The sequence below is a fragment of the Salvelinus namaycush genome, chromosome 9, assembly GCF_016432855.1.
Source record: "Salvelinus namaycush isolate Seneca chromosome 9, SaNama_1.0, whole genome shotgun sequence".
Lineage (NCBI taxonomy): Eukaryota > Metazoa > Chordata > Actinopteri > Salmoniformes > Salmonidae > Salvelinus > Salvelinus namaycush.
Window position 1 is genome coordinate 12,821,214 of NC_052315.1, and position 121,896 is coordinate 12,943,109.

General features: G+C 42.1%; 1 protein-coding gene and 1 pseudogene across 1 annotated transcript in view; both read left to right on the plus strand.

Moving 5' to 3' along the window:
- The window catches only part of LOC120053372, a 5,672-nt gene extending 5,607 nt beyond the window's left edge, over window positions 1-65 (plus strand). Inside the window, exon 5 of the mRNA XM_039000498.1 lies at window positions 1-65. This exon is cut by the window's left edge and continues 98 nt beyond it. The gene's annotated coding sequence lies outside the window, so the exon portion shown is untranslated.
- Window positions 66-42,238: 42,173 nt separating this feature from the next.
- Window positions 42,239-119,792, plus strand: LOC120053950 (annotated as a pseudogene).
- Window positions 119,793-121,896: the final 2,104 nt, after the last annotated feature.

Here is a 121,896-nt window from a genome sequence, read left to right on the forward strand (position 1 = left end):
GCTGAGCAATTAACCATCGTAAAAAGTTATTAAACAAATAATTGACCAACCTCGGTTCAATTACTTGAATTTTTTTTTTTTTGTGAGCCCAACTCGCCGTTTCTCTAGAGAGAAATCAAATGATTCACAAGATAAATCAACTCAAGAACTATGTGGGACGCTGGGCTGAAGTGAGTTTCCGTTAAGCAAATATTCAACCTAGTTCATTGCAGAAACATGGTAATTATCTACAATGACCATAATCTATTGTGCCTGTTTTTCTGTCTCAGGCAGAGACAGAAACACTTTTACTCCTGCTATGTTAGGTTAGATATACAGTGGGGAGAACAAGTATTTGATACACTGCTGATTTTGCAGGTTTTCCTACTTACAAAGCATGTAGAGGTCTGTAATTTTTATCATAGGTACACTTCAACTGTGAGAGACGGAATCTAAAACAAAAATCCAGAAAATCACATTGTATGATTTTTAAGTAATTAATTTGCATTTTATTGCATGACATAAGTATTTGATCACCTACCAACCAGTAAGAATTCCGGCTCTCACAGACCTGTTAGTTTTTTCTTTAAGAAGCCCTCCTGTTCTCCACTCATTACCTGTATTAACTGCACCTGTTTGAACTCGTTACCTGTATAAAAGACACCTGTCCACACACTCAATCAAACAGACTCCAACCTCTCCACAATGGCCAAGACCAGAGAGCTGTGTAAGGACATCAGGGATAAAATTGTAGACCTGCACAAGGCTGTGATGGGCTACAGGACAATAGGCAAGCAGCTTGGTGAGAAGGCAACAACTGTTGGCGCAATTATTAGAAAATGGAAGAAGTTCAAGATGACGGTCAATCACCCTCGGTCTGGGGCTCCATGCAAGATCTCACCTCGAGGGGCATCAATGATCATGAGGAAGGTGAGAGATCAGCCCAGAACTACACGGCAGGACCTGGTCAATGACCTGAAGAGAGCTGGGACCACAGTCTCAAAGAAAACCATTAGTAACAAACTACGCCGTCATGGATTCAAATCCTGCAGCGAACGCAAGGTCCCCCTGCTCAAGCCAGCGCATGTCCAGGCCCGTCTGAAGTTTGCCAATGACCATCTGGATGATCCAGAGGAGGAATGGGAGATGGTCATGTGGTCTGATTAGACCAAAAAGCTCTATTTTTGTCTCAACTCCACTCGCCGTGTTTGGAGGAAGAAGAAGGATGAGTACAACCCTAAGAACACCATCCCAACCGTGAAGCATGGAGGTGGAAACATCATTATTTGGGGATGCTTTTCTGCAAAGGGGACAGGACAACTGCACCGTATTGAGGGGAGGATGGATGGGGCCATGTATCGTGAGATCTTGGCCAACAACCTCCTTCCCTCAGTAAGAGCATTGAAGATGGGTCGTGGCTGGGTCTTCCAGCATGACAATGACCCGAAACACACAGCCAGGGCAACTAAGGAGTGGCTCCGTAAGAAGCATCTCAAGGTCCTGGAGTGGCCTAGCCAGTCTCCAGACCTGAACCCAATAGAAAATCTTTGGAGGTAGCTGAAAGTCCGTATTGCCCAGCGACAGCCCCGAAACCTGAAGGATCTGGAGAAGATCTGTATGGAGGAGTGGGCCAAAATCCCTGCTGCAGTGTGTGCAAATAATTTCAGCATCCAAACCATTTGATTAATGGAAAGAAACATCTGTTACAAACACCATCAGTGTAAGGACATTTGGCGATTGTCATTAGACCTATTGCAGTGGGTGTATTCATGGGTGCCAAGGGAAGCCATGCTTCCCTAAAAATGTGAACAATAAAAATAAATAAAAAATGAAATAATTTTTAATTTTCTTCCAATTCGTAAGTGGCTGAATCTATCTCATAGGAAAAAGCATCCAAGCGAGCAAAACAACGCCCCTCTGTCTCAGTATATGCAGCCAATATATCAGATTCTGCATTGCCAAAAAGAGTATGTCATGTTAACATTACTTTATTGGTTTACTGTTACTTCGTATCAAAACATAACCACTTTCGCATTTGCACAGAGGGACAGCTAACGTTAGTCGTCATTGGTTCTAGCTAGCAGTCAAAACTTTGGCCATGTTCATTTGCCAAAATATGTTATTAAAAGTTGCAGATAGAAATACCATGAATAGAATATTTTCAATGTTTTGGCAATTGAATGTTCACTATTTTGGGCTTTGGAATTTCTATTAAAAACCTCAAAAATAATTCTTATGTCATTATTTCATAATGTATTTAATGTAAAAAAAAAAACATATATTGAAACCGAAACCGAACCGACCTAAAAGAGCACGATCGCTCAGCACTAACGGATATCACTGCTGTAAAAATGTTGACAAACAAATTAGGGAAACAGTCAATGATAGTTTTGTTAATATTTTTTAATGGATATTTTGTATCCGTTTTTTTTGTGTGCTTTTGAATGTTTTTTAGCAGCATTTGCTACCAGTTCTTTCACATTGCATTATTATACATGTACTAATTTTATTATTTAATAGTACCATTAGCTATGCTATAATTTAATTGAATACCTAGGTTTTTAATGTCCATGTTTTGGGATATTTCAACAAGGCACAATTTCAGTATGTTTAAATGATCTGTTTAAATTTTTCTGTAAGTAAGTGTTGCTCACTATCCTTTATGGCAAATCTATGCAAACCTTATACTTTTATAAGCCTCACAATGCAACATTAGTTGGAATTTATATAATAAAGTGTGTCCAATTATTTTTGGCACTGGCCATTCGTTCGTCGAATTTATTTCAGAAAACTTTTTGGGGAAAAATAAGAACATAGCGGTATTTGTTGCTGAGAACATTCATGTTTGCAACAACGGCCTAGGGAATGCAATGGATGGGAGAGGGGTTTGTAGTGAACTGGGAATTATAGGGCCATGATCATGTGAAGAGCCAAGCCCAGGTTGGGAATTTGGCCAGATCACCGGATTAACCTAGAATCTAGTGACTGACCACAGAGAAGACCTTGGATAAACACCTCCTCTGAACAATGGCAGCCTTTGCAGGACAATGTTCCTATCATTGCCCTGGCCTGGGGCCAAAGAGATTACTGGCTTAGGGTTTTGGAATCTCCTTTATCAGAGCAATGAGTGCCCCCTACTGGCCTTCACACAAAGGGGTCTGGTAGCAGCCAGAAGCCTACTGTGCTGTCTGGACTCTGGCATGGGTGGACTGGCCATCTGGCATTTTGGGTAAAACCAAGATGGGCTGGTCCATTTTTAGCCAATTTGGCTAATAATGGTGGCCTCAAGAAAAAACAATTGCCGGTGTGTTAGGAATGCCAGGGCTCATTTCTGGTCCCAGTCAGCCCCTGGACTCTGGACAGATGCATTTACAAGTGTATGCTATTACAAGGTCGACTTGCAGAGCACAATTTGTTGAAGTTTTAGCAAAGCAAAATCCCTCTCGCTACAAGTGGAGTCTGGAAATATTATATTAGCCTCACAGACTGATTGTGGTGGCTTGGTGCAAATCTGTGGTCATGTGCAACCTATGATGAATGTATCATTCCGAGCTATCCCAGAGGGGTATATGACAAAGCAGGATAAATGAGTCAGACAACTATTGTCTAATTGACTCAACAACAAAAAACACATACTGTATCTAAGTTGAGCTTTCTTAAGAAACTGTACACTTAATTCTGTTTGTATATCAAAGTTAACTGGCTAACTCATTGATCCAGTTTTGTAAAATACCCATCTGATAGGTAGCTAGTTAACTAGTCTAGCTGTTGGTAGGATGGGCTAACTAACTTAGGCTGAATTTAGACAGGCAACCCAGTTCTGATCTTTATTTGATGTGATGTGATTGGTTAAAAGACCAATTAGTGGAAAAATATCAGAATTGGGCTACCTGTGTGAACAGATTTTTCAAACCAAAGGCACATTCAGAAGGAAGTAACATTTTGGAACATTCAGAAAGAAATGTGCTTGTTATGTTGAACAAACATCCCTCTCTGGCATGTAGAATAAGGAATCACGCCTGCTCTATTCATGGTATTTCTATCTGCAACTTTTAAGAACATATTTTGGCAAATGAACATGGCCAAAGTTTTGACTGCTAGCTAGAACCAATGACGATTAACGTTAGCTGTCCCTCTGTGCAAATGCGAAAGTGGTTATGTTTTGATACGAAGTAACAGTAAACCAATAAAGTAATGTTAACATGACATACTCTTTTTGGCAATGCAGAATCTGATATATTGGCTGCATATACTGAGACAGAGGGGCGTTGTTTTGCTCGCTTGGATGCTTTTTCCTATGAGATAGATTCAGCCACTTACGAATTGGAAGAAAATAAAAAATTATTTCATTTTTTATTTATTTTTATTGTTCACATTTTTAGGGAAGCATGGCTTCCCTTGGCACCCATGAATACACCCACTGCAGTAGGTCTAATGACAATCGCCAAATGTCCTTACACTGATGGTGTTTGTAACAGATGTTTCTTTCCATTAATCAAATGGTTTGGATGCTGAAATTATTTTGGAATGGATGAAAGTGCTGCAGGCAGCCTACTTTTTGAAGTGATTTGTTCAACAATCAGATGAAAACATCATGACTGGTTGTGTTCATGCCACATTAAAATGTAATACATTGTTACCGTTAAATGACATGTCTTTACTATCAGGCACAATAGGGGCTCCCCGAATGTCACGGTACAATTTGCACTCTGCTAACATCCTTTGAATAAGGGCACATATACACTAATGTACACACATCCCTTTCGATATCGGACGGATTTGTAAACACATGTGGAATCTGTGCACGTTTTTAGAAAAGCTAACCATCTCTTGCTATTGTGTTTGAGGGAAGGGGTGCAGTAATTTCTATCCTTTTCACATACTTCACCTTGTTTCAATTGTGCAAGGTTTTGAGACAGGTGTGCAATTCCTAGTGCTAAGCGATTAACCAAAATGTTGGTTATTTTTTGTTGAATTGACCAACATCAGTTCAATTATTTGAACTCCATTTTGTTCAGTTTTTTTCTGTGAACACAATGCCACATTGAGCTGCAGTTTCTTGAGAGATAAATTAGATCATAACCAAACAGTGCAATGTAGTAGGGAGTTGTAGTTTCTAACAGGCCAATGTTCTACATAGTTTCGAGCAAAAATAAATGATAATGAACTACAATAACCATAATCCATTATGCGGCTACTTGTCCTGTCTGTTTCTTTTATGCCTGCTACATAAGAGACAGAAGAATGCTGTGATCAAGAGGGGATACATAGAGAGCAGTTGCTTTCCAAGTTATTGATACTCAGCAGTCATAAAAGTATACCTTGTATACTTTGAAGTACTACTAAAATTGTGATTTTGTCAGACAGCATAGGCAGCAGCTCTATAGAAATTAGATAACTTGGAATAAAATCAAATAAACCAAATGTAACTTACACAACAACTGAAATATTTTATTAAAGTAATGTGAATAAACTGATGGTTAATTAGTGATAAGGAGTCATGGGCAGTCACTACCATCATGGGACTTTTATTAATTGTTTTATTCTGTGTTACAGCGTTCAACCCACATAATGCATTTAATGTTTTAAAAAATTATCAAAACAGAAAATCGTGAGATTTTTTTTATAATCGAACTGAAACCGGACTGACCTCAAAAACCACTATTTGCTCAACACTAGCAATTCCAAAGGAGGAAGGATATGGAAGTGGAAATGTTGGGAGAAGGTCACAGGCAGGCCCTCTTGTTATTGCCAAACTCAGTACTCTTCTCTTGCTCTGATTGGGATACATTCATTGGAGGACTCCCAGCTAGCACATTTGGTTCCTTGGAAGTTGTGGGAACATTTGGTTTTGGGAACAAAGCCATACGTTTCCTGACCTGTCGAACAGAATGTTTCTTTAACGTTCTGAGAACTGAAGTGAAAATGTTGCCTGTTCTGGGAACGTACACTTTTAGGTTGCAGGGCAGCTCTGAGAATGTTTTACTATGTATGGTTCCCCGAAGGTGTTCCTGGGAGGTTTTATTAACATTCTGAGAATGGAAATTATAGGTTATTTTAAGGTAATTAAATACCGTTCTGAGAACATGTTTCAATTAGACTTTTAATAACATTTTGTTTTAACTCATTTGAACTCAATGCACAGAAAACACAATTCATTTGCTTAAGCCGGAATTTCCTAACTCCTCGTGTACCCTCAACTGCACATTTTTGTTGTTGCCCCTGACAATCTCACCTGATTCAACTCATTGATGGCTTGATAATTAGTTGACAAGTTGAATCAGGTGTGCTTGTCCAAAAGCTACAACAAAAATGTTTAGTGTTGGGGTACTCGAGGAAATGCTGGCTTAGGCATTAATCATGCAAACACTTAAAATGTTTTATTGTCAAATGGCATCAGTGAGATTTGAAACAATGATCTTCTGTTCTCTTGCCATGTAATTAGTCCACAGTACCACCAAGATGGAGCCAGTGTATCTTGCTTCCGGCCTTCTTCAACCTGGGCTTGAACCAGGGACCCTCTAAACCAGGGGTGGGCAACTCCAGTCCTCAGGGGCTGGACTGGTCACACTTTTTCCCCATCCACAGCAAGCACAAGGGGATTAAACTAATTGTGTTCTAAAATGAAGATCATGATTAGTTGATTATTGGAGTCAGGTGTATTACCTGGGGCTAGGGCAAAAGTGTGACACCAATCAGGCCCCTGAGGACTGGAGTTGCCCATCCCTGCTCTAAATACATCAATAACAGTCACCCACGAAGCATCGCTACCTATCGCCCAACAAAAGCCGCGGCCCTTTGCAGAGCAAGGGATACAACTACTTCAAGCTTTAGAGCAAGGGATACAACTACTTCAAGCTTTAGAGCAAGGGATACAACTACTTCAAGCTTTAGAGCAAGGGATACAACTACTTCAAGGTCTAAGAGCAAGGGATACAACTACTTCAAGGTCTAAGAGCAAGTGACATCACCGATTGAAACGCTACATGTGTGCACCACTAACTAGCTAGCCATTTAACACCGGTTCAACTAGCATGCCATGTTTTTTTTAACTCATACAAAGCGATTAATTTCAATCTATTCAAAGACCCCATTTCAAAGGAATCAAACACACATTAAGATCACGTGTGGCCAATTAGTGGGCGCAGCCAACACATCTGTACAGCCCCCCCCCCCCCCAGTTTTAAAGTACATTTCTACACATTTTGCCATGACTTATGTCACATGCTATCGGAAGCTCCTTGTACTCTGAGAAATTTCACTTGAACTACCCTCCAAGTATTTTTTTTTATATTTCACCTTTATTTAACCAGGTAGGCTAGTTCAGAACAAGTTCTCATTTACAATTGCGACCTGGCCAAGATAAAGCAAAGCCGTTTGACACATACAACAGAGTTACACATGGAGTAAAAACAAGCATACAGTCAATAATACAGTAGAAAATAAATCTATATACAATGTGAGCAAATGAGGTGAGATAAGGGAGGTAAAGGCAAAAAAAGGCCATGGTGGTGAAGTAAATACAATATAGCAAGTAAAACACTGGAATGGTAGATTTGCAGTGGAAGAATGTGCAAATTAGAAATAGAAATAATGTGGTGCAAAGGAGCAAAATAAATAAATACAGTAGGGGAAGAGGTAGTTGTTTGGGCTAAATTATAGATGGGCTATGTACAGGTGTAGTAATCTGTGAGCTGCTCTGACAGCTGGTGCTTAAAGCTAGTGAGGGAGATAAGTGTTTCCAGCTTCAAAGATTTTTGCAGTTCGTTCCAGTCATTGGCAGCAGAGAACTGTAAGGAAAGACGACCAAAGGAGGAATTGGCTTTGGGGGTGACCAGTGAGATATACCTGCTGGAGCGCGTGCTACGAGTGGGTGCTGCTATGGTGACCAGCGAGCTGAGATAAGGGGGGACTAGCAGGGTCTTGTAGATGACCTGGAGCCAGTGGGTTTGGCGATGAGTATGAAGCGAGGGCCAGCCAACGAGAGCATACAGGTCGCAGTGGTGGGTAGTATATGGGGCTTTGGTGACAAAACGGATGGCACTGTGATAGACTGCATCCAATTTATTGAGTAGGGTATTGGAGGCTATTTTGTAAATGACATTTCCGAAGTCGAGGATCGGTAGGATGGTCAGTTTTACGAGGGTATGTTTGGCAGCATGAGTGAAGGATGCTTTGTTGCGAAATAGGAAGCCAATTCCAGATTTAACTTTGGATTGGAGATGTGAGTCTGGAAGGAGAGTCAGTCAGGCCTTTATGGTACAGTGGCCAGACAGAAGCCACTCCTCAGTAAAAGGCACATGACAGCCCACTTGGAGTTTGCCAAAAGGCACCTAAAGGACTCTCAGACCATGAGAAACAGGATTCTCTGGTCTGATGAAACCAAGACTGAACTATTTTGCCTGAATGCCAAGTGTAGCGTCTGGAGGAAACCTGGCACCATCCCTACGGTGAAGCATGGTGGTGGCATCAATATGCTGTGGGGATGTTTTTCAGCAGCAGGGACGGGGACACTAGTCAGGATCAAGGGAAAGATGAACAGAGATCCCTGATGAAAACCTGCTCCAGAGCACTCAGGACCTCAGACTGGGGTGAAGGTTCACCTTCCAACAGGACAGCGACCCTAAGCACACAGCCAAGTCAACGCAGGAGTGGCTTCGGGACAAGTCTCTGAATGTCCTTGAGTGGCCTAGCCAGAGCCCGGACTTGAACCCGATCAAACATCTCTGGAGAGACCTGAAAATAGCTGTGCAGCGATGCTCCCCATCCAACCTTACAGAGCATGAAAGGATCTGCAGAGAAGAATGGGAGAAACTCCCCAAATACAGGTGTGCCAAGCTTGTAGCGTCATACCCAAGAACACTTGAGGCTGTAATCACTGCCAAAGTTTCTCCAACAAAGTACTGAGTAAAGGGGGGGCCACATTGCAGGCCACCAGTTGTCCATCCCTGGCCTAGAGTATGATGGCATTACTGGCTTCATGGGTATGGGCAATGCAACTCTTGTCATCTGAAGCAGAGAATAGCTAAACTCACACATTGCTTACATATTGTTGAGCTAGGCCCATGGGTTGAATTGGACCGGGTCCCGCCGGGATCGAGAACCGGCACCAAGCGGAGCTAAGACTCTGTACCTTTGGTTATTTGAATTATCTAATGAAAAATAGTTGTCCACATTTAATTTTCCACAGCCAACAACATGAGTAAGCAACAACAAAATTAGACAACCACATAGTACAATAGTTGACCTATGTAATTGTTCAGCCTGTCGCATTGTTACGAATCCTTTTGGCCCGACAGTCTAGGGGGGGATGGTAACGAGACCCTTAACATAACTCACGCAAATTATAATAGTGAAACCGTAACAGTGAGAACAAATAACCACAGACAACATATCTACCATCAAACACTCAGGGTTTATTAGTAAACACACGGTAATGGGGGGGGGGGGGGGGGGGGGCAGGATAAGGGGCTGAGCTGGACCTAAGGAAAGAAACAAATCTCCAAAAACACCCCTAAGCTAGACTAGCCTACTTTAACAAAAGCTAACTAACCAAAAGTACAGTGGGTGGTCCGCCCAGTTCTAATTAGTGTGTTTATACAAAGTATTCATACGGGTAGTGTATACCCATGGGCGACCTGTCTGGTTACCCCCTTTTCCCACCATCAAACAAACACCATAACAAAACCAATACTCACAGGTGGGGACAAAGTGACATGTAGTTGCAAAAACCAACTAAGAGATCAACAGACAGATGGCATTGACAGAGAGATTGAGCTCCAGAGAAAACAACTGACAGGGTTTTAAACCAAGGGAAAGGGAATGTGATTGGGTAAGGGAAAAGGAGCATGTGTCTTCTGATTAGAGACTGATTGGTGACTGATAAATTCCACCTGTGAGGGGAGAAGGAGAGCAAAGAAATACACACACACAGGATACCTGTATACGTAACACGCATACATGCAAGAAAATAATATTCCTCTCGAGTCGCATTGCAAGTGCCTCACAGGGAGAGAAATATGCATGCCCAGTCATTGTACAACGTTCTTAATGCAGTTGCAGGAAAATACCTTTGAGAGCAGTTTTGATGGCCACTGTTAAAAGAGGAGGATCCCGGAGCTTTCTAGTACTAGTCTACACTTACATCCAACAAATTAGTCAAATGCACAATTTTAGAATCAGAGTTTTTAGCAGCGGAATGGTTAATGCGTGTTAGGGCTTTCCAAAGGCATTGAATGCATAGGGAAGACCGGGGCTAAATCTAACAACGGTAGTCCTACATTATATTCACAGTACATGGTCCTTGGTTGCCTAAGTGCCAGTGCAATGTTTTTTCAGGGGACATTCAAGTCATCAATATGTTGCTAACTAGCAATGTTTAGACTTGAGTTTATGATCTAGCTAATGATTATCCAAATGGGTAACCCTCAGCCTACTTATTTATAGCCACTTTTCTGCATCAAGTAAACTGCATCAGCTGGGCTACATCAGGTGATAATGCTTATTGCTAAATTGCATACCGATCTGATAATATTGTCCAACATGTTATAGGGTTCATTTCTGGAGGGAGAAATTATATTTTAGATGTCAAGTATAATTTTATTTTCATTCATTTTGGAGTAGAATATCATTTTTAAAAAGTCACCAGAACTGACCTTCTCACAGTCATTCTCCCCTCCTAAAATTGTAGGTCCCTCCTCGACCTGTAGTATGCTGTGATTTGTGCTTTTGTCAATATATATTGTTTAGGCTAGTATATTATATCTGGTCTGCTTAGTCTGTTTCTCAAGCGTTCCCGGAAGTCTCAATATGTTGCTCCTCTGGGTTTATAAACTGTGTAATAACTTTACCAACGTTATGGCCTACATAACCCAAAATCCATAGCTTCGATTAGTAAATTACGTACTGTGCATGCGTTCATTACCTTCACTTTCAAATCAACCAGTGAAAACAACACGCGTTCTCTTCAAAGATGTCAGCGCCTATGGAAATAGTTTTATGTGCCGATTCGGCTGGACAGCTATGGAACTGTGCCGTTCTTGAACTCCATTCTGGTACAAATCTCTTGGCCTATCGAGGGGCCAATACTTCTTCGAGGTCCCTCACAGTTTTGAATGGAGAGTACATCCTCGGAGCCCAACTCGGGAAAAACTTCAACGTGTGGAAAATCCAGAGAAAGGTAGCTAGCTAACTTGCAAACGTTTAAAAGCTGGCTACCTTGCTAGCGGCGTATGCACTGTTCATAGCTGTCTGGAGATATAACTGAAATGTATTTGGACATGGCTTCGTTTTTTATTATTTTTTATGAACAACAAATCAATACAGAAAGTACGTAAGGGACACAAGTATATATATATTATATACAATGGACAATTGAGCTAGGGTGTACAATATCACATGACAATTACACAAGGACCTTAAGGGACATACATAGACTTACAATTCTAACAGCTTTTTTGTTAGTAGAGTATTTAACTGTCTTAAAATACAGTTCAATTTCTTTTTGTAGGGTTAGAAAATGTTTTTTTTTGTTTGTAAATTTACATTTGTGTATATGAAATTTGGCCAAAAGAATAATGAAGTTAATTACATAAAAATGTTTCAGCTCATTTCTATCGTATGTAAAGAGTCCAAGCAGTACATCTCTCCACAATAGTGTAAAATCTTCATAAATGTGTTCAATTATAAATCTACTGATGTCTTGCCACAGTTTTCTTACATGAATACAATGCCAAAAAAAGATGCAACACTGTTTCTGGGTGGTCATTACAAAAGGAGCAATTTGAATTTATGTTTTCCTTAAACTTCTTCATATAGTGGTTGGCAGGATAATATTTATGAATAATTTTAAAGGAAACTTCCTTAATTTTGTTAACAAGTAGGTATGTGTGTGTGTGGCAACATCCAAACTTTTTTCCAACAGATATTATCAACAAATCCATTCCAATAAGGCATGACATAAGGTATAGATACAACATCCTGCTGAAACAAGGTTCGTATCGCTCTGTTGTTGAATGGACCAAAAGAGAAACAAATCTTTCCTACTGATGAGTCAACAGGGTCAATAGAAGGTAGGCTCTGAGGGTCAGGTCTTGACACGTTCCTGAATAACAGAGCAACACCTGAGGGAATGGCGTCTAAAACAATTGCAAAATCTTTAGGTGTTACAGGGACCTTGTAAAGAGATAAGAATTCCTTCTAACTGAGTAAAAGACCCTCTGCATTTACCAGTTGGCTCACCAATAGGATATTATTTCGGAACCAATATTCTAAAAACAAAGAAGTATTTTTATACAATATATCCTGATTATTCCATATATAATATCTGTGTGGAGAAAAATTGTGTTTATAAATTAAGGACCATGATGAGAGAACCTGCCGATGAAAAGCAGAAAGTTTCACTGGAATTTTGTCAATATTATAATTGCAAAACAACATGAAGTTAACCTGTTTGGGCTGCAAGGGGCAGTATTGAGTAGCCAGATAAATGGTGCCCATTTCAAACGGCCTCGTACTCAATTCTTGCTCGTACAATATGCATATTATTATTACTATTGGATAGAAAACACTCTCTAGTTTCTAAAACCGTTTGAATTATTTATCTGAGTGAAACAGAAGTCATTCTGCAGCACACTTCCTGACCAGGAAGTGGAATGTCTGAAACCGAGGCTCTGTTCTACTTCCTGCCTATACATGGGCATGATACGTAAGAGTCTACGTGCACTTCATACACCTTCCCCTGGGTGTCAAGAGGCGGTGAGAGAAGAAATTTCGTGTTTATCTTGGTCTGAGGTGGAATAAAAGCTCTTTGTATGAGGTGACCGTCCATTTTCTGTTTTCTGGAGCGCGCGAAAGGGGACATGGATTTGCCTTCTGTTTAGCTGTCGTTATGGACGACTAACATCTCCGGCTTTGATTTTATTTGATACATGTGACCATATCATCGTAAAGTATGTTTTTTCAATATAGTTTCATCAGATTATTGAAAATTTTTCGGGAGTTTTGCCGTGTTCCGTTCTCTGACTTTGTTGACGTTGGAGAGATCCGTGTCACTTGGCTAGTGCGCGTGCTAATTCAAGAGGGAAAGAGTCCGTTCTAATTCCAAACAACGACTGTTCTGGACAAAGGACACCTTGTCCAACATTCTGATGAAAGATCAGCAAAAGTAAGAAACATTTTATGATGCTATTTCATATATCTGTCGAACTGTGTACTAGTCGTGGGCGTCCAACGTTTTGGGTACTCTAGCTATACCGAAGCTGCATATCGTAATGAAGTTATTTTTAGAATTCTAACACTGCGATTTCATTAAGAACTAATGGATCTATCATTTCCTATACAACATGTATTTTTTAGTTATGTTTATGAATAGCTATTTGGTCAGAATATGTGTGTCAGAAAAAGTGTCAGGAAAAATCCGGACGTAGTGGGAAAAAGTAGCTAAGTTAGCACAATGTGTAACCATTGATTTCAGCTCTAAATATGCACATTTTCGAACAAAACATAAGTGTATGTATAACCTGATGTTATAGGACTGTCATCTGAGGAAGAAAATCAAGGTTAGTCAAAAATTATATATCTTTTGCCTGTTTGTTACGATCGCTTACTTTTGCTACTGGGAAATTGCTTGTGTTTTTGGCTATTGTGGCTACGCTAATATAACGCTATATTGTGTTTTCGCTGTAAAACACTTGATAAATCGGAAATATTGTCTGGAATCACAAGATGCCTGTCTTTCAATTGCTGTACACTATGTATTTTTCATAAATGTTTTATGATGAGTATTTAGTTATTTGGCGTTGGTGTCTGTAATTATTCTGTCTGCTTTCGGTGCAATTTCTGATTGTAGCTGCAATGTAAACTATGATTTATACCTGAAATATGCACATTTTTCGAACAAAACATATGCTATACAATAAATATGTTATCAGACTGTCATCTGATGAAGTTGTTTCTTGGTTAGTGGCTATTTATATCTTTATTTGGTCGAATTTGTGATAGCTACTGATGGAGTAAAAAACTGGTGGAGTAAAAAAAGTGGTGTCTTTTGCTAACGTGGTTAGCTAATAGATTTACATATTGTGTCTTCCCTGTAAAACATTTTAAAAATCGGACATGTTGGCTGGATTCACAAGATGTGTACCTTTCATATGCTGTATTGGACTTGTTAATGTGTGAAAGTTAAATATTTAAAAAAAAAAATCTTTTGAATTTCGCGCCCTGCACTTTGAGCTGGCTGTTGTCATATTGATCCCGACTTAGGGCTTGCAGAGGCCACCAAAAGTAGAGAAGACATGATGAGGAATAAAATTCCAGATAGAAGTGGGTCTTCTTAGGAATTGTTTTATCCAATTGATCTTAAAAGTATTATTTAAAGTAGTAAAGTCCAGAAAATTCAGTCCACCATTCTCATAATTGTTCATTCCAATAGTTTTCCTAATGTAATGGGTACGGTTTCTCCAAAGAAAGTTGAAAAGCATCTGGTCTATCTCCTTGCTTATTTTACTGTCAAGATATAAAGATAGAGCGCCATATGTTAGTCTAGAGATACCTTCGGCCTTGGTTAATAGGACTCTACCTTTTAAAGATAAGTCCCTCTGTAGCCATTGATTTAGCTTCTTCTGGGTATTTTTAATAAGAGGGTTAAAATTTAGTAAGCCTCTAGACTTCTGATCCTTTGTAATGGTTATGCCAAAATATGTAAGTTCTTCTTTTACTGGAATACCATAATATGAAGGTGTCACACAATCTTTGACAGCTATGAGTTCACATTTATTAATGTTAAGGTATAGACCAGACGCTTTGGAAAAGGATTGTATCACATTGATCGATATGGGAATTTGGTTAGTGTCTTTCAGAAAAAGTGTAGTATCATCAGCCAGCTGGCTTATAATAATTTATTTACCAGCTATGGAAATACCTTGTACAGGACTATTATTTAAAGAATTTGCAAGAAGTTGGGTGATTAATAAAAACAGGTACGGGGAGATAGGACAACCTTGCCTAATTTCTCTCTTTAACTCAAATCTAGGTGAGGTGTGTCGTAGCTGAATCAGAATTAGTTAGGTAACATAGATAAATAAGATGTATAATTTATTTTATACTTGTCATTAGAATGTCTTCTTTTGGACTATACTGTTGGCAGTTGCATTTTCCTTTCTCCTCTAGGGAAAAGTCACTTGGGGCCCAGAGAGGGGAGAGGTCAGGCTTGTCTTTTTCATGTCTGGTAATGTGCAGAATATCAGAAAGGGAGAAGTCAGGTTTGAACATAATGAATATATAATCTTCATAATGAATATATGTGAATATATGTGTGAAACCATGTGAAGGGCTCCACTATGTCTGTATGCCAGTCATACCCTCCTTTTCCCATTGTGGGGAGGAGTATGGCAGTGTCTGGAACCATTGTATGTCCCCTCTGATGTTGAAACTTATCTTTCATAGTATATGACCTAGAGGCTCACTCCCCTCAGGGAGCTTGTCCAGGGGTGGGTTGTATTTGAGATGGGGGTATCTAGAATTGACAATTGATATATGCCATTGGATGAGGTAATGTTTTGGTAATATGAAGTACCAAGAACAGGAAGTAGAACCTCGTCTAAGAGATCAAACTGAACGATAATTTATAGCTAATGCTATCTGGCTATGGGATACTCCTCTTTCAAGTAAAAGGCCCTTTGTGAAGTTTCTAAGATCTGTGGTTCGTCATGTGAGTTGAGAGGGGCGTATCTTGGCTATAAAAGATAGTAAGAATTATTTTGTAAGGACTCTCAGAGAATTCATTTATAGACACTGAATTGATCTGAGAGTCAAAGGGCTATGGTGAAGCTCATATAATTAAAGATGGAGTTTAAAATATAACTCTGACTTGTGTGTGGTTTGTAAACTCTTTCCATTTAGTAATACAGGAAATTACCACGACAGGTGCCATATTTCAATTTGATAGAGCTGTTACCATTTGCATAGAGTCTTAATAGTCTTACAGAAAAAATCCCCAAAGCCAAGTCTCTCAAGGGAGTGGAAGAGAAACTGATGCTCTACTGTGTCAAATGCTTTATAAAAATCTAAAAATAATATGAAGCTATCCTCAGTTATTAGGTCTGAGTAGTCAAGTATGTCTAATACTAGTCTGATATTGTTAGAAATATGTCTGTTCCTCATGAAGCCAGACTGTGTTTCATCAATGATTGCATCCAGGACTTCTTTAATTATTTTTGCAAGTAGTAAGGCTAATATCTTATAGTCATTATTAAGAAGACAAATTGGACACCAGTTATCGATGAGCAGCACTTCTTTTTTAGGCTTAGGTATCAGTGTTATTAACCCCTGACTCATTGTAGGAGGGAGAACATTGTTTTTAATACTCTCTAAAAAGACTTCAAATAGGAAGAGAGCTATTTGTTCAGAAAATCATTTGTAAAATTCTGATGTAATTCCATCAACACCTGGTGATTTATTGTTCTTTAGATGTTTGATAGACTCTATAATCTCTTCAACTTTGATGGGTTCATCACACTGTTTAGATTCTATATCACTGATAGAGTGAACATTATTCAGTGATATCTGTGGATTCCTGACAGTACGTAGAGCTATACAATTTTCTGTAAAAATTGCTACAGTATTTAGCGATTTAATTTTTGGTCATCTAATAACACTATCAATGTTTAATTTATGGATAGTGTTATTTTTAGAGTGAAATTTCTCAAGTCTAAAGAAATAGGATGAATTCTGTTCTCCCTCAATCCATATTTTCCTAGATCTAATAAAGGCTCCTTCTGCTTTTAATCTATATATATTATCCAGTTTATTTTGTAACTCAATTAGTTCCATCTTCTCCTCCCCCGAGAGGCCGGCTGGGGACCTCTGAGAAAGGGAAGTTATCTTAATGATCACCTTTTCCTTCTCAGCTCTTCTGGTCTTAGCAAGATTACTACCATATTTTCTAAGGTATTTGGACACCTCAAATTTAAAGAGCTCCCAGTTCTGGCAATAAGATTTTTCTTCACAAGCCCTTTCCTAAAAGTGTGAGAGCAGATCTTTAACCTCAAATTTAGCTATATCATTATTTAATATTGGGCTATTTAGCTTCCAGTAGGATGCTCTGCCAAGGTTAGTATCAGGGGTAAATATTTTGATATCAATGTAAATGGCCCTATGGTCTGTGAGGGGAGTAGTACAGATATTTGTAGTAACACACTCACTATCAATACATTTGGATATAAGCCAAAAATCTATTCTTGATTGTCTGGAACCTGTTTTGTTACTCCAAATGAATGATCTACCGGCCGGAAACCTCTCTCCATATATCAGTAAGATCAAACTTTTCCATAAAAAGTATTAAACCCAAATTCTGATTGGTTGGTCTACCTGGGGGCCATCTATCAGTTGAATTATCTATAGTAATGTTAAAGTCCCCTCCTATCAATAATAACGAATTGGGAAATTTAGATAACCAATGAAGTATATGTTTCTCTATAGATTCAAACAATTCATCATTCTCATGTTTGGTGTTGTACCCATAGAAGTTTACAGTAATGAGCGTAATGTCATTGTAACTGTTCAAAAGACAAATAAAGTGACCAAAGGGGTCACATTCCGAGTGTAGAATATTACCACCAAAGGTATTTTTCATTGTAGTGACACCAGCGGAGCGTTCAGATCCATGGGAAAGCCAAATATCGTTGCCCCACTGTGACCTCCAGAAGTTGGAATCAGCCGAAATTGAGTGAGTAATGGCTTCGTTAGAACAAGAGATTCTCTAAAAACACGCCACTTAGGGTTAACACATGCTCTCCTAACCTACGAAAAGTCACTTCCGGTTGTAGATGGGAGTCCTAAGCTGTGTTCGATTACACATACAAGTATACTACATATTTAATGAGTATATACGACATACTATTCATTTTAGTAATGTTATACTGTAAACGAATAGTATGCTTTCAGTTTTCAAATTCAGTTGAGGGTACTAGCTCTTAGACTGTCTACCGGAAGTTGATGCAGTTGCTATGCAAACTCTTGCTAGCTAGTTAGCATAACACATTTACTAGATATATTTTACGACCTCGGGTGTGTTCAATTCAATCTGGAGTGCAAGAGTGCGCTCGTAAATTCAGCGCATTGTTGGTTTGTGAATTCAGAGCGTTTCGCTTTCGGAGCTCACACTACGTTCGGGCGGAGGAGTAGGGTTGATTTGAACGTTCTGACCAAGTTACAACGGGAGTCAAGCACCCACGCTAACTAGCTTGCTAGCTACTACTTTACTCGCCCTATCAGAGCTCGTTAGGCAGTTTATGTTATCCAGAGCGTAGGGGACTAACTGTGCTGCTGGCAACAATTTAATTACGCTATTTTTGCCGACGCTTACTGACACCGGCCATTTTCAACCGGTGTTGAGCGCTCGTAAATGCATTATTCTGCGCTCTGGTACACTGACGAGAGTGCGCTGAAATCGGAGTAGATAGCCAGAGCGAACTTCCGAAAGCACCCGAATGTCCATTGAGAACACCCGACGACTATACCATTTGGGAACATTAGGAAAACTGTTGTAATGAACACTTATGAGAATGGTGGACTGAATTTTCTGGACTTTACTACTTTAAATAATACTTTTAAGATCAATTGGATAAAACAATTCCTAAGAAGACCCACTTCTATCTGGAATTGTATTCCTCATCATGTCTTCTCTACATTTGGTGGCCTTAACTTCATGTTGTTGTGCAATTATAATATTGACAAAATTCCAGTGAAACTTTCTGCCTTTCATCGGCAGGTTTTCTTGTCATGGTCCTTAATTTATAAACACAATTTTTCTCCACACAGATATTATATATGGAATAATCAGGATATATTGTATAAAAATACTTCTTTGTTTTTAGAATATTGGTTCCGAAATAATATCCTATTGGTGAGCCAACTGGTAAATGCAGAGGGTCTTTTACTCAGTTAGAAGGAATTCTTATCTCTTTACAAGGTCCCTGTAACACCTAAAGATTTTGCAATTGTTTTAGACGCCATTCCCTCAGGTGTTGCTCTGTTATTCAGGAACGTGTCAAGACCTGACCCTCAGAGCCTACCTTCTATTGACCCTTTTGACTCATCAGTAGGAAAGATTTGTTTCTCTTTTGGCCCATTCAACAACAGAGCGATACAAACCTTGTTTCAGCAGGATGTTGTATCTATACCTTATGTCATGCCTTATTGGAATGGATTTATTGATAATATCTGTTGGAAAAAAGTTTGGATGTTGCCACACACATACCTACTGGTTAACAAAATTAAGGAGGTTTCCTTTAAAATTATTCATAAATATTATCCTGCCAACCACTATATGAAGAAGTTTAAGGAAAACATAAATTCAAATTGCTCCTTTTGTAATGACCACCCAGAAACAGTGTTGCATCTTTTTTGGCATTGTATACATGTAAGAAAACTGTGGCAAGACATCAGTAGATTTATAATTGAACACAGTTATGAAGATTTTACATTATTGTGGAGAGATGTACTGCTTGGATTCTTTACATACGATAAAAATAAGCTGAAACATTTTTATGTAATTAACTTCATTATTCTTTTGGCCAAATTTCATATACACAAATGTAAATTTACTAACAAAAAAACACATTTTCTTACCCTACAAAAAGAAATTGAACTGTATTTTAAGACAGTTAAATACTCTACTAACAAAAAAGCTGTTAGAATTGTAAGTTCATGTATGTCCCTTAAGGTCCTTGTGTAATTGTAATGTGATATTTGTACACCCTAGCTCGATTGTCCATTATATATAATCTATATATACTTGTGTTCCCTTATGTACTTTCTGTATTGATTTATTGTTAATATAATAAATAATAATAATAAAAATATTTTAAAAAGACTACCATTTGGGTAGTTAGTTAATATAACTTAGCTAACAACATACCGGTACCGATATGTTCTATATTTTTCACCATGTTAACAGGCATTTAATAAACATACAACCTTTACAGTTTTGTCTATTTTCTGAAGATGCATATAATTATAGTAGACTATATTTTGTGGTATTCTTACTTAATCTGATCATAGGGTAACAGAACATAAGTAGTTGCCTATATAATGTTTTACAGACATCTACCATAATTTAAGAGGTACTTAATGGTGTTCTACAACTCAATAAAATACTTTGGAAGGACCCAGTGTCACAAATGGCTTCTATTGATTGTGCAGCATACCCTGGGATGGCCTTGGATGTAATATGGCTGTGCACATTAGTTTACCAATGTTAGCTAGCCATGCTGCCTCATGCTAGTTGTGTTAAACCCAGCTATAGATTTGTTTCATTACTGGTAGCTAGCATGTTTTATCTATCAGTGAACATTGCTTTGGTGATTGATTCAATGGGTAGTCATGGATACAGCACTCTACTGATTACACAACCAACGACGTGTGCCTCACCATGCAATAATTGTGTGGCTCAGTTGGTAGAGCATGGCGCTTGCAACCCCAGGGTTGTGGGTTCGATTCCCACGGGGGGCCAGTACAAAAAAAGTATGAATGTATGTACTTGTAAGTCGCTCTGGATAAGAGCGTCTGCTAAATGACTTAAATGTAAAATTACTCCAAATGCATCTTTATTATTTATTACATACCTTTCAATGTCTGTTGGAAACTGGAAAAGCGATTTTCCTCCCTTCCATTTGACAGTAAACAAGGTATTTATTGATGACATATGTTTCTTATCGTGAAAAAAAGTTGATTCATAGAAGAGGTACTAGTAGTGGGAAAACTTGCAAAGAAATCGATTTCTAGATTTTTAAGTCCAGTACGTTGAGGTGAATTAGCTAGCCAGCTAGAAATCTACTTGGGACAAGCTAGCTAGGTAGCTACTGCCAAGAGGATGAAGACCATTTGTGCCTTACTAAATATGCATTACGTTCATTAGGAAAACGCCCACTATCTAGTGCACTCATCCTACACAAAGTAATCTCTATAAACAATTAGGTAAGTCAAATCTACTGAACTTAGTGCACTCTGTTATAGATTCTAGTTTAGTCAATCACACTTCTGTGAAATCAAACTGTCCACTTAGGAAGCAACACTGATTGACAATAAATTCCACATGCTGTTGTGCAAATGGAATAGACAACAGGTGGAAATTATAGGCAATTAGCAAGACACCCCCAATAAAGGAGTGGTTCTGCAGGTGGTGACCACAGACCACTTCTCAGTTCCTATGCTTCCTGGCTGATGTTTTGGTCACTTTTGAATGCTGGCGGTGCTTTCACTCTAGTGGTAGCATGAGACGGAGTCTACAACCCACACAAGTGGCTCAGGTAGTGCAGCTCATCCAGGATGGCACATCAATGCGAGCTGTGGCAAGAAGGTTTGCTGTGTCTGTCAGCGTAGTGTCCAGAGCATGGAGGCACTACCAGGAGACAGGCCAGTACATCAGGAGAAGTGGAGGAGGCCGTAGGAGGGCAACAACCCAGCAGCTGTCACGATCTTTCAAGATCGAACCCAGAAGCAGACCAGGACAAGGAGCGTAGGAAGAAGGTGAGTATTTATTTACAGTGAAATGTGAAAAGGTAGATATATCCAGATGGCGTAGCGGGCAGCGGTGGTGAGTAGATGAGAGGAAATAGGTGAATCCAATGTAGTAGCAGAATCCTCTGTCAACCAGGCGGGAATGGAGTGAATGATCCAGGTGAGTAACTGAAGACAAAACAAACGAAGGTAAGTTCAAGGCAAGCAATACGTAAATGAAAACAACAAAACAAATTCTATCCAACTGGAGTCTGGTACTCAGGCACAACATACTGTTCATGGCTAACGATCCGGCAGGGAATGGAAGTCAGGTCAGAGCTTTTGAAGGGTAGAGATGATGATCAGGACAGGTGTGCAGATTACTGACGGGAAACAGGTGCGGGTGAAATCAATCTCCCAATGAGCTAATTCGCCCGGCAACCAGACAGGGTGCGTTCCAGGACACCTGAAACACACTCCAGGACAGACACACAGGCAAACCCAGACTCAGGAAGCGGGATTCGTGACAGCAGCAGGACCGCTACCTCCGCCTTTGTGCAAGGAGGAGCAGGCGGAGCACTGCCAGAGCCCTGCAAAATGACCTCCAGCAGGCCACAAATGTGCATGTGTCTGCTCAAACGGTCAGAAACAGACTCCATGAGGGTGGTATGAGGACCCGACGTCCACAGGTGGGGGTTGTGCTTACAGCCCAACACCGTGCAGGACGTTTGGCATTTGCCAGAGAACACCAAGATTGGCAAATTCGCCATCTGTGCTCTTCACAGATGAAAGCAGGTTCACACTGAGCACATGTGACAGACGTGACAGAGTCTGGAGACGCCGTGGAGAACGTTCTGCTGCCTGCAACATCCTCCAGCATGACCGGTTTGGCGGTGGGTCAGTCATGGTGTGGGGTGGCATTTCTTTGGGGGGCCGCACAGCCCTCCATGTGCTCGCCAGAGGTAGCCTGACTGCCATTAGGTACCGAGATGAGATCCTCAGACCCCTTGTGAGACCATATGCTGGTGCGGTTGGCCCTGGGTTCCTCCTAATGCAAGACAATGCTAGACCTCATGTGGCTGGAGTGTGTCAGCAGTTCCTGCAAGAGGAAGGCATTGATGCTATGGACTGGCCCGCCCGTTCCCCAGACCTGAATCCAATTGAGCACATCTGGGACATCATGTCTCGCTCCATCCACCAACGCCACGTTGCACCACAGACTGTCCAGGAGTTGGCGGATGCTTTAGTCCAGGTCTGGGAGGAGATCCCTCAGGAGACCATCCGCCACCTCATCAGGAGCATGTCCAGGCGTTGTAGGGAGGTCATACAGGCACGTGGAGGCCACACACACTACTGAGCCTCATTTTGACTTGTTTTAAGGACATTACATCAAAGTTGGATCAGCCTGTAGTGTGGTTTTCCACTTTAATTCTGAGTGTGGCTCCAAATCCAGACCTCCATGGGTTGATAAATTTGATTTCCATTGATAATTTCTGTGTGATTTTGTTGTCAGCACATTCAACTATGTAAAGACAAAAGTATTTAATAAGAATATTTCATTCATTCAGATCTAGGATGTGTTATTTTACTGTTCCCTTTATTTTTTTTGAGCAGTGTATATTAAACAAATACCTTATGCAACAATGTAACATTAGTAGGAGGCGATATGCATCTTTCAAATTATTTGCCACCGTTATAGGCGCTCCGCACGTCATCTTCACTAACAGTTGGAAAAGGCCAGAGAGTGAGACCGGGAAGCGACAGCAGCAAAGTCATGTATGGCAATAGGCTACTTTGAGAAGTTAAAGTGAGGTGATGAAATGCAAACTTTGCGAGGTGGAATTGAGCTACAGTGAAAAATCAAAGCGATGATTACAGAAATTATTGTAGTGGATATGCAGCCATTGTCTGGTGGAGTATGTCAGCTTCAGTACCCTAAGGGCATAACTAGAACCAGATGCCATGTTGAAAAACCGTGACAGCCCTGATGGAGAAATTGTGCGACGATTGCTCTGCATGTACACAGTGCGAGCTCTCAAACACCATACGTGGAGTTAACAGATTGTCATACATCATTGTAACTAGCCATCACATTGATGAGAAGTGGGACATGAAGTACGTATTGCGTTAACAATGGAGGATTGCTGACGTATGACGTAAAGGTAACGTAAGGGTAATGGCGGACTGAAGGGATTTATGTAGAGCACCTCAAGATAAAACATAATATTCGAAATATCTGCTAAATTAGACTAAAATATTAGCACTACTTAATCTGGTGAGTGATAACCTTCAATCTGGACAATAACACAAAACAAATCCTAAAACTAGAGACATTTATCGACAAATATTACGAAAACAGGCAACAACCAAACATGACGGAGAGTAAGACAGGGGAACCGATTACAAAACGAAAACGTGACTCTTCTACAGACACTGATGATTTAATATTCTCACCACCGGGAATGGTAAAGGTCGAAACCGATCTGTTAAAATCAATAAATGACAAACTGGGTATACTTGAATTAGTTAGTAAGGATATAAAAGAGTTGAAGGCAAGCCTAGAGATGAGTGATGAAAAAGCTGCGACATTGGAGAAGCAAACACACGCGCTAAAAGGGACAGTCAATAAGATTGAAACCGAAATGAATGGAATTAAAAAGGAGAACACCGTTCTGAAAGAAACCTTACTGGACATACAAACTAGATCCATGAGAGAGAATTTGGTACTTACAGGTATCCAAGAAAAAGAAGGAGAAGTTCCTGAATCTATAGTTAGAGAGTTCCTCCTTACAGCGCTTCAGATTCCACGCGAAGTTATCGACAAAATCCAACTTGAACGCGTTCACCGCTTCGGACAGAGAGGGCAGAGGTACGAACGCCCAATCGTTGCCAAATTTGCTTCATTTAAAGATAAAATAATGGTTAAAAGCCTGGGTAAAAGACTTGCTGGGACCAAAATTGGCATGAATGATCAGTTTCCGAAGGAAATTGCAGAACGGCGCAAAGTTCTGTATCCAATTTTCAAAGAAAATAGATTAAAAGCGAAACGAGTAGCTCTCGTCGTTGATAAACTATATATTGATAACCAGTTGTTCAGAGACACAAAGACTACTCCATGGTTATTTTAAAAATTACAAAGTTCTCATAGACGAGGGAAATAAACACAATTCAAGCCCGGTTACTGATTGTAACAATACAATAAAAAATATAGCTTTTCTATAAATCTTCACATATAACTAATTGAACACACAAGCACTAATTCAACATAGTGAAGATAAAAACTAAGTAAACAGAAGGCACAGTATGTGTGGATGGTATGGTTTGTGTTTATTTTTTATTTTATTTGTTATGTTTGGAAAGTTGAGTGAGTGAGTAATGAAATGGTTGCATATCCCAGAGCCAATGTATTGCTGTGAGCCGGGTATGAGAGGGCTTTCAATGTTGTTAAGATGATGGATATACTTTTATAATGAATTATACGTCTTATTTATTTATTGTCCTATCATGGAGAACTACATTTTTTATTTATTTTTTTATAAATTATATCTAATTATTTATTATCCTATTTTAATGGTACGGTCCATGGCACTATACCCTAGACACCCACCTGAATGACCCAGATACTAAGGAGAAGTCCCTAACTGTTATATGTGCCCGCTGTAAGCGGTCTGTATGCAGCTAAAATGAGGTCAGAGACCAAGAGCAGCACTGCCCCCTCAAGATTCTGAGCCTGCTTGGCAGGGTTGGTCCTGCAAAGCCAAAGCCCCATAAAGGGAGAGCATAATATACAAGGAAATTCTCAAAGCTGCTAATGAGAACCATGACGACCTTGTACCTAGCCGGTGGGGATTCCGGTGGGGTGCCCCCACCCAGGCAGTGGCAGTGCTGGCAACACTAGCTGCAGTAACCCATGGGGAGGGGGTCACACTCGGACATTCAGAGAGGGGGTATATTATTGTGGCCCTGGCGGCACAAAATCAAAGTCGGACTGCATGGAGATGCGTGGGGACATGGTCATGACGGGTGGCCGTATTGTGGGTGTTTCAGGAATAAGGTGTACATTTGACCTCCATTATCTAGGATATGACAATGGTAAATAAATCTCTCAATTTTTGCTAATTTTTTGTGCGGTCTTGCAGGCCTTCTCATGCAGCTGCAACTGCAAGTGCATTTGTAAATCATGACCCATCTTGAGTTGGGCTCTGGGATGGTGCAATTGTTGAGAAAGTGAGCTTATGGTTGTGTGGGGGTAAGGGCTGAGTGTGTGTGGGTGTATGTGTGTATCCCACAACTGTTGCGAAGGAAGAAGTAAAAGATGTTAGGGACAATAGAGGATGATCCACAGATATATATAATACAAATCGAGGTGAGGGCAATGGAAATGCATATGGTAATTGATCTTCTTCAATTCGGTAAATGGCACTGTATGCTCTTTTCAAAGAATGGATCCCAGTCGGTTCAGGGCTATGGGATACAGGGGGTCGAGGGTGGTCTACCGGGCATTGGGATGACAAGCCATCTCGAGATGAGGCCTTTTAGCGGGTGGAATAGTAGGGACCAATTGGAGGTTTACTTAGTAGAAATGCAAATATCATGGTACAACTATATAGACACTCAATCATTATGTTACTTTTTAATAGTACGTTTACAAAAATATATTCTGATTAAAAGAATGAAAGGTGTGTCTCATTATGGTAAGTGGTGAAATAAGTATAGCCAGTTACAATTGTAATGGCTTAGCAGATAATAAGAAAAGACGATCAGTATTTACCTGGCTAAAAGAGAAGGATTATAATATCTATTGTTTACAGGAAACCCATTCAACAGTTTTAGATGAAGTTTTGTGGAAAAAGAACTGGGGGGGCAAAATATATTTCTCCCATGGGCAAAGAAATTCAAAAGGGGTGATGGTTTTAATTAACAATAATTTTGATCCAAATGTGCAAATTGTCCAAACAGATCCTCAAGGTAGATGGATTATTTTAAATATGTTATTGGACAATAAACAAATATGGCTTGTTAACCTATACGGTCCGAATAATGATGATCCAAGCTTCTTTGAAAATATATATAAGAATTTATCAACTCTACAAGCAACACTAGACTCTATTATTATAGTGGGAGATTTTAATACGGTCTTAAATACCTCTATAGACCGGAAAGGAAATCACACTACAAACTATCACCCTCAGGCACTTAAGGAAATCATGAATGTCATGGATATATTGGAATTAGTGGATATATGGAGACTTAAATACCCTGATTTAGTGAGATATACATGGCGGAGGCTGAATCAAGCTAGTCGTATTGACTACTTTCTTATACCATTCTCTCTGGCACCAAAAGTTAAAAAAGTGTTGATAGGGGACAGAATGCGGTCGGATCATCACATAATTGGCATATATATTTCTCTTACAGAATTTCCACGTGGGCGAGGATATTGGAAATTTAATCAGTCTACTAGATGATAAATTGTTTAGAACTAGGACAGAAGATTTTATAACTGACTTTTTCAGACATAACATAGGTACAGCAGATCCCCTTATTGTATGGGACACTTTTAAGTGTGCCTTTAGAGGCCATGCAATTCAGTACTCATCTATAAAACAAAGGGAATTTAGATCAAAAGAGTCCATATTAACAAAGGAAATTGAAGGACTAACAGTACAGTTAGATAGCAATAAAAACAGTACCATAGAGGCACAGAATAAGTTAGAGGAAAAACAAAAAGAAATGGAGGAACTTATTCAAGAAAGATCCAGTGTAATATATTATAAAAATAAAGCGAACTGGATGGAATATGGGGAAAAATGCACCAAATTCTTTTTCAATCTTCAATATAGAAATGCTACCAAAAAAAATGTATTAAAACTTGTTACAAATGATGGAGTCACGCATGATTCACCAAATGATATTTTGAAAGAGGAAGTAAAGTACTTTAAGAATATGTTTTCGTTTCAGGCTCCTCCATCTCCACTAACTGAAACTAATTGTATGGATTTTTTTCCTATTAATAATGTAAAATTAACATCTGTACAGAAAGACTCATGTGAAGGCCAAATTACAGAGGAGGAACTGCTTGATGCAATTGGGGCCTTTAAGGATGGGAAAACTCCAGGGCTGGATGGCATACCAGTGGAAGTATACAAAACTTTTTTTGATATACTCAAAGGACCATTATTAGCTTGTTTTAACCACTCCTATATAAATGGTAGATTATCAGACACGCAACAAGAAGGTCTGATATCGTTATTACTGAAACAGGACCCAAGTGGTATATATAAAGATCCAGTCCAATTAAAAAATTGGAGACCTCTTACACTTCAGTGTTGTGATGCAAAAATCCTAGCAAAATGCTTGGCGCATAGAATAAAAAAAGTTTTGTCAGATATTATTCATCCTAATCAGACAGGTTTTTTACATGGACGATACATTGGAGATAATATAAGGCAAGTACTGGAAACAATAGAACACTATGAAATATCGGGGACACCAGGTCTGGTTTTCATAGCTGATTTTGAAAAGGCTTTTGATAAAGTACGACTGGAGTTTATATATAAATGCCTAGAATATTTCAATTTTGGGGAATCTCTTATAAAATGGGTTAAAATTATGTATAGTAACCCTAGGTGTAAAATAGTAAATAATGGCTACATCTCAGAAAGTTTTAAACTATCTAGAGGAGTAAAACAAGGTTGTCCACTATCGGCATATCTATTTATTATTGCCATCGAAATGTTAGCTGTTAAAATTAGATCAAACATTAATATTAATGGATTAGAAATCCGTGGCTTAAAAACTAAGGTGTCATTGTACGCTGATGATTCATGTTTTCTTTTAAAACCACAACTAGAGTCTCTCCACGGCCTCATAGAGGATCTAGATACCTTTGCTATCCTCTCTGGATTAAAACCAAATTATGATAAATGTACCATATTACGTATTGGATCACTAAAAAATACACATTTTATATTGCCATGTAGTTTACCAATTAAATGGTCTGACGGAGATGTGGACATACTCGGTATAAAAATCCCAAAAGAAAGAAATGATCTCACTCCAATAAATTTTTATAGAAAGTTAGCAAAAATAGATAAGATCTTGCTACCATGGAAAGGAAAATACTTGTCTATTTGTGGAAAAATCACCCTGATTAACTCTTTAGTCATATCACAGTTTACCTATTTGCTTATGGTTTTGCCTACACCTAGTGACCTGCTTTTTAAATTATATGAACAAAAAATATTCCATTTTATTTGGAACGGCAAGCCAGATAAAATTAAAAGGGCCTATTTATATAACGAATATGAATTCGGAGGGCAGAAATTATTAAATATTAAAGCATTAGACCTCTCACTAAAGGCATCAGTCATACAAAAGTTATACTTAAATCCAAACTGGTTCTCTAGTAAATTGGTACGAATGTCTCATCCTATGTTCAAGAAGGGCCTTTTTCCCTTTATTCAGATTACACCTGCTCACTTTCGGTTGTTTGAAAAGGAAATAATCTCCAAAATATCCTTATTTTTTAAACAAGCCTTAGAAAGTTGGTTGCAATTTCAGTTTAATCCACCTGAAAGGACGGAACAAATAGTACAACAAATATTGTGGTTAAATTCAAATATAGTAATTGATAAAAAAACTGTATTTATCAAAGAAATGTTTAAAAAAGGTATAATTTTTGTGAATGATATCATAAATAGGACTGGTGGAGTTATGTCACACATGCAGCTAACACAGACATATGGAAATGTCTGCTCTACCCAAAATTACAACCAATTAATTGCAGCATTACCACAAAAATGGAAGAGGCAAGTAGAAGGGGAAAAAAGTAAGGAACTTGTATGTCGGCCCTGTATTAAAGAACATAAATGGTTAAAGAAAAGTGTGATAAATAAAAACATATACCAATTTCATTTAAGGACCAAAAAACTGACAGCTGTGCCATATAAATTGCAAAATAGTTGGGAAGAGATTTTCGATGTACCCATTCCATGGCACATGGTTTATGAATTGATACGCAAAACAACGCCGGATTCAAAACTTAGAATTTTTCAATTTAAATTACTGTACAAAATTCTTGCAACTAATAGAATGTTATATATATGGGGTATACAATCTTCCCAGCTCTGCAGATTCTGTTGTGAGGAGGCAGAGTCATTAGATCATTTATTTTGGTATTGTCCATATGTAGCTCGTTTTTGGTCACAGGTCCAGGAATGGCTGAAGAATTGCAACATTTGCCTAGAACTAACGCTACAGATAGCAATACTGGGGGATTTGAAAAGCCATAGTCAATCAATCAATAATATAATAATTATTTTAGCAAAAATGTTTATTTTTAATTTACAATCTGTAGAAGCTATGAGAATAGGAAGGTTCAAATCTTTTGTGAAGCATCACAGCACAGTTGAAAAATATATGGCAAATAAAAATCCGAAATGGATGATGTTGGAAGATAGATGGGAAGGGTTGAGTGGAACTGAAGGGTGGGACTAATAACAAGATAAACAATGTAGGGCATACGGGATCTGTGAAATGTGTATAGGTGCGGAGCTTTTGTGAAATAGCACAGTTACAAGTGGAAATAAAATTGGATGGACAACAGAAATAGAGGAAGGACTAAGAACAAACAAGAGAGAACTATTATAAAGTAGTCTGTGTCTGTAAAATAGGTATAAGATGTATAAATTGAAGGTAAAAGCAGAAGTGTTTATTAGTTTACTCCAATTGGGGGAGCGGTGGTAGGGTTGCGGGGAATAATAATAAAGGTATATTCTTTAAAAAAGTATGTATGTCTATATAGGTATGTGTATGTATATATGTATATATGTATGCATGCGTGTATGGATATATATATTTACCCAAAAAAATATGGGGGATTGGAAATGATGCAGACAATTACATTGGAAGCAACATTCTTTCCGCAATATTAAGCTGATCCACCCCAATAAAAAAAAAAAAAAAAAAAAAAAAAGTTCAAGGCAAGCAATACGTAAATGAAAACAACAAAACAAATTCTATCCAACTGGAGTCTGGTACTCAGGCACAACATACTGTTCATGGCTAACGATCCGGCAGGGAATGGAAGTCAGGTCAGAGCTTTTGAAGGGTAGAGATGATGATCAGGACAGGTGTGCAGATTACTGACGGGAAACAGGTGCGGGTGAAATCAATCTCCCAATGAGCTAATTCGCCCGGCAACCAGACAGGGAGCGTTCCAGGACACCTGAAACACACTCCAGGACAGACACACAGGCAAACCCAGACTCAGGAAGCGGGATTCGTGACAGTACCCCCCCTCCGACGAACGCCACCGGGCGGACTACCTGGAGCGCCAGGATGGAGGCGGTAGAAGTCACGAATCAGGTCGTCATCCAGAATCTGTCGCCGAGGAATCCAACTCCTCTCCTCTGGACCATATCCTTCCCAGTCCACTAGAAACTGGTACCCTCGACCCCGCCGTCTGGAGTCCATGATGCGGCGCACCGTGTAGACAGGACCACCTCCGATCATCCGAGGAGGAGGAGGACGAGGAGGAGGAGGCAACAGAGGACTGAGGTGAACCGGCTTGAGACAGGAGACATGAAAAGTGGGATGCACTCTAAGTGTTGCAGGCAACTTGAGTCGAACCACCACAGGATTTATGATTCTCTCCACTACAAACGGACCAATGAACTTAGGTGACAACTTCCTTGACTCCGTCCGTAGAGGAAGATCCCGTGTAGCCAACCAAACCTTATCTCCAACCGTATAAGCTGGGGCAGGAATACGGCGACGGTTCGCCTGTATCTGATACCGGTCAGAAACTCTAAGGAGAGCCTTCCTGGCCCGATGCCAGGTCCGGTGGCAACGACGAATATGGGTCTGGACAGAGGGAACCGAGAGATCCCTCTCCTGAGAAGGAAACAAAGGAGGTTGGTATCCGTAAAGGCATTGGAAGGGGGACATCCCAGTGGCAGATGAAGGAAGGGTATTATGGGCATACTCAACCCAGGGTAATTGAGATGACCAAGAGGTGGGATCAGAGGAGACAAGACAACGCAGCGTGGACTCCATCTTCTGGTTGGCTCTCTCCGCTTGACCATTAGATTGTGGGTGAAATCCAGAAGTGAGACTGACTGTAGCTCCAATGGCCAAACAGAAGGATTTCCAGACAGCAGAGGTAAACTGAGGACCACGGTCAGACACAATGTCACTGGGCAATCCGTGAACCCTGAAAACCTCCCTGACCAGGATCTCGGACGTCTCCGTAGCCGATGGAAGCTTGGAGAGAGGAACAAAATGAGCAAACTTGCTGAATCTGTCCACAATGGTCAGAATGACCGTGTTCCCAACAGAAGGGGGCAATCCCGTGACAAAATCCAGGGCCAGATGCGACCAAGGTCGCCGAGGAATAGGTAGGGGGTGAAGAAGCCCAGAGCTGGGCCGATTGGTACTCTTGTTCTGGGCACAAACAGGACATGCGGCAACAAACCTCCGGGTATCTTCTCCCATGGCAGGCCACCAAAAACGTCTGCGCAGTAGTGCCATAGTCCGAGCAACGCCAGGGTGACAAGCTATCTTGCTGGCGTGGGACCACTGAAGGACAGCAGAACGGACCGACTCGGGTACGAACAACCGACCGGGTGGACCGTTACCGGGGCCGGGCTGCGTCCGAAGGGCCGCCATCACATCCTCCTCTATCCTCCATGTAACGGCTCCCACGACAACATTCTGGGGAAGAATCGTCTCAGTCTTGACCCCACTCTCCTCCGTCTTAGAGAACATCCGGGACAGGGCGTCCGCCTTCCCGTTCTTAGACCCAGGTCGGAACGTCAGGGAAAAATTGAAACGTCCAAAAAACAAGGCCCACCTAGCCTGACGGGCGTTGAGACGTTTAGCCGATTGTACGTAAGCCAGATTCTTGTGGTCAGTCCAGACCACAAACGGTTGCTCCGCTCCCTCCAACCAGTGCCGCCACTCCTCCAAGGCAAGCTTCACAGCGAGAAGCTCCCGGTTACCCACATCGTAGTTTCTTTCAGCTGGAGAAAGACGACCAGAGTAGAAAGCGCAGGGATGGAGTTTACCGTCAGTGGAGCTACGCTGGGACAGGATGGCGCCCACACCCACATCAGAAGCATCCACTTCCACAACGAACTGACGGGAAGTGTCAGGTTGAGAGAGAATCGGGGCGTTGGTGAATCGGCTCTTCAAGTCCAGAAATGCTCGGTCTGCCTCAGGAGTCCAACAGAACTTTCTGGTGCAAGACGTCAGGGCAGTTAAAGGTGCAGCCACCCGGCTGTAGTCACGGATAAACCTCCGATAAAAATTCGCAAACCCCAGGAATCTCTGGAGCTGCAATCTTGTACCGGGCTGGACCCAATCCCGAACCGCCCGAACCTTCTCTTGGTCCATCTTGATCTCTCCCCTGGATATGATGTACCCGAGGAAGGACGTTGTATGGGCGTGAAAATCACACTTCTCCGCCTTCACGAACAGACGGTTCTCCAATAACCGCTGCAGGACCTGCTTGACATGCAGAACGTGGCTAGAAAGCTCCTTTGAGAAGATGAGGATATCATCCAGGTAAACGAACACAAAAATACCAATCATATCTCTCAAAACGTCATTCACCATACTTTGGAACACCGCCGGAGCGTTGGTCAGTCCAAACGGCATCACCTGGTACTCAAAATGTCCCATCGGAGTATTGAACCCAGTCAACCACTCGGCCCCCTCCTTGATCCGAACCAAATGATAAGCATTACGTAAATCAAGCTTCGTAAAAACCGTAGCACCCTGTAAGGAATCGAAAGCCGAGCTCATCAAGGGCAGGGGATACTTGTTCTTAACCGTAATCTCATTCAAACCCCGATAATCAATACACGGTCGAAGAGAACCATCCTTCTTGCTCACAAAAAAAAATCCTGCTCCCAAAGGTGATGACGATGGCCGAATGAGACCTGTAGCTAGAGACTCCTTGATGTAGGTCTCCAAGGCCTCACGTTCCGGTCGAGAGATACTGTATAACCGTCCCTTGGGAAAGGCAGATCCAGGAAACAGATTAATCGCACAATCATAAGGTCGGTGGGGAGGAAGAGACAGAGCCTTCTGTTTACTGAATACCTCACCCAACTCGTGATATGTTTCTGGAACCAGGGACAAATCAGGAGGAGCAGAGTCACTGACCTGACTGGAAACAGCAGGAGAACAGGCAGTCCTAAGGCAGTTAGCATGACACTCAATGTTCCAACTAGTTACCTTCCCTGTCACCCAATCAAACGAGGGATTGTGTTCCTTCAGCCAGGGGTAACCAAGAACCAGAGGAACATGGGGCGAGGACAAAATGAAGAAAGAGATAAACTCTGAATGATTTCCCGACACCAACATCTTAACCGGTTCAGTCCTCATAGTGATCCGTGCCAGACTACTGCCGTTCAGAGTGGTTGCTTCAATGGCTTCCGGCAATTGCTCCTTGGAAAGCCCCAGCTGTTCCACCAAGTCGGCATCCATAAAGTTGCCATCGGCACCTGAATCGATAAAAGCGTTCAGGTCAAAACTCTGATCCTTATTCATAAGGGTCGCAGGAAAACGGGGTCTGACAAGATCCTTGAGAGATTGAAACTGGCTCGCTAAAATTCCTCCCAAATTTAGCGAGCCGGGCAGTTTAACGGGCGCTGTGGACAAGCGGAGTTGTAATGTCCCGATCTACCACAGTAGAAAGAGCTATTGGTCTCACGTCTACGTTGGCGCTCCTCCTTAGTTAGCCCGTGTCGCCCCACTTGCATTGGTTCAGAATCTGGTGGCAAGACTCCTCCACTAATCCCGTGTGGAGAATAACGATCAATACGTCCTGGTTCACCTCCTGAACCGAATGGTAACCGAGTTACAGATTGATTGGATAGACCCCACTGCTTCTCCCTCCTTCTCTCTCGGACTCTATTATCAACCCGAATAGATAAAGCGACCAAGCTGTCTAAGTCACTAGGCTCTGGATAAGAAATCAGCTCATCCTTAAGTTCATCTGACAACCCCTTGTAAAAAACCGCTTGTAGTGACTCCTCATTCCAACCACTCTCCACAGCCAATGTCCTGAACTCAATCATAAAATCTGCCACACTGCGATCTCCTTGGCGAAGAGAGAACAAACGTTTAGCTGCGTCCTTACCTCGGACTGGATGATCAAAAAGCTTCCTCATCTCTCCCGTGAACTCCTGATATGAAGCCGTGCAGGTTCCCTGTCGTTCCCAAACGGCTGAAGCCCATTCCAGAGCTCTTCCACGCAACAGTTCAATAACCAAGGCTATCCTAGCCTTGTCAGTGGCGTAAGAATGGGGCTGTAGATCAAACACTAACCCACACTGCATAAGAAACGAACGGCATTTTCCCAAATCCCCTTCATATTTATCAGGTGTCGGTACCTTGGGTTCACGAAATGGAACCGCTTCAGACACGGCAGGTGAGATGGGTGAAACCGGTGGTGAATGAATCACCTGCAAACTGAGCTGATCCTGGACTTGTGTCAAGCTAGCAGATAAATTCTGGATCGAACTCGCTATCTCCTGTAGCGCCGTATTGTGTTGTCCCAATTTCTTCTCCTGCAGGGTAATGGCATGGCAAACGGAGTCCAGGTCCGCTGGGTTCATTACTGGCCGGATCGTTCTGTCACGATCTTTCAAGATCGAACCCAGAAGCAGACCAGGACAAGGAGCGTAGGAAGAAGGTGAGTATTTATTTACAGTGAAATGTGAAAAGGTAGATATATCCAGATGGCGTAGCGGGCAGCGGTGGTGAGTAGATGAGAGGAAATAGGTGAATCCAATGTAGTAGCAGAATCCTCTGTCAACCAGGCGGGAATGGAGTGAATGATCCAGGTGAGTAACTGAAGACAAAACAAACGAAGGTAAGTTCAAGGCAAGCAATACGTAAATGAAAACAACAAAACAAATTCTATCCAACTGGAGTCTGGTACTCAGGCACAACATACTGTTCATGGCTAACGATCCGGCAGGGAATGGAAGTCAGGTCAGAGCTTTTGAAGGGTAGAGATGATGATCAGGACAGGTGTGCAGATTACTGACGGGAAACAGGTGCGGGTGAAATCAATCTCCCAATGAGCTAATTCGCCCGGCAACCAGACAGGGTGCGTTCCAGGACACCTGAAACACACTCCAGGACAGACACACAGGCAAACCCAGACTCAGGAAGCGGGATTCGTGACAGCAGCAGGACCGCTACCTCCGCCTTTGTGCAAGGAGGAGCAGGCGGAGCACTGCCAGAGCCCTGCAAAATGACCTCCAGCAGGCCACAAATGTGCATGTGTCTGCTCAAACGGTCAGAAACAGACTCCATGAGGGTGGTATGAGGACCCGACGTCCACAGGTGGGGGTTGTGCTTACAGCCCAACACCGTGCAGGACGTTTGGCATTTGCCAGAGAACACCAAGATTGGCAAATTCGCCATCTGTGCTCTTCACAGATGAAAGCAGGTTCACACTGAGCACATGTGACAGACGTGACAGAGTCTGGAGACGCCGTGGAGAACGTTCTGCTGCCTGCAACATCCTCCAGCATGACCGGTTTGGCGGTGGGTCAGTCATGGTGTGGGGTGGCATTTCTTTGGGGGGCCGCACAGCCCTCCATGTGCTCGCCAGAGGTAGCCTGACTGCCATTAGGTACCGAGATGAGATCCTCAGACCCCTTGTGAGACCATATGCTGGTGCGGTTGGCCCTGGGTTCCTCCTAATGCAAGACAATGCTAGACCTCATGTGGCTGGAGTGTGTCAGCAGTTCCTGCAAGAGGAAGGCATTGATGCTATGGACTGGCCCGCCCGTTCCCCAGACCTGAATCCAATTGAGCACATCTGGGACATCATGTCTCGCTCCATCCACCAACGCCACGTTGCACCACAGACTGTCCAGGAGTTGGCGGATGCTTTAGTCCAGGTCTGGGAGGAGATCCCTCAGGAGACCATCCGCCACCTCATCAGGAGCATGTCCAGGCGTTGTAGGGAGGTCATACAGGCACGTGGAGGCCACACACACTACTGAGCCTCATTTTGACTTGTTTTAAGGACATTACATCAAAGTTGGATCAGCCTGTAGTGTGGTTTTCCACTTTAATTCTGAGTGTGGCTCCAAATCCAGACCTCCATGGGTTGATAAATTTGATTTCCATTGATAATTTCTGTGTGATTTTGTTGTCAGCACATTCAACTATGTAAAGACAAAAGTATTTAATAAGAATATTTCATTCATTCAGATCTAGGATGTGTTATTTTACTGTTCCCTTTATTTTTTTTGAGCAGTGTATATTAAACAAATACCTTATGCAACAATGTAACATTAGTAGGAGGCGATATGCATCTTTCAAATTATTTGCCACCGTTATAGGCGCTCCGCACGTCATCTTCACTAACAGTTGGAAAAGGCCAGAGAGTGAGACCGGGAAGCGACAGCAGCAAAGTCATGTATGGCAATAGGCTACTTTGAGAAGTTAAAGTGAGGTGATGAAATGCAAACTTTGCGAGGTGGAATTGAGCTACAGTGAAAAATCAAAGCGATGATTACAGAAATTATTGTAGTGGATATGCAGCCATTGTCTGGTGGAGTATGTCAGCTTCAGTACCCTAAGGGCATAACTAGAACCAGATGCCATGTTGAAAAACCGTGACAGCCCTGATGGAGAAATTGTGCGACGATTGCTCTGCATGTACACAGTGCGAGCTCTCAAACACCATACGTGGAGTTAACAGATTGTCATACATCATTGTAACTAGCCATCACATTGATGAGAAGTGGGACATGAAGTACGTATTGACAACCTGGAAGAGAGGTACACAACCCAGACCCTAAAACGGCATTAATACTATCGTTGCTGAGTGGGTGGGGGACAGCAGTAAAGTGTGCTGCCGTCTGGTAGGGTTTCCACTAGTTACTACAGCCACAAAGTCAAAATTAGCTATATCGTAAAAATGTATGTAAACCAATATTATTAATTTAAGGTTAGAGTTAGGCATAAGGTTAGATTTTAAAAAGAGAAATTGTAGAAATAGGAGGGCTTTGACTTTGTGGCTGTGATAACTTGTGATGGGCTGCAGTAGATTGAACTGCATTGCCCCCCAGCGGTCATACAGAGAACCACATCTGAATTGGGAATTCAAATAATTTTATGATAAAGAAAATAGATGTTTAAATGATAAAATTGCAGTTTAAACGTTAAGAGAATTTTCATTTGTCACTGATTCGGTTTGATTAGAGAAACGAATTGGTGTGTTTTGGTTCCATGCAATACGATTCGATGCATTAACACATTTAAATTCTAAATTAAAATCTTCTGCTGATGGAACTCATGAGCTGGGCCTCTGAGGTGGATCTGTTGGGGCGGACGTGTGTGTGTAAATTATGTCTATGGGGTATATAGGCACCTGAACTGAGCCATAAGGGAAACTACCACCCCACTGTCAGTTAGCTTTTTTTGTTCCCCTCCTGAACACACTTTTAATCTGGAATGTTATTGTGTGTAGATTGATGAGGAAAATGATTCATATAATCCATTTTAGAATAAGCCTGTAATGTAACAATGTGGAAAAAGTCAAGGGTTTGAATATTTTCCGAATGCACTGTATACTGATTGTTTCAAGCAAAACTACTAAAACTATTGCTGATGGTGAAACCCGAACAATCAAAATAAAGTCTAATGTAAGCCCTGATCTACATTTTATATCCAAATGAGAGCGGGTTGGGAAATTAACACCAGCCAAATGCAGCCACTTTTTGCGGGTGGTCACACAGAGCATTTGGGAACAGTCCCCTGCCCCCTCCACCCCCCAATCCAAAGCCCACAGTTAAAGAATGATATATATTTCTGTGTGTCAGCTATGTAGGAGATCATCTCAATGCTACAGTGGTGAAAGCAGGGTGGGGTACAGCATAGGTTTTATATTTGTTTCAAACAATGGAGAGAAAGATGGAGACCGCTGGAACAGCTCTAGAACACTCGCTACCAAAACCTGCGGACTCTCCTTCACTGCAGCCGAGGTGAGTAAAACATTTAAACGTGTTAACCCTCGCAAGGCTGCAGGCCCAGACGGCATCCCCAGCCGTATCCTCAGAGCATGCGCAGACCAGCTGGCTGGTGTGTTTACGGACATATTCAATCAATCCTTATCCCAGTCTGCTGTTCCCACATGCATCAAGAGGGCCACCATTGTTCCTGTTCCCAAGAAAGCTATGGTAACTGAGCTAAACGACTACCGCCTCGTAGCACTCACTTCCGTCATCATGAAGTGCTTTGAGAGACTAGTCAAGGACCATATCACCTCCACCCTACCTGACACCCTAGACCCACTCCAATTTGCTTACCGCCCCAATAGGTCCACAGACGACGCAATCGCAACCACACTGCACACTGCCCTAACCCATCTGGACAAGAGGAATACCTATGTGAGAATGCTGTTCATCGACTACAGCTCAGCATTTAACACCATAGTACCCTCCAAACTCATCATCAAGCTTGAGACCCTGGGTCTCGACCCCGCCCTGTGCAACTGGGTACTGGACTTCCTGACGGGCCACCCCCAGGTGGTGAGGGTAGGTAACAAAAACTAGCCGCGGCCTTTGTGGAGCGATGGGTAACGACGCTTCGTGGGTGACTGTTGTTGATGTGTGCAGAGGGTCCCTGGTTCGCGCCCGAGGTCGGGGCGAGGGGACGTACTAAAGTTATACTGTTACATATGTATATACTGTACTCTATCATCTACTGCATCTTGCCATCTTTATGTAATACATGTATCACTAGCCACTTTAAACTATGCACTTTTATGTTTACATACCCTACATTACTCATCTCATATGTATATACTGTACTCGGTACCATCTACTGCATCTTGCCTATGCCGTTCTGTACCATCACTCATTCATATATCTTTATGTACATATTCTTTATCCCTTTACACTTGTGTGTGTATAAGGTAGTAGTTGTGGGATTGTTAGGTTAGATTACTCGTTGGTTATTACTGCATTGTCGGAACTAGAAGCACAAGCATTTCGCTACACTCACATTAACATCTGCTAACCATGTGTATGTGACGAATAAAATTTGATTTGATTTGGTATCCACTACTGTCTGTCTGTCTCATGTTCTGTGTTCTTTTGGCTGGTAAATATTGGGCATCCACCAGCCAAGTCAATTTCCCACCCTGGATTAGATTTGTCTCCTCCTGTAGTTTAGGTTACTTTTATTCTGTTAAAACACCCTTTCAACAGCGCATTTGATTTAAAAAATATGTATATATCTAGCAAATTACAATGGTTGTCACTCAACTAATATTGCACAAGCCATTTTACAAATATTTGAATGCTGACGGTGATGCGCAGATCAGGAATAGGCCTACCTCGTTGGTCTGTGCTAGAGGTCGACCGATTAATCGGAATGGCCGATTTAATTAGGGCTGATTTTCAAGTTCAAGATTTTCAATCGGTAATCAGTATTTTTGGACACCGATTTGCCGATTTTATTTATTTAAAAATATATATATATATATTTTTGAATGTAAATGAAAAAAGAAATGTATTTTTTAAAATAGTTTTTTTAGATTAAAAACATTATTTAAAAAAATTATTATTATTTTAAAATAAATAAATAATGTTTTACACCTTTTATTTAACTAGGCAAGTCAGTTAAGAACACATTCTTATTTTCAATGACTGCCTAGGAACGGTGGGTTAACTGCCTTGTTCATGGGCAGAACAACAGATTTTTATCTTGTCAGCTCTGGGATTTGTTTTTGCAACCTTCCGGTTACTAGTCCAACGCTCTAACCATTGCACTCCACGAGGAGCATGCATGGCAGGCTGACTACCTGTTACGCGAGGGCAGCAAGAAGCCAATGTAAATTGCTAGCTAGCATTAAACTTATCTTATAAAAAACAATCCATTTTAACATAATCACTAGTTAACTACACATGGTTGATGATATTACTAGTTTATCTAGCGTGTCCTGCGTTGCATATAATCGATGCGCATACTTTGACAAACGGTGATGATTTAACAAGCGCATTTGCGAAAAAAGCATTGTCGTTGCACCAATGTACCTAACCATAAACATCAATGCCTTTCTTTAAAATCAATACACAAGTATATATTTTTAAACCTGCATATTTAGTGAATATTCCCTGCTAACATGAATTTCTTATAATTAGGGAAATTGTGTCACTTCTCTTGTGTTCCGTGCAAGCAGTCAGGGTATATGCAGCAGTTTGGGCCGCCTGGCTCATTGCGAACTGTGTGAAGTCCATTTAATCCTAACAAAGGCCGTAATTAATTTGCCAGAATTGTACATAATTATGACATAACATTGAAGGTTGTACAATGTAACAGCAATATTTAGACTTAGGGATGCCACCCGTTAGATAAAATACGGAATGGTTCCGTATTTCACTGAAAGAATAAACGTTTTGTTTTCGAAATGATAGTTTAAGTCTATGATTTGATAGAGCAGTCTGACTGAGCGATGATAGGCAGCAGCAGGCTCGTAAGCATTCATTCAAACAGCACTTTCGTGCGTTTGCCAGCAGCTATTGCGCTGTTTCTGACTTCAAGCCTATCAACTCCTAAGATTAGGCTGGTGTAACCGATGTGAAATGGCTAGCTAGTTAGCGGGGTGCGCGCTAATAGCGTTTCAAACGTCACTCGCTCTGAGACTTGGAGTAGTTGTTCCCCTTGCTCTGCATGGGTAATGCTGCTTCGAGGGTGGCTGTTGTCGATGTGTTCCTGGTTCGAGCCCAGGTAGGGGCGAGGAGAGGGACAGAAGCTATACTGTTACACTGGCAATACTAAAGTGCCTATAACAGGGGTGTCAAACTCATTCCACGGAGGGCCTAGTGTCTGCAGGTTTTTGGTTTTTCCTTTCAATAAAGCCCTAGACAACCAGGTGTGGGGAGTTCCTAACTAATTAGTGATGTTAATTCATCAATCAAGTACAAGGGAGGAGCGAAAACCCGCAGACACTCGGCCCCCCGTGGAATGAGTTTGACACCTGTGGCCTATAAGGACATCCAATAGTCAAAGGTATATGAAATACAAATCGTATAGAGAGAAATAGTCTTATAATTTCTATAATAACTACAACCTAAAACTTCTTACCTGGGAATATTGAAGACTCATGTTAAAAGGAACCACCAGCTTTCATATGTTCTGAGCAAGGAACTTAAATGTTAGCTTTTTTACATGGCACATATTGCACTTTTACTTTCTTCAACACTTTGTTTTTGCATTATTTGAACCAAATTGAACATGTTTCATTATTTATTTGAGGCTAAATTGATTTTATTGATGTATTAAGTTAAAATAAGTGTTCATTCAGTATTGTTGTAATTGTCATTATTAAAAAATAAAAAATCATCTGATTAATCGGTATCGTATTTTTTTGGTCCTCCAATAATCGGTATCGGCGTTGAAAAATCATAATCGGTCGACCTCTAGTCTGTGCAGTGCTCGCAGTTTGACTAGGCTACTGATATTACCTGGGGTGGTTCGGCATGCAAATTGACTTGTAGATCAATGACTGTCAACACAATTACATGCTTAGTTCGACACTGAAGTAGAGGACGCAGTGATCTCAAAAGATGAGAGGTATCTTTAGAAGGTAGAAAGTCATTTGAGCAAAACATTTTAGTGAGCCAGTGATTCGTAACATTTGAATCTAATTTCTGACCGACGCATGCTACATTTGGATCGGTTTGGTGTCCCACAGATGATACCATCAAATGTTTAAGATATGAGTGTATCGGTAAATGTTACATCCCTAATGCATAATCTTCTTCTAAATGCCTCAGTACTACTTTGAGGATAGAATTAATGGTCCTGACTTGAGTTGTCAGGAAGGTACAGTTGGGCCTAACGTTTGATCTTAGGGCAATTCCACAGTAACCGAAAGATGCAGAGACTTTGCACAGTTTGACATACATTTTAATCATTGGTTTTTGTTTGGCATACATTTTAAAGTGAAAAATCAGTCTCGGCATCATTCTCTTAGCGTGGAATTGCCTTTTAGTAGCTGCTGTTGATGCTGTTAGGCAGCATATCGGCAATCAGGCCATCTTTGCCTCACCAGTTCCAAGCGGCTGTTTATGCCCTCATTATGGCCTGTTTTTTTTAATGATGAGACGTGAGATTACTACTCTCATGAAATGTAATTTTATTCACATATTTAATGACTGTGTAAATACTTAATTTTCTGTTTGATTTCCTCGCCATCTCTGTTTTACGCATCGATAAACAAACACAAGTTATGTTCAGCTAAGTACCTTTTTTTTTTCGAAGTGAAGGTGGGGTTTCTCTTTTTTTTCAAAATTTCTATTGTAACAGCATGACTTTAAGGCAATATTCCGCTAGTCAGTGAAATACATGGTCATACAGTGATAGAATGAGCTTGTCATCTACTCTAGATTAAGAAGTATTTGATGTTAATGATAATGTAATTATTGTCATTCCAGGTTTCCACTGGGAATTTGCTAGCCATCTTGAATCGCCATTACCAAGACCTGACCTGCCATCGCTTCACTGACGACAGCAGCCATTTTATCTCAGGAGGCAAAGACAACCTGACACTGGTCTGGAGTCTGGCCAGGTACAAACAGCTTTTACACTGGATTCTGCTCACTGTAACACAGAGTATTTGCTAACATTGTACTTGAACCCTCGGTGATAGGGTCTACATAACAGATGTCATAACTTGTCATGGCAGCTGATGTCAGCTTATGACAACTGAGTTGGCAAGCCATTTAGGTCCCCTAATTAATGCCAACTAGCTAGTTTATGTAGGCCATAAGATGGAAAGTTCAACTAAAGTGCTACAGAATATTGTCCTTAGGTATCAGAATTTCAGTTAGATGTTAATGCAGATATGTTACATTTAGTTTACTTTAGACTTCATCAGGATTATTTGAGTTTTCTTTTACTAGGGGAGAGACTTTTGCAGGAAGGTTTAAAATCAGCTGCCAGAAATGCTTTCAAACCTCCGCCACAATTAGTGTCTTTAACACCTGTCATCAAGTTACTGTGGGCAAATGGAATTGTTCTCTCAATGTAGTAATTACATTACTACATTACACTGACTCACGATTGGACGCACCTTGCTTTTGAAGTGACAGGTGACATTTGGTTAGACTGGGCTTGTAACAGTGACTCTGATGCATTTTGTGCCATGTTAACAGTCTATCCGCTGTGACATTATCCAATTTTGTGCTTGCCAACTTGAGAAATCGAGAAATAGGTTCCACTGCATTCTCTGAACCTTTTACAAACAGCGGACCGAAACCCAATTGTAATTTTGATCACAAGCCCTTAGGATCTGAATATTTCTAAGGTGTTTCAGATCTGTTCATCTCAGGGGGAAAATGTGATTACTACTTTGATCGTTGGCAGGGAGAGTAATAAACTGGTTTACCGAGTTTGAGTATTTAATCAAGAAGACGTGTAGAGCTATGAAACACTGACATCTACTCCTCTCCGAGTCAGATTTTTGTTGAATGGATTGTTATCATGGGAGCAATACAAGGGGTCTTAACTATTCTGAGAACAAATTGAACAGATTGCATGTGAGTTGAATTGTGCAAGAAATATGACTGATGGTCGGCCTCTTTCAATTGATTATTCAATTGATTACAACTCATTATGATTTGTTGATCAGTCCGTTTGCCTACTCAGTGACTCATTGTTGTGATTTGATTTCCTCTGGGCTGAATGATAGTGAAGTAACTCTTCTCCAATAGGTGGCAATGTGAGACTTCCATTGCTAGTGGTTGTCAGGACTGAAGGGGAATGGAAATTTACAGATTGTGGTAAGCAAGATAGTTTAACACATGTAAACCTGTTCTCATATTTTCTCATTTCCCTCAGAAATGAGGTTAGCTAATTGAAATGGAATTGGTAAGATTTAGACTGTTGCTAGTCAGTCTTCCTCAGTCCTTCTACCTGCCAGTGAAAACGATATGTTGAGGCTTTGGATTGACTATGAATGTATACGACTGGCTACTTTCCAAAATGATCAATTATTTTTTTCTTTTAGAGCATGTTATGTTGCCAATGAACCTGTCACGGTACTACCATCAGCCAGCCTTTCTGCTACATGCTCCATGTCTGCAAGGCCTTGACTTAGATGATGAAATGAGGATAAGATTCAGCAACAGATGCTCAATATCCTGAAGGGAGGCAGCAAGGAAGTCAAATACTACTTAAGAAATGGTGTCAACCGTATGGCCCAGTATACAGTTTGAAATGGAACTTCCCTATGCCTATATCAGCAGTCAACATCAGGGGGAGAGCGAGACGTCTCTCAACTCCAATTTAGCTTTTGATGTATCAAAGTTCTTGACAGGTCCTCCTGCCTACAACGCACTATCTTTGTAGCAACCATTTCACCCTCAAAGCAGAGGCTTACACCACCATACTTTAAAATGGAAAATGCTTGTCAAATTCTCGGCAATACCAATGTTATCTCACAAACACAATTTCATCTTCTGTATCCAGGTGGTCAGAGATTTCATCTGTCCACCTGGGTTTTTTTGTCTTTTTTTTGTCAGAGCTTCATCTGCGTCAGTCAGGCAAAATCTATCTTATTCTTATCCGAGAATAAATATTTCTCCTATCTTATGCTTTGAAATATCCTTAAGTGCACCAAGGCACTGGTCTTTTGTCGACAAAGGAGTGCGCTTCGCTTTGCTAAAGGCAGAGGAGAGACTGACAGCAATATTTTCAGGTGTGAAATTGAACTGAATGTTAAACAAGTTTGTAGCCCCTCGTTTGTCTGATGTCCTGCGACGAGACGAACACGGTCCACATCTCTTAAAGGACAGTGCTTGAGTAATAATACATGGGGGAAAAGCTGGAAAGTACATCATACTGCCCTGAGATGGAGATGAATAATGCATCATCGCTCCAATTCAATGGCATTTTGAAGGTAGACTTTGAAGGTAGACTATCTTTTATTCTTCCTCCACAGCCTTTCAGCCATGCAATTCCGCCATCCCAATTCCCTGACAATTTCATCACCCCCCACCCCCCCCCCCCCCCCATTTGAGTAGGTGTTCTAAAACATTTGACCGGTATTGTTTACTAAATAATATGTGAAATTTGTTTTGATTTAGAATGGACCATTATCATGCACCTGTATCGTGGCAGGGGAAAAAATACATGTCATCTATGCACTTAAATAGCGAATGGAGGACCCTTTTCCTGTGATTAATTTTCATGCCAGCCAGGTAGGCTATACTCCTGTTGTAAAGAGAATCAATGTGCTAAATTATTAGGAACGTAGAGAATAAATATAGTAGGCCTAGCCTATAGAAAGCTGATGGGTACTCTTTTTAAGAGGCCATCACCCTGTTTTCTAACACAATTGCATAGCCTATAGAAATGTTGCGCAACATGAGCTCATGGGCTCTCATTAAGTGTTTGATTTAGATTTTCAAATACATTTGCATTGATGTTAGAGGGACAATAGAGTGCTGAGTACCAGGTAGTTAGCAAGTTTGGTAGGCTACTAATGACCATCAGCAGCATCAGAGCTTGGAGAAGCCTAATTAGCGTGACTAAACGGTCACGTGGAATTTGACTGCCTTCATGACTCGTGACCGGTAAAAGTCACCGCAACAGCCCTAGTGCAGACACAGATCCTCTCCACGTCACCTGGTAGGAGCGGCCTGCCAGGTAGGATGCAATCCAGGAGTGTGTAGAGCCTGAGACGCCCAGCCCTGAGAGGGTGGAGAGGAGGATCTTATTGACATGACTGAAGCTACGACTATATACAGTGGGCTCCAAAATTACTGGCAACGCTTAATGGCAATGCACAAACAATGCTTAAACAAATATAAACAATATAATTATAGAGAAACTCAAAATACCAACATGTGAGAAATACTGTATTTATTAATGTTTCAATGGAACCAACCAAAATAATTTTAAAAATAATTTAAAAAAAACAATGTCCTCCAAATCAAGGTTTCACAATTAATGGCACCCTTAAAGATTATTGTAAATAACAGCCACACATTAAATTCCACTTATTTAAGTTTATCTAAGTCTTAAGGAACTATATTGAGCCATTACATCACTTCCTGTTTCACTAGGGTATAATAATGAGGTAAAACACATGCAATATCCTGCTGTCATCCAACACCATGAAGAAAACAAAAGAACGGGCAGTTCAAAGAGACAGATGGTCGTAGACCTTCATAAATCTGGTAATGGCTACAAGAAGATCCACAAACGATTGAATATACCACTGAGCACTGTCAGGACAAATATTAAAAAATTCAAAAGATATGGAACAGTTGTAAACCTCACAGGTAGAGGACACAAATGCATTTTGCCCCCCAGGATAGGGAGGAGGATGGTGAGCGAAGCACCAAAATCCCCAAGAATCACTGTGAAAGAATTGCAAGCCTTGGTGGAGTCTTGGGGTCACCAGGTTTCAAAAAGCACCATCAGATGCCACCTCCACAACCACAGGCTCTTTGGAAGGGTTGCCAGAAGAAAGCCCTTTCTGACCCCAAAACACAGATGCAAGCGCTTGGAGTTTGCCAAACGTAATTTAAATTATGACTGGAAGAAGGTGCTCTGGTCAGATGAGACCAATATTGAACGTTTTGTTCAGATACAGCATCGGCATGTTTGGCGTCGAAACAGAGATGCATACAAGGAGAGGCATCTCATACCCACGGTGAAATATGGAGGTGGGTCGGTGATGTTTTGGGGCTGTTTTAATTCCAGAGGTCATGGGGCACTGGTTAACCTGTTTGGGCTGCAGGGGCAGTATTGAGTAGCCAGATAAAAGGTGCCCATTTCAAACGGCCTCGTACTCAATTCTTGCTCGTACAATATGCATATTATTATTACTATTGGATAGAAAACACTCTCTAGTTTCTAAAACCGTTTGAATTATATCTGTGAGTAAAACAGAACTCATTTGGCACAAACTTCCTGACCAGGAAGTGTAAAGTCTGAAAACTATGCTCTGTTCTAGGTCCTGCCTATAGATGGGCATGATACGTATTAGTATACATGCACGTCATACACCTTCCCCTAGATGTCAAGAGGCAGTGAGAGAAGAAATGGAGTGTTTATCTTGGTCTGAGTTGGAATAAATCCTCTTGGAATGACGTGTCACCCATTTCCTGTTTTCAGGAAGGCGCGAGAAGGAACCGGGGATTGCCTTCTGTACAGCTGTCGTTATAGGCGACTACTATCTCCGGCTTTGATTTTATTTGATACATGTGACAATATCATCGTAAAGTATGTTTTTTCAATATAGTTTTATTAGACTATTGAAATTTATTCGGGACGTTAGGCGTGTTGCGTTGTGTGCCTTTGTTCAGGAAGGAGAGCTTCGCGCCACTTGGCTAGTGCGCTTGCTAATTCAAGAGGGAAAAAGGACGTTCTAAATCCAAACAACGATTGTTCTTGACAAAGGACCTCTTGTACAACATTCTGATGGAAGCTCATCAAAAGTAGGACCCATTTTATGATGCTATTTCATATATCTGTCGAACTGTGTACTATTAGTTTTGCGCCCAGGTTTTGGGCACTCGCTCGCCATAACGTAAGCCTTATGTCGTAATGAAGTTATTTTTAGAATTCTAACACGGCGATTGCATTAAGAACTAGTGTATCTATCATTTCCTATACAACATGTATTTTTTAGTTATGTTTATGAATAGCTATTTGGTCAGAATATGTGTGTCAGAAAAAGTGTCAGAAAAATATCCGGACGTTGTGGGAAAAAGTAGCTACGTTAGCACAATGTATAACCACTGATTTCAGCTCTAAATATGCACATTTTCGAACAAAACATAAGTGTATGTATAACCTGATGTTATAGGACTGTCATCTGATGAAGCATATCAAGGTTAGTCAAAAATTATATATCTTTTGCTGGTTTGTTACGATCGCTAACTTTTGCTGCTGGGAAATGGCTTGTGTTTCTGGCTATTGTGGTAAGCTAATATAGCGCTATATTGTGTTTTCGCTGTAAAACACTTAAGAAATCGGAAATATTGTCTGGAATCACAAAATGCCTGTCTTTCATTTGCTGTACACTATGTATTTTTCAGAATTTTTTTATGATGAGTATTTAGGTATTTGACGTTGGTGTCTGTAATTATTCTGTCTGCTTTCGGTGCAATTTCTGATTGTAGCTGCAATGTAAACTATGATTTATACCTGAAATATGCACATTTTTCGAACAAAACATAGATTTATTGAATAACATGTTATAAGACTGTCATCTGATGAAGTTGTTTGTTGGTTAGTTTGGTTGGTTCTTGGTTAGTTAGGTTGGCTTTGTGCATGCTACCTGTGCTGTGAAAAATGTCTGTCCTTTTTTGTATTTGGTGGTGAGCTAACATAAATATACGTGCTGTTTTCGCTGTAAAACATTTTAAAAATCGGACATGTTGGCTGGATTCACAAGATGTGTACCTTTCATTTGCTGTATTGGACTTGTTAATGTGTGAAAGTTAAATATTTCTAAAAAATATATTTTGAATTTCGCGCCCTGCACTTGAAGTGGCTGTTGTCATATTGATCCCGACTTAGGGCTTGCAGCCAGAAGAGGTTTTTAAGATTGATGGCATAATGAATTCCACCAAGTATCAGGCAATTTTGGCTGACAATCTGGTTGCCTCTGCCAGAAGACTGGGACTTGGCCGTAGGTGGACTTTCCAACAAGACCATGACCCGAAACATATCTCAAGATCGACACAGAAATGGTTCTGTGACATCAAAATCAATGTTCTGCCATGGCCATCTCAGTCTCCAGACAAAAATCCAATCGAAAACCTGTGGGCTGAGTGGAAGAGGGCAGTTGATAAGCGCAAGTCCAAGAATGTGAAGGATCTTGAAAGGATCTGCATAGAGGAATGGTCCAAAATCCTTCCAAATGTGTTCCTTAACCTTGTCAAACACGACAGGAAAAGACTCCATGCTGTTATCCTTGCCAGAGGTGGTTATACTAAGTACTAAATGAGGAGTGCCAATAATTATGAAACCTTGATTTTGGTTACAATTATTTAATACAAAATAAATGTTATGATTTGGTTGGTTCCATTGAAACATTAATAAAGTACTGTATTTGTCACATGTTGGTATTTTGAGTTTATCTCTATAATTATATTGTTTATATTTTTTTAAGTATTGTTTGTGTATTGCCAGTCAGGGGTGCCAGTAATTTTGGAGCCCACTGTATAAGGTGGCAGGTTAGAGCGTTGGGCCAGTAACTGAAAGGTCGCTGGTTCGAGTACCCAAGGCGACAAGGTGAGAGAATCTGTCGAAGAGACTTAACCCTAGTTTGCTCCAGGGGTGCTGTACTACTATGGCTGACCCTGTAAAACAACACATTTCACTGCACCTATCCAGTGTATGTGACAATACAACATACATAGTTATACACTGAGTGTAGAAAACATTATCAACACTTGTTCTTTACATGGTATAGACTGACCAGGTGAAATCTATGAACGCTTGTTGAATCCACTTCAATCAGTGTAAATGAAGGGGAGGAGACATGTTAAAGAAGGATTTTTAAGCCTTGAGACATTGATTGTGTATGTGTGGCCAATTCAGAGGGTGAATGGGCAAGACAAAATATTGAAGTGCCTTTCAACGGAGTTTGGTAGTAGGTGCCAGGCGCACTGGTTTGAGTGTGTCAAGAACTGCAATGCTGCTGGGTTTTTCACACTCAAGAATGGTCCACCACCCAAAGGACATCCAGCCAACTTGACACATGTGGGAGACATTGGAGTCATCATGGGCCAGCATCCCTGTGGAACGCTTTCGACACCTTGTAGTCCATACCCTGATGAACAGACAAAAGGGGGTGCAACTCAATATTAGGAAGGTGTTCCTAATGTTTTGTACACTCAGTGTATATCACAAGCACATCCACTCTCTTTGTCTGACTTTAATTCCCAATTAAAGTTTGAAGTCCAGTGTTTGCTACTTTCTCTGACCTTCCCTTTTTGAAGGGGCAATGTGAAACTCAATGTAGCATAAAGAGGGGGTGCTACGGGTCTGAGAGGAATTTTAAATGGCCACCGGGCTGCATCGGGAAATGCATCTTTCACCTGTGAAGAAATGCCTTGGTCGGGCCCACGCACCGACATTAAGTGGTTTGCATCGACCCCTTCCCAGTGGGACTTAATGATCGGACGTGTCCATAGTAATATCGCTGCAATACACCCTGAGCAACTTTGAGACGAAATTGGCTCCAAAAGGGAGTATTGCACCTGGAAGTCTGTTAGGGGTTTGATTTTTCCTCAGAACGCCCCAGGCTTCTTCTCCTCCCTTTTTATGAGCACACGCCAGAGCAGAAGCCCATGCTGCGGTGTGTTCCTGTTACGGGTGATGTTTGTCACAGATGTTGATGCAGACTGGTTGTCCCTGAAATCCTGCCAGGGAGCGCCTCTCGCTGCTGAACTGACAGAATGGGGCCTGGGTCCTGCTCATTTAATCAGCAGGCTTTCTATCCCCATATCTTTTCCTCTGTCTCTGCTCATCCACCTATATGCCTCCCTCTTTCCTTTTCTCCTGTCCTGCTCTGGCAAGATGTTGTCTCTACTGAGCCAGAACCAGTGAAGCTCAGGAAGCTGTAATTGCATTTTTGGCCCAAATGCTCTGACTAAGAATACAGGAAAATAATATATTTTTTCACGACTAATTATTGCTAAAATAATAGTGATATTCTAGTTTTTAAATGGTCAAACCTTAGCAAATACAAAGGAAATACGTTTTTGGTTTACTTTTACATGTGAGGTAGAAAGATTAAAATGATTGTAATGGAATTTTATTGGTGTTCTGAGGTTAGTGTGTAATCAGTGCTAGTCACCTTCACTACTTAATGTGAAATCCCAGCAATTTTATGCATATGTAGATAAATGACCACCACATGTGTTGCAGTGTAGTTCAGCTGGACCCGTCACTCACCCCTGAGCCTCGCCATGTCCTGTGCCGTCACTCTCTCCCCATCACCAACATCCACTGTGGCCTGATGGGACCCCAGTCTCGAGTAGCTACTGCATCCTTGGACCAGACTGTCAAGGTGAGCTTTCTCCTATCTTAAGGGAAATTGGTGTGAACTGTCTCTTTTATGAAATTTGGACTTGTCTGTCGTATGTAGAGCAAAGATTTTTGACTCGCTTAATGGGATATTTCCTTCCAACGAGAATGAAATGAATGAAAGTCTTTCCATGCTGTCTCAAGCTACAATCTGAATTTTACAGTGATTTTGAGCTTACAAATGCATATCTATGTTGTCTTCCAACTGTCGTTTATTATTCACAACATTCTCATTGATAGACATCTAATGGAACAGAGTTCTGGCATGCGCACTAGCTTCATGATACATCTGTATTCTGAAACGATACCTACGGGCCTACCAATGTCTTTTTTATTAGGTTCTTCACGAGGACATATTTTATACCAGTGCAATGTTAATTAAAATCCTCAATTATACTGAACAAAAATATAAACACAAAATGTAAGGTGGTGGGCCAATGTTTCGTGAGCTGAAATAAAAGATCCCAGTAATTTTCCCTATGCACAAAAAGCTTATTTCTCTCAAATTTTGTGCACAAATTTGTTTACATCCCTGTTAGTGAACATTTCTCTTTTTTACACATGTGCAACTTGTGCTGGGTACAATAAAAGATCACTCTAAAATGTGCATTTTTGTCACACAACACAATGCTACAGATGTCTCAAGTTTTGAGGGAGCGTGCAATTGGCTTGCAGACTGCAGGAATGTCCAACAGAGCTGTTGCCTGAGAATGTAATGATAATTTAAGTCACCTCCAAAGTAATTTTAGAGAATTTGGCAGTATGTCTAACGGGCCTCACAACCGCAGATCACATGTAACCACACCAGCCCAGGACCTTCACATCCGGCTTCTTCACCTGCGGGATTGTCTGTGGGGGGGGCTGGCTGCATCCCTTCCCAGTCATGTGAAATCCATAGATTAGATTAGGGCCTAATGAATTCATTAAATTGACTGATTTCCTTCTATGAACTGTAACTCAGAAATATTTAAATTGTTGTATGTTGCGTTTTATGTCTTTAATAATCAAATTCAAATCAAATTTATTTATATAGCCCTTCTTACATCAGCTGATATCTCAAAGTGCTGTACAGAAACCCAGCCTAAAACCCCAAACAGCAAGCAATGCAGGTGTAGAAGCACGGTGGCTAGGAAAAACTCCCTAGAAAGGCCAAAACCTAGGAAAAAACCTAGAGAGGAACCAGGCTATGAGGGGTGGCCAGTCCTCTTCTGGCTGTGCCGGGTGGAGATTATAACAGAACATGGCCAAGATGTTCAAATGTTCATAAATGACCAGCACGGTCAAATAATAATAATCACAGTAGTTGTCGAGGGTGCAGCAAGTCAGCACCTCAGGAGTAAATGTCAGTTGGCTTTTCATAGCCGATCATTAAGAGTATCTCTACCGCTCCTGCTGTCTCTAGAGAGTTGAAAACAGCAGGTCTGGGACAGGTAGCACGTCCGGTGAACAGGTCAGGGTGGACCAGTCCACCTGGTCCAGCACGACCAGGTGGACTGGGGACAGCAAGGAGTCATCATGCCAGGTAGTCCTGAGGCATGGTCCTAGGGCTCAGGTCCTCCGAGAGAGAGAAAGAAAGAGAGAAATTAGAGAGAGCATACTTAAATTCACACAGGACACCGGATAAGACAGGAGAAGTACTCCAGATATAACAGACTGACCCTAGCCCCCCGACACACAAACTACTGCAGCATAAATACTGGAGGCTGAGACAGGAGGGGTTAGAAGACATTGTGGCCCCGTCCGGACAGGGCCAAACAGGAAGGATATAACCCCACCCACTCTGCCAAAGCACAGCCCCCACACCACTAGAGGGATATCTTCAACCACCAACTTACCATCCTGAGACAAGGCCGAGTATAGCCCACAAAGATCTCCGCCACGGCACAACCCAAGGAAGGGGGGGGGGGGGGGGCGCCAACCCAGACAGGGAGATCACGTCAGTGACTCAACCCACTCAAGTGACGCACCCCTTCTAGAGACGGCATAAAAGAGCACCAGTAAGCCAGTGACCTGTAATAGGGTTAGAGGCAGAGAATCCCAGTGGAGAGAGGGGAACCGGCCAGGCATTTACATTTAAGTCATTTAGCAGACGCTCTTATCCAGAGCGACTTACAAATTGGAAAGTTCATACATATTCATCCTGGTCCCCCTGTGGGGAATGAACCCACAACCCTGGCGTTGCAAGCGCCATGCTCTACCAACTGAGCCACACGGGACCACAGGCAGAGACAACAAGGGCGGTTCGTTGCTCCAGAGCCTTTACGTTCACCTTCACACTCCTGGGCCAGACTACACTCAATCATATGACCCACTGAAGAGATGAGTCTTCAGTAAAGACTTAAAGGTTGAGACCGAGTCTGCGTCTCTCACATGGGTAGGCAGACAATTCCATAAAAATGGAGCTCTATAGGAGAAAGCCCTGCCTCCAGCTGTTTGCATATAAATTCTAGGGACAATTAGGAGGCCTGCGTCTTGTGACCGTAGTGTACGTGTAGGTATGTACGGCAGGACCAAATCAGAATGATAGGTAGGAGCAAGCCCATGTAATGCTTTGTAGGTTAGCAGTAAAACCTTGAAATCAGCCCTTGCCTTAACAGGAAGCCAGTGTAGGGAGGCTAGCACTGGAGTAATATGATCACATTTTTTGGTTCTAGTCAGGATTCTAGCAGCCGTATTTAGCACTAACTGAAGTTTATTTTGTGCTTTATCCGGGTAGCCGGAAAGTAGAGCATTGCAGTAGTCTAACCTAGAAGTAACAAAGGCATGGATACATTTTTCTGCATAATTTTTGGACAGAAAGTTTCAGATTTTTGCAATGTTACGTAGATGGAAAAAAGCTGTCCTTGAAACAGTCTTGATATGTTCGTCAAAAGAGAGATCAGGGACCAGAGTAACGCCGAGGTCCTTCACAGTTTTATTTGAGACGACTTTACAACCATCAAGATTAATTGTCAGATGCAACAGAAGATCTCTTCGTTTCTTGGGACCTAGAACAAGCATCTCTGTTTTGTCTGAGTTTAAAAGTAGAAAGTTTGCAGCCAACCACTTCCTTATGTCTGAAACACAGGCTTCTAGCGAGGGCAATTTTGGGGCTTCACCATGTTTCATTGAAATGTACAGCAGTGTGTCATCCGCATAGCAGTAAAAGATAACATTATGTTTTCGAATGACATCCCCAAGAGGTAAAATATATAGTGAAAACAATAGTGGTCCTAAAACGAAACCTTGAGGAACACCGAAATGTACAGTTGATTTGTCAGAGGACAAACCATTCACAGAGACAACCTGATATCCTTCCGACAGATAAGATCTAAACCAGGCCAGAACTTGTCCGTGTAGACCAATTTGGGTTTCCAATCTCTCCAAAAGAATGTGGTGATCGATGGTATCAAAGGCAGCACTAAGGTCTAGGAGCACGAGGACAGAAATTAAAAGGTAATTTACCACCTTCACAAGTGCAGTCTCAGTGCTATGAGGGGGTCTAAAACCAGACTGAAGCATTTCGTATACATTGCTTGTCTTCAGGAAGGCAGTGATTTGCTGCGCAACAGCTTTTTCAAAACATTTTGAGAGGAATGGAAGATTCGATATAGGCCGATAGTTTTTTATATTTTCTGGGTCAAGGTTTGGCTTTTTCAAGAGAGGCTTTATTACTGCCACTTTTAGTGAGTTTGGTACACATCCGGTGGATAGAGAGCCGTTTATTATGTTCAACATAGGAGGGCCTAGCACAGGAAGCAGGTCTTTCAGTAGTTTAGTTGGAATAGGGTCCAGTATGCAGCTTGACGGTTTAGAGGCCATGATTATTTTCATCATTGTGTCAAGAGATATAGTACTAAAAGACTTGAGTGTCTCTCTTGATCCTAGGTCCTGGCAGAGTTGTGCAGACTCAGGACAACTGAGCATTGGAGGAATACGCAGATTTAAATAGGAGTCCGTAATTTGCTTTCTTATAATCATGATCTTTTCCTCAAAGAAGTTCATGAATTTATTACTGCTGAAGTGAAAGCCATCCTCACTTGGGGAATGCTGCTTTTTAGTTAACTTTGTGACAGTATCAAAAAGACATTTCGGATTGTTCTTATTTTCCTCAATTAAGTTGGAAAAATAGGATGATCGAGCAGCAGTGAGGGCTCTTCGATACTGCAATGTACTGTCTTTCCAAACTAGTCGTAAGACTTCCAGTTTGGTGTGGCGCCATTTCCGTTCCAATTTTCTGGAAGCTTGCTTCAGAGCTCGGGTATTTTCTGTATACCAGGGAGCTAGTTTCTTATGACAAATGTTTTTCGGGGTGCAACTGCATCTAGGGTATTGCGCAAGGTTAAATTGAGTTCCTCAGTTAGGTGGTTAACTGATTTTTGTCCTCTGACGTCCTTGGGTAGGCAGAGGGAGTCTGGAAGGGCATCAAGGAATCTTTGGGTTGTCTGAGAATTTATAGCACGACTTTTGATGCTCCTTGGTTGGGGTCTGAGCAGATTATTTGTTGCGATTGCAAACGTAATAAAATGGTGGTCCGATAGTCCAGGATTATGAGGAAAAACATTAAGATCCACAACATTTATTCCATGGGACAAAACTAGGTCCAGAGTATGACTGTGACATTGAGTAGGTCCAGAGACATGTTGGACAAAACCCACTGAGTCGATGATGGCTCCGAAAGCCTTTTGGAGTGGGTCTGTGGACTTTTCCATGTGAATATTAAAATCACAAAAAATTAGAATATTATCTGCTATGACTACAAGGTCCGATAGGAATTCAGGGAACTCAGTGAGGAACGCTGTATATGGCCCAGGAGGCCTGTAAACAGTAGCTGTAAAAAGTGATTGAGTAGGCTGCATAGATTTCATGACTAGAAGCTCAAAAGACGAAAACATTATTTATTTTTTTGTAAATTGAAATTTGCTATCGTAAATGTAAGCAACACCTCCGCCTTTGCGGGATGCACTGGGGATATGGTCACTAGTGTAACCAGGAGGTGAGGGCTCATTTAACACAGTAAATTCATCAGGCTTAAGCCATGTTTCAGTCAGGCCAATCACATCAAGATTATGATCAGTGATTAGTTCATTGACTATAACTGCCTTTGAAGTGAGGGAGCTAACATTCAGTAGCCCTATTTTGAGATGAGGTATCACGATCTCTCATATTATACACTGTTTCCATTCAAATAATAAAATTAGGCCTATACCTCAAAGCGTAGTATTACTATGTTGTAATAGAATTTTACTTCCTAAATTAGCCTAAGCATTGTTGGCATTTGTGTTTACTGGAACTGTGGGAGGAGGTAGCCCAGTTTTCAGGTAAGTTGCATGCAGAAATATCAACCGGTCAGAATATTGAAGCAAAAGTGTGTTAGTCCACACAAGCAATGTTCGAAAAACACATGAATATTAATGAAAGGAGACGTGAAGACATTGGGTCTTAAGTATAATTTTATTTGTTACTCATTATACATTCTAACAAGCCGTAATGTTTTGTGGCTCAAGTCCCAGAATAGGAAAACAGATTTCTCTCTAATCGCATGAAAATACACAAAACAAGATCTTTAGTTTTTGACATGCAGAAGCTTTGCCAACTGTAAATCACTCTATCCTGTTGGTATTAGTTAAAGATAATTATTGTTGCACTTTCACATGGATGGTTTTGTCTAATCATTTAAAACAAAGATTGATCTTGTATTTGGGCCTCAAGTTATATATTGATATTTCCTCATTTATGTCAAGTATCTTCTCAGGCCCCTGTTGAAACCATTGAACAGACAATGATCATATTTAAAATATGAAACGAGGCCTGGAGTCTCCAAATGGAATCCGTAGGTACAGTACAATCTTCTTTGGAGTGTAATCGAAGGTGACCCCGGATCAGTCTATCCCTCGCACCTGAAATTGGAATTCAAATAATCTGTCCATGTGGTTATGCAAAGTAGAGCAGCTGTTTCTCCTGGTGAGTATTCAGGCCACTTTGAATTGATTGAGAGGAGTGGTTCTCGGATCAATACCCAGTCAGTGGGATGAGTGTTCTGTGGGTGGTGTGGCTCGTGTTGTGGCCCTCCCCTGTGAAACTAGAGAAAATAAATGATGAATGGTGGTTGAAATATTGTTTTGACTATGGCATTTAGTTCAGTCTCTTGATGTACATATACACATTTTCAGACTTGTGGTAGGCCACCCATAATGCTGGCTGTACAGGTAGGTCCACATCACAGCATCTACACCAGTGTTTCCCAAACTGTGAGGTGGGTGGAGGGTAGAATGCACAAGGTGCAATTTCTAAATTGGGTAGTGCATCATCAGTTTCACTCTTGTCATGTCAGTCATTGCAAACCTTAGAGAGCTATTTATAACTTTTCAGAAATGTCCAGATCAACTAGCCCATGTCAGCTAACAAAAAAAAATGTGTTCGTTTTTTTTTGCCCATAGATTTTGTTTTAATGTTTGGGTCACTCATATCACATGAATAAACATTATACATGGCAAAATGTATAGAGATGTTACCCAATGCTGGAAGGGGGGCCTGAGTAGATTTTACATGACTGGGCAGGGGTGCAGCCATGTATGGGCCTGGGAAGGAAGTGGCCCACCCACAAAAGGGCTTTATTACAGACAGAAATGCTCCTCAACTTCATCAGCTGTCCGGGTGGCTGGGCTCAGACGATCCGGCAGGTGAAGAAGCTGGATGTGGAGGTCCTGGGCTGGTGTGGTTACATGTGGTCTGCGGTTGTGAAGCCGGTTGGACGTACTGCCAAATTCTCTAAATCGACATTGGACTGCAGGAATGTTCCACAGAGATGTTGCCAGGAGAATTGAATGCCAATTACGCACTCCCTCAACTTGAGGCATCTGTGGCCTGTGTGACGAAACTGCACATTTTAGAGTGGCCTTTTATTGTCCCCAGCACAAGGTGCACCTGTGTAACAATCATGCTGTTTAATCAGCTTCTTGATATGCCACACCTGTCAGGTCTATCTTGGCAAAGGATAAAATGCTCACTAACAGGGATGTAAACAAATGTATTCACAACATTTGAGGAGATTTTTGTGTATATAGAACATTTCTGGGATCTTTTTATTTCGGCTCATAAAACATGGGACCAGTACTTTACATGTTGCGTTTATATTTTTATTCAGTATATTATAATAACATATTACCAGAAGGGAACCTGCCGTGAGGTTGTAGCATTAGCCTACATATCTTCCTTTTTTATTCCATTCAACTGAAGAACAAAATCAATTCTGTCCTGACAGGTTGTTAAGTGTTTAGCTGTGTTTGGAGGCCACTGCACTGTTGCGCAAAGAGGAGCATAGTCAGAATGAGAAACGACAAGGGGGATTATCCAAAGATGAATAACACCTGACTGGATTCAACATCAATAAACCCCCATATCAGTCATTGATGCTCCTGCCATTGCTTAACTTCCTTTGAACAATTCTGCCAATCATGGTTACACACTGAACATGTACCTTTTTGAACAACACGATTCTAACATGTATTTTTAGGGGTAAGCCAGCGGAAAGACAGGAGCAACACTTCAATGACATATACCAAAGTGCGTTGGACTGCATGCTCTTTGTCATTGACTTTGCACTGGCAGGATTTGTTTAAAGTAATCAGCTGTGTCAAATGAGAACGGAGGCAAACAAACATCACAAGCCCTTGGATCTGTAATGCTGGCGAGCTCCTAGGGGATGGGATTGGATGAGCTGACGTGTGACAAGCCAATCAAACAAGGGAGCCGTAGGTGTGGCGGGCTGGAGGTCCATGACGTGACGGACCATGTGAGCTCAATGTCACTCCGCTTGGACTCCTCAACCTCTGTGGCCCCTGGAGGCCCCACCCCCCTGGGGCTCCTCAGCTGGCTTATTAGATAGTGCTGGTTGGGGGAGGAAAGCCTGGCGGGGCTTTACTGATGAGTTGAGTGCAGTCATTTCAAGGGGGTAGACATGACCAAAGGGGATGTCAACCTTGTTGTCCTTGTCCAACACGCTGGAATCCTCAAGTTTTGCACGATTAGTTTGGGGATGTTTTTTGAGGGGTCAAAAATTGAGTGGTAATTTAGTTTGGAGCAGTGCTGTTCAATGTCGGTTCTGGAGTGACAAAACACTTCTGGTTTTCCTCCTCTCCTAATAAGGGACTAATTCAGACCTGGGATACCAGGTGAGTGCAATTAACTACCAGGTAGAAACAAAAAGCAGGACCAGAATTGAACAGCCCTGGTTTAGAGTTGTTGCTTTATAAAAGGGGAGAGCAGACAAAATATGCATCACATAATGTTCTCTTTATTACATCACACTCTGGTCCTGCTGAGGAATCCTGCCATTATATTGTCACAAATCCTAACTCCTCACAGTAATGCATGCCTTCATGCTAATCCATATTGTTATCAACTGTATTGAACCTCCGTAGGTTTTAATGTATCATCTGTTTTGTTTGGCTTTGGTTGATCGATGACCTGTGACCTCTTTGCACCAGTAAAGTACAGGTCTCTCCTGGCCTCATTGTCACTGGGCAGACTGTTGTCACTTGTTTCTCCTTTGTAGTCTGTCATTCATGGCTGCCCAGCTTAAAGTAAGTTTGATTATACACAAAACATCTCTTCTGTGCAAACAATTATTCCTATTGTTTCTTTCCATAGAAATGTGTGTTAATATATTTTGTCTAGTGAGTTGAGAGAACCTATGTGTGAAGGGAAAGGGGCAGCCCAGGCCCTGGTGCTTCATGTGTTTGATGACTGTCCCTCTCCCTTCATCCCCCAGCGTTTGGATGAGATACTGGAGCGTGTGTGTGTGTGTACTCAACGCTTTTTGACTGCTGTGCTGAGTGACTGACTTAGAACAACAAGCGGCTAAGAGGATCACTCCCAGGCTTTTACTTTGCCAGCTAGTGTTCCTATTGATTTGTAACTGCATGCCATCTTGCTCTGAGACAACATTTCTCAGCAAAAATAGAAAAACATATGTTTGTAGAGGTCAAATAGAATGAGTCTAGACAATATATTGCATTGAAGCTGTACTGTAAATAAAGTCAAAACTTCTTGAGGCTGCTGACGTTAAAATGGGTAGGAATGACAATATAGGACAATATAGCTGCAGCTGAAATCAAGCTGTTAAAGTGAATAAAATGATCAGGCCCTCACCCAGGTATCAATAATGACTGCCGCTTGGTTATGAATTGAATGTAGAAGATGTTAGATATCTAACCACTGATCAATACGATTAATCAGGTGTTCCTGTTTTGTGTTTGGTTACATACTACAGCTCTGGGAAATGGTAGTTTGAGTAGTGGGGTAAGGGTTATCGGTTACCTTGCCACCGCATCATAAGGGTTCCAATAATCACCGTAACATATACCGTCTTCTGTACTACTGCTTTAATCTAGTCTACTGTAGGCTTGATCATATTTCCATACAAGATTTAGGACTATGGGCACAGCTATATTGGTGTCTTATCAAGCCTTTGTTATCTTTACATAATCAATAGAATGATAACTAATAAGTGCCTTAATCATTTCTAGTGTTCCTCTTTAGTTATGGGGTCTTGGGGTCTATTTTATGGCCAAAAGTAAGAACAGTTGAGTTGGCAAATCTCCTCAAAGTTATGTTGAATATAAAACATTTGCATTCTCAGCATTCTCACCCTGCACATTCTCACCCTGCAGCCTGGAAGAAAGCCAAGAGCTAGTGCTTTGGTTGACCAAAACATTGATTGGCCTTTGCACCGACTTCACATGCTATAGGTATAATAAGGATTGCAGTTATGTTGGTGCTGCACTTCTTGCTCCGTTCCACTATACAAACTACAGTACCTCATTATTTTAAGCCACACACAACACTGTCAAATCGTCATCTGGGGTGCTTTGAGTCACTACAGAATGGATGTTGAGTTTATTACTATTTTTGTCAGACACATTGTGTGTCAACTAACAGTGCAGTGAAAAAAGTAGCGGTATCCAAATATACCTATGAAATGTGATCCTAATATACTGATGTGTACAGAGTTCACATAGTCCAGGCTGTTCTACACTGAACAGCAATTTCTAGGATTTTACTGAGTTACAGTTCATAGAAGGAAATCAGTTAATTGAAATGCATTAGGCCCTAATAGATGGATTTCACATGACTAGAATACACACATCTGTTGGTCCCAGATACCTTAAAGAATTAGGGGTGTGGATCAGAAAACCATTCAGTGTCTGGGGTGACCACCATTTGCATCATGCAGTGCGACACATCTCCTTCACATAGAGTTGATCAGGCTGTCGATTTGTGGAATGTTGTTCCACTCCTCTTAAATGGCTGTGCGAAGTTGTTGGAAGAAACAGGAGCACGTATACGTTGATCCAGAGCATCCCAAACTTGCTCAATGGGTGACATTTCTGAGTATGCAGATCATGGACGAACTGGGAAATGTTTCATCATCTAGTAATTGTGTACAGATCCTAGTGACATGGGGCCGTGCATTGTCATGCTGAAGCATGAGGTTATGGCGGCGGATGAATGGTACGACAATGAGCCTCAGGATCTCATCACGGTCTCTCTGTGCATTCAAATTGACATCGATTAAATGCAATTCTGTTTGTTCTGTAGCTTATGCCTGTCTATAACATAACCCCACCACCACCATGGGGCACTCTGTTCACTATGTTGAGATCAGCAAACCGCTCGCCAACACGATGCCAAACATGCAGTCTGCCAGGTACAGTTGAAACCGGGATTCATCCGTGAAGAGCACACTTCTCCAGCGTGACAGTGGCCTTCGAAGGTGAGCAATTGCCCACTGAAGTCGGTTACAGCGGCCATCACAAGATGCACCTGTGTAATGATCATGCTGTTTAATCAGCTTCTTGATATGCCACACCTGTCAGGTGGATGGATTATCTTGGCAAATGATAAATGCTCACAAACAGGGATGTAAACAAATTTGTTGAAAACATTTTGAGAGAAATAAGCTTTTTGTGCGTATGGAAAGTTTCTGGGTTCTTTATTTCAGCGCATGAAACATGGGACCAACACTTTACATGTTGCGTATATATTTTTGTTCAGTGTATCTCCAAGATGTTACAAATGATCTGTGAACAACATTGGGCACCTGCTTTGAGCTGGAAATTATTTTTGAACAATGTCCCTGTCCATAAATTGTGTATGGAGTAGTTTTACAGGATGTATTTTATTCAGCCGCTCGGTCACATGTAATATACTGTAAGTAAATGCTTGTGGCTCATGTCTGATAGCCACACCAGGAAAAAAAAGAAAATGGAAACACTACCTCCTTCAGATGTTTTTTATGTGGACCAATTGCAACTGTCTTAACAAAGAATCATGGTAGTTAAAAATAAAAAATATGTGAGTATAGCGGACTGCTGACTAGGCAAATAATGTATTATCATTGAAATGAATTACCTTCTCCAATTCTGTTTTTTCTTATTTTCTTTTTTACATTATGATCAATCCATTATATTCCATAGTTGGAAAGGAATTGGTGTGAAGTGATTCAGTCATTGTATAGATATTACCATAGTTGGATATTATTGCAGAGTGGAACACTGATAATTCTGACTCACCCTTTTCCCCCAGTGGTTTGTATTTAATTGACCAGTATGGGTTGTCTTTTCCCTCTTTCTCTCTCTGCCTCTCATCTTGAAAATCTCATCTTCACTGTGGCAGGAGGAGCAGCCCACCAACTTCAAATCATTTTTAAGATGTAGGATAACATTGTTTTGTTAGGCTGATATTTTACTTTTTACTTTTCGGTTCACCAAACATCTCTACCATCCTCTATTATTCTATAACTTTTTATTGTAGCATGTTTTGGCCCAATAAATAGCGTGCCTATGTAACAGTATAACTTTAGTACGTCCCCTCGCCCCGACCTCGGGCGCAAACCAGGGACCCTCTGCACACATCAACAACAGTCACCCACGAAGCATCGTTACCCATCGCTCCACAAAGGCCGCGGGCCTTACAGAGCAAGGGTCAACACTACTAATAGGTTTCAGAGCAAGTGACGTAACTGATTGAAACGCTAGTAGCGCGTACCCGCTAACTAGCTAGCCATTTCACATCCGTTACACCTATTATGATGAATAGCTGGCAAACTATTTCCATTAAAACAAATGCAAAAGTAAACTGTAAATGCAGAACATATTAAGGACTTTCAGCTTTTGTCTCCACTTTCTCATGTGCTCAGCTTTACAGCTCTTCCTACACCATCCATTGGGTTATTTAATTCCAATGATGGACTTCTTTTCATAACATCATCACCATTTGCAGTAAATTCATTTAGCACAAGAAACAACTTTAAAGACTCAAGGTTTTAAGCTTCACTACAGATGAGAATATCCGTCATACGCATGTTTAATTAAAAGATATAACTTAAAATCATTAGATCTGCACACACGGGGTCCTATCCAAAAGTATACCTCACATATTGGGTCTTACTGTGCAGGATGCCATGTCTCTCTTTTGCTAAATTCTATTTCGTCTTTCCTCCATAACAAATTTGTCAGCGGCTCATAGCGTCATGTTCAATATCATCAGCTGCTCTATAGATTCCAGCCTGTCGGTTTCCTCTGATAAATAATTACCCCTTGTCCGATGACTGGGAGTGATGGTGTTGGCTGAAGGAGAAGAGGAGGTCATGCCAGAGAACAGGGCCCGTGTCCACAAAGCGTCTCAGAGTAGAATATTGGTCGTATGTGCTGAGAATAGAGACATTTTACTCCTATTCTTATGGGTAAAAATAAAAGCTATGCATGAATAGGGCTGTGGGGATCATGACATTTTGTCAGCCGGTAACTGTCATGCAAATAACTGCCGGTCTCACGGTAATTGACCGTTAATGAACATGTTAGCATCTGCTGGCTTCCATGCATAGCCTACAAGCCACTGAAGCGGACCTTTTGGAACATCTACATTTTAAAAGTCTAATAAATCCATTTAAATTAGCCTACACCATCGCAATAAATCAATATATTTATTTTAGGCAGGTCTAAAGAAACTATTTCGGAACCACAGAATAGCAGAATGATATATTCTGAGTCGTCTATAGAGCAGCTATCTATGCCATATGGCTGTGGGCTACACTAGTTATTTATATTAGAATACAATTGAACAGCTGAATAAAATAGAAAGGATATTTTTCTGAAACGATTTCTAAGGGAGTGAGCGGTTAACAAAGTGATAATTTGAAACAGGGCCTCCTATACACTACCGTTGAAAAGTTTGAGGTCACAAGGTTATAAATAATGATTTATAATTGAAATAATAATTGTGTCCTTCAAACTTTGCTTACGTCAAAGAATCCTACATTTTCGGCAATTACAGCTTTGCAGACCTTTGGGATTCTAGTTGTCAATTTGTTGAGGTAATTTGAAGAGATTTCACCCCGTGCTTCCTGAAGCACCTCCCACAAGTTGGATTGGCTTGATGGGCTCTTCTTATGTACCATACGGTCAAGCTGCTCCAACAACAGCTCAATAGGGTTGCATATTTGGAATTTGACTGCAGTTCTGATTCGTGACTGCCGGTGTGGCAGTAATATAGTCACCGTAACAGCCCTATGCATGAAACCTCTTTAGTCAGAGTTCTACCTAGTCTATAGATATTAAGGAGACCTCCATAAGCTGTCCTAAGTTACCAGCAGGTGTCTTCATAATAGAAAGGGCAGCGTGTCAGTGGTTCCTGCGCCATAGACAGGCAATTGTTATAGAGTTAAAATAATATTGCTATATGATCAACCCATAAATAATCGAGATCAGTGATAGGCAAATTTGATTGGGGTGGGGGCCACAATAAATCTGAACTCCTGATGGGTCTGCATACCCACATCCATACCCACACATGCAGTCAGAGCCGGCCTTCGCCTTTTGGGGGCCCTAATAAAATTTTGTTTAGATTATTTCAGTAACCTACATCATGTTATTCCTTTTGGAGCGCAACATCACGTTGTTAAAAAATATGCCAAAATTTGGCGTGCCTATACGTTGGGCAATTGACAGCATCAAGGGCCTATGTGTTCGGTGATTAATTACATTTCAAACGTTTAATGAAATGTTATTGGCAAGTAACTTTATGCCTACTGTGTCAAAAGCTATTTAGAGTTGTTGAACAGAAGTGAAGACAAGTGTATAACAGTAATATTATTCTTAAAAATCACTTTTGAGAACAACCATTATACTGTATTATTCAGTGAATTACCGGTATGCCTATCACATTATTCAAAAGATCAGAATTTCTTAAGAAAATGTCCGGCAAAAACTACATCACTTTTTACCATTGCAACAGTTTATGTACAGTCACATTCACCATAGTTGTCTGAAGCAGCTGGAGATGCCTCAACGATTGGGTTATTCCCCATAATTTACAACAATGTCAAAGAGCGTCATCACCATCTTTCGTTTGCGGTACCTCAAACTGTTGTGATTACCAGCTGAGAAACTTTTATGAGTTGATTTTTACTCCTGGCTCAGAGTTTGTCTGAGCAGTGTCCTAACATCACCCTAAAACCTACTCTGTACTGGGAGTTATTTTTTTGTCTTAAGGTTTTAACAGGATTCCTAGGATGTTTTCTGAGATGCTTTGTAGATAGGGGCCCAGGGGTTGATGGCACGAGGCAGGTTGGGCTATAGTAAACTTTCAGTAGTCTCCCACCCCTATGGCAGACTGGATGAGCCCCTCCATTCCCTCTAATAAACACTGAGACACCAGTGTAATGTCTTGGAGCAGAGGTGGACGGATGGGAATTATTTCATATCGGTAAACTTTGCATAATCTAAAACCCCAGAAATGTTTAACCTCGATATTTTCACTCTTAGCATTTTGTGTTTTTATGTTTGGTGTAGTCATATTTTTGTCATTCCATGGCTGGGTTGTGTAGTTGGCTTTGTTCAGACCTTCTGGCTCTCAAGTTGTTTTTCTCGCCCAAGAACCACCAGGGTTTTGCTTCGAGCTGTTAACAATGTTTTCTTTTGATAAATGGTGCAATGAAAATCAATTTGATTCGAGTTTTACCAAAGTGAGCGCATATATTTTTCATGTCATCCATTAATATGGCTTTTTCATTACTTTGTATTACTGGGCTTTAATTGAGTCTGCTAGAGATGGTCACATATGTTGTAATCATGCATCCTTCCACATCAGAACCCTAACCCTAAATTCTATTATTCTGTGATGTACAATAACACTTAGTAAACACTTGTGATTCAAACATTGGGAATTTATGTTAAAGATTACTTTATTTAGATATTTTTTATCTGTTTAAATGACCATTCGCCATCACCAGACATTTTTTGCAGGATCTCATTGCGTTAATGTTTCAGTGCTGTGACCCTGATGTTCAAAAACTCAAACGCTGTTATTGTCTCACGCTTTTCATCAAGTTTCTGAGATGTTTTCCACGAGTTTATGACTTCCCTTGCAACAGTTGCAGTCCATAATCTCATGGTTCTCAATTTTCAAATCAAACTGTTTTAAGTACAGTTGCCAAAAGGAACATTCTGTCATCAACTGTATTTGTACACTGGAACAGACCAAGGAAATACATCTAAACAATAATGTTATCTTAACGGTTGTTCAAGAATGCACAAGGTCTTAGTGTTTACACCTGAATAAAAGGATCAGGTGGGAAGTAATATACTCTCAAGAGCCTGGAACATTATACAGCATAATATAGCTAGTATGCTTCCATAAAGCCAATTGTAGACTAGACTATTTCCATATCCCTTGACTTCAGCATCTTTGTTTTATGATAGGGTTGTGGGCATTGATCGAGTTAAATTATGGGTGGAATTCCCAACACTATTTTACGGTCAGCTTGTTTTATATCCTAAAGGAACATCAATCAAGTGGGATTTAACTAGGAAGGGGACAATGCAGAGGTGATGCTGAAGCTGTCCATCAGGCCAGTTTTACTGCTATCTGAAGGATGCTCAACTCACATAAGCCAAATGGCCACACGTGTATAGTCGTCCATCTTATACAGAACTTGTCGAGCTTATGTAGCCCACTTCCACCATGAGAACTCATTAAACAATTGTTTTTAAACTGCTGGTTGGTTGGCATGGTCATATAGCACCAGCTGTGTCCAACACTGGACGAATATTGAGGTATTATGCCTCAACTTTTTGCACGCACTGAGAAGACAGCCCTTTGGGCCATCCTATTAGAGAAGTAATTAGTGCAATATAACGTAGCTGATCACAAGTCACCAAACCTACACCCCTTTTACGTAACATACTTTCCACTTCCAAAATTTGTTCCTCAGCAGTTTTTTTCCCTCCTTACTCAATGAATTGCCTTCAAGATCTTGGCAAAAGACGTTAAGTGTCATAGCCACTAAATGACTTGATCTATCCAAGTCATTAAGTTGAGGTTGGAACAGAAATGTGCAGACTTTCTGCAGACTAAGATGTATTTTAGTGCCCAGCACGCTAAAACGGCCCACTCCTCTGACAGACAGGTTCAGGGGAACAGCCCTGCAGTGTGAGCTCACACACCATTATCTTTGTTCTCTTCTTGGTCTCCCTCACTTTTTTTTGTCATAGAGAGCGTGAGCTAGTGTTGGGCATTATCCAGATTTTCAAACAGTTTCTGTACCATATTTGGGGTATATGGTATTACCGAATATGCACAGAATATGCTATTTAAAAAATATATACTTTTTGTTGTTGTTGCACATAACAATTTAGGCACCAGGGATCTTGATCCAGGAGGGGATTGAATGTCTCTGCTGTAACCAATAAACTTGATCTTGACATCTAGCCACTTAGCTAGCAAGTTATCAAACCAAATCATAGCTGATGACTCCTTGCTGTCCCCAGTCCACCTGGTTGTGCTGCTGCTCCAGTTTCAACTGTTCTGCCTGCAGCTATGAAACACTGACCTGTTCACCGGACGTGCTACCTTGTCCCGGACCTGCTGTTTTCGACTTTCTCTCTCTACCGCACCTGCTGTCTCTAACTCTGAATGATCGGCTATGAAAAGCCAACTGACATCTACTCCTGAGGTGCCGACCTGTTGCACCTTCTACAATCACTGTGATTAATATTATTATTTGACCATGCTGGTCATCTATGAACTTTTGAACATCTTGGCCATGTTCTGTTATAATCTCAACCCAGCACAGCCAGAAGACGACTGGTTACCCCTCATAGCCTGGCTCCTCTCTAGCTTTCTTCCTATGTTCCTGTCTTTCTATGGAGTTTTTCCTAGCCACCGTGCTTCTACATCTGCATTGCTTGCTGTTTGGGGTTTTAGGCTGGGTTTCTGTACACCACTTTGTGACATCGGCTGATGTAAGAAGGGCTTTATAAATGCATTTGTTTGATTGGAGCCCAGATCTGGATATAATTTATTTGACACATCTTAGATTTCTTATAATTATACTTAACTTATAGTTATAAACAGTGGCGTAGCACGCAGCCCCACTGTCCTTGCAAGGTGGGGGTGCTCCATATATACATGAACTCAGCAAAAATAGAAACGTCCCTTTTTCAGGAGCCTGTCTTTCAAAGATAATTCGTAAAAATCCAAATAACTTCACAGAACCTCATTGTAAAGGGTTTAAACACTGTTTCCATGCTTGTTCAATGAACCATAAACAATTAATAAACATGCACATGTGGAACGGTCATTCAGACACTAACAGCTTACAGACGGTAGGCAATTAAGGTCACAGTTATGAAAACTTAGGACACTAAAGAGGCCTTTCTACTGACTCTGAAAAACATCAAAAGAAAGATGCCCAGGGTCCCTGCTCATCTGCGTGAACATGCCTAAGGCATGCTGCAAGGAGGCATGAGGACTACAGATGTGGCCAGGGCAATAAATTGCAATGTCCGTATTGTGAGACGCCCAAGACAGCGCTACAGGGAGACAGGATGGACAGCTGATCGTCCTCGCAGTGGCAGACCATGTGTAACAACACCTGCACAGGATCGGTAAATCCAAACATCACACCTGCGGGACAGGTACAGGATGGCAACAGCTGCCCGAGTTACACCAGGAACGCACAATCTCTCCATCAGTGCGCAGAATGTCCGCAATAGGCTGAGAGAGGCTGGACTGAGAGCTTGTAGGTCTGTTGTAAAGCAGGTCCTCACCAGACATCACCGGCAACAGCATCGCCTATGGGCACAAACCCACCGTCGCTGGACCAGACAGGACTGGAAAAAAGTGCTCTTCACTGACGAGTCATGGTTTTGTCTCACCAGGGGTGATCGTCGGATTCACGTTTATCATCAAAGGAATGAGCGTTACACCGAGGCCTGTACTCTGGAGCGGGATCAATTTGGAGGTGGAGGATCCGTCATGGTCTGGGGCGGTGTGTCACAGCATCATCGGACTGAGCAATCTCAACGCTGTGCGTTACAGGGAAGACATCCTCCTCCCTCATGTGGTACCTTTCCTACAGGCTCATCCTGACATGACCCTCCAGCATGACAATGCCACCAGCCATACTGCTCGTTCTGTGCGTGATTTCCTGCAAGACAGGAATGTCAGTGAATTTTCGCCATGGCCAGCGAAGAGCCTGGATCTCAATCCCATTGAGCACGTCTGGGACCTGTTGGATCGGAGAGTGAGGGCTAGGGCCATCCCCCCCAGAAATGTGACGGGAACTTGCAGGTGCCTTGGTGGAAGATTGGGGTAACATCTCACAGCAAGAACTGGCAAATCTGGTGCATTCCATGAGGAGGAGATGCACTGCAGTACTTAGTATCTGGTGTGGCCACCAGCTGCATTGACTTTTACTTTTGATTTTGACCCCTCCCCCTTTGTTCAGGGGCACATTATTCAATTTCTGTTAGTCACATGTCTGTGGAACTTGTTCAGTTTGTGTCTCAGTTGTTGAATCTTATGTTCTTAACATATTTACACATGTTAAGTTTGCTGAAAATAAATGCATTTGACAGTGAGAGGACGTTTCTTTTTTTGCTGAGTTTACATACACATTTTAATCAATTTCTTTCGGTATTGAAAGTTATACCGTCGAAATACACCGGTATACGGTGTATCGCCCAAGCCTAACGTGAGCCCTTAACGTTTTAGCACTGTATTATGTTAGCAGCCCTTAAAATGTATTTCCATAAGATGAAATTAACCATGTCCACAACTCAGCTCAATTTATCCATGCATCCCTCTCCCTCTATCTCTCTATAGCTATGGGAGCTATCCTCAGGGGAGATGCTCCTGTCTGTTCTCTTTGACGTGGGCATCATGTCAGTGACCCTTGACCCCTGCGAGTACTACCTCTTCTGTGGCGGCAGCGACGGCGGTATATTCCACGTGTCCCTCTGCAGCCAGGTAAGCTATCTTTTTTTCTGTCTTCCCCACCTTAGCCTTTCACAGTTTACCCCTGAGCTTTCCTTGGGTTAACGTCTCAACGGCTTTAATTCACAAACTGTGGGTCTACCTTAACCGAGCATCCATCAAGCGCAACCTTGCCCACTCGAACATGGGTTTTTTGTTTCATAACGTCAAGGTTTCATCAGTGGCCTTCCTGTACATTATAAACAGGTTGCCCTACCATAAATAACCAACCCGTTGTGGATAGTGCCCATGGAGAGCAGTGTCTGGACAGGGGCGAGCTCAGACGTGTGACAGTAAATTGGAAAACAGATATACAGCGGGTACATTAGGCCACAGTCTGGCGACGCACCAAGAGAAAGTGACGTAGCTAAGAGACTTTGAACTGGCGTATCCATCTCTAAAATGGAGTTTGCATGTCATAACTTTATCTCCTGGTGTATTCAGTACATATTGACCGCTGATATTTTTTATTTCAGTCTGACGTCACAACTAGGGCTAGGCAATATGGCCAAAATATAATATCACGTTATTTAAAAATAATAATAATAATTGGATGGTTTGGCGGTATTTTATATTTTTTAATAATAAAAGTTTGCTTTATGAGTAGTGCGTGACCCTAGGGTGGCAACACATACAGTGCATTCGGGAAAGTATTCAGAGCCCTTGACTTTTTGTCTTTTTGAGTTTTGACTTATTCTAAAATTGATTAAATCATTTTTTCCCCCCTTATTAATCTACACACAATACCCCATAATAAAATAAAAAATAAAAAAAGTGAATTTATTTAATAAAAAAAATTGAAATATCACATTTACTCAAGTATTCAGACCCTTTACTCAGTACTTTGTTGAAGCATCTTTGGCAGCGATTACAGTCTTGAGTCTTCTTGGGTATGACGCTACAAGCTTGGCACACCTGTGTTTGGGGAGGGGTTTCTCCCATTCTTCTCTGCAGATCCTCTCAAGCTCTGTCAGGTTGGATGGGGAGTGTCACTGCACAACTATTTTCAGGTCTCTCCAGAGATGTAAGACCGTGTTCAAGTCCGGGCTATGGCTGGGCCACTCTAGGACATTGATACTTGTCCCGAAGCCACTCCTGTCTTGTCTTGACTGTGTGCTTAGGGTCGTTGTCCTGTTGGAAGGTGAACCTTCGCCCAAATCCTGAGCATTCTGGAGCAGGTTTTCATCAAGAATCTTTCTGTACTTTGCTCTGTTCATCTTTCCCTCGATCCTGACTAGTCTCCCAGTCCCTGACGCTGAAAAACATCCCCACAGCATGATGCTTTACCATGCTTCATGGTGGCAGAATCATGGTGCCATGCTTCCTCAAGATGTGAATGCCAAAGAGTTCAGTTTTGGTTTCATCAGACCAGATAATCTTGTTTCTGATGGTCTGAGAGTCCTTTAGGTGCCTTTTGTCAAACTCCAAGCGGGCTCTCATGTGCCTTGTACTGAGGAGTGGTTTCCGTCTGGCCATTCTACCATAAAGGCCTAATTGGTGGAGTGCTGCAGAGATGGTTGTCATTCTGGAAGGTTCTCCCATCTCCACAGAGGAACTCTGGAGCTTTGTCAGAGTGACCAACGGGTTGATTGCTCAGTTTGGCCGGGCGGCCAGCTCTAAGAAAAGTCTTGGTGGTTCAAAACTTCTTCCATTTAAGAATGATGGAGGCCATTGTGTTCTTGGGGACCTTCAATGCTGCAGACATTTTTTGGTACCCTTCCCCAGATCTGTGCCACGACACAATCCTGAGCTCTATGGACAATTCGGTCGACTTCATGGCTTGTTTTTTGCTCGGACATTCACTGTCGACTGTGGGACCTTTATATAGAAAGGTGTGTGCCTTTCCAAATCATATCCAATCAATGAATTTACCACAGGATCAGGATCATCAATGGAAACAGGATGCACCTGAGAGTAATTTCAATTCTCATAGCAAAGGGTCTGAATACTTATGTAAATAAGGTATTTCTGTTTTTTTAAATTAATTTGCACATTCTAAATGATTGCAATGGGTATTCATCCATGGATTGTTTTATACTGTTCAAAACAACAACAAAAAAATTCTGCATTTTCATAAATGTATGCATTTCCTGTGTTAATTTGAGATCATTTCCACACTGCCACGTAGGGCTGCACAAAATGGGCAAACAATCTAGGCCTTATTTTTAACCAAATGTTGCAATTGCGATTTGACTTGAGATTTAGAGAAAAACACTTGAGTGAACTGTTGGAATCGTGGAAATAGAATGATTATTCTAATTATATAGTTAGAATATAACAGTGGGCACTTTGAATACAGTGTTTGACATGACAACAAATGAAAATGCCAGGGAGGAGTTATTGTGACCATATAGGATCAAATCAAATTTATTTATATAGCCCTTCTTACATCAGCTGATATCTCAAAATGCTGTACAGAAACCCAGCCTAAAACCCCAAACAGCAAGCAATGCAGGTGTAGAAGCACGGTGGCTAGGAAAAACTCCCTAGAAAGGCCAAAACCTAGGAAGAAACCTAGAGAGGAACCAGGCTATGAGGGGTGGCCAGTCCTCTTCTGGCTGTGCCGGGTGGAGATTATAACAGAACATGGCCAAGATGTTCAAATGTTCATAAATGACCAGCATGGTCAAATAATAATAATCACAGTAGTTGTCGAGGGTGCAGCAAGTCAGCACCTCAGGAGTAAATGTCAGTTGGCTTTTCATAGCCGATCATTAAGAGTATCTCTACCGCTCCTGCTGTCTCTAGAGAGTTGAAAACAGCAGGTCTGGGACAGGTAGCACGTCCGGTGAACAGGTCAGGGTTCCATAGCCGCAGGCAGAACAGTTGAAACTGGAGCAGCAGCATGACCAGGTGGACTGGGGACAGCAAGGAGTCATCATGCCAGGTAGTCCTGAGGCATGGTCCTAGGGCTCAGGTCCTCCGAGAGAGAGAAAGAATTAGAGAGAGCATACTTAAATTCACACAGGACACCGGATAAGACAGGAGAAGTACTCCAGATATAACAGACTGACCCTAGCCCCCCGACACAAACTACTGCAGCATAAATACTGGAGGCTGAGACAGGAGGGGTCAGGAGACACTGTGGCCCCATCCGATGATACCCCCGGGCAGGGCCAAACAGGAAGGATATAACCCCACCCACTTTGCCAAAGCACAGCCCCCACACCACTAGAGGGATATCTTCAACCACCAACTTACCATCCTGAGACAAGGCTGAGTATAGCCCACAGAGATCTCCACCACGGCACAACCCAAGGGGGGGGCGCCAACCCAGACAGGAAGATCACGTCAGTGACTCAACCCACTCAAGTGACGCACCCCTCCTAGGGACGGCATGAAAGAGCACCAGTAAGCCAGTAACTCAGCCCCTGTAATAGGGTTAGAGAGGGGAACCGGCCAGGCAGAGACAGCAAGGGCGGTTCGTTTCCTTTCCGTTCCAGAGCCTTTCCGTTCACCTTCACACTCCTGGGCCAGACTACACTCAATCATATGACCCACTGAAGAGATGAGTCTTCAGTAAAGACTTAAAGGTTGAGACCGAGTCTGCGTCTCTCACATGGGTAGGCAGACCATTCCATAAAAATGGAGCTCTATAGGAGAAAGCCTTGCCTCCAGCTGTTTGCTTAGAAATTCTAGGGACAATTAGGAGGCCTGCGTCTTGTGACCGTAGCGTACGTGTAGGTATGTACGACAGGACCAAATCAGAAAGATAGGTAGGAGCAAGCCCATGTAATGCTTTGTAGGTTAGCAGTAAAACCTTTAAATCAGCCCTTGCCTTAACAGGAAGCCAGTGTAGGGAGGCTAACACTGGAGTAATATGATCAAATTTTTTGGTTCTAGTCAGGATTCTAGCAGCCGTATATCTGAAGTTTATTTTGTGCTTTATCCAGGTAGCCGGAAAGTATAGCATTGCAGTAGTCTAACCTAGAAGTAACAAAAGCATGGATACATTTTTCTGCATCATTTTTGGACAAAGTTTCAGATTTTTGCAATGTTACGTAGATGGAAAAAAGCTGTCCTTGAAACAGTCTTGATATGTTCATCAAAAGAGACATCAGGGTCCAGAGTAACGCCGAGGTCCTTCACAGTTTTATTTGAGACGACAACCATCAAGATTAATTGTCAGATGCAACAGAAGATCTCTTTGTTTCTTGGGACCTAGAACAAGCATCTCTGTTTTGTCCGAGTTTAAAAGTAGAACGTTTGCAGCCAACCACTTCCTTATGTCTGAAACACAGGCTTCTAGCGAGGGCCATTTTGGGGCTTCACCATGTTTCATTGAAATGTACAGCTGTGTGTCATCCGCATAGCAGTGATAGTTAACATTATATTTTCGAATGACATCCCCAAGAGGTAAAATATATAGTGAAAACAATAGTGGTCCTAAAACGGAACCTTGAGGAACACCGAAATGTACAGTTGATTTGTCAGAGGACAAACCATTCACAGAGACAACCTGATATCTTTCCGACAGATAAGATCTAAACCAGGCCAGAACTTGTCCGTGTAGACCAATTTGGGTTTCCAATCTCTCCAAAAGAATGTGGTGATTGATGGTATCAAAGGCAGCACTAAGGTCTAGGAGCACGAGGACAGATGCAGAGCCTCGGTCTGACGCCATTAAAAGGATCCATAGTGTTTATGTGTTTCCTAGGGGACCCTATAATCTTTGGCTTCATTGAATGCTTTCTCTTAGCAACTTCATGTAGCTAACATATTCTTGCTTTGCGTATTCCTCTTTGATTTAGAAGATACTGTTGCATAAAACACATGCAGATTTAGGTCTACACCATCACTGGTATTATCAGGCTGTATAGCTAATTGAGTTTGCTCTGACTTTATTATCTAGCTAGCGATTAGCATTAGCGGCTAACAAGATTTAGGCCCAACTTGCTAATAAAGGACAAACTAGCTGTTTGCAGATGTAAGAAACACAAACCAATAGTGTAGTTATATTAAGAAGCAAAGTGCAAACAGCATCGTTGTCATCAACATTGTTGCAGACTGAAGTGTCTCGTGGTCGAAGGAACAACAAATGCGCTCCTTGAGTGACGGGGCGGGGCTAAGTCTGTGTGGAAAGCAACATGCAGGAAGAGAGCGCGGCGAGGGAGAACTCAAGAAGGGAAGTAAACTATAAAATGGACGTTGCAAACTGCGTATCACATTTAACAAACCAAACATTCAACTACCATTATAGAAGGTAAAGTAAAAACCCAAACCGGTCCGTGCATCAGTTCCGGCCTATCGTAAAATACGGTATACCGCCCAGCCCAGGTCACAACTAGTATCTTTGAAGACTGCAGATGAATAGAGTCAAATAAGCACATTTATTTCCAGCACATGAAAATCACTTTCCATATACTGTCATCAAACCCGTTACCTAATTTATTAATTATTTTAATGAAAACTTTATTTAATTTTCACAGGTGAAGGCACACATCAGGACACTTTTTCCATGTACACACAACTGACAAACAAAATAAATAAATTCAGAACATTACAAATAAAATAATCCCCCTCCACGTGTCAGTTGCCTTATAATACAACTTTGACTCAATTCCCTATGAGTTAGCCCTGTACATTTCTAGTGACGCACAAAAATACAGTAAACTTCGTAAGAGGTGTCCCTCTGATCAGCTGACAGCACCTTGATGTGTCTCCTCAGTGCCGGCATGGAACAGAGCTGCTAAAGTTTGTTAGTGAAGAGGGGAATGGGATTGATGTTTGGACTGGCCCACATCTCTCTGGTGCACAGGGGAGGTCAAGGCAGGTTATGCTTGCACAAAGCTTCATCTGGTGGGAGATCGGTAGGGCATTTCCAGAACACTACTCTGCAGCATCCCTATAGTATCTTTACTTGGGCTCACCCTGGGTTTTCCAACTTACAGTAAGCCACTGAGAAAGACTTCTTCAGTTGAAAGGGAAAATATAAATAAAATGTTAATCTACCACTATTTGTAATTCTGCACATGTAGTGGGGATTCTCTAAAAGCACTCGACTGTTGATTTTCCATTAACTTTCTAAGCATTGCACCATCCTTGTATGGGTGAATCCCCACTGTTGGCCTGAAAGGTGGAGAGGTTGTAGAAAACGGGAAAGGGGGGGTCACTGGCATGACCAGTGTGTTTGGGTTGTAAATAATCGGGGTCTTTCACAGGGACTGTTGTCTGATCCCATGCCTCTTGAGGGACTTATTTTCTCCCTGTGTGGCTCCTGGTTGCTGTACATTCCCATGAGACTAGTCAAGTGTAGTGGAGGCTCCTCAGAGGGGAAGGGGAGGACCATCCTCTTCAGGGAATTTCAGAAAAATGTAAATAGTGAAACATTAAAAGTTATCCTTTTTAGATACAACTATACTAAATATAGTCACGTCATCAAATAACTGATCAAAACACACTGTTTTGCAATGGTCTACATTAGCCTCAACAGCACTCTCTAGGGTAGCACCATGGTGTAGCCGGAGGACAGCTATTTTCCGTCCTCCTCTGGGTTCATTGACTCCAATACAAAACTTAGGAGGCTCATGCTTATCAGCCCCTTCCTTAGACTCACAAAGTAATTATGACAGGTTTGAGGACGTCCTCCAGAAGTCAACAGAGCTCTTGCAGTTTGAACTAACATCTTGTCTACCCAATCAATGGATCAGAGAATGAATCTAGTATTGAAAGTTTAAGCTACATCTAGCTAGCACTGCAGTGCATAAAGTGTGGTGATTAGTTGACTCAGAGAGAAGGACAATATTTGAACAGTTTTGAACAAATTATTTTCTTCAAAAATTGACGGTTTATTAACGCGTAAGTTCTAGTTTGTTGACTATAACGTTAATATGGTGGCAATGATGTAGGCTGTGTAGCGGTTAGTGGTTATGGTGTGAAGGTTTGGCTTGAGGAGGTTTTTGTACCTTGTCACAGACCTCTGTTGTGTTGTGCACTGAAGTCCACAAGCGAAGGGAAAAGGTGAGAGGAGGAGAGCGCGTAAATGTGAGAAGGAATTATACAACGAGCAAACTGATGATGCTGTATGTGGCTACTATGAAAGTAAACTGTGTGTGCAGGTGATTCTTTCTGACAATTCTGTTGCAAAACATTTCTTAAACAAAAGCAGAGGAAATGAAACCGGGAGGGACCTACCTGAATTTGTCCAATAGAAACTCTATTTGTTTTGTGTGATTACACTCCAGATCAGCTAGATGCAGGCAAAGGTGTTCAAGGCGGTATTGAATGTGTTACTGTCTGTTACCTTGATTACGCCAATTTGTCTCTCGACCTGTGCACCTATGTAATAAACATTCATTTGCAGGCTAGGTTGTAGCAACCTCATGATGGATATAGGGCAAATTCTAGTAACATGTAGTAGCCTAAACCTGTCTGTTACATTGCGACGGGTTAATGGAATATGAATGACCCTCATCCAATATGCTGTAATAGAAATAATGCGATGCTCATTAAAAAAAAAAATGGTCCCCCCTAATCTTGAACGGCACCAACTGCCACTGGTCAAGTGGGATCCTTTCTGACAGCTTCTCTTCAAGGAGAAAGGAGACCTGTCATGGTTCAGAGTCACAGCCCCCCCGGTTTAGTGCATCTAGACTTACTGTAACATGCTAACCAGGATCTTTGTTCCACAGCTTTGACAGATCATTTAACACAAGATGGACTTTTGTATTAGGCATGATTTATGGTTTATTTGCAGGATGGGCTTCTTTTGTGCCCCAGGAAGTCACATTTCCGTGCATAACAATGTGTGTTTGTCAAGCTGCACCGAATTAATCCAAATTGAGTATGTAACCGACACAACCAACTGGATCAGAGAAGACGTCAATGGATGTTGTTTAGTTTGAGGTTCAAGCTTTGTCCTCTCTTCTCCGTTCTACTTGTCATGAGTTTCACGTCAGGTCAAACTTGCAGAAAAGACTCAATTAAACATGACAGAAATTAATGGGAACATTTTTGCAGAAGAAAGGATCCCCCTCCCCTCATTAGAATATCCCATTTCTATTTAAAACCTGATTTTCCCTCATTCTGGCTCTTGCAGTCGTACAAAACTGGGAGTGAGTCACTCCTTGTGCAGGCGGGTTGCCCGTAGGCATCACCCCCCCATTATAGACACTTCCTGTCTCCTTTCTCTTCCTCTCACAGTCCTGCAGGAAGGTCAGACCGAGTGCCTCCAAATCTGTGCTTCAATGACCGAGTCTCACTGCTCCATGTATCGATAATTAAAACTCGCACATTTCAGTTTTTCAAACTCCTTACTCGTCATCTGTAATTGTGTACACCCCCCCCCCCCCCCCCCCCAAATCCACGACGCTGGAAATGTTGTGGGTGGCACTTGGATGTATGGCCAAACAAACAATATCCCAGAAGCATCAGGTTTGAGTGGAGAAAAGCCCTCTTCTGTGAAAGAGTGATACAGATACACGCCCCCCTCTACCACTGACTCATGGTTATTGTTCCAGTCCTCTCACAGGTTATTAATACAAACAACAAGTTAATGTTAGTCAGTCAGTCTGACAGGGAGCATGTCAATATTCACAGAAACGGTCATATAGATCTAGACTGCTCCTTTAGTTTTTGTTAGAATTTTTTTTATCTACGGTGCAGATTACTTCGTCTAATATTCTGCTATTGGTCAGGGGACTACATCGCTTATGTTATTTTAATTATTTTACATAAGTATAGCAATAATTGCTTTTAATGTTGTAGTGGAATGACTTGACCTCAGGAAGAATGGCTTAAAGTCATGAAATTGTCATTGATATGACAAGATTTCTGAGACGGCATATAATTTCATTTATTCATATTGAAGTATGTTTCATGTATGCTAAAAAGACCTGTTGCAAGCTGTAATTATTGAGATAGAACATTTCCCTGGTCAAGATCCTGTTTGGATACAAGAGTTGCTCGACTTATCTTATTAATGCCTACCGACCCCTTTACTTTGGTCCTGTATCTCTAATCATATCTTATTTGTGTGCTAACGTTCCTCAGATCTTTATTGCTTGCCTTTAAAGGCCCAGTGCAGCCAAAATTAAGTTTTCACTGTGTTTTGTATCATATTGTACGACAGATAATGAAAAATAACATTGTGAAAGTTTGAAAAAAATGTATCAGTGTTATTTCCTGATAGTTGCTGGTTGAAAATACAATGTACACAGGACCTTCTAATCATCCTGTTTGCATGGGAAGGAGTTTCGGCTTGCCTGGTAACCAATTTACTGCATGGTGATGTCAATAGACCAGGGGTGTCAAACTCATTCCACGGAGGGCCTAGTGTCTGCAGGTTTTTGTTTTTTCCTTTCAATAAAGCCCTAGACAACCAGGTGTGGGGAGTTCCTAACTAATTAGTGATGTTAATTCATCAATCAAGTACAAGGGAGGAGCGAAAACCCGCAGACACTCGGCCCCCCGTGGAATGAGTTTGACACCAGTGCAATAGACCAATAACAAAGAGTTCCAAACCTCTCTGCCAATAACAGCTAGTTTTAAGTTCACCCCTCGCCACGCAGACCACTCCCAGACAGTCTTAGCAAAATTCTTCCTTGAGAAACTAAAAAGCAATTTTTGTCAATTTTTATGGAAAACTATCACAGTAGGGTACTTAATTGTTACCCGGAAATGATTTGATATTGATATAAAAACGTCTGCATTGGGCCTTTAAAGATTTTGAAAGCCAAGCCGCTACCCCATTGACTCGCACACCTTGGACTTCCAACCAGTCTTTAGAAGCTTAGTTATTTAGGAATGCTGCATCTTAAAGATCAATTGGATAATTAAGATAATTGGAGAGAGAAGAAAGCTTTTATAGCCCCGCTCTGCATTAAATCAATTACATTAACTCTGCATTGTTGCTTTCTATGGTTAAAGTTAAGTCTATAGATGCTAGTGAGTGAAATCACAGCTTTTTACTGCTCCACCATTTCCTCTTCCCTCTGGCTTCCCCCTAGCTCTTAAATTATAATGATCTACCTCATTATGCCGCATTCTTTGTCATTCATTCTAAAGAAATTGCAGATCATCTGTATCTCATTCTTTCCTTGTTTGGATTGAGAATGGATATTGTGGTTTAATCCTCTAAATTGATGAGTTTGTACATCAATCAATCAATCAAGTTTATTTTATATAGCCCTTCGTACATCAGCTAATATCTCGAAGTGCTGTACAGAAACCCAGCCTAAAACCCCAAACAGCTAGCAATGCAGGTGTAGAAGCACGTCTTACATCTTTGATAAAGACATCTCTTCCCTCTTTCTGGTTAACATTGCTTGACACTCTGAATGACTGCTTGTCTTGAAAGTGAGCGTTATTACTTTGGGCCAACTGGATTCCATCACAAATGTTTGATATTTTTCATTTTTTATGTATTCATTTTTACATAATTTGTCTGAATCCATTAGGGTTGTTGCATATCTGAACATATTGTGGTTTATTTTTAACAAAGAGTGGGATCACTTTGTATTAAAACTACCTGTATACTGTATTTGGACAATGCACTAACCCCATAAATTAACCATAATTTCCCTACAGCAGCAACCACATCTCCTGATACAGCTTAAAATGTTATTCTGAATATAATATTGAAACTGCCACCTCTACAGTCAGCATCCAAAAGGCATTAACGCTTCACCAGCACGTCTTTTCCTGCTCCCCTAATTGTGCTGTTTACCCGATTTGGAGAGGGTTATTCATTTCCTAGACAGCTTAACTGTGAATGTGCCTTTGGATCATTGTTTAATAATGGGGATTTCATACCCTAGCTGGGCAGAAGTTCTTATGCATTCTGAGTGAGAGCTGAGTTCGTTGTGCGGTTTACTTCCCCCCTTGTTCAGCAGGAGATGAGACAGTGAGGCCAGAATTGTCACATTTGGATAAATAGGCCTAGTGACAGACAGACAGGCTGAGAATTCTCTTCCCCACTGTGAGCCAGCAGCAACCAGCTGTTTCCTTTTCCTGCAGTGTGAAGGTTTTGAAATGTAATCCTGACAAGACTTTTTTGCCATAGAAAATACATAATTTTCTTGCTAAATGGTTCCGGACATCCCTCATGGATTTAAGCACTTGATTTTAACATTTTAACAGGCTAATGTCACAATTTTGTATTTATTTCATCCTTCATCGGTGGTGGATTAGACTAATTACTGTATTTTTCATTCCACTTCCAACATTTGAGTTAATGGAGTGGTGTGAAATGATACACGATGCTTCCCTCCCACTCAAACCTTCCCTTAATGATTTGAATTTCAGTGTTCTGGCCAGAGTATCAAGCCCAGGCCAGGCTTCTACACAGACAAAATTATTAACTATTAACCAAATCCCTTTCAAGTCCACTTGTCATGTTTAATTGAGTGCCCTCAAAATAGGCAGTATAGAAGTGATGTAATGATTAGAGTTGGTCATAGTCAAGTCCAGCGGTGTCCAGTCCTCCCTTCCTTGCTGCATGTCTGATGCAAACGCATCCCTAATTAAAGCAATTAAGTCAATCCATCAAACCATTAAGAGGCTGGACAGGGCCACAAATTCCCTGCCAACTTAATAGAGGAGAGGGGGGAACATGTTAGTGAGTGTACCTGAGACGCAAGCTAATTAGCTCTGGGAATGAAAAACAACTATCAGAAGTTTGATGTTTGCTGATGAACTTCTGTTGACTTCTTTCTTCTGATCTGCAGAGCCTAAGTCGGGATAAGACATTCCAGTCGGACAACGAGGGTAACCAGGTTTTCAAAGGACACAGGTGGGCTGCCTTCAAGGGCTCTTCTATTTAATATATGCCATTTAGCAGACACTTTTTTCCAAAGCGAACTTAGTCATGCGGCATACATTTTACATATGGGTGGTCCTGGGAATCGAAGGCACTATCCTGGCATTGTAGTGTAGTAATATTTGATATGTGTATATGTTTGATATACAGTATATTATATATACATCACATGCGACTCGTAATAAGACAAGCATTTTAATAGGCAAATTGTTATATGACTCCATAAAGATCATTTCAATTTACAAGCAAGGATTAGGCAATGAGTTGACGTTGACTAGCAAGAATTGGTCTGAGAATTGTATTTATCAAAGGCAGATATTTCATTAACATTGTACAATGAATGGATTCACATACAAAGCATGAAGCTTAAGTTACAAACCATTACAAAGCATACTTCTTGGCATATACAGTGCATTCGGAAAGTATTCAGACCCCTTGACTTTTTCCATATTTTGTTACATTACAGCCTTATTCTAAAATAGATTAATTATTTTTCCTCGTCAATCTACACGCAATACCCCATAACGAAGAAGTGAAAATAAGTTTTTAGAAATGTTTGCAAATGTATTAAAAATAATCGGATACCTTATTTATATAAGTATTCCGACCCTTTGCTATGAGACTCGAAATTGAGCTCAGGTGCTTCCTGTTTCCATTGATCATCCTTGGGATTTTTCTACAACTTGATTGGATTCCACCTGTGGTAAATTAAATTGATTGGACATGATTTTGAAAGGCACACACGCCTATATAAGGTCCCACAGTTGACAGTGCATGTCAGAGCAAAAACCAAGCCATGAGGTTGAAGGAATTGTCCGTAGAGCGCCGAGACAGGATTGTGTCGAGGTACAGATCTGGGGAAGGGTACCAAAAATGTCTGCAGCATTGAAGGTCCCCAAGAACACAGTGGCCTCCATCATTCTTAAATGGAAGAAGTTTTGAACCACCAAGACTCTTCCTAGAGCTGGCCGCCCGGCCAAACTGAGCAATCGGGGGAGAGGTTCCTTGCTTAGGGAGTGACCAATAACCCGATGGTCACTCTGACAGAGCTCCGTAGTTCCTCTGTGGAGATGGGAGAACCTTCCAGAAGGACAACCGTCTCTGCAGCACTCCACCAATCAGGCCTTTATGGTAGAGAGGCCAGACAGAAGCCTCTCTTCAGTAAAAGGCACATGACAGCCGCTTGGAGTTTCCCAAAAGGCACCTAAAGGACTCTCAGACCATGAGAAACAAGATTCTCTGGTCTGATTGAACTCTTTTGCCTGAAAGCCAAGTGTCATGTCTGGAGGAAACCTGGCACCATCCAGGTGGCAGCATCATGCTGTGGGGATTTTTTTTACCGGCAAGGGCTGGGAGACTCAGAGGGGAAAGATGAACTGAGCAAACTACAGAGAGATTTTTGATGAAAACCTACTCCAGAGCGCTCAGGACCTCAGACTGTGGCGAAGGTTCACCTTCCAGCAGGACAACGTCTCTAAGCACACAGCCAATACAACGCAGAAGTGGTTTCGGGACAAGTCTCTGAATGTCCTTGAATGGCCCAGCCAGAGTCTGGACTTGAACCGGATCGAACTACTGGAGAGATCTGAAAATAGCTGTGCAGCGATGCTCCCCATCCAACCTGACAGAGCTTGAGAGGATCTGCAGAGAAGAAGTTAAAGCTGTCATCAAGGCAAAGGGTGGCTAACCATGACTGCATGGCCATGCACGCCTCCAACTTGATCATCAAGTTTGCAGACGACACAAAAGTTGTAGGCTTGATCACCAACAACGACTAGACAGCCAATAGGGAGGAGGTGAGGGCACTCGGAGTGTGGTGTCAGGAAAACAACCTCTCACTAAAATTCAACAAAACAAAGGAGATGATCATGGACTTCAGGAAACAGCAGAGGGAGCACCCCCCTATCCACATCGACGGGACAGCAGTGGAGAAGGTGGAAAGGTTTAAGTTCCTCGGCATACACATCACGGACAAACTGAAATGGTCCACCCACACAGACAGTGTGGTAAAGAAGGCGCAACAGCGCCTCTTCAACCTCAGGAGGCTGAAGAAATTTAACAGATGCACAATAGAGAGCATCCTGTCGGGCTGTATCACTGCCTGGTTCGGCAACTGCACCGCCCACAACCGCACGGCTCTCCAGAGGGTGGTGCGGTCTGCCCAACGCATCACCGGGGGCAAACTACCTGCCCTCCAAGACACCTACAGCACCCGATGTCACAGGAAGGCCAAAAAGATAATCAAGGACAACAACCCCCGAGCCACTGCCTGTTCACACCGCTACCATCCAGAAGGCGAGGTCAGTACAGTTGCGTCAAAGCTGGGACCAAGAGACTGAAAAATAGCTTCTATCAAGGCCATCAGACTGTTAAACAGCCATCACTAACACAGAGAGGCTGCTGCCTACATACAGACTTGAAATCATTAGACACTCTAACAAATGGATCACTAGTCACTTTATTAATGCCACTTTAATAATGATGTAATAAATCATGTTTCTTAAATTACTCATCCCGTATGTATATACTGTATTTTATACCATCTTTTGCATCTCGTCTATGCCGGTCGGTCATGGCCCATCCATATATTTATATGTACATATTCTTATTTCATCCCTTTACTTAGATTTGTGTGTGTTAGGTAGTTGTTGTGGAATTGTTAGATGACTTGTTAGATATTGCTGCACTGTCAGAACTAGAAGCACAAGCATTTCGCTACATTCGCAATAACATCTGCTAACCATGTGTATGTGACCAATAACATTTTATTTGACTTTGAAGAATCGCAAATATATAATATATTTTGATTTGTTTAACAGTTATTTTTTGTTACTACATGATTCCATATGTGTTATTTCATAGTTGGTGTCTTCCCTATTATTCTTCAATGTAGAAAATAGTAAAAAATAAAATAAAAAATACTGCAATGAGTAGGTGTGTCCAGACTTTTGACTGGTACTATATTTGTTCAGATCCTTTACTCAGTACTTTGTTGAAGTACCTTTGTCAGCGATTACAGCCTTGGGTCTTCTTGGGTATGATGCTACAAGCTTGACATCTGGATTTGGGGGGTTTCTTCCATTCTTCTCTGCAGATCCTCTCAAGCTCTGTCAGGTTGGATGGGGAGCATTGCTGCACAGCTATTTTCAGGTCTCTCCAGAGATGCTCGATCGGGTTCAAGTCCGGGCTATGGCTGGGCCACTCAAGAACATTGAGGCTTGTCGCTTTGTCTTTATGGGATATTGTGTGTAGATTGATGAGGGGGAAAAAATCTGTAATACATTTTATAATAAGTCTGTAATGTAACAAAATATTAAAGGGTCTAAATACTTTCTGAATGCACTGTAACCGTCAAACCCGTTTTTAAATAGGCCTATACTACAACCATTTTAAGGAAACAAATATTTATTTACTTTTGTTTTCATGTAGATGAACTTTACCTTTTAGTGGGAGTGTTTACTAATGATTATAAGCAATTGTTTTGCTAACTTAATCTGTCTATTAAACATTCTACATCTCCTCTTTCCAACTGTCCGTTCTTTTATACAATGCCCGTTTTCATTGCTTGCTACTTGCTACTACTGGTATAATTTCACACAGAATATTTTCTTAATCTTTAGACTAATCAACATTGATGAGACCCAGTCCTGGCCCATATGCTGCCCTAGGCGAGGGAAAACAAAAAGGCTGCCCTTCTATCCCTGCAGAATAGTAGCCTAGGCTATAGCCTACAGTGTCAGCCACAATGCACTTTTATGAATGCCCATGTGGTAGCCTACCGTTTGTAAAACAGACTATTTACTCTTAATCCCTGTCATTTGGTTGCATACATTTCTGTTAATGCATGTATTAATTACAGTAATTTACCATTCTCGAAATGGAAACATTGTTCACAACCTCTTACACTTGTGAGAAACAGCTTTTGGTTTATTCCATACCATCATTTACGCGCTCGGTGTGAGCAATGAGCATGTGTCTGATTTCTCTGTCCTGTTAATGTTGACAGAGCACAAGCCCCCAAGCACACAGAAATAGACCTACCTGGCCTGCTTCTCGCAAATGTCAAATGTAGGGAAGTGCCCGGCTGGGCTTCTCAGTAATTGTTTTATTCACCTCACACAGTAAGTCAACAATGTCAGTTTTCTTTAACATCCATTCAAATTATAATAGTTCCTCACAGTATTTTGAAATATCTGTCCAACACTCTCCCCCTCGATAATCGGCGTCGCTGAAAAATAGGCTGTGGACATGTTGTGTGTATTTATTTATATTTTAATGATTGGCAATTTCATCTTCATAGCTGTCTCTCTCCCCTTCATAGTTGTCAATTCATTCATTATCTTATAGTCTACTTTCAGGAAAGGTAGGCCTAGGTGTTTTATACGTTTTAAGGAAAGGGTAAATATTTGCTCTTGTGTCTGACATACACTGGTGGCTTTGAATTGACGGGTGCTTATACAATACAAGGATGTGCATGTGAGATCACCGATTCTGTCTATAGGCCTATATGTACATTCAGAAAGTTTCCTAAATTAGCCTGTCTGGACTCAATCTCTTTAATAACGCTACTGTCATGATTTAACATTTTGTAAAGAAACGACCTGATTTCAGTAGCTTAGGCTACCTTATTTCTCTCATCACGGCATCCTCTCTTTGAAGAACATGTCAATGCCACTGCCATCGAATGACCACAGGAAGGTTTGTGACGTTATGCAAATATTTTGGGGAAACAATGTTTTTTTTCACCCATCGTTTGATTAGTTTGAATTAGTTTGAATGGTTTTGTGCGTCGAAATAAGATCTGTATTAAAAAATATATATATGCAGAAAATCCAAGTGGGGTTGTCGGTGCTTCCCATGTTTTAATTTTTGCCATGGAAAAAGATATTACAATATCGTCACAGCCCTATTCAAGTGACTGGCAGGGACTGTTTCATGGGGCTTTAACCCTAATTGTTACTGTAAGTCAGAGCGTCTGCAAAATTTAATTTTGCCACTTGACTTGTTTGGTGCTTAATACACTACTTGATCAAAAGTATGTGGACATCTGCTCGTCGAACATCTCATTCCAAAATCATGGGCATTAATATGGAGTTGGTCTCACCTTTGCTGCTATAACAGCCTCCACTCTTCTGGGAAGGCTTACCACTAGATGTTGGAACATTGCTGCGGGGACTTGCTTCCATTCAGCCACAAGAGCATTAGTGAGGTTGGGCACTGATATTGGGCGATTAGGCCTGGCTTGCAGTCGGCGTTACAATTCATCCCAAAGGTCTTCGATGGGGTTGAGGTCAGTGCTCTGTGCAGGCCAGTCAAGTTCTTCCACACCAATCTCGACAAACCATTTCTGTATGGACCTCACTTTGTGCACGGGTGCATTGTCATGCCAAAACAGGAAATGGCCATCCACAAAGTTGGAAGTACAGAATTGTCTAGAATGCCATTGTTTGCTGTAGCATTAAGATTTCCCTTCACTGGAACTAAGGGGCCTAGCCCAAACCATGAAAAACAGCCCCAGACCATTATTCCTCCTCCACCAAACTTCACAGTTGGCACTATGCTTTGGGGTAGGTAGCGTTCTCCTGACATCTACCCAAACCCAGCTTCAGCCGTCGAACTGCCAGATGGTGAAGCATGATTCATCACTCCAGAGTTCAATGACGGCAATCTTTACACCATGCAAGCCGACACTTGGCATTGCGCATGGTGGTCTTAGGCTTGTGTGAGGCTGCTCGGCCATGGAAATTTCTTCAAGCTCCCGACAGTTCCCAATAGTTCTTGTGCTGGCGTTACTTCCAGAGGTAGTTTGGAACTCGGTTGTGAGTGTTGCAACCAAGGACATATTTTTATGCGCTACTGGCTTCAGCACTTGTTTGTCCCATTTTGGGAGCTTGTGTGACCTACCACTTCGCGGCTGAGATGTTGTTTCTCCTAGACGTTGCCATTTCACAATAACAGCACTTACAGTTGACCGGGACAGCTCTAGCAGGGCAGAAATTTGACAAACTGACTTGTTGGAAAGGTGGCTGGCATCCTATGACGGTGCCACGTTGAAAGTCACTGAGCTCTTCAGTAATACCATTCTACTGCCAATGTTTGTCTATGGAGATTGCATGGCTGTGTGCTCGGTTTTATACACATCAGCAACGGGTGTGGCTGAAATAGTCGAATCCACTAATTTGAAGGGGTGTCCAAATACTTTTGTATATATAGTGTATATCCCTGTTTTGGTACCATACCTGGAATGTGCATACATGGTAATTAGGTTGTCTGTAATGTGTGAACAGAAGCAAGATAACAATGCTGAAACTCTGCTGTAAGAAAACAGGTTCACTACACTCGCATTAACATCTGCTAACCATGTGTATGTGACAAATACATTTGATGTGATTTTGATTTGATTTGAAATGCTAGGTTTTTTTCTTCCAGCAATGGCTTTTGTCCTCCCTTGTGATGTAACTGGACTAAAGCCTAGAGACACATGTCATTTGTAAGGAAACTAACAATAGCATTTAAGAAATCAGGAGAAAGTATCCGATCAGAACTGGAGAAATAAAACATCTGATATAACGCACTTGCTGAAATTGAGATTTTGTGTGACTCTAGATTACATCCATTATTTACTTGGTTAATAATGAAAAAGCTTAGACAAATGTTGATCCCCAAACATGATGTTTGAGAAACCTATTTTATTAAGTGGTGATCTCCCTTTCCACTCAACCCTCCACAGGAAGCTAGTGACCTGTCTGTCTGTGTCTATGGACGGCACTCTCCTCCTCTCGGGCTCCCACGACGAGACCATACGACTGGGACATCCAAAGCAAGCAGAGCATCCGTAGCATCAACCACAAAGGTAAGCTTGAATGACCCCTCGTCTCAACAAACCCTTGTCTCACCTCAGTGGTCCAAACCCATCTCTTCAGTTCAGCCGTTGAGACATTGATTTCTCCCCCAACACCCTGAGTCATACATCACCTAATCTGCCGAGACTGAATGGGATGCATGAGATAACGAGCTGCAGTAGTTCCAGTCTTTGGGTTTTCGTCACTCGTTATATAGACTTTTCAGGATTGGGTGAATGCGGTGCTTAAACGAGTCACAAACCCGGATCCGGGATCCCCCCCATCAAAAAAGCTGACTAGCATAGCCTAGCCTAAAGCCACAGGGATATCATATAATAAAATGTTCATGAAATCACAAGTCCAAGACACCAAATGAAAGATACACATCTTGTGAATCCAGCCATCATTTCTGATTTTTAAAATGTTTTACAGGGAAGACACAATATGTATTTCTATTAGCTAACCACCATAGCAAAAGACACAACTTTTTTCCCACCATTTTTTTCCTGCATAGGTAGCTATCACAAATTCGACCAAATAAAGATATAAATAGTCACTAACCAAGAAACAACTTCATCAGATGACAGTCTGATAACATATTTATTGTATAGCATATGTTTTGTTCGAAAAATGTGCATATTTCAGGTATAAATCATAGTTTTACATTGCAGCCACCATCACAACTCTCACCAAAGCAACTAGAATAACTACAGAGAGCAACGTGAATTACCTAAATACTCATCATAAAACATTTATGAAAAATACACAGCGTACAGCAAATGAAAGACAAAGATCTTGTGAATCCAGCCAATATTTCAGATTCTTTAAGTGTTTTACAGCGAAAACACAATATAGCATTATATTAGCTTACTACAATAGCCAACCACACAGCAGCATTGATTCATGCACGTTAGCGATAGCGAATAAACCAGCAAAAGATATTACATTTTTCACTAACCTTCTCAAAACTTCATCAGATGACAGTCCTATAACATCATATTACACAATACATATATTGTTTGTTCGAAAATGTGCATATTTAGCGGCACAAATCGTGGTTATACAATGAGAATAGTAGCCAAGCTGCCAACAAAATGTCGGGAGAAATCTTGGGAGAGGCACCTAATCTAATCAATAACTAATCATAAACTTGACAAAAAAATACAGGTTGGACAGCAAATGAAAGATACATTAGTTCTTAATGCAACCGCTGTGTTAGATTTTTAAAATTAACGTTACTACGACATACAGCGTGCGTTAAAGCGAGACCGCACCAAAATTAATGGCGGAATAGTAGTGTAACATTTTTCAACAGAACAACGAATTAACATCATAAATAGTTCTTACTTTTTGATGAGCTTCCATCAGAATCTTGTGCAAGTTGTCCTTTGTCCAGAATCATCGTTGCTCGGTTGTAGATTGTCGTCTTCAACTTAGGAATTAGCAGCAAACATTAGCTATGTGGCCCAGACGTGTCCAACTCTTCATAACGCAGCACAAAGAAAATTCCGAAAATCGCAATATACTGATATAAACTGATATAACTCGGTTTAAAATAACTACATTATGATGTTTTTAACACCTATATCGAATAAAATCAGAGCCGGATATATCTAAGGCCTATGACGAGAGCTTTTCAGAATGCCATCCTGAGGTCTGTCTTGCGCCATGACGAACGTTGAAAAGAGTGCACCCGACGTTCCAAGAGCCTTTATATGGCCTCAGATCTACCTAGCAACCCCATTCCAATTCTCACTGCTTACTGACATCTAGGGGAAATCGTATGCAGTGCATGTCGACTCATAGATTACATGCAAATTAATAAACTGACCCTGGAACAGAGTGCCCGATTTCAGATTTCTCACTTCCTGACAGGAAGTTAGCTGCAACTTGAGTTCTGTTTTACTCACAGATATAATTCAAACGGTTTTAGAAACTAGAGAGTGTTTTCTATCCAATAGTAATAATAATATGCATATTGTACGAGCAAGAATTGAGTACGAGGCAGTTTAATTTGGGAACGAATTTTTACAAAGTGAAAACAGCGCCCCCATATTAACAAGAAGTTAAACGTCTTCGCTTCGAGTACTTTGTGCGTTTGCCCACACGGATCAGAAGGGGAGGGGGGTTTGGCTCAGTTTCCTTTTGCGAGGGTGGAGACTTTGTAAACTGCTGGAACTCTCAATTTCTAACACGTATAGACCCAGAAGTTAAGCACACATCTGACCCAATGACGCAAGATTTTACTTCTGGGTTGACCAAGATTATACATCACCCTGCCCCCCGGCCCGTGTTAGAAAACCTTTCCACTGTTGCCCTTCCTTGAGGTCATGGAGTGTACGGTTTGACATGCATGCCCTTCGGCCTGTACTATGCTCCAGGTGCCGGCTTTGTCTGCTCGTGCTCTCCGTCTCTCTTACTGGGCGCCAACAGCAGACACCAAACTCAATTCTTGCTCTATGCTTTGGGTTCAGCTTTGGCTGTTGTGTAGTGGTACGCTGATGTGTTTATTTATGTTTGCTCTTAATATTACTTTGTGAAGCAGATATAGAGGGCTTGCAGTTGCGTCACAAATCACCTGACAACCGCGCCATGTTGGAAGTCTGTTGGAAGCAGATCTACTAAGCTAATTGTTAAAAGAATGAAGATAATGTGTTCAAAGATACAGTTAATGACTATAAGGGAGCTGAGCTCTCAAAGTAGAGAGTTGTTTTTTTCTCCGTGGAGTTACCATCACATTGAGGCGTCTGGTCTTTCTATGGGCCACAGCACCCACTCAGTGTGACGGTGGAGTCCCTTTCTGTTCATTAAGTGCTTTTAGAGAACTGGGATTTGGTTGCATCACTGGGCAGGTTGCGAACTAATTTTGTTTTAATAGGATGTTTCTGTTTATTCAGCCACTGTGACTGGTTGGCTGTCTATCAGTTTTGGCCGGATGGAGGAAGTAACGACGTTCAACAGCACTTTTATTGAACTGTCTTCTGGGATAACTAAATGGAACCATGGCCTTGCCAGATCTTTTTTGGCAGTGCAATCTCTTGTTTTTTAGGGTTGGAGCTTGGTGTTATTTACCTCTGTCGAGTTTGTAGGTTTGCGTCATTATAAGGCAGTCATCTGACTTTCTAAAGAGAAGGCTGAGAGGGTCATGCTGGGTGTTGTTCAGCGGTTTTATTTATTAAACACACAAAAACACACATTTCACTCACACAGCTGGAAAGGCACACTCCCCATTGCTGACCACCATCTGCAAAGCCTCAGAGCTGATCAACACTGCTCTGGAACTGAAATGATTGGGCTGTCAGAAAACACCACTAGCCCAGAGAGCTGTTTTCAGGTAATAAATTCTTCCTTGAAAATAATCGAGCAGTACATCAAGTCAAGAAGCAGCAGGCGAGTATTGAAATGTGAGAATGAATCTAATGATTCGGGTTTTAGCATGCCATTGTTGTGAGGGTGTTCAATGCAGGCCTCGCTAAAGAAGACAGGAATTTATTTGTTAAGCGATAATGCACTGCTTATGTGCATTCCACTCCTGTCATGCTAAACATTTTTGGCACATGACACGGAGTACATAGACTGGAATGTTAGCACTAAACAGAGACTGGCGACCAGGCTTATAATTAGGCTAGATGATAAAGTTCAACATCAACAACCTATTTATTTTATGTAATTTGCTATGTGGTTTTTTAGTCAACTCCATTATTTAAATATTACAATGGAAATTTAATTGAAAATAATCTTTAATGACATCATCAGATTTGGACTATTCAACAACCCCAGTAGCAAAACAAGAGAAAACCACAAACTTTAGACTGCGGTCTATTTTCATACAGTAAATAAACAGCCCGTAACACTTGCACCAGTCAACTATGAACAACTGTGAACACAACCACCACGCCCAAATGTATAGATGGATGTCAACTCTGTCTCCCCCGAGGGTGTCCATGGGCTGCATTCTGTGTCAGAGGCTCTCAACCTCTCTCCAGACGTCCTCCCATCCCCCACCTTGTCTTCCTCAAGGATCAGTGAAGAGGGTCAGTTCAGCCTGTAATTGAGTCGTCAGAAGGTCCCGGGCACCCCTCCCAAGCTCTAGCCCAGTTTCCCCAGCTCTGTTCTGGGAATGCAGTTATTGGCCCTCAGGCCTGCCTGATCATGGAGGCAATAAAAAAACATTCACAGCCCTTTTGCTCTAAGCTCCGCGGCTCGACCGGCACAAATCGGAAGAGCAGTGGTAGAAAATCAGAGCCACTGACAAGTGACAGGATGTTTATGGAATGGTGGCTTTGAAAACAAGGCTGTTGAAGAAATTAGGTGTACGGTCAATGTGCTTTAAACTAACTTCAGTTCAAATTATTTAGCATTTGGATTATTTAACAGATCATACCAGTCCCCCATAAACGTTTTTGTCTATTAAACTCAGCAAAAAAAACGTCAGTGAAGAACACTTTTTTCCAGTCCTGTCTGGTCCAGCGACAGTGAGTTTGTGCCCATAGGCTGTTGCCGGGTAAGGAACTCCTTACAACAGGCCTACAAACCCTCAGTCTAGCCTCTCTCAGCCTAATGCGGACAGTCTGAGCACTGATGGAAAGATTGTGCGTTCCTGGTGTAACTCGGGCAGTTGTTGTTGTTGCCATCCTGTAGGTGTGATGTTCGGCTGTACCGATCCAGTGCAGGTGTTGTTACACGTGGTCTGGCACTGCGAGGTCAATCAGCTGTCTGTCCTGTCTCCCTGTAGTGCTGTCTTACAGGCTGACTACACTGCTCGCGTCACGTGCGTGAGCGTTGCAAAATACATTTAGAAATCTATATTATTAAATTATTGCACCCACACTGCTCGCGCTTGTGAGCAACGAGCGTCTGCGTTGCCAGGGGCTAAAATAGAAGTCCGTTCTATTTGTGACGCAGATCACGCTGCAAGTCCTGCCTCCCCCATCTCCTCATTGGTTTATAGAAGCGGGTACCCACGTGCCATCTCCTCATTGGTTATACCCACATGCGTGACTGAAAGACCAACGAGGTCAGTGGCGGTAATGCACCTAATTTATGAAAGTTGCCAATCGCAATATAATGTCAAGAGAAGAAAAAGCCTAGAAGGAGGAGTGATGACTGGAAACGATTCGGTTGACCGTTTTATGTGTGGATTAACTGTTGGAGTAGAGGACCTTGTGCATTTCAGGTAAAATAACAACTCAATGTTTACATCCCAGGACAAATTAGCCAGTAACAGCACGCTAGCTAAATAGGACAAATTAGCTAGCAAGCTAGCTAGCTAAATTTACATGAATGTTTAATGCTTTTTGACCTGTTCCCAAAATAATGTAATTGCTTCAGAGTTTTTGACATTTTAACCTGCGTGTCGTGATGGCATTTTGGTGTAGGGGACAAAATAAATGTATGCACGATGGCGCACGCATTCAGCCGGTTCGGGTTCCATGTTAGACGTCTCACAGTACGGACATTGCAATTTATTGCTCTATACACATCTGCAGTCCTCATGCCTCTTTTCAGCATGCCTAAGGCACATTCACGCAGATAAGCAGGGACCCTGGGCATCTTTCTTTTGATGTTTTTCAGAGTCAGTAGAAAGGCATCTTTAGTGTCCTAAGTTTTCATAACTGTGACCTTAATTGCCTACCGTCTGTAAGCTGTTAGTATCTTAACGACCGTTCCACATGTGCATGTTTATTAATTTTTTATGGTTCATTGAACAAGCATGGAAACAGTGTTTAAACCCTTTACAATGAAGATCTGTGAAGTTATTTTGATTTTTACAAATTATCTTTGAAAGACAGGGTACTGAAAAACAGACGTTTCTTTTTTTGCTGAGTTTATGATGGTATCATTGGTGTGAGTGGTCGGAGGACAAAACAGAGGCCTCAACCTATATCCTACTTCTTGATTATTTATATTATTATTATTATTTATAATATTATTATTATCTATTAGTATTATCATTAATATCTATATTATTATTATCTATCTTTATCATCTATATTATGATCTATATTATTTTTAGTATTATAATAATCTATATTATTATTATTATTATTATCTTTATTATAAATATAATCTATATTATTTTTATTATTATAATAATCTATAATCTCTGCAGATCAGATGCCAAATAAATTAATGTCGGACTCAACTTTCCAGCATGGGCCCTAGGGTAGAAAACTAGAATGACTTAGTGTGCATTAACACGGTCATTCAGGACCGGTCGGTAGAGCAGCACATCAGTGTTGTAGTCCTCTCACATCCCCCTGCCACTTTGCCACAAACTGCTTTGGCATAAACTGCTGCACTTTCCTTTTCAGCCCTTGTTATATGCTGCTTAAAGAGTGATTGAGGCTGGCACCTCAGTGGGACATCCCACTTAGAAGAGGACAAGAGCCTTGTGTCAAAGTCATTGTGTGGCAGCAGCCTGCCCTATACCATTACTGCTTAGTGAGCACTTGCTTCACCACCATTAGATACTGGCATGGCATTACAATTAGAACTCATCAAAAAGTTCATTTACACAAGTTTACATAGTTATGAAAGGAATTTTTCTCTTACTGCCTGGTTTGTATCTGGAAACACAAGATGTGTCCTTTTTAAAGCTAGATATCCTTATTTGACGAAACAGCCACGTCTGTTTTGGGATATTACAACAACAAAGAAGTTACTGCAAACAACGAGCAAAGTTGCAGGAGAAATTGGTTTCTGAAAATCATCCCATCAGGATTGTCTCTGTTCAGTTTGGTGGTTGCTGTTGTATGTAGTTAGTGCATGGCCAAAATGTTGTATTTCTAATATCAATGTGTTAGACGTTCATTTCATATATACTCTACTCATACACAATTCAAACACTACTGATCTTTTAACCCGCATCACATTTCATAGTACTCTCAACGTGAGAAAACGTTGTCAAGCAGAGGCGCTACCACAGGAATTTGACCAAAAGCAAGTGCAACATTTATCTTCCTCCAACTTCCATATCGTTATCTTGATAATTGTTTAGATTATCTCCATATCGTTATCTTGATAATTGTTTAGATTATCTCCATATCGTTATCTTGATAATTGTTTAGATTATCTCCATATCGTTATCTTGATAATTGTTTAGATTATCTCCATATCGTTATCTTGATAATTGTTTAGATTATCTCCATATCGTTATCTTGATAATTGTTTAGATTATCTCCATAAGCGCCTTTGACCTGATTGTATGGTTTCCGCCGAGGGCATCGATAGATATTATGTGGGCTGGAGCAGAGCTTGTCTAGTGCTCCCCTCTCACACATCTCTGCACCCCTGCTACTGTGATCCTGCTTGGCAGCTGGTAGAATTTCCGAGTGTATGTTGGAGGGGCCCGGACCATTAGTGTAATTCCAAGAGTGGGAGCCAAGTCCCAGGGATCGATATCTGTAATTGAGTGGGAGATAATTAGCCAGCCCTTATTACTACAACAAGGAATAAATATACTCTCCTCAGTTACCCCATACACAAACTACATTTTAAACAGGGCCCAATTCTTGGATGTGGTGAAATACAGGTACAGTGGGGCAAAAAAGTATTTAGTCAGCCACCAATTGTGCAAGTTCTCCCACTTAAAAAGATCAGAGAGGCCTGTAATTTTCATCATAGGTACACTTCAACTATGACAGACAAAATGAGAAAAAAAATCCAGAAAATCACATTGTAGGATATTTAATGAATTTATTTGCAAATTATGGTGGAAAATAAGTATTTGGTCACCTACAAACAAGCAAGATTTCTGGCTCTCACAGACCTGTAACTTCTTCTTTAAGAGGCTCCTCTGTCCTCCACTCGTTACCTGTATTAATGGCACCTGTTTGAACTTGTTATCAGTATAAAAGACACCTGTCCACAACCTCAAACAGTCACACTCCAAACTCCACTATGGCCAAGACCAAAGAGGACACCAGAAACAAAATTGTAGACCTGCACCAGGCTGGGAAGACTGAATCTGCAATAGGTAAGCAGCTTGGTTTGAAGAAATCAACTGTGGGAGCAATTATTAGGAAATGGAAGACATACAAGACCACTGATAATCTCCCTCGATCTGGGGCTCCACGCAAGATCTCACCCCGTGGGGTCAAAATGATCACAAGAATGGTGAGCAAAAATCCCAGAACCACACGGGGGGTGAAGTGAATGACCTGCAGAGAGCTGGGACCAAAGTAACAAAGCCTACCATCAGTAACACACTACGCCGCCAGGGACTCAAATCCTGCAGTGCCAGACGTGTCCCCCTGCTTAAGCCAGTACATGTCCAGGCCCGTCTGAAGTTTCCTAGAGAGCATTTGGATGATCCAGAAGAAGATTGGGAGAATGTCATATGGTCAGATGAAACCAAAATAGAACTTTTTGGTAAAAACTCAACTCGTCGTGTTTGGAGGACAAAGAATGCTGAGTTGCATCCAAAGAACACCATACCTACTGTGAAGCATGGGGGTGGAAACATCATGCTTTGGGGCTGTTTTTCTGCAAAGGGACCAGGACGACTGATCCGTGTAAAGGAAAGAATGAATGGGGCCATGTATCGTGAGATTTTGAGTGAAAACCTCCTTCCATCAGCAAGGGCATTGAAGATGAAACGTGGCTGGGTCTTTCAGCATGACAATGATCCCAAACACACCACCCGGGCAACGAAGGAGTGGCTTCGTAAGAAGCATTTCAAGGTCCTGGAGTGGCCTAGCCAGTCTCCAGATCTCAACCCCATAGAAAATCTTTGGAGGGAGTTGAAAGTCCGTGTTGCCCAGCAACAGCCCCAAAACATCACTGCTCTAGAGGAGATCTGCATGGAGGAATGGGCCAAAATACCAGCAACAGTGTGTGAAAACCTTGTGAAGACTTACAGAAAACGTTTGACCTCTGTCATTGCCAACAAAGGGTATATAACAAAGTATTGAGATAAACTTTTGTTATTGACCAAATACTTATTTTCCACCATAATTTGCAAATAAATTCATAAAAAATCCTACAATGTGATTTTCGGGATTTTTTTTCTCATTTTGTCTGGCATAGTTTAAGTGTTCCTATGATGAAAATTACAGGCCTCTCTCATCTTTTTAAGTGGGAGAACTTGCACAATTGGTGGCTGACTAAATACTTTTTTTGCCCCACTGTATGTGTGCTAACTCACCTCCTTTTCCTCTTTCTACCTCCTTGGATTGTTGCAGTGGCTTCTTCACGCATAAAGAGCAAATTGCACAAATTTGCACAAATCTCCCTGGAACCACATTGAAAACCCGTTGATTGGGAACGCTCTGAACTCCTCTGAATACCGCGAGTGCTGCGGTGGCTGTGCATAAATAACTAACAGTCCTCTGGTTGTCTGTTAATATAATACCGATGGACAGGGATTAAGGCAGGAGGAGAGCACTTCTGCTTCCTGTTTACCCAGGTTTATTGCCATACTTATCAGGCACAATATTGCCCTAGTCTTTCCCTCCCTCCACTAATCCGCATTATTCATGATCTAGTTCGTTAGACTTTGGGGATTGTATTTATGTGCTGATGAATAAATGAACAGCAACCTGTTGCTTTGATTGAACCATTCCCATATTAATGTACAGGTGGGTATGTTTTTCCACTCTCTCCCCCTCTCTCCTCTATTTATCTTGCACTCTTTCTATCTCTCCCTTCTCTCTCCCTCTCCCCCTCTCTCTCTCCTCTATTTTTCTTGCCCTCTCCCTCTCTCGGCCCCTCTCCCTCCCTCGCCCCCTCTCCCTCTCTCGCAACCTCTCCCTCTCGCGCCCCTCTTGCGCTCCCTCGCGCCCTCTCTCCCCCTCTCTCTCTCCCCTCTTTCCCTCTGCCCCACTCTCTTTCCCTCTCCCCAATTTCCTATTTCACTTGCCCTCTGTTTCTTTCCCCTCTCTATCCCGCTCTCTCCACCTGCTCTCTCCCCCTCGCTGTCTCTCTCTCGCCCTCCTCTATTTCTCGAGCCTTCTTTCGTTCTCTCTCCCCCTCTCGATCTCCCTCCCCCTCTCCTGCTCTCCCCCTCCTCGATCTCTCTCCCGCTCGCCCTCTCCCCCTCGCTCTTTCCCTCTCACTTTTTCTCTCCCCCTTCTCGCCTACTCTCTCTCCCCCCTTGCCTACTTTCTCTCCCCTCTTTCTCTGTCCATCTCCCCCTCTCTCGTTCCCTATCCCCCTCTCTCGTTCCCTCTCCCCCTCTCTTTCTTTCCCCCCTCTCTCTCTCTTTCCCCCTCTTTCTCTCATCTCTCCCCCTCTTTCTTCCCCTACTCTCTTGCCTCTATTTCCTATTTCACTTGCGTTCTCTCTTTCCCCTTTTTCTCTCCCCTCTCTATCCCGCTCTCTCGCGCTTTCTCGCCCTCTCCCCCTCCCTCTCTCTCCCCTTCACCCGCTCGCTCGCTCTCTCCCCCTCGCTCTCCCCCCTTTCTCCTTCCCTCGCTCTATCCCACACTTTCTCCCCCTCTCTCTTTCCCTCTCCACCCTCTTTTTCCCTCTCCCCCTCCCTTTCTCTCCTCTCCCCAATTTCCTATTTTTCTTGCCCTCTCTTTCTCTCTCCTCTTTATCCCACTCTCTCCCCCTCACTCTCGTTCTCTCTCTCGCCCTCTCCCCTCTCTTGCCTTCTCCTCTCTCACACTCCTCTCTTCCTCTCTCCTGCTCTCCCCCCTCTCGATCTCTCTTCCCCTCTCCCACTCACTCTTTCCCCTCTCTTTCTCTCCCCCTCTCTCTCCTTTTTCTCTCTCCTCTCTCCCCACCTCTTTCTCTCTCCTCTCTCCCCCCTCTCTCTGTCCCTCTCCCACTTTCTCTCTCTGTCCCTCTCACCCTCTCGCTTTTCTCTCTCCCCCCTCCCTCTCTCTCTCGATCTCTCTCCCCCCTCCCTCTCTCTCGATCTCTCTCCCCTCTCTATCCCGCTCTCACGCGCGTTCTCCCCCTCGATCGCTGTCGCTTTCTCTCACATCACTCTCTCCCTCCCTCATCTCTCGCCCCTCTCTCCTCTCCCCCTCTTTCCCTCTTTCTCCTCTCCCCCTCTTTTTCTCAAACCGCTCTCCCCTACCCCCTTTTTATTTTTCTCACCCTCTCTCTCATCTCTCCTTCTTGTGTGCCCCTCTCTCTCGCCCCTCTCTCTCCTTTCTCTCTCCTCTCCCCCCTCTTTCTCTCTCACCCCTCTTTCTCTCCCCTCCTCTTTCTCTCTCTCCCCCCTCCCTCTATCTCGATCTCTCTCCCCTTCTCCTGCTCGCTCGCTCTCTCCCCCTTTCTCTCTCCCCCTCTCTTTCTCCCCCCCTTTCTTTCCCTCTCCACCCTTTCTCTCTCTCCCTCCCCCACTCTCTTTCCATCTCCACCCTCTCTCTTTCCCTGTCCCGAATATCCTATTTCACTTGCCCTCTTTCTCTCCCCTCTCTATCCCGCTCTCCCCCTCGCCATCTCCCCTCTCTCGCTCTCCTCTATTTCTATCGATCTCTCTCCCCCTCTCTCCTGCTCTCCCCCTCGCTCTCTTTCCTCTCTCTCTCTTTCTCCCTTGCTCTCTTTCCCCTCTCTCTTTCTCTCTCCCCCTCTCACTTTTTCTCTCCCCCCTCGCCTATTCTCTCTCCCCTCTTTCTCTGTCCTTCTTCCTCCCTCTCTGTCCCTCTTCCCCCCTCTCTCTCCCCTCTCTCTCATTCTCCCCTCTCTCTCTTTCCCCCCCTCTCTCATTTCTCCCCCTCTTTCTCTCCCCCTCTCTCTTGCCCCCTCTTTCTCTCCCTCGCCCCCTCTCCCTCCACTTTCTCCCCTTCTCCCGCTCGCTCTCCCCCTTGCTCTCTTTACCCTCTCTCTCTCTCTCCTCTCCCCCTCTCGCTTTTTTCTCCCCCTTCACCTACTCTCCCCCTCTCTCGCCCTCCTCTCTCCTCTCCCCCCTCTTTTCTTCACCCCCTCTCTCTCTCCTCTCCCCCTCTTGTTCTCACCCCGTCTCTCTCTCCTTTCCCCCTCTTTTTCTCACTTTCTCTCTCTCTCCTCTCCCCTTCTTGCTCTCCTGTCTCTCTCCCCCCTCTTTCTCTTTATCCTCTCTCTCTCTCTCCCCTCTTTCTCTCCCCCCTCTCCCCCTCTCGCTTTTTTCTCCCCCTTCACCTACTCTCCCCCTCTCGCTTTTTTCTCCCCCTTCACCTACTCTCCCCCTCGCCTACTCTCTCCCCTCGTTCTCTGTCCCTCTTCCACCCTCTCTCTGTCCTTTTCCCTCTCTCTCTCATTCCCTCTCCCCCCTCTCTCGCCCTCCTCTCTCTCTCCTCTCTCTCTTTCTCCTCTTTCCTATTTGACTTGCCCTCTCTCCTCTCGCTTTTCTCTCTCCTCTCGCCCTCTCTCCTCTCGCTTTTCTCTCTCCCCTTCTCCCCCTCGCTCTCCCCCTTGCTCTCGTTCACCTCTTTCTCTCCCCCTCTCTTTCTCTCCCCCCTCTTTCTCTCCCCCTCTTTCTCTTCCCTTCTCTACCCCGCTCTCTCGCGCTTTCTCCCTCTCGCTCGCTCTCGCTTTCTCTCACATCGCTCTCACCCACTCCCCCTTGCCTCTCTCACACGCACTCGCTCTCTCTAGCTCTCTTGCCGCTCTTTCTCACCCCTCTCTTTTGCTCTTTCCCTCACCCCCTCTCTCCTCTCCCCCCTCTTTTCTTCATCCCCTCTCTCTCCTCTCCCCCTCTTGTTCTCACCCCGTCTCTCTCTCCTTTACCCCTCTTTTTCTCACTTTCTCTCTCTCTCCTCTCCCCTTCTTGCTCTCCTGTCTCTCTCTCCCCCCTCTTTCTCTCCCCCTCTCTCTCACCCCCTCTCTCTCCCTCACCCCCTCTCTCTCTCGCCCCCTCTTTCTCTCCCTCACCCCCTCTCTCTCTCGCCCCATCTTTCTCTCCCTCACCCCCTCACTCTCTCGCCCCATCTTTCTCTCCCTCACCCCCTCTCTCTCTCGCCCCATCTTTCTCTCCCTCGCTCCCTCTCTCCCTCCACTCTCTCTCTTTCTCTCTCGCTCACAGCTGCCCCAATTGAGATTTCCCATGATAGAAATGCATTATTCAATTCCCTTGTTGGCTGAAAGACAAACAAAAATTGGGACATAAAGCTGTGATCCTTCCAAACATGAAAGTAGAACCGCAGTTTAAAAAATACTTGAGTTGGATCTGTGATTTCATGCTCAATAAGCATGGCAATTTAGCGCACCACATCAAATGTTAAAGCTTGTACAGCAGAAGGCTGAGCCTGTCCAGTGACTTCTGGTAATACAATATTCATTCTCTCGTAGCTTGTAGATTAATCTTCTTTTCTGCTGAACATGATGACAAGGTAAATAATGATCCAGCAGAAATATTGACTGCTGAATCTCACATAAGACAGGACAAGGAGACCCACCGGAAATTTAGTTTAGAAAGTAGTTTTGTTTCCTGTCTCATTGTATCATGCAGGTGCTTTCACTTTTTACCTTTTAATAAAGTATGTGTTAAAGGATTTTAATATAATTAAGTCTAATTTCAGTTTGTGACAAAACAAGCAAGTATAGTGTAGACAATCATTGTAGCATCTAAACTGCTGTGAAAAATATTTTCCAGAACCAAAAATATTGTATTTTCAGCTGTTTGAAGCTGCTGTACAAAACATAAAATAAAAGATGCAAAAACTAAAGCACGGGAAGCATAGAAATAGTGCACATCGAACAGATCTACCACTTCTTAGACCTGCTTTCAATGTGAATGACTGATCTATAACTAAAATGTATATGTGAATTTGGATAGTTCTACCCAAACAGTTACATGTTGCAGCTTTAATGTTGTATCCCTTGCCCTTGACTTTACAGGTCAGTACCTTATTAATTATGCTCAGTAATGTATTTTCTCTACACTATGCAAATGAGGACACTGATTTTAATTACATTGACTTTTTGTCAATATTGCTGTCTATCAGTGACTCGATGCCTCTTCAATCATTAATAGAAGCAAATTCTTATGTACTCCAAGTGGTTTGTCAATCAGCAAATTGGTAATGCAGCCTCTGAGATTGACCTTTGAGGTTAGCCAATGGAATTACATTTCAGGACCCCCGGAGAGATGTCTGAATGCAGCTCCTCAAAGTGACAGGCCAAAGATGAGGGGAGCGGGCTGAGTCAAACAAACGCATTTAACTGAATAGTTTTGGTTTTCCGCTTTCAGAGTGAAATGCAAGGCGGAGTTGCAGAGTGGAGATAGCTGTGCACTTCCTAAGCAGAACTCTCCTTTGAGAGGGGATTTGGTATGCCAAGCGTTTTAACGGTTAAAGGGTGCTCGCTCTGTGCCAACGTCAGGAGAGCGATAAATCAACACCCACCATGTTCTTTTTCGTTTTAACCTCCCTCCCCTGGCGTGAAATGGCTCTGGCAGCAATCTGGGTGCGCTGATGAGGTATTACAGCTCCCGTCCCTCCCTTAGTCAATTTAGATGCTGATGTAAAGATTTAAAGTGGGAGCAAAGATGAAAGCTTTGACAAACTGGTGACTATGTTCACCTCTCGTCTTCCTGTATCCACCCTGATAAGCTGAAGACGACAGAGAGGTTGGCAAGGCCTGCTTTCACTACTGTAAGCATGTTACATTTTATGGTGGAGGTGTTATAATAAATAAGTGCTGCTATGAATGACAGCCTACTGTAAGTTTCCAGTGTTATGACAATGTGGTAGGGGTGTGAACGTTAAAATGAAATTGGGATAGTTAATGATAAGAAAAAATTCCCCCCACAAAATTTAAATCACGTTGCAGTCATCACAAAACATATTATTTGCCGTATTATACCCTAACTAGACTATAGCCTATAAAGGCCTGGGCAAAGGTATGTCATTTCAATTAAACCAGAGATGAGAAGGCGAACTTTAGGCTATTAAATTTGCAAGACAAGATATTGCGAGATACAGATTACCAAGACCGATCCGCACGTTTTTTTCCGTGTGCTGGCTCGCCTGCTCTTTCTGTTCGCTAATGATGCGGGTGTCTTCTTCGTCTTCTTCTTCCCACCATTGACTGGAGTGTGGACCTCAGTTCATTGTTCAATCACCCACGTGGGTATATGCTCCTAAAAACCAATGGGGAGATGGGAGATGCAGGACTTGCAGCCGTCAAGTGTCAAAAATAGAACCAAGTTCTATTTTAGCACCTAGGTACACAGACGCGCGAGCAGGTTGGATGAAACGATTGAATAACATGTATGTGTACATTTTAATATGTAACTAAAGCGGTGTTGTCAGCATGTAACGCTCTAACTGCTGCCCCTAGCCTCCTAGCCTCCTAGCCTCCTAGCCTCCTAGCTGTTTCATTGATGATGGGCCCTGATTTACTGGTTGAGACATCGCAAGCCGAGACATTTTTAGATACTGCATTCCATTGCGAAATACAGCTTTGATTACCAATAGATATGCCTAGTGCACGGTTCTGATTCTGTCTGCCTGGGGACCGACTTCCCTACACTGTGCCCCTCCCCTCTCTCCGTCCCCCACTTGATCGCAATGGAACATGTGAGTATTTGTGTTCTACGAAGTATGGCAACTAATCATTTTCCTCCGTTCCAAAAATACTGAATCTTCGGAGTCGATTCCTAGCAGAATCGAATCTTGACACTCAGGAATTGGAGTCGACACCCGCAGTCGACGTGCAAGGAGTCGAAGAATACATTATTTTGCAGTCTACTCTCTACCACTATGTTTTCGTCGTTAGCAGTTGGAAAATGGCAGAGAAAGGCAAGCGACAGCATCAAAGTCCTGTATGGCTTTACTTTGAGAAGTTAATTGAGAAGGTATTGAAATGCAAACTTTGTGAGGTGGAATTCCGGTATAGTAAATGTGGAACAGGTGTAATGCTTAACGATCTGACAGGGACGCACCTTGAGAACCAAAGCATTGATGGCAGCAGCACAGTCGCATGGCTGTTGAATGGGAAAGAATTGGGCATACTGGAATTTACACCAGCCAAGCCCTGTAGCACAATATAGAGCTGTGCCAATGTCTGACTCACATTGTCATAAGCGTGTGCGTGTGCGCGCACATTACTGCAGTTAAACGGGAGTGTGGGAGGGAGTGCACCCACCTTGTAACCCCCCCCCCCCCGACTCTGGAGATTTATTGTCACATACATAGAATTCCCTAAGCTGTTTCTTTTAGGCCTCCTCCTACTGTTCCTCAGCTAACTGATCATGATTGTGACTGATGAATATTGGTCATGTGATATGTTGGGAGTTAGCACACAGGAAACAGCAGAAGAGTTGAGGGAAAATAAATACATCTTCTCTGAGGAAACTCAGTGATCTGAAATATCCGTCTGGCCCAAAACCATGGCGGCATGATAAGCATCAGTACAGGAGGAGTAGCTTGATCGAAGCCTCCGAGTCGGACGAGGCATCAGTGGGGAGTTTAATTAATGTATAAAGGTGAGGACGACCCCGGCCTGATCCACTACTGACAGTCTGAGTTGGATGCTCTTTCTAGCAGTCGCCGAATACAATCAACCGAGCAGGTTGACGTTTGTTGTCATGACTCTTGTCCTGGAGGCAGAACGGAGCAATTTCCCCTTAGATAGTCCAACTGCAAAGTTAAAAATTGTCTATTGAAAAAATGACTACAAAAATTTGCTTTTTGGTCTTAATTTAAGGTTTAGGGTTAGGCATTAGGGTTAGCAGTATGGTTAGGTTTAAAATCAAAATGTAAAATGTTACGACTTTGTGGCTGTGACAAATAGTGACCACTGCAGAGCTGCCTCCAGAACAAGATTCATGAGGGAAAAACGCTGACCTGCATCAACCGGATATACTCTTTCTTTTCCGCTGTTCTTCGATGTCACTTTGATAAATGCATGGTACAGACAGCCATCAGTCTAGTTGTCTCCTGGTCCATTTCCTCTGAAAAGTGTCACACCTGATGTTACATGTACTTATTTTTTAATTGATATAGATTCCCTCTAGTACTGATGCTGAGCAAGTGCCCTACCTTGTGTCTGAAATGTAGATAAAGTGTGATTACCACAGAGATAAAACAATAGTGACTTACCTATACAATGATTACTGTTTTGTTATCATATCAATATTGTGTAACAGCTCTAATTATATAATATGCCTCAAAATGCCATATTTTCATCCAATTCAGTTGAATTTGAGCACATTTCTGTAAGTGTTTGGACCTCCATATTTGTTTGCTTCTCCACACACACTCATAATTGCCATTTCAACCAGAATGAGCCGGTCAGGGTTGTTATAAATTGTGGCATTGTTTTGACAGGCCTGAAGAACTTGAGATTCAGAAACTACACTTATGAAAGGGCTTAAGGAATAGCATAAATCCTGGAGCGCTTTCCATTCGGTGTTTTATCTGCCCTCCAAAGATTAGAATTACGAGCGTCAGCTTGTGTACAGTACACGCTCCCTCAACAAAATCTCCATATTCTACTCATAAATAATTTATCATCTCTACTGGTGTTTATTTTTCAGTCTATGATGCTAATTATGCAGGATCCAATTAATTAGTCCGCATGGGCACATTGAGGGAACCTTTAGTTTTTATTGAGTTAGGCTATTTGGCCATAAATGCTTTGTCTACTTGACTGCGATCATTTAACAGTGAAGCTCAGCCAACTACGCCAACACATGGCTGCCAATTTGTTCCAATAGATATTTTTTGTGCCGCGTGTTTAGGGACTTAAGAGACAGGAAGTGAATTAACATTTCAATATGCACTGACGTTTCATGCAACATGCTGTGTTCATACATCCCAGTTGAATGATTCCATTTGTTTATTTTCTATATCTGACTCTCTCTCTCATTCCTTCTCTTTCTCCCCCTCTAACCTCGGGGAATAAAATGATGATGTGATGGAGGAAGGATTTAATGCTGCCAAAAAGTTTTCATAAAGTTAGAATGGCTGACAATGTTCCAGCCGTTTTCATTCAAGCATGATTACTCCTGGGCTACAACACCCCAGGACTTATTCACAAAACTTTCAACCATTGCCTAGGCGTCATCTTGACAGACCTTTTAGATAAGTCTTCTCTTACCCTAAACCGGAGGAACAAAATAGACGTGTGTGTACAGCGTAGAGAGTGCTCCACTATGATATACAGAGCTGACTAATGTCAACCAAATAGTGAGAAAAGGGATGCTCAAAATGGATATTAATGACTTAATGAAAACAGGCGTAGGTGAAATAACTCATCTCGGCAACCCAGAACCAGATTTAGCGTGAGGCCTCCAGCCAGCTAGAACGGACAAAATATAAGAAAACAATCTATGCCTTCAAGGACCAGTCAAGTAGATTGCACATCTATAGCTTTGAGTGATATAGCCTACCGTACTACTCACAGTAATGTGTATATACAGAAACTCCGAGCAAACTTTAAGTTTGCTCGGAGTTGTGTTTTTCCTTTTCAACCTGGGATTTTAAAGTCGTCCTTAATATCAAATTCACATGTATTTTACACTATTATAAAATATTTGTTAAGGTTACAACAAGAGAGCAAGTCTGCCATATAATTTTTCCTAGATTAGTATACCTGAAAACCAATGTGTGCATGATTATTTTGCATTTTAGGAGAGCACAATCATTTTAGGGAGGTTACTTGGTGTTCTATGATAATAATGAATGATTGACTGTCATATATAAACCCAGTCTAGGTATATCATGCATACTACATCTGGTCCATTCTGCTGTACTGCATCTCTGTTTGATCCTTTTTTCTCTTTTGGTCTTGTGAAAAAGCCATCACCATGTAGCTAAGACCATCAGTTGGAATAAGTCTGTTAGATCCTCCATCAGATTTTGATTCCCTCCATTAGTTTCTTGTGTAATAGAGCTCGATTCGGGGCATACAGAAGATGCCTTGTTGCCCCCTGCTGAAACCCCCCCCTTTTCAGCCGCCAATACCCTGGGAAATATGTTTTTATCCTGGTGGACAGATGGGCAATTCGGATGATTTGAAGGCCGCTTGTGGAAGACTGACAGTAATGGGTAAATAAAAGATTGTCCGTCGAGTTGAAGAGCACTAAAGCTCATGTAAGTGTTGGCATCATAAAAAAAGATTGAAAAGCAGTAGGCTTAGTCAGAACGTTATTCTTTCCATTTTAAAAAGCAGTGTTCTTTGTTGCCCATGAATTAATAAGCAAGGAAGGCCAGTCAAAGGGTTATAGGCCGAGTAGAGATGGCTAGTTCACGTCCTCGTTCCCCTCTCTCCACTTGTCTTTCCTCTCTTCAGGCAGGTGAGGTGTGCAGGTCAGCGGACTGCCGCTGAGGTTCCTTAGACGGACTTCAACTTTCATGTCATAGTTCATGATGTTGCTGGATTGCTGTTTGTATGGACGTAAAATAAAACTACAGCTCCAGCTTGCTTTCCAAAGTGCGTGACAGCACAAACCCATCAAAAGGAAGTACAGGAGGTTGAATCTCTGTCACCCCAGTTCCTGTAACAAGATGGTTCTCGACCGTGGTGAGTTTTTTGTTGTTGCCAAGAGCGGGAGTGTTCTCTCCCATGTTTTCCAGGTATCTCCTCAATGACATTGTTCAAAGTTGTAAAACTCGGACCATGCTCCAGTTAAGTGTGAATACGGTGGGGTGGAATGATGATGTACATAAAGACCACTTCTCCCCCACTTAGATGATTACTGGGGCCCTGAGTGTGTCATGTTCATCATCTCTCTTTCTTTACCACTCTCCCTCCTTTCTTCTGTTGTTTCTGTGCCCCTCTCGTGTTTCACTGTCTGTACAACTGGATAACCTGTACGAGCATGAGGTGTGAAATGGAAATGTGTTTTTTGCTTATCCCAACTCTCCGAGACACCCTTGAAGAGAGGGGTCACGGCCAGGAATCAGCTATGATTTACACCGACCCTGTAGCAATTAGGTTTAGGTGCCTTGCTCAAGGGTCGATTGACAGATTTTTCATCTTGTCAGCTCGGGGATTCGAACTAGTAACCTTTTGTGATTAGTAACCTTTTGGTTACAGGCCCAACACTCTATACACTAGACTACCTTGCTCCCTCACTCCTTCTCTCCCTCCTCACCTCCCTCTTTCCTCCTCTCTCTTCCCTCCCTCTTTCTAACTACAGTCCCGTGTGGCTCAGTTGGTAGAGCATGGCGCTTGCAACGCCAGGGTTGTGGGTTCAATTCCCACGGGGGGACCAGGATGAATATGTATGAACTTTCCAATTTGTAAGTCGCTCTGGATAAGAGCATCTGCTAAATGACTTAAATGTAATGTAAATGTACTCTTACATCTCTCACAGGTCCGGTCACCAATGCCCTCATCATCCCTGCCCCTGCCAACATGTTCCTGCCTGACAGCTGCCCGGGCATCCACCTGCCCGGGTATCCACCTGCCCCGCTTCAGCCGGCACCTCAACCCTCTAGTGCAGCCTGAGGGCACTGAGACTGGAGGAGTGTGCCTGTGTCTGGCCCCCCCCCCCACACAGGTTAGTCACAGCCCCGTAGGTACCCATGTACACAACCCAGGTTAGTCACAGCCCCGTAGGTACCCATGTACCCCACCCAGGTTAGTCACAGCCCCGTAGGTACCCATGTACCCCACCCAGGTTAGTCACAGCCCCGTAGGTACCCATGTACACCACTGAGGTTAGTCACAGCCCCGTAGGTACCCATGGTCACCACCCAGGTTAGTCACAGCCCCGTAGGTACCCATGGTCACCACCCAGATTAGTCACAGCCCCGTGGTACCCATGTACAACACCCAAGGCTCGTCCTTGACTTAGGTTTGCTAAGTAGCATCATGATAGGCTTATGCTCTGTTAACAAATAAGATGGCATTGAAAGGTACAGTAATGAGAAGGTCATGTATCTAATCTGATTTTGTTGGTTGGTTGGTTATTAATAAGCAGCTGTCCCATCACTGATATCACAGGATGATGATAAGCAGTTTATTTACATACCTGGTGTCAATCAATCCATGCCTTAAGGGGATTAGAATTGTAAGCATATGTATAGTAAGAATATGTATATGCTTACTGTAGGTAACTTTCCTTCTCCCCGTAACCACCCACTCTAAATGAACGGCTGCAGTATGGTGACGAGACAGCTGTTTGTGCCGCACGTAATCCTAGCAGTGTCAAAATCAATTACACGGGGCTAAATGAAATGGTAATGGAGCGGTCTCTGAGTTACCTACCACCTGCTCACTCAGTTTCTACCCTTCGCGTACCACTGTGCTGGCATAGTTATCGCTCTCCCCTTCCCTCGCTTTCTCTCTCTCTGAGGTCGCTTATTTCCATAATGGCTAATCTCGGAGCTGCTGGGAATATAACTGTCGCTGAGAAATGAGCTTTTCCCCTGTGCTCCAAAAGCCAAAGAAACACAGAGAATGATTAGAAAACATATATTAATACTAATAGGAATTCCAAAAAACAATAATTCCGTCGTGCCCCCGGGGCATGGCCAACATCACAAAAATACTCTTTCTGATCGGTGCTGTGCTGTGTGCAAATGTCTCAGAGAAGGATAACTTTTTAGTTGTCCTTGTTATTTTCTTCTGGAATATGTATGCATGGGTCTGTGTGAGTGCCGAATGTGCTGCTACACTGCAGAGAGTGGAGAAGTCATTCCACTGGCACACACTGTGTTTGGCGGTGGTGGCTTGCCCTCAGATGAACCAGGGCCGGTTTGGCCCAGGGAAGAGAGAAAGAAAGCCCATAGCGAGTTGGCTGCCTGGGGTGAAGGGTCAGGGGGAGGCAGGGGAGATGGAGAGCCATAGGGGCTAGGGTGGTTCCCTTGGGCTCCTCTTGTAGGGTTGGGGTATCTCCATGTAAGGCTAATTGGACAGTTCCTCTGGGGTAGGGGCACAGTACTTGGTTCAAGGGAATATTAAGCAAATGGATAGATAACCATTCCTATCGCTATTTGTGTTTTCTTTCTCTCATTGAGGAGCAGCTGAGGGAAGGTGTCAGAGGGAAGTGTGTGTGTGTGTGTGTGTGGGGGGCAGTGTTTTGTCAGCGAGCATGGGATTGACCTGCGTGTCCTCACACATTGACTGACTACAGCCTCATTCTGTGCACACAGTGTTGATAAGGGTGAGTATCGGGGATAGGTTTTTTTTCCCCCCAAACGTTTAGTTTTGAAACAGAAAAGCCAAAAACAACATACTTGTCTTGTTAGACAATATAAACAAAAAGGTAAGCATTTTTGCTATATACTTTTGTAGGGCTGCACAATATGGGCTTAAACATGTAATTACATATGTTTTTCAAATATTTGTGATTTTTCATGTGATATAGATCTAAACGCTTTGAATGAACTGCTGGAGTCATAGAAATATAATGACTTCTATTAAGAAGCAAAGTGGAAAGCAGAGTAAACTATAAAAATGGATGTTACACGCGGCTGAGATGTGTTTCAAAATAATGCATGCGATATGGATATTGCACATGTCAATATTGCGATTTCGATATAAATTTGATTAATTGTGCATCACTACCCTTTTGAAAGATTTTGAGCTAGCAATCATGCCTAAATATCAAGTACGCCAAAATAATAAAAAAAATGTAAGGTTATTTTAAAGTTATTACAATGATGTGAAAAAAATTGAATTCCATAATGACTGGGCACTGATTTAGCTGGGATATTGTAAGGGCTATCAAATAAAGGTTTAGTGTAATACATTTTTACGTAATACAATCTCTATCATGGACTTGATCATCACATCGATGACTCGTCAAAACCACTCCCTGAGCATGCATACAGGAACCACAGTGGCAGCTCTCAAAAGCCTCATAAACCAACATTTTGAAGTGCCGACTGCCAGACAGAAGCTGAAAAGTAACAATGGGCAGGATATCAGTGATAATTAGAAACATTTGAGCTACTTTGGCCTGCATTCAGCATCCACGTTCCAGATATTCTTTCGAAATTTAACAGGCCAGGATATAATCTACGAGTTTGATGCCGGGTGAGACTGTCCCAGTTCAAAACTGAGGTCTACCATGTGAAGCAGAGGGGTATACTACAAAGCAAGATCAAGAAGTTTGCCAGCTAACTTGTCTAAATATTCTAAAATCACTTGTTATTTTTTTGAAAGATGAGCTTGAAATGGGTATGGTTGAATTGACCCAACAGCAAAAAATACATCTAGCTGGAGCTTTCATAATGAACCAGAAAATTGACAGTTATTTCTGTATATTTATCAAAGTTAGCTGGATAACTCCTTGATCCTGCTTTGTAGTATACCCCTCAGGTCCCTGTGGACAAACAGAGGCTGATGTACAGGGGTAGGCAGCTTGAAGATGTCAGTGTTCCAGTGTCTTGCCATCAAAAAGGGTAACACTATCTACCTTAAACTCTGCTCTGTGTTAGAGGTGGCTGAAGACAACTGAGCATCATCGACTTGAGACATGAAACTCATAATGTATGAAAAGCAATCAATATACAGTACCAGTCAAAAGTTTGGAGACACCTATTCATTCAAGGGTTTTTCTTTATTTTTGCTTTTTTCTACATTGTAGAATAATAGTGAAGACATCACAACTATGAAATACCACATATGTAATCATGCAGTAACCAAAAAAGTGTTAAACAAATCAAAATATATGTTATATTTGAGATTCTTCAAAGTAGCCACCCTTTTCCTTGATGACAGCTTTCCACACTCTTGGCATTCTCTCAACCAGCTTCATGAAAGTCCATACTATGTCAAGAACAACTCAAATAAGCAAAGAGAAATTACAGTCCATCATTACTTTAAGACATGAAGGACAGTCAATCCGGAAAATTTCATGAACATTGAAAGTTTCTTCAAGTGCAGTTGCAAAAACCATCAAGCGCTATGATGAAACTGGTTCTCATGAGGACCGCCACAGGAAAGGAAGACCCAGAGTTACCTCTGCTGCAGAGGATAAGTTCATTAGAGTTACCAGCCTCAGAAATTGCAGCCCAAATAAATGCTTCACAGAGTTCAAATAACAGACATATCTCATCATCAACTGTTCAGAGGAGTGTTTCTGTTATTCATTTTATATGGCTAATTTGCTTTGACACACAAATTATACAAGTTATACATTTGAATCGATCAAGAATGGTTAACATCCTGTGCGTTAACATCCCTTTTACGGGATCATTTTCGTAAACAACCGCTGAATTGCAGCGCGCCAAATTCAAAAATAATACTAAAAATATTTATAATCATGGAATCACAAGTGAAATATACCAAAACACAGTTTAGCTTGTTGTTAATCCACCTATCGTGTCAGATTTTGAAAATATGCTTTACAGCGAAAGCAATCCAAGCGTTTGTGAGTGTATCAATCACTGCTAGAACAGCTAACCTTAAATTAGCTTGGTCACGAAAGTCAGGAAAGCAATAAAATTAATCGCTTACCTTTGATAATCTTCGGATGTTTGTACTCACGAGACTCCCAGTTACACAATAAATGTTCTTTGTGTTCGATAAAGATTAGTTTTATAACCAAAATCCGCCATTTCGTTTGCGCGTTATGTTCAGAAAACCACAAGCTCGTTCTGGTCCTGAAGGGCAGACAAAAATTCCAAAAAGTATCCGTAATGTTCGTAGAAACATGTCAAAGGTTTTTTATAATCAATCCTCAGGTTGTTTTTAACATACATAATCAATCATATTTGAACCAGACGGTAAACTGTTCAATACTACAGAGAAAGAAAATGTCGAGCCAAATCTCTCCTGCGCAGGAACTAATCAAAGGACACCTGACGCGTTTTGATAAATCTCGCTCATTTTTCAAAATAAAAGCCTGAAACTATGTCTAAAGCCTGGTCACAGCCTGAGGAAGCAATTGGAAAAGGAATCTGGTTGATACGCCTTTAAATGAAGGAGGGTCAAGCAATGGAACAAGGATAAAAAATAAAAAAAAGCACTTCCGGGTTGGAGTTCCTCAGGTTTTCGCCTGCAAAATCAGTTCTGTTATACTCACAGACAATATTTTGACAGTTTTGGAAACTTTAGAGTGTTTTCTATCCTAATCTGTCAATTATATGCATATTCTAATATCTAAGCCTGAGAAATAGTCCGTTTACCTTGGGAACGTTATTTTTCCAAATATAAAAATTCTGCCCCCTAGCTTCAAGAGGTTTTAAGTGCTTTCCTCACCATCTTAAATAAGTATGCCCCATTCAAAGGAACAGATATAGCCCTTGATTCACTCCAGACCTGACTGCCCTTGACCAGCACAAAAACATCCTGTGGCGTACTGCATTAGCATCGAATAGCCCCCGCGATATGCAACTTTTCAGGGAAGTTAGGAACCAGTATACACAGGCAGTTAGGGAAGCAAAGGCTAGCTTTTTCAAACAGAAATTTGCATCCTGTAGCACAAACTCCAAAAAGTTCTGGGACACTGTGAAGTCAATTTAGAATAAGAGCACCTCCTCCCAGCTGCCCACTGCACTGAGGCTAGGAAACACTGTCACCACCGATAAATCCACGATAATTGAGAATTTCAATAAGCATTTTTCTACGGCTGGCCATGCTTTCCCCCTGGCTACCCCTACCCCGATCAACAGCCCTGCACCCTCCACAGGGTCCACATCGACCTAGCCAAGGCCTCCACATCGACCTAGCCAAGGCTTTCGACTCTGTCAATCACCACATTCTTATCGGCAAACTCAACATTCTTGGTTTCTCAAATGACTGCCTCGCCTGGTTCACCTACTACTTCTCAGACAGAGTTCGGTGTGTCAAATTGGAGGGCCTGTTGTCCGGACCTCTGGCAGTCTCTATGGGGGTGCCACAGGGTTCAATTCTCGGGCCAACTCTTTTCTCTGTATACATCAAGGATTTTGCTTTTGCTGCTTGTGATTCTCTGATCCACCTCTATGCAGACGACACCATTCTGTATACTTCTGGCCCCTCTTTGGACACTGTGTTAACCAACCTCCAGATGAGCTTCAATGCCATACAACTCTCCTTCCGACTCTCTCCAACTCTCCTCCTAAATGCATGCTCTTCAACAGATCGCTGCATCACTACTCTGGACGGTTCTGACTTAGAATATGTGGACAACTACAAATACCTAGGTGTCTGGCTAGACTGTAAACTCTCCTTCCAGACTCACAGTAAGCATCTTCAATCCAAAAATAAATCTCGTAAAAATGACTATCCTACTGATCCTTGACTTCGGCGATGTCATTTACAAAATAGCCTCCAACACTCTACTCAGCAAATTGGATGCAGTATATCACAGTGCCATCCGTTTTGCCACCAAAGCCTCATATACTACCCACCACTGCGACCTGTATGCTCTCGTTGGCTGGCCCTCGCTTCATATTCGTCGCCAAACCCACTGGCTCCAGGTCATCTACAAGTCTCTGCTAGGTAAAGCCCCGCCTTGTCTCAGCTCACTGGTCACCATAGCAGCACCCACCCATAGCACGCTCTCCAGCAGGTATATTTCACTGCTCTCCCCCAAAGCCAATTCCTCCTTCGGCCGCCTTTCCTTCCAGTTCTCTGCTGCCAATGACTGGAACAAACTGCAAAAATCACTGAAGCTGGAGACTCATATCTCCCTCACTAACTTTAAGCACCACCTGTACATAGCCCATCTGTAAATAGCCCATCCAACTACCTCATCCCCATACTGTTATTTTTTTATATTTATTTGCTCCTTTGCACCCCAGTATCTCTACTTGCACACTCATCTTCTGCTCATCTATCACTCCAGTGTTTAATTGATATATTGTAATTATTTCGCCACTATGGCCTATTTATTGCCTAATCTTACCTAATTTGCACACACTGTATATAGACTTATTTTTCTATTGTATTGTTGACTGTTTGTTTATTCCATGTGCAACTCTGTGTTGTTGTTTGTGTCGCACTGCTTTGCTTTATCTTGGCCAGGTCGCAGTTTTAAATGAGAATGCTCGCACGCACACACACACACACACACACACACACACACACACACACACACACACACACACACACACACACACACACACACACACACACACACACACACACACACACACACACACACACACAGAGAGAGACTTGTCATTCAACCACTTCTGGACATGGCCTGTGCACCTTCTTTGATTGTATGTTTTCTCTCTCCTTAGGCCCTAAAGGAGACCAAACTCTACTCCCTAATGACTGCCGTAACAGACAAGGTAAGTGGGCAGGTCGATGCAGAACGTACGCCATTAAACAATACAGTGCCCCTTAGATGTTATTTCAAAATGTTATCTGTGCATTGGTCAACATATTTAGGAGTTCCCTATTAAGATTAGTGAGCAGGTCAACATCACTGCAGGGGGTCATATGACTTGCGATTATAGAGCACGTCATGTTCTAAGGGTGTTAAAGATGTAATATAACTGCTGTGTAAATGTTACGTATGCGTAGTCGCCGTAGGTTAACATTCTCAAATTGTATTGGTCACATACCCATATTTAGCAGATGTTATTTCAGGTGTAGCGAAATGCTTGTGTTCCTAGCTCCAACAGTGCAGTAGTATCTAACAATTCACAACAATACACAAATCTAAAAGAATGGAATTAAGAAATATATAAATTTTAGGACGAGCAATGTCGGAGTGGCATTGACTAAATACAGTAGAATAGATACTGCTTTTCTCATCTCATATGAGTATACTGTGTGTAAACATTATTAAAGTGACTAGTGTTCCATTATTAAAGTGGCCAGTGATTCCATGTCTATGTATATAGGGCAGCATCGGGTGCTGTAGGGGTCCTGGAGGGCATGCAGTGTGCCACTGGTGATGCTTTGGGCAGACCGTACCACCCTCTGGAGAGCCCTGCGTTTGCAGGTGGTGCAGTTGCCGTACCAGGCAGTGATACAGCCCGACAGAATGCTCTCAATTGTGCATCTGTTAAAGTTTCTGAGGGTCACCTTGCCACAGGCTCAGCTGAAGGCTCTTCATTTTGACCCTTGAACTCCTCACAGCATTGCTTGCACTTTACTCACCGACCTCTCCAAAGGCCACGAGAAGAAAATACAGCTGCGATTAGTCTATCGGTTAGACAGGGTTGCCAGTTAGAATCCCAAGTCTGATGGGGAAAAATCTGTTGAAGTGAGCTGGCAACTGGAGGGTTGCTGTTATCGAATTCTAGATGCCATTGTCTGCCGTTGTGCCCTTGAGCAAGGCACTTAAACCCCCACAACAACTGCTCCACCAGTGTGGCAGCCCTCTGCTCCTACCTGTATGTGTCTTTCAGAAGGGTTGGGATAAAAAATAAGTCACATTTCAGTTAGACCTTGTACAATTGATGAATAAAGTAATCTTAAACTTATACAGTGACCCGATGCCAGCGCGTATATACTTACACAACTGTGCGTCAACGTACTGACTATAAGAGAAGAGACCCCTTACCGGCAATTAGGGCCAGGACGATACCAGTATTGTGATACTCGTTATCGTGGCAAGGAAATCAAACACAAAGTGGATTTAGCTTCTTTGTGAAAACAGCCCTAATGTTGGAAACAAACATCATAATGTTGTCATCCAGAGTCACATGTATTTATTTTCCCAGCTATAGAACACAATATTTTACATAAAGCAGGTTTTTACAGGACCAATGACTTTAATCTGCTTTGTGTTTATATTTTTGCTATGTAATACTGGTATCGTCACTGCCCTACCAGCTATGGTGTCAGGACACAATATTGTAATATTGTCCTTTGCTATCTGGGGACTTGGTATATCCATCCTTCTCATATCCTTTCTTAAGAAATCATCCTCTCCTTAGCTATCTGGAGATCAACAACTAAGTGCAGGAGTATCACTTTTGAGTGGCAGATTGTGACAGATTGTGCTTTTAAAGCCAGGGTCTGCTTTGTTGGGACTGTATCGTAGTACATCCCTGTCCTGGTGGCAACAGCGACAGCAGCAGCTCTCCCTGTCCAATCATGGGCACTATCCAGCTGCTCCCTTCTGGACCCCCTGCTCCACCTTGGGCTCTCTAGCATTCCTCTCTGACCCTCGCCAACACGGCCCTTCACTTCACGGGTCTGTGGCTGGTGATGGTGGATTGCTTGCCTGTTTCTCTTCTGGAATTGATTCTGACCCCATAAGCCTCCATACCAGATCCCGCACTGGGAGGTCCAATGCAGTTGTATAGCTTCTTTTTTTTTTAAACATGGATGACCCAAAATGTATAGGATTCAAAACTCCCCCCTCACTATTATGGCCATGTCATTTTTGCCAATGTTTGGAGAGCATTCTGACGCAAAATGTTTTCCATGCATCACACAAATGGGTTTTACACATTGGCAGTGGATAGGGAGATTCACCCCTAAACAATGTAATGTACTTTGGAACCTATTGAAAGGCGCTATATTACTGCAACCCATCATTATTACTCTTATTAAGTCTATTGTTGAATTGGCACAGCACATCTGTCATGAGATGTCTCTTGCTCACTCTCGACCAGCGCCCGGATGCAGTGTGCGGTCATGTGTGTGCGTAAATCTCTGTGCCAGTTAGGAATGTGTTGGTGTTTTTCGTGAAGGGATTTGTCAGCTAACTAGACGAGGTCACCACCAGAAGCACCTTATCCCTGTGCTCAGCAAGCCGCTTACGACTCCACTACTCGGCCTCCCCGAGTCCCAATTGCACTTAAGTAGATTAGTCTCACTCCTTCCAAAAAGGGAGAGCAGCCCTCGCTCGCTCCCACAGGCGAGTCCAAAGCCCCCAGCCCGGCACGTCTTCACCCAATAAGGCATTCCAACAAATAAATCAAATTAAGACAGGCAATAGAGTTCTCCCCTCCGCTCTTTAATCTGAGAAGTGTATGTATCCAGTGGCTGCCTGCACTGCGGAATTGGACACAATGGTAAATGTCAATATTTGCCTCGGTGAGATTAGGGAGGTTTTTCCAATGGGATTTCATATCCCTCAACCCAAGCCTTCCACTCACCGCCCTAGCTTCGGACTCCCAGCACCGGCAGTGGGCTTTCCGTCGGGAGCGGGGTTATTCTTTGCCAGATTGTAGTCCCACTGGAAATTAATTCCCCCGCTCATTTGCACACAATCGAGCATTTGACTCCAAACACAATACATTACCATAAATATTGGAGAGGTTTCATCCTTTTGTCGATTTGGAGACAGTTGGTCTATCAAAGAGTCGCTGTTTTAGAATCCACTGGGACTTGATACCTGAGGTGTTAGATTGAAATGTTCTGTGTCTCCAAATATGTAGTTGCTTAACCTCCATATGGATCTCTCCCTCTTTACACTCTCCCTCTTTACACTCTCTCCCCCCCCCCCTTTTATTCTTCTTTCTCTCCGTCTTCTGTTAAACCCACAGTGTGTGTTTGGCGATGGTGAGAACACCAAGGTGCGCGTGTCAGAGCTGGAGGAGGAAGTGAGGACGCAGCTCTCCACACAGCTCCTCACCAAGCCCAGCTAGAGAAGAGCCTGGTCATGGTTCCCCGTCCCACCAGCAGGGACTCTACTGGGGGGGGGTGACACTGCAAGCCCCCTTCACCACAGACCTGTAGGCTAGGCAAAGATAAGTTAGTATGTGTCATTCATATAGTTTGTTTTGTAAGGAAGAGAGTACATTCAACAGGACCTGGGGTGCAAAAGTTGTACCATGGACCATATTGCCTTTATCATGATCCCTCACCATATTTTGGATAAAGGATTTCATTTAAATTGACATGAAGAAAACATGCTCACCTTTTTTTGTGCTACACATGTTCAGTGTTAGCCACAGGATAATCGAAGTAGTGTAGTGCAGCCAGACTCAGCAGCATAATTGATCTTAGCCCTATATCGACTTAACAGAAGCTCCAGTCCCTTGACAACCTCAATTTACAGCCCTGTTCCTTCACACTCATCACCACTGCCTTTAAGCCCAAAAATTCCATCAGCCAAAAACGGGTATAACAGGATCCAGTTATTGCCCTCTGACTTTTTGTCCTCTGTCATCCGGCTAACCCAGTAAGAATCCCCCAAACTCTTAGTTTTCTATACGGACGCATTCTCCCAGCACTTAAGCGTTCAACCAGGTTAGGGCTCTACAGTGTGACCATTTTACTGCGCCTAAATATTTTGCTGTGCAATCTGGAATTTATATTTTATTTATGAGCACCAGTGTGCCCAGAAAAATGTAGGATTCTAGCTTTAATATCTGAAATATTTTTCATTGTGCTCTTAAATTTCTTTGTACGCCTACATTTTTCTACTGCAGCTAATAGATTGGATGGATTTGTGTGACAATGACCTGTTGTGCCCCCAGGTGTTTAGCATCGACGAGATTGTTCATTTCTGTCACAAAATGGGTACAGTATGATCGCCATGGTTGGTAGGTACCCTTCACGCTATCTCTCAAGCAGAACTTTAAACCTCTCATTAAAATAGAAAGAAAATGGTGGTGTTAAATAGGGAACAGTGGAGTGTTTGATTTACCCTGTGGAACTAGCCAGAAGTCTGTGAGTTTTGTTTTTCAGCTTACAATACCTGTAGAAAACATGGATTTGGTTGTGTAGAGCTGCTGGGCAGTGTACAACTGCAGAATGGTTTTCTTTTCAGAATCCTTCAAAAAGAAACACACAATTAACCACTGTCAAAAAGGGAAGAGTTTGAGCTCTGAAATCGCCCTTCCTCTCATCACTGCTAATTCTCCACTGAGGGCACTATGTTAGAGGCAGCCACATAGAAACAGCTGTTGGTTTTATCCTCTTTTTCTCAGTTGTCCTGCTTTGATGAGATCTAAAAAATAAAAAATAAAATGGGTCCTGTATTTGTGTGTGCCTCTTCGGTAGAGAGAGGGAACTGCTAAGAAGCCCTCCTGTGTAGAGAAAGCCCTGGCTTTAGAACTTCAGCCTCTGTTCACCAAGGAGAGAGATGACTTACACACACCCCAACGTTGACTCCCATTAACTCACTGTTGGGGGGTGGGGATCAGGTCAGTGAGATGGAGCTTTTGAGGACCTTGATCACAGATTAATCAGAGAGTCCAAAGGTTGACAGTGAAGAGTGTTCAGTGGGGGGATTACGTGTTCCAGTAATGAAGACAACAAGACCAACTGGATTTGTACTTTTTTTGTGTTGTGTATTCTCCACAATAAGTGTTTTTGTATCTTTCTGAGAACATGGGAAATAAAAACATAAACTAAATCTGCACATTGTTCCTTCTTGGCCCACTTTTTGCAATTGATCCACTGTTAAAGATTAGAAAAGTGTACCTCCTGGATGCTTAATAAAATGATGCAAGTATTGAAATAGTATTGAGCTAGAATGAAAGCATTGGATATTCTTTATTTTCATCAAAATGTAATACATTTACATTTTTGTCCAAATGCATAGGAAAATCTTATGTGAAATTGTCTTAATGAAGAAAGAACCACATTTCAAGAAAGAAACAAGTATTTTACCCTTCCTCTTGCAAATTAATTCCCCCCCCCCCCCCCCCCCCCCCCCCCCAATTCTATCAGCGAGCTTCAGAAGGTTAGGAGTACGTACATAACACTCAGTGGAACATGGACCCTTAACACACCCGTGAAGAA